The 144,179-nt window shown below is 44.1% G+C and overlaps 1 protein-coding gene across 23 annotated transcripts; it reads right to left on the reverse strand.

Moving 5' to 3' along the window:
- Positions 1–2,627: 2,627 nt before the first annotated feature.
- Positions 2,628–101,966, reverse strand: KIAA0232 (KIAA0232 ortholog). Of its 23 annotated transcripts, none has more exons than XM_054553683.2 (13): positions 101,740–101,887; positions 97,845–97,963; positions 87,911–88,017; positions 79,553–79,611; positions 59,699–60,198; positions 43,633–43,770; positions 28,422–28,488; positions 27,149–27,230; positions 21,453–24,735; positions 19,375–19,446; positions 13,948–14,056; positions 8,855–8,952; positions 2,628–5,205 (listed from the first exon to the last, which is right to left on the reverse strand). In XM_054553683.2, exons 5-13 carry the CDS (start codon positions 59,927–59,929, stop codon positions 5,026–5,028), a joined length of 4,260 nt encoding a protein of 1,419 aa, XP_054409658.1. In that variant the 5' UTR covers positions 59,930–60,198; positions 79,553–79,611; positions 87,911–88,017; positions 97,845–97,963; positions 101,740–101,887; the 3' UTR covers positions 2,628–5,025. The 23 variants fall into 23 exon arrangements, with proteins under 23 accessions (XP_054409658.1, XP_063579856.1, XP_063579848.1 ...); XM_063723786.1 differs by lacking the exon at positions 87,911–88,017 and adding an exon at positions 95,651–95,742; XM_063723778.1 differs by lacking the exon at positions 87,911–88,017.
- Between the last annotated feature and the right edge of the window lie 42,213 nt (positions 101,967–144,179).

Raw genomic sequence — 144,179 nt, forward strand, 5'->3', positions numbered from 1 at the left:
TTCAAATCAGTGGGGTAAGGACTTTAAAAATGGTGTTGGGGGGTGGGCCAACTACATCCTTTAGGGCCTGTGCTATTGCCAGATGCAATGGCTCAGACCTGTAATCCCAGCACTTTGGGAGGCTGAGGTGAGGAAGATGGATTGAGGCCAAGTAATTGAGACCAGCCTGGGCAACCCTGTTCCTACAAAAAATTAAAAAATGAGCTGGGCATGGTGAGGTGTGCTTATAGTCCCAGCTATGAGGGAGGCTGAGGCAGGATCACTTGGCCCAGGAGTCTGAGATTACAGTGATCATGCCACTGCACTCCAGCCTAGGTGACACAGTGAGACTGTCTCCAAAAAAGAGCTATGCACAGATTTCAAAAATTTTTTGCACCAAAATAAACTTGTACTAACTTGTTATAACATGTCTTAAGATGTAGTTTGAGGCACTAAGAAGGGTATGACTGTTTGAAAAGAGCACCTATCAGAGCAACATGAATTCTGCTAAAAATGGAAGCAAGGACATCAAATTTATGGTGACGCTTGGGTGGAAGAATGGTGAAATCAATGATTTTTTTTTTCCCTGAGACAGAGTCTCGCTCTGTTGCCCAGGCTGGAGTGCAGTGGCGTGATCTCGGCTCACTGCAGCCTCCGCCTCCCAGGTACAAGCAATTCTCTTGCCTCAGCCTCCTGAGTAGCTGAGATTGAAGGCACGTGCTACCACGCCTGGCTAATTTTTTTGTATTTTTAATAGAGACAGGGTTTCACCATGTTGGCCAAGATGGTCTCCATCTCCTGACGTCGTGATCCACCCACCTCAGCCTCCCAAAGTGCTAGGAATACAGGCATGAGCCACCGCACCTGGCCCCAAATCAATGATTTTTTACAAAAAAAGCTTATGGGGACAATGCCCCGCCCCCAGCCAAAATCAGAGGTTTGCCAATGGGTAACTTGTTTTAAGAAGGGATGAGACAATGGTGAAGATGAGACCTCCTCATCAATTTGTGAGGAAAAAATTAATCTTATTCATGCCTGAATCAAAGAGGACCAATGATTAACAGCAGAAACAACAGCCAACACCATAGACACCTCAGATGGTTCAGCTTACACGATCTGACTGAAAAATTAACGTTGAGCAAACTTGCCACTCAATGGCTACCAAACCATAGCACTCAGATCAGCTGGAGACAGCAGCAGAGCTTTCAGGGGAAACTTTCAACAAGAGGAATCAAGATCCTAAAGCATTTCCTCTGAGAACTGTAACAGGAGATGGAACATGGCTTTACCAGCACAATCCTGAAGACAATGTGATTGTGATCACAGCACTGGCTACCAAGAGGTGGGAGGGGTCTCCTCATAGCAAATGCAGACTGGTCAAAAGCAGAGGCCAGGCAACCATTTTCTGGGATGCTCAAAGCACTGTGTATGTGCTGACTTTCCAGATGTCCAAAGAATGTTAACATCTGCTTATTACGAGTGTTCTGAGAAAGTCAGCCAAAGCTGTGGCAGAACAATGCCTAGGAAAGTGTCACCAGAGCCCTTTTCCACCATGACAGTGCTCCTCCTGCTCATTCCTCTCAGCAAATGAGAGCCATTTCCCAAGAGTTTTGATGGGAAGTCATTAGGCATCCACTTTACAGTCCTGATTTGGCTTCTTCCGACTTTTTGTTTCCTAATCTTAAAAATCTGTAAAGGGCACCCATTTCTCTTCAGCTCACAATGCAGAGACTACACTGACAAGGCGAAATTTCCAGGAGCCTCAGTTAGGGATAGACTGAATGGTTGGTATTGTGGTATTATGTCTTATAGTAGTATCTTGAACTTGATGGAACTTATGTTGAGAAATAAAGTTTATATTTTTTTATTTTTCTTTTAATTCCATTTTCCATGAACTTTTAAAAGTCCCCTCATACATGTTTATGGATGTCCATAGAAACGTTATTCAGATACTGAATAAACAACCAAAAAAACATTGTTTTATCAATGAGGAACCTGTTAAATCTACATAATACAGCTATAAAAATAATTATGTAGTTCTATAATTACCGACATGAAGACATCTAAGTAAAAACCTATTTCTGATGTTATAGAAGAACAAGTATAGTACACTCTTTAATGTAAATTTCTCTATGTATGCATTCATATATACTGTACATTCAGAATCCTGGAAAGGGGCTTGCACAGATGTTACCAGTGAATGTCTCAAAGTGACAGAAGGACATATGAGTTCTCCTTTTCCCTTATACTTCTTTAAAAGCACACTGATTTTTTTTTCCACAATGAATATCAATCATATTAACATATAAAGATTTAATTTTTTCCCCAGAAGAAAACAAAAAGATAGATTGGGCTTTGTGTACCATCTACGGACAAAAATGCTATGTGTTTTGCAGACTCAGGTAGTAGTCCCTGCGTGTGCTGGGGGTGAGATGGGGAGGAGCCACTCATTTCTCAGCAGGCCATACCACTTTCTTCCCTAGCAAAGCTGCACAATGTTTTCAGCAGTGTCTGCAAGGAGAGCTAAATGACCTCCATCTAGAACAAATGTAACCTGGACACTTGCTCTTTCACGGATGCTCATGAGTAAAAGGAAGCTGGAGTTCTTTACAAAAGAAGCTTTGCTATGAGAAATAAAAACAACAAACTGTTTTTTACAATTTTTATTTGGTGTTAACTCCACAAGAAAACAAAAAAAAATCAGTTACTCTGGTGTACGTGAAATCAGAACAATACAACCACGGGAAAAACAATCTCAGCCCAGGAATGGAAACTGGTACTTCAGTGCTATGGAAATGCAATGCGCTTCATACCACAGTGCGTTTCAGCGTTTGCCAACTTTTTAAAAATGCTTTTTCTTTGTGATCATCCATTCACAAAACTAAAAAGCCACACTTTCATCTCTGTTGCTGAAAGCCTCTGAGCTTCAGCTACTTAACTATGAAAACAAATAAATACATAATTTGAGAATCCCTTTGCTCACTTCGAATCCGTCCCATTCACCTGTGGAAGGTGCTGCATCTTCTCACCTGTGTCTGAGGAAATGTGCACCTTTGCCACCTGGAGCCCTTTCCTAATAAACAGCAGCTGTCCAAAATCAACTGTGATTAAGGTTGTGTCTGAAATCTATTTATTTGGTCTTTGCTACACAAGCAACGATTTCTAGAATAATCGTCACTGTAGTGATATGAGGAATTTACAACTTTCAATCCTTTTTTACTTTTGCTGTTAAATTATATTTCAGTGCAGATGCTTATCAATTTTTAGGAAGCTCCAGAAGAATGAAAAATACATAAAAACGTATCTGAAGTTCGTAAATAAATAACAGCAACATAAAACCTTACACATGCGCGCACGCGCGCACACACACACACACGCACACACACACACAAACCCACCTTAAAGTGTCAAAAGATGTGTTGTATAAAAATAAACCCTAACATGTGGGAAGATCAACCCGGCGGGCACACCAGGTCCCTCTCGGTGAGGACACACAGACCTTCAATGACTCCACAGTCTTTGATGGTACTTTCTTTTCTGTGTTATCAATTACAAAAAAGGCAACAAAACCCAAATGTTCAAAGCAAATCATAGATTTCACAGCCAGTTCAGCTCCCAGCTAATAAATTATATGTGTGTTTATTGCCTGCCAAATTAGTGGTGAAGCTGTCTAGACCGTATCAGACTTTTCTGCCATTCCTGATGTTCCAGACATGCTACGCTGATTTCACAGATTAGGTTTTTTTGTTTGTTTTTGTTTTTTGTTTTTTAAACAATGAGTTCGTTAAAAAAGAAAAACAATGTAAAATGTTTAGGTTGTGCACATACTGCTCCTCCTGGCTTCAGCCTGTGGCCCAATGCCATGAGAGCCAGAGGAACGGATCGCCATGCACAGACACGACTCACAAGATGCGCCGGCTCCCCGGGCTCACCAAGGAGAACTGGGAGCCAGTCCCACAGAGCGACAGTCGCAAAACCACCACACAGGGATGTGGAAAACTCATGACTCTACCCGCCCCAACCCACCACACACAGAACTTGCCCAGAACATTCTCTCAAACACAAAATGAGATCGAAGCTATACTACATCACAGCCAAGGAGCGGCTAGCTGCAGCAGCCAAAGATTTCTCTGGGTGATGAGGTGGCCTTTACTGCATGTCAAATGTTCACAATTTCAAGTTTTGGGGGTTTCAATTCAACATAGGTCACCAGAAAATAACAATCTGTAACTAAGGTCCTTATCACATATGTAACACTAACCACAAAGAACCCTGCACGGGGTTTTGGTGTAAATGTAACTGCAGTAGGAGAACAGGTAAGGGGTGGGGTATGCACCCTTACCCCACTGTGTCTCGCATACGACCCCACACCCCAAATCCTTGGCTTCTTCAGTTAGCAAGAAAGTCACAAACCATAGTATCTTCCATGATACTTTAGGGGAAAAGAAATCCTAAGATAGAAAACACAGTATTTTGTGAGTCTTGGAAAGCACACCTTTGTGGTTCCTACTTCAAATGTACATGAGATTTTGCTGAATGGAGACCACCGCTGAGTCACCCAGGCTTCCCTCTCGCCTTCAGAAAGGCATCAAGCCACTGCAGGGTAAGAATGGATATCCCAGTTCTTGGAGAACAAAGCCTAAATGCTCCAAAGCTGAAGTCTCTGAAGAGCAGAAGTGGTTGTTGACACTGCAATGCTAATAAGGTCATAGTGATATAACCGCAGTCAGAAGGAAAATTAACTGCAGTTAAGATGCAAAAAGCAGTGATACTTCTAAGACAAGCACATGCACACCCATTCTTGATTTGACAACACAATCTAGTCTATTTCAAATAGCCAAGAATTTAACAGCTGGGAAAAAAAAATCTTTAACAGGATAGCTGTCCTCAACTCTAAAATAAGCAAGAAGAGAAAGATAATTATTACCAATCTGAATCAGTTAATTGAAGAGGAAACCTAAGTTGTTTTAGATTAACAGGTCTCACTGAAGAGTAATTTTCCATCACATATCATTTTTAAACAATAATTTGTACTATTTTGCAGGTTTAGAGATGAGTTCGAGAAAAGAGCTCCTCTTCACTAGGGCCCACCCACTCGCCTCCGCCTTCTGAGCCTGTCTCTTCCGAGGTGGAGCTGGCGCTGGAGCACATCTTTCTGCGGAAGCCATCTGACTTTGCTCCAGAATCTCTCTCTCCTGTACATCTTGCTTCATAAACAGAAGACACCTAAGATTAAAACAATTTTCAACAGATCAAAAAGACCTTTTTTTTCCAAAAGGGTGAGATACTCTATTTATATACAGAGAAGAAATAACAAATCATCAGTGTTTTCCTGTGGAGTTACAAAAATGCAGTTTTACTGTTTCAGAGCAAAACCACCTCTCTTCTCTGATCCATAAAGGATCCAAAATCCGAATTCCACATGTTCAGTCACTTGGACAAAATGTTAGCCATGTTAAGGTAGGATAAAGAATTATTTCATTTTCAAAATCTTTGAGTACCTGCTACACACCAGGAACTTTACTGGGCACAGGGACTCCAGCAGTGGAAGGCACATGCCAGACCCGCTGCGGAGATGAACGAACAAACCAACACGCGCCAGTTGCAGTGACACAGTACAGATGGTGAGGGACACTGCAGACCTGTGTCTTGGGAAGGGAGTTTGCAGTGACACAGTACACTGTACAGATGGTGAGGGGACACTGCAGACGGGTGTGTTGGGAAGGGAGTTTGCAGTGACACAGTACAGATGGTGAGGGGACACTGCAGACGGGTGTGTTGGGAAGGGAGTTTGCAGTGACACAGTACAGATGGTGAGGGGACACTGCAGACGGGTGTGTTGGGAAGGGAGTTATTTGGAGAAGAGGCCCGATCAGCTGAGAAGCCAGCCATGCAGAGGTGCCAACACTCTGTTGTGTGGGACTGTCTCCCCTACACCAGATGGTCAGCATCTCTGGACCCCAGGACATGAGATACAGTGGTGGCCCCTCCTCAGTCACAGTCATTACAAAGCTCCCCTCACCCTGTCATAGTAACTAGCAGCACTCCCACCTCATTTCCAAATGGCAGCATTGTCCCTGGTTGAGAACCCCTGAGGCAGAAGCACAGAAAAGCCACACAAAGTAAGGGGAGAGCAGAGACAGATGAGATCAAAGGCAGATGGGGGCAAAACATATAGGGCTGTAGAGGCGTGGCAGGGAGTTTGGATCTGTCTCAAATGCAACAGCAAAGCGACATCATGGTTAGCACTATGGGTCCTAGAGGCAGACTGCTGAGGTTCAGAGTTCAGGTCCACACTGAATCTGTGGCTCTCTGACCTCGGATACACAGCGCTTGATGTTTTTGTGCTTGTTTCCTATTTTGCAGAACAGGCATGACAACAGTACCTACCTCACAGGGTCGTTATGAGGACTAAACAAGATACTGCTCGTGAGCTCATTCTGTCTGCTGTGTGGAGAGAAGGCTGGAAAGGATGACGGAAGCAGGAAGAACAATGAAAACACCATGGCAGCTGTTCAGGAGCAGGGACAGTGGCTTGAACAAAGTGGTAATGATGGAGAGGAGGAGAAGTGGGAGATGCGAAGTGGCTGACAGGGTCAACGGTCAGGACTGGCAGGCAGACTGTGTGTGGAAGATGAGAGAGAGGACTGGGGAATATGTCTCGGTTTGGGGTTTGAGGCCAGGGGGATGATGTGAACTAGTCACTGAGGAGAGAGCCGGTGGGGGCCTCAAACATCTGCCTTCATGTGTGGAGCCGGACAGGTCAGTGGGCAGCAGGACGTGGACGATGATGCTACAGGTGCTTGGGCAGACGATTCTCACAGGACTTGAACGGACACTAACTGATGGCTAATACTGAGTGTCAACTTGATCACATGCCCTGTGACTAAAGTTAATGGGAAACTACAACAGCCCAGTCCAGACAGGATACAAATGGCTCAGACTCTTTAGAAATGAAGGTTTAGGTCACTCCACCGGGAAAAAACCACAACCTGCTGAGGTGCTTGCTGAAGGCAAAGGGAATACAGAATGGGGAGTAGAAGAAGGTAGTCATCAATACCAGCTACGACCATGTGACCAGGTGCAGAAACCAGGACTGTAAATGTCTTGAGTATTTCCTCCTTCTTTTGTTAAAAACATGTTTGTGCATGTATACACTTGTACTAAGAAAATCTCATTTTATTTTTTGTCCTTTATCATGTGACACAAGATTTATGTATGTATGTATTTATGTATGTATGTATGTATGTATGAATGATGGAGTTTTGCTCTGTCACCCAGGCTGGAGTGCAGTGGCACGATCTCAGCTCACTGCAATCTCTACCTCCCGGGTTCAAGCAATTCTCCAGCTTCAGCCTCCCAAGTAGCTGGGATTACAGGTGTGCGCCATCACGCCCGGCTAATTTTTGTATTTTTAGTAGAGATGGGGTTTCGCCATGTTGGCCAGGCTGGTCTTGAACTCCTGACCTCAGGTGATCTGCCCACCTTGGCCTCCCAAAATGTTGGGATTACAAGCATGAGCCACAGCGCCTGGCTGACATAAGATTTACTGACGTCATATCAGCATTTAAGTATTGTTAACTCTATGTAATAGTATTTGGGTTTGGGATTGGTGCTTTTCTGGTTGTATGAAGCATAGCTGTATTATGTTAGGTATAATTATGACCTCATTGTCTTTATTTGAAGAGTACATATAATTTCAGGAGATGTGTATGGGTTCAAATTGACAAGGGGTGGACTTGTTATGGTTAATACTGAGAGTCAACTTGATTGGATTAAAGGATGCAAAGTACTGATCCTGGGTGTGTCTTTGGGGGTGTTGCCAAAGGAGATTAACATTTGAGCCAGTGGGCTGGGAAAGGCAGACCCACCCTTAATCTGGGTGGGCACCATGTAGTCAGCTGCCAGCGTGGCTAGAATATAAAGCAGGCAGAAAAATGTGAAAAGACTAGACTGGCCTAGCCTCCCAGCCTACATCTTCTCCCACGCTGGATGCTTCCTGCCCTCGAACATCAGACTCCAAGTTCTTCAGTTTTGGGACTGGGCCTGGCTCTCCTTCCTCCTCAGCTTGCAGATGGCCTGTTGTGGGACCTTGTGATCGTTTGACTTAATACTTAATAAACTCCCCTCTGTGTATATATATATCTATTCCATTAGTTTTGTCCCTCTGGAGAACCCTAATACACTGACAATTCATACCAAATAAAAAGATTTTTCCTTAGGTTCATTTGCCTGCCTGCCTCTTAACCAGGGAAGGTCTAAGACTAGACTAAACCAGGCATAGGCCCTGCACCCGCCTTCATGGTGCCCACAGGCTTATGGAAGAGGCAGACATGCAGAAATTGAATGCAGGTAAATGCTCTGGCTGCAACAAGAAGAGTTGTGCACAGAGTGCAGCGAGGACACGGAAAGGGCGGGATCGTTCTGCAGAAGCTGGGACAGCGGCAAGAAGCACACTGGCAAGGCTGCCTCAGGGTGCACCTTCAAAGAGGACAAGGCTAGGTCTCCCACTTATTAGGTAAACAAAAAGAAAAAGAAAAAAGAAAGATGAAAAGTGTGCCCACCCAAGGAGCAACAGGGTCAGCTCTGCATTTGTAATGCAATGCCCTCAGGCAGTAGTGTAGAGCCAAGACTGGGGAGACAGCTGGGGATTCTTCAGGAGCACTGGTAGTCAACAGTCAAGGGGGTTTGGAAGCGGGGGAGAATGCAGACTCAGAACAAAGGCCAGAGAAGAGGAAGTCTGCACCCACAGGCCTGGCTGGTTCCTGGGAGAGGTGGGGTCCACTCACATCACTCTCAGGTTTTTGACTACAGTGACAAGTGGAGGTGGTGGCTGTTTGTAAGTTAATGACGAGGAGGAGGACAGTCCACTTACCCTATTAAAATCTAACAGGCGCTCTTCATTACTGGGTGTCTCTTTAGCATCTGGATATTCTTCTAAACCACTCTCTCCCTTGGCATTTGTGTAACATTCTTAATCATTTGGAATGGAGAAGGGAAAAGAGGGAAAGGGGGAAATTCCATTAAGACACAGTTATGAAACATACATTCTTGTTTCATTTTTCACTAAAAAGTTAGATCAGTTAGGTCTCCCAACCCTTCGGAGATTTTACGTCGTCACTAAAAGCACAGCCAGGCAGGTGTGTAAGAGGAAAAAAAAAAGCTATGCTGACAAAAAATTCTTGGTTTAGTGAGTTAAAAAAAGAAATAGGCCAGCATAACCATACACTCCTGTTATTCTACCAGGAGACATTCATTGGACAAGCTTCTACTCACACCTGTAATGTGATCGGCCCGGGGAACACAGGACAGAGAGACCCACAGGGCCCATGCTCTCCACAACAAATGGACGGAGGAGACAGATGGTGCATCATAGCACGTTCATAGGACAGAGGAACAAAGGAAGCTCAGACAGGAGGGAACGCAATGGAGAAACGACACAGGGTCATGTCCTTGTGTGTTCTTCCTCAACTCAACAACATACTGAACCATGTATCACATCTATGAATAGGAAAAAGAAATGGTGCTAGCGATTCCATCAGGCAAATGGCCCACAAAATGGGAAAGAAACTGGGATGAGAAGAAATCAAACAAATCCAATGAGCCCAGTAGTTCTCAACCCTGGCTGCATATTCTCATCATCCGGGGGCTTTAGAGAGGCTTAGACTCCTGCCAGAGATTCCAAATGAACTGTCCTGGGCAGGGGCTGGGCACTTTCTGAAAAGCAGAATTGCTCCCAAGCAATTCTAATGCACTGAGAACTGCTGGTCTTCATCCAGAACAGCCTCTTACTCCCCTTACCTCCATGAGAAACATAGCTGGGGCAGAGGCATAGTGCAGAGTAAAAGGAGGAACTTGGCCAGGGTTTTGGACTCTGGCTTTGACATTCATGGTGCATTAAGTCCTTTAACACCCTTGAGCATCTACTTCCTCAAAACCAGATCACACCCCCTAACCCCTGCCACAGAGTTACCACAAGGTAGTTCGACAAGGTGGCATGCCTACCCCTTGCACAACACCCCAAAGGACAAGGCTGGAGCAAGTGACTGCTGCGCCCTTCTACCTTGGCACAGGGTAGCGAGGCTGTGCCAAGGGTAAGACCATCTGGGCCCTGCTGGGCTGCTTCCTGCAGCTGCACTGGCCACATGGAAGGCTCTCCACAGCTTCTGTTCTCTCTGACGGCTCCAAGAACTCCAAGTTACTAGTTGAGGTTCATGAGAATACCCCAGGCTCTGGGATTAGACAGACTTCAGTCAATTCCAGGTCATGCTATTTACTTGCGATGTAACTTTGCGCAAATTATTTAACCTCTTTGAGCCCTAGTATCCTCATCTCTAAGATGAGAACATCACCATTTTCCCTCCTACATTTCTGTGCAAATTCAAAGAGGTGAAGCCTCCAGCACAGTGCCTGGCACACACATTGCACCCACGACCGCTGCTGATCAAAGCCATAGGCTTGGAGGCATGGTTGCCCTAGGGCGGCTGGGGAGGATGCCATGTGTCCTCTGCTGAGGCCGGGAGGAACCCTGGCTTCATCTCTCCTAAAGAGGCATCTTTTCCTTGGCTGACCTCTCACTCCACGGCCCACTCCACATGGCCACCACTTTTATACTGGCTGAGGGGCATGGAGTGGGTAGGGCATGGTTTCCTTGACAAGGATATGCTCAGAGGCAGGCAGGCACATCTTCACACCCCACTCTTTCATTTTCTCTTCCTGCTTTAGGAATTCTGTACATACAAGAGGGTTTTACTGTGCCACAGGGTATTTGGAAAAGGTGATGCTGAACAGCTGCTGATAGTTTTCATGATGCTCTAGTTGACCGCCACCCTGTTTCAGGCTATGATGACATGCCAGCCACTGTTCTAGGCACTTTACCTTACAATGAGGGCATTCTTCTAGCCTCCTTTTATACATACAGACTACAGAGGCACAGAAAGGTTCAGTCAGCACCCAAAGCCTAATAGCTGGGGAAAGAGGCTCTGGATTCCAATACAGTTCTCAATCCTGGGCCCTTCACCGCCTGTCTGTACTGCTTCCCTGCAGGACTCTCTGTCTTTAATGCTAAAATCATCCAGACGCTTACATTACTCAAGTCTTGAAAGCACTGAAAATCCAGGGGCGTGAGCTGTGGAGACTGCTGTATGGGACGGCACTCCCGGTGCACACAGTCTACAAGGCCCTCTGTGGTCTGGCTCCCAGCTGCCTGGCTGGCCTCATCCCCACCACACTCCCATGCCATCGCCTCTTTGCCAGTCACGCTGGGGCATACCCAATGCATTCCTGCCCCTGCACAACCCACTGCTGCCTGGCACCTCTCCCTGCAGGCAGCCCCAGCTGTCACATGGTCTGTGCCCTATTTCCTCAAGTCCCTGTTGAGAAGGTACCTGAGCAGAGGGAGGACAGGGACACAATCTGTTTGCCTAGCATTCCCAAGTCTAGAACAGTGCCTAACCCGAGTGCTGAACGGATGCACATATGAATACGCACCAAGGCCAGCAGGGGGCAGACTGCACAAAGCTGGGGCTTTCTTATATGGTTACCTGAACAAGCTGCCTCTTTGCTGAGCCTGTTTCCTCGCCTTACGGTAAAGGGGACAATGCTACTCTTCCTTTCCAGAGATGCTGTGAGCTCCCAGGTCAGCCCCTGGCTCAGAGCAGCAACTGCTTGTGATGAATCATATGCAACATTAGAAGCATTAGGAGTCCCCAGCCACTTCTGCTGAGTAGGTAAGTAAGTGACTACCTGTTTTCTTGGCTATCCTTCTGAGACTACATGCCCCAAACCCACATAAGCTAAAGAAGGATGCTTCATGATGCTACAGGGCAAATATGCAGGGACCTAACTCACAGTGTGAGCTAAAGGTCATTCAAGTCATTCAAAAGAAATAATTACCAGTATTTATGCACTGAGAGTTTCTCTATATACCACTTCACTGTAAAAACAAAAATATTATGTACAAACACCAGTATCTACTAAGAGACTGTACAGATAACCAGGAACCTAGAGCTAAGAGGTGGAACTGGATTCTTTACTAACTAATGACAGAAAACTGGACTAAGGGTGCCAAGGTTGCCCTTTACTAAAGAAACATGAACTCTAGTGTCTGAAAATCATCCTACGCCACCGCAAGGAATTGGTTCTTTTCCACAAGGTGGCATCCTCCTCTCCCTCCTAGCTCTTCCTGAGAGGTCCTCTGTGGCACAGCTGTGGCCACATCCCACCTTCATTCCATTGACTGTGTCTGTGTCTTACACTTGCCCAGTTTACCAGATTGGACACACATGAAGGGAAGCTCTGTGCTCCTACTGCCCTGGCATCTACCTTGGTACCAAGTGCAGGCAGCTGCTGTAGAGGGCAAAACTTCTGGACCACAAGAATCACAACCTAGATTCTAGCCCATGCTTAATAGTTAACTGTGTGATTTCGGGCAAATTACAGTACTAAACTTGAGACTCAGCTTCCTCATCTGAAAACTAGCGGGGGCATCTCCTAAGGTTCTTGTGAGAATTATGTAAAAGAAAAGCTTGAGAGCACCTTGCACGTAACCAAGGCTGTCCAGATATGAGCTAATGGTAGGGCAGCAGCAGCAACGGGCCTTTAATAAATGCTGTTCAATCAACGAAGACGCTAACAGTGAAGACCCAGCTCTACACTCTCCTTATGACCCAGCTGAACCTCTGGGAAGGAGGAAGGCAGGGTCTTGGGAAGCTGTCTGTGGCTACAGACCAGAGAACAGCAAACGCTCCACTCCTAAAGAGTCAACCTGGCCAATCCGGCCTTCCATCCCATCAGCTATAGCCCATGCTGCCGAGGGACGCCAGGGAGGCTTTCTGAGGACAGCGCAGGTGTGTGCAGGGCATCGTGGCTAGTGAGAGAAGTCATTTGGCTCCACACTAACTACATATTCGCTGAGGGGATGTGACAAACACGTGAACCCGTAAATTTAAATGCAAGAGATTTGCATAACCCCTTCAGGGCTCTGACAGGAGACGGTTGTTAAATAAATGTGGTAGCCAATAGAAGCCCACGAAACCACAATCTGGACAAGTTGAACTTCTTGAGCTAATCAATTCTGGTTGCATCCTTAGTTCCTACTTCTCCCAAAATTTCAATTCAGGGTTTCTTAACAACTTCTGGGTGTCTACCTGGAAGGCCTCACAGACTGCTCATTCAAAAAATACCCTAAACTAAAATCTTCCTCACCGTATCAGCGCCCACTCCTGTCTCCCTCTCTATCTAGACTCCCATAACTACTCCTCATAGAAAGTAATCCAACAAACTCCTCCTCTACAAAACCTCTCGGTCCTGTTTCCTTTTCTCTGTCCCCGCTTTGATTGCCTCAGTCCAGGCCTTTAGCTTATGCCTCCCAAACTACTGCAAGAGCCTAAAACCCTGGCCAATACCCTTCGGTTTTTCAATTCCATTTCCACTCTGTTACTAGAATTGTTCTAAACAACATCTGTCCTTGACAACCTCCAATTTCAATCCTATGAACGGCGTTCCCTTCCTGCATGTCAGACGCTACCTAACCTAGCCAAGCCCTGAAACCTTCTGACAGGCTCCTGCCCTGTCTGTCTCTCTCGCGTCAGCTATAACTCAGCTGAGCCATGGGGCCCTGTGCTTTCCCCTGGCTGCGACCCTCCTGCCTCCGTGCAGGTAGCTCTCTTCACAGGGACTGCCCGCTATTTCCTCCTCAGTGACTCAGTGGTGGCTTATACGCACCTCATCCATGGTCAGTAATGCTTGGATGTATTTCCATGCCTTTCCCCTCTATCAGATTGTGGCTGTTTCAGAGCAGGGCCCAGTTCTCATTCCTCTCTGTGTCCCCAGTGCATGACAAAGTGCTACCCACACAGAAACCTCTTGGTAAATGTTTCTTGGACTGATATTCACAGAAAAAGAAATTACTGCTCTTAATAAATTACAAATTGGAATGAATAAATGAACCAACAGAGGTCTCCTTACCTTCACACTCTGATGCAGGAAAAAGAGGAGAGTACAAGGCTTTTTCCCACCAGGTCTGTTTTTCTTGACTTCTATTCATTCCTTGTATATCAGTGTTCAATACAGGGAACTGTTTAGATTAAACCAAATATAGAAAAAGTTTATAAACTTTCAGGTTAGAGGAAGAATATTCAAGCATTATTAACTATAGATTATAAACCCAGAACTTTTAAACTGGTGAGGTTTTTTGGTTTTTCTTTCTTTCTTTTTGAGATAGGGTCTGGCTCTGTCACCCAGGCTGGAGTACAGTGGCACGATCTTGGCTCACTGCAACCTCCACCTCCAGGGCTCAAGTGATCCTCCCACCTCAGCCTTGCAAGTAGCTGGGACTACAGGCGGGAACCACCATGTCTGGCTCATTTTTTGTGCTTTTTGTAGAAATGGGGTTTCCCCATGTTGGCCAGGCTGGTCTCGAACTCCTGAGCTCAAGCAATCTGCCCAGCTTGGCCTCCCAAAGTACTGGGATTACAGGCATGAGCCACCATGCCCAGCCAACTGGTGAGTTTTTATACTGTTCTGAAAAAAGTGCATTTTAAAAGCCAGTGTGTTCAGTGTATAAAGAAAGTATTGCTTAAGAAGTACTTAGATGGGAAGCAACATGAAAATCTTAACTAAAAAAACTCTTACAAGCCAAAAATATAATGTAACAAAAACGCTCCCAAGCAAGGCAAACTTCTAGATTCCACAACTGCATAGAGATAACGGGGAAGCCCTGAGCCTTTACTGGCATGAGGTGCTCTGAAGAGAACAGGGGGAACCCTCTTCTCCCTCATATATTCAGGCAGAAGTAAGTAAAAGAAGAAAATGGAATCAAAGAAAATTCTTTTTTTTTTTTTTTCCAAGACAGAGTCTCACCCTGTCACCCAGGCTGGAGGGCAGTGGTGCGATCTCAGCTCACTGCAACTTCTGCCTCCAGTGTTCAAGTGATTCTTGTGCCTTAGCTTCCCGAGTAGCTGGGACTACAGGCATGTACCACCACCCTGGCTAATTTTTGTATTTTTAGTAGAGACGGGGTTTTGCCATGTTGGCCAGGCTGGTCTCGAACTTGTGACCCTCAGGTGATCTGCCCGCCTTGGCCTCCCAAAGTGCTGGGATTACAGGCGTGAGCCACCACGCCTGGCCCAAAGGAAATTCTTATAGGCACAGTTATTGACCTAAGTGTCTTAAAATTATCTTGCTTAGGTGCGAACCAGAAGGAAACTAAGGCTAAAACCAAATTACAAATTCAAATTCCATGATTCAAATTTAAAATAGGAGATAGCCATCCAAATGAGATGAGAGAATGATTCCTGAGAGCGGGAGTGACTCACATCCTTCACATCTGGAAGTCGCCCAGGCCCAGAAGAGGGACCTAGCCTGAACCCAGGCTCTGTCCTTTCCCAGTGGGATTCTCAAGTCCTGGCTGGGCCCCGCCCACCTGCTTGGCCAGTGAGAACTGGATAGTGTGGCCAATGGCAGACAGACAACAGTTGTCATCAGTGACCAAGAAGAGTCCTTGTAGTGTGGCCAATAGAAGACTTGTGGCAGCCTCAGTCACCATGTATACCTGGCATGCTGGCAGTCAGGGCAACCCCCTTCAGCGTGCCTTCCTCACTGTGCCTCAGAGAGTGAGCCTGCCACCAGCTCGCCCAGAGTGAGGCTTGGCCACTGCATCTTTCTACCACCCACATCCTCTAATACTGTGTTCTCAGTAGACATCTGCTCAGTGGAGAGGCCTGTGAACACTGCACCCATCTTCATTGTTTTAAAAGACATTTCACCACGTGTTCAAGTTTAAAATCTAAAGTGTTTTAGAAACAAATTGTTCATCAATTTCCTGATAGGATTTTCTTATGCTTTTAACTTAATTATTTATGGGTCTAAAACTGTTCAATTCCGTAATGAGTGTCTGTTATGTAACTAAAAGGGAAACACTTCAAACTTTTGTTTTCACTTAACTTTTCGGAAACACTCCTAAGTCAGAAACTGAAGAATTGTACTGTCTACCCACAGTAGTCAGTTAACCTTTGCTATTTTCTCCTACAGCTTATCCTAACAATAAAAATTGGTACTGCTATTAGATAAACAGATGCTAGGGCCAGGGGAACGGACAGGGCTGGGCTTCCTGCAAACAAGGTGGCACCACGCAAGGCCTGCAGTTCTTCCAAGGTGGCTAACAGCACCTGTCATGCAATTCCCTGCACTCTAACGCCTCTTTAGAAAGGCCTTGCCTGTCCTGTGAGATTACTTAGTGCTACTCAGGGGGAGCAAGGAAGGTGCCCCAGCCAGAACTCTCTCCATCACCTCCCTAAGGCGCTATTGAAGATAAATGGATTTAGAGGTTAACAGGTTCTTATTTGAGAAAGAAAAGGCTCTTTGCAGGAATGATCAGTTTAAATACACCGCTTATCTTTTCATCCTTTCTTGAGGATTAAGATCAAGAAAGGGAGTGAGTTCATGGTGGGGGATGGGACAGGTCAGGGAAAGCAGGCTGGAGGGGCCAGGCACCTGGGAGCAGGGGCAGCATGAACCAAGACGAGTTTAGATCCCAGCAGAACCCGACTGTAAGCTTCCTGAGGGGCGGGACCACGTCTTCTTCATCTTTGCATCCCCAAGTACGGGGCCCCGCACAAAGCAGATACTCAGTGTCTGCTGACATGAAGAAAAGTTTCCGCCAGGCCAACAGTCTCTGACTATCTCATACATCATTTCTTCTCTCTCTTGCTGAAACCACTGTGAAGGGCACACCAGTTTCTACCATAAATTTGGGAGTCTTTTTTCTGCATCCTCCATTTGAATGTCAATTCCTATAGCAGGGACTTATTTGTCCCGTTTTATACTAAACATATTCAAGGAATATGCATCTTGTTATGACATCTCTCCACTCAGTCATTTATAACTTTTAGGCTGGATCATGCTACGTTCATCTAATACATCATCTAATGTATTAATTCAACTTCTGGTGTAGCTGGGAATGAAAAGAATGAAGAGACAATGGAGGAAGCTGAAAGCAGATCAGAAGGTCGCTGTCATGGACAGGCAGGCACAGCAGCGGCTTCAGTGCTGCCCTCCCTTTCCTGCCAGGCATCCTCTCAGCTCACTCTCTTACCTCTAAGTATTTCCTTAAATTGCACCTTGGTGAGGAAGCCTGCTCTCACACCGCCCATAACACAGCAAACTCTTGCGATCACTCCCAACCCCAATGCCCCTCGTCCAGCGATCCTCCTTTCCAACAGCATTTACATTGTAATACACTATATAACTTAACATGTTTATTGTCAGCTCCCCAAGGTGGGATGTGACTCCACCAGCACCAAGAGCTTTGTTACTTATTCCCAGCACCAAGAATAGTACCTGACGGAGCAGGTACATAAGAAATACTTGATGAATGAATGAAACAGTGAAAAGAAGACATAAACTTAATCCAAAAAGCCTAACCAGAAATGTTTTTAGCAATAGATGTAAAATTGAGAAATTCTTTAGAAGGTGGAAGCTGGGTGAAGGAAACAAAGGCTTCACAGCTGTAAATTCTCACAGAATACTCCTAGTTTGGGTAAAGAGAAAGGTGCTTGGTTTTAGTATTACTCTGGGAATCTTGCCCCTTTGCCACAATCAGCTCTCATTTGAGCCACACCAGGAAAAGCAAGACTTCCATGTACCTTGTTCTCTGGGAAGGAAGAAATGAAACATCAGTGAAGAGATACTGAGTGCAACAGAGACAAACAAGAGACACAGAACTGCTGGTGTAAGTCTTCCTCAGTTCACAGAGGTGCAGAGTGGTAGAAAATGCTTTGCCTGTCCCCCACACTGGGATCTGGGGCAGCTGTCTCACCTCTTAGAGCCTGTGTCTTTAGAAGGGGGGAAAATAACCTACCGCATGAGGTCTACATGGGCATCCAGTAGGATAGTGGTGACAGAAGCCTCTACATAGATGGGCCGGGTGGCACATCACCAGGATGACCCCTGACTCCCACTCCTTCTTTACTCATCAGAGCCTTCCTGTCCCTCCAGACCTGCTGACCTCCACAGCACAGTGAGCTCCTCTCCTGAGTGGACTGAAATTCCCTGAAGACACCAAGTAAGCCTTTTGCTTATTTTCTGTGCCTCAAGGTGCTTGGTACTAAGTTGGCAACCAAGGAAACGACAAGAACATTTTCACCACAAATGTATGTCCAGATACCAAGGCACACTGTGTCCTTCATCTGTGCTACTCTTAACCGTATGGTTTATACTCCAGAGACCGTGAGATCCCTGTTCACAGCTGCCCTGCACACATCAGCAGATTCAAATCTTTTTACCCTTGCTTCTGCTGTTCCTTCTGCCTGGATTGCCCTGCCTCCGTCCTTCTACTCTGGACACTCAGATATGCTCAAGAAGCCTTCCTCAACCTTCACAGGCTGGGAGGGTTCTCCTGGCTTCCCACAGTATTCTGTGCCTCCTCCACCATTCATTCCACCTACAGCACCTAAAACTGCACTGGTCAAATGCCCTGAAAGATAAGGAACTGACTAGGTAGATTACGGTATATCCACGCAATGGAATAGTATGCAGAAAATAAAAAAAGGAAGGGTGATTACAGTAAAGTACCATTTCAGCAAAAAGAAAAAATAGAAGAAATACATGTGAACATTTACTTGTTTATACGTGCAAAAAATATCCTTGGAGAATACATCAGAACTCACTAGTGCTTGCTGCTAGGGAGGAAACCTTTCACTGTGTATGTACATATACACTTGTAACTTCTGAATTTGAACCATATGAATAAATTACCTATTTCAGTTAAAATAAGTAACATGGTACAAGTTGGTCATCTTCACTATGCTGAATTCTGTATGGGCAAGGACAAAGTCTTATTCATCCAGGACACCTACTTTAGCAACAGGCATGTAAACAGGTATTCACTAAATGTTTGCTGAATTGAACTACACTAAACTTTTGAAAATAATCATATTATTTTCATGCTCTTAGACACCAGTTCTATCAGAAATCCTACATTTTCATCATCTAGGTCTGAAATAGATGGGGTTCTACTGATCTTTAAACACGCCTCCCAGATTGCTTTCTGAAAAGACTGTACTGACTCAGGAAAAGGGTCGAAGGCACATCCTCTTAAAAGCACCTTTCAGACTGACCAAGCAATGTGACAGAACAGAAAGATACAGGTTCTAGTCCCAGGCTGGCCCCAAACTGTCCCTTCAGGTCACTCTCTCAGCCTCCTCCATATCTCAGATGAATCTATGAAGTAAGCTTGAACCTGGCTTCTAAAGTCTAACAATGCTGCCAAGAGAGCAGTACTGACAACATCTAAACTATCAGACAATCCCAAAATGTTCTCTGGGAATTTTTTTGGCAGCTAAGACCTTTCAAGGAAACCCAGAATTCTGATAACACATAAATACATCAACATACTAGAAAGCGAAGGAATATGGTAGTGGTATGATGTAGAATCTTGCTTCTTTCCTCTTTTTCTTTCTTCCCAATCTGGAACCAGGTGAAATACAAAGTACATAAAGGAATATTTAAGGATGAAAAATGGGGCAATAAACAAACAGATAAAGGCTAACAATATTATTGGGTTTTTTTCTTAGCAGTGTTTCAATGGGATTAAATTCATCCTCTACGGGTCTCCAGGTAGCTGATTAGAGCAGTGACTCTCAAGTCGCCTGGGGGCTTCCTAGAATCACAGGCAAGCAGTCCCACACCTGGGCACTCTGATGCGACAAATGAGTAAGGCATGGTCCACAGCCACAAGGAGCTTATAGTCCAGGATATAAATAACTCACGAGAAATGGAAAATGCAATCAAAAAGAGGCATAAAGTGCATGAAAATTACGAGAGGGGCAAAATTAATTCTGATGCAGAGTGGGGTTGGAGCAGGGGAGAGAGGGAATTAGGGAAAGTGTCAGTGAAGGAGGTGGTATATGAAATAAGTCTCATGGTATGGGTAGGATTTGGATGCGCAATGGTGGGTAGGGTGTGCAGGACAGTTGGGAGGAAGTGCAACACTCATCTGCTCTCTGGCCACAGGTGGCATGGCTTCTAAACACCTCCATCTCTTTTTTTCAATAAGCTGGGCCGGACGCGGTGGCTCACGCCTGTAATCCCAACACTTTGGGAGGCCAAGGCAGGTGGATCACTTGAAGTTAGGAGTTCAAGACCAGCCTGGCCAACCTGGTGAAACCCTGTCTCTACTAAAAATACAAATAATTAGCCGGGCGTGGTGGCACATGCCTTTAATCCCAGATACTTGGGAGGCTGAGGCAGGAGAATCACTTGAACCTGGGAGGTGGAGGTTGCACTGAGCTGAGATCGCACCACTGTAACTCAAGCCTGAGCGACAGAGCGAGACTCTGTCCCCAAAACAAAACAAAAACAAAATTAAATAAGCTGTTTCTGGAGAAAGGCTAGGCACTCACATATCGAAAACAGTGGAAAAGTGGGCAGACTGCTATGCTTTTTTGTGAAACAGGTTATTGTCTTAAGTGTTATTTCTTGTACAATCAGTTTAACCTCAAGCCATTTCTTGGGCATACAGTAGAGAGGTACAATGACTCTCATTAACACAACTTAATATGATCCTCATTCCATAGCCTTAACATATAATCCACACAGCTTCTGGAATATGTACTTTGTATAAAGCAAGATACATCTATATAGGTTCTGTAGAAGAAATTTTGTTGCATTTGGGCTGTGGGTGAATTTCTACATGTACCACAATGTATTTTTGAGAACTCCATAGAGATACAATTTGTTTTATATGTAAAACACAAGTTTTGATAAAGTGATCAACTTCTAAGAGTCAGTTAGACAGACTTGCTACACTTTAATAGCAGCCACTTCCTGATTCATCAACTTTGAATGTTAGAACACTTTCATGTTAGGTTTTTGCTTTAAGCACAATACATGTATGTATTTATTTATTTATTTATTTTTGAGATGGAGTCTCACCCTGTCACCCAGGCTGGAGTGCAGAACACGATCTCGGCTCACTGCAACCTTCGCCTCTCGGGTTCAAGTGATTCTCCTGCCTCAGCCTCCCAAGCAGCTGGGATTACAGGTGCCTGCCACCACGCCTGGGTAATTTTTGTATTTTTAGTAGAGACGGGGTCTCACCATGTTGGCCAAGCTGGTCTTGAACTCCTGACCTCAAATGATCCACCCACTTCGGCCTCCCAAAGTGCTGGGATTACAGGCATGAGCCACTGCACCCGGCCAATAACATGCATCTTAAGACAACACATAGGAATCTTACATCCTGTGATTTTTAAAAGCTTTTTCTCTCCAGAAAAACTCTACTGTCTAGTTCAAATTTATAAATATCAAATCCATTTTAAGTCTTTACATGTAAAATTAGAACAACTTAAGTTTTAAGACATTTAAGCTAATTTCCCAAAAATTTAACCCTATCTTTCATTGACTGGCATGTCTGTTCTTGGGTTAAACTCTGATCAAATCCTTTTGTCAAATACCAACATGCAGACACATACCTCTTCCAGCTGTCCCGAAGAAACTGGATTATCTTCATAAGCAGGAAACTGACAACCTGCTTTGCAACCACAAAAATTATTAATTTCTTCCTCGCATTGTGCCATTATTTTACAATTTGCTTCTGAGCTTTCTAAATCTATTTCCAGGGATTCATTCATGCTACATTCCAAACACTGATTTTGCTTTCCTACTGACAGAATCCCAGTTGATTCCTCCTGGGAATCCAGTGATGTCTGAGCACTCTTTTCCATCCCAGATTTTTTTAACCTGGGAAGGAATTTTCCAGACTCAAGCTCTGATTTTCCATAGTAATGGCCTTCTTTCTCTGCATCTTCTTCCAGAGGTTTGAGATCTGCCTGCGGATCTTCGAATATATCAACTTGAGAAGGAATGGGAATATTTGCTTCATCTTTCTCAGACTCAAATTCTGACTCGCTTCCTCCTCCTGGGGACAGTTCGGATGCAGAAATTGGGCGAAAGTGAGTCCTAGGAGAGATCCGAATAGCCCTGTATTGTGTTCTGTCAACACCACATATCCTGGGGTGAAACACTTCACTGTCTGAATCAGAACAGAGGATTGATTTCGGTTTAAAACTGGGGCTGAAAGATGCAATCCCTTCAGGTTCAAATGAGCATTCTACATGAAGAACTTGTGAAAATGGATTGCTTAAGTCAAAGGAAGAAAATGAGTATTCAAGTCCAGGATCTTCGACTTGAAAGTTGCCACAAGCTCCTAGTAAGTCTTCATGGAAGATAAAAGAAAATCCCTTATTTAACCCATTTTCCCCACTCTTCGGCTGATCATTCTGTTCAAATGACACGAAGGGTTTCCATAACTGCCTGTGCCCAGGAGCAAAACTGTTTCCTGGGGTCATAAAGACATCTGTACCAGCTATTGTCACAACATCAGAAGCTGCACACTGTAACAGACTTCCTTTTGTGTGACTAGGTGGTACGACCGCCCATTCCCCATCACTATTGAAGGTTTTGAGTTCTCCATAAACTCCTCCAAGAATGAATGTGTTTTCTTTATCTTGGGCTACATCCCAGGGTTTAGAGGGTGTTGTATAATCACCACCATCCACGTTTGATAGCTCACTAGAAGCAAATGCTCTTTTCTCCAGGCTCTCTTTCTGTCCCTCCCACAGATGGTACTCTGACCGCCGCACAGCCTTATCAGGCTCCTGAAGGGTCTCCAGTTCAGCTTCAGCATCTAGACAGCAGCAGTAGTTATTTACATCTGCCGAAAACAACTCAGCATCAGTTCTTTCTATTTCTACTGTAGCCACAGAATTTGTGTCTGCCATCTTTGTCCAAATGTCTTTAATAACCCCTGAGCTGTAGCCATCTCCATGTGGACTTTCATTACATACTTGTGTAGTTTCAAAATTTTTGTTTTCTGTTTTTTGTTCTAGCTGAATACCACAGACGGATTCTAGTTTAGATGTTTTTTTGAAAACTAATGTAGGAATCTCACCTAAAGTTCTACTGTTTTGCTGGCAAGTTTCATCTTGCAAAAAATCTAGAAGTTCTTCATCTACATAACTTGACGAGACTCTAGGAACTACATAATTAATATCTTCGGCATTAAACTGTGTGGATTCTTCAAACTGAATATTTAATGTTTCATTGTCTGAACGTGTTTCTTCTGAATGGGACCATGGACTACAAGTTCTTGTTGAAAGATTAGAACAGTGTTCATTTTCTTCAAAGGCACTATTTTTGGTCCATATTAGCAATCTAGACTGTGTTTTCCCAAGCATATTAGCACTAGAATCTGTATTTTCATTTCCCAAGTTGAGTGTTTCAAAAGAAAATGGTAAAACAGAATTACTGCATTGCACTTCAAACACTGAAAAACAAGAGTTTATACCAGATCCTTCATTAATATCTGAAAAGAGCTCTTGATTGCCAGCAAGCAGGTGTGAATTGAGCACTGTGCTGTCTAAGATGGGAGAGAGTCTAACTGGAGAGTCTCCTCCAAAACTCTCCCCATCAGCATCACCGGAGCTGGATGAACAGCACTCCCAAAACTGAGCCAGATTGCCAAGGTCCTGCAGGAATAAGCCCTCAGCACCTACGGAGCTGGTAGAATCTGTCCATATTGCACGTTCCCCTTGCAACTCCATACCATCTAACACTATGCAACATTCTGCCTCAAAATCTGTGTTCTCTTTGCTTTTTTGTCGAATCATATTCAAAATCCGACTTTCTCCTTGCATTGTTTCTGAGGCACCAGGATCCAACATGGATTGATCAATATCCACTTCATAGAAGTGCGTTAATTCTGACAGATGAATATCATCTAGGTATTTATTGTCCTCTGGTAGAGAACATAATGAGGTCCCAGTGAGGTCAATATCCTCATTTATAACTGCAGGCATTTCTACAAAATGACCATCAATGAAAGTACCTGCTGCGAGGTATGTTTTATGAAGATTATTGTTGCTGATACAAAGACCATGCACTGATTCAGACAATTCTTCCACTGCCTCTGATGTCAGATCACTTGTATCTTGTCTGTTTCGGTATGTGGTCTCTAGTTTACTTTTTCTGCTCAGAGGAACAAAATATTCAGCAATTGGCTCGGTGTACCACAAGGGCTCCTCTTTATACTCTGTGTCATTTCTGTTCTCCATGTACAGGTCTTTTCCTTCAGTGCTCCCAGGATCTTTTCTCCCTATTTCTTTTAAAGGTCTCTTACCCCGCTTGCACAGCTGTTTGACAGAACCATTGCTGCTACTGCTACTACTTCCAGTATGAATGTTTCTTTCAGCCTTTTCACCATGCTTCAAAGAAAGCCTGCTTTGCCCATTCCGCCCTTTTTTGTTTCGAATCTCTCGTGCCTTGTGTCTTACTTTAACATACTTCATGGATGCTTTTAATTCTCCCTGATTCCCACTGGAACTTGAGCCTGCTTCACTGGAGCCAGAAGACCATGAACGAGGGCGAATCTTTCCTTCAGGTTTATGTCGGATTTGCTTTTTGTACAAGGCAGGCTTTTCTTCAGTTGTGCCATTACTAAATTTGTTTTCCTTCTCGTTTTTGCTTTTGCTCTGGATTTTCTCATGCACAGTGGTGGGTACTTCACTGCTTCTTTCCTTGGTGACTTCACTTTCACTGTTGCAGTCCTTAGGAGAGGAAGTATCTGTGCTAGCTGGTGGGGCTGTGGATGATGAAGAAGAGCTAGAGTAAGAACAGACTTTAGACTTGTTCCACACAGTCATGATTTCTTGCAGGCAAACTGGTTTCTCAGAAAGTGGTGGAAATGCTTCATAGTACCTGAAAAACAGAGTAAAGAGTTCAAAAAACGAGTATGCAGATTTTTTAGATACAGTAAAACAACATTACCAACCAGAAGAATGGAATATTTCATTTTAGTAGTGTCAACATTCACGTCATCCAAGAATCATTAACTTTACAATAATTTATAATACAGTAAAACATGCTTAAGATTAGTCCCATGCATCATGCACCATTTTGCTCAGCACTGTGATACACACTGTAAGAATACTAAGAAAATACGTAACATGACAGTTTTTATCTTCAAAGTTTGCATTTTAATTAAGAAGTCAAAAAGGACAAATAGTAGAAGAATGCAGTCTCTTCAGTAAGCATTATCTGAATTTGAATCTCAGCTAAGTCACTATTGCTTGCGACTTTAAGCACATTATTTACTGCTTCAGACTATTTCCTCAACTGCAAAATGGTGATCCTATGACTTACCTCACAAAGTTATTGTGAGCGTTGAAAATATATGCAGTTAAAAAGCTCGGTAGCAATCAGTCAAGAGTATGAGCTCTAAAGCCACATTCTCTGAGGTCAAATCCTGGCTCTCCCTGCTTTACTAGCTGTGTGACCTTAGGCATGTTACTTAACCTCTCCATAGCTCAGTTTCCTCACCTACAAAATAGAGCTAGTAATATTTACCTCTCAGAGTTGTGAGGAGTAAACGAATTAATATGCAAAATGAGTCGGAACAGCAGCTTCTTAAGTAACCGCTAGCATACTGCCTGGCATTGAAGCAGGCCCTCAGAAAGGGGAGGAATGATCACATTCAAGTATTCAGAAAGAGGATGTCAGTGAGGCCTAGAACAATGAAAGTGGGCCACAACTGAGCCTTGAAATTCCAGATTTATTCCACAAGTTTAGTGAGTACTACCTGTGAGGCCTGAGAGCCTGTGTGAGGACACGAAGACACACATGTTATGCTCACAGAATGGAAAACTAATTAGAGCTGTGATCACTAGAAATGCAGTGTAGAAAAAGCCAGGGAGGCTGGTTTCAGGGGGCTTGAAAATGAGCAAGTATTTTTGATTTGCTAGGAAACTGGGAGCCACTGAAGATTTCAGAGCAGAACAGATTGCAAAAGGAAGAATTTAAAGTCACATTGGCTACTGAGGGGACTGTTGTTTCAGAGGCAATGCTCAAGGTCACACATGAAGTGGTAAAAGGCCATGTTTTCAAAGGGCCTGAACTTGATTCTCTTTCTCAGTCTATGTCAGAGTTGACCAACAGAAATATATTTTGAGCTTCATATGTAATTTTAAGTGTTCTAGCAAGCACATTAAAAACATAAGAAATAGGTGAAATGCACTCCAGTAATATATTTAACTAAACTCCTGATATTATCATTTCAACATGTCATCAATATTTTAAAATGTTTAATACTTTACTTTTTTTTCATATGTAGTCTTTGAAATCCAATGAGAACTGTCCACTGACAGCATATCACGGTTTGAACCAGCCCCATTTCAAGTGCTCAGTAGTCACACATGGCTTGCAGCTACTGTGCTGGACAATAGAGGTCTATACAAACCAAGGAAATGCTATTTTTTTCTTAGGTTTCAGAGGTTCGAAAGATTAAAATAAAATGTATAATAGGGAAGTCTGTTCATAATGCAGATTATTTTAAGACTAATTATTTACAAAGAAAATAATAAAAGTATCTTTAGGAAGGTTTGGCAGGTCAAGGATTTGCCTATGTTCCCTTTGCAGTAAACAGTGGGAACTCAGTGTTCTTGCTTGTGAACATGGATAATCATTTCTTTTCTTTCTTTCTTGTTTTTTTTTGTTTGTTTGTTTCGTTTTTTGTTTTTTTATAAGACAGAGTCTCGCTCTGTCGCCTAGGCTGGAGTGCAATGGCGCAATCTCAGCTCACTGCAACCTCTGCCTCCCAGGTTCCAGCAATTCTCCTGCCTCAGTCTCCTGAGTAGCTGGGATTACAGGCATGTACCACCATGCTCAACTAATTTTTGAGACAGGGTTTCACCATATTGACCAGGCTGGTCTCGAACTCCTGACCTCAGGTGATCCACCTGCCTTGGCTTCCCAAAGTGTTGGGATTACTGGCATGAGCCACTGTGCCCGGCTGATAATCCTAATTTCTCACAGCTGTCTCAAAGGGCTGTTGTGAATATTAAAGGTAATAGTACATACATAGACTTAGCAAATAATAACCTGTGTTTCACTCATTTGTTCCACAAATATTTATTGAATATGCACACCAAGGACAGAACCATCTTATTTCACCTTTGAATTCTCAGTGTCAAGCATATAAGCACTCGATAAATGTTTCTTAAATTATATATAATGAAACTAAACGAGATGACAAACAGAAAACGGAAACCATGTAGCAGTTATTCATTTCATTTTAACAAATGCACACTTTATTACTGAATACAATCTTACATACATTTCCACTTGATCCTTTGCTGGAGGGGATAATTCTGCCTCTGGAGAGGGAGACCCCTCTAACTTTTTGTGAATCTTCTCTTCTGTTATGAAACAAAAATTAAGAAAGATTTGTCTTATATCTAGTTAATAAATGCCCATGTATTTCAAAGTTTCTCAACTAATTTTAAAAAGAAATAGAGACTTTGGTGCTTAAAAGGCAAACTCGATACCGATCTTTTTAATAAAAATCTATTTTTTCAGTGTGCCAGAGGGAGTTCTCCGATTAAACCACATTAGCATCAGGCCAAGAGGTGAGAGTTGTTCATCTCGTCACTGATACAGTGCTCTAGAGGCACTTAATTAAGAGACTGAAGTCCCCTGTGTACTTACTAATTAGACCAGAAGGACAGAACATCTGTTTAGATTCCAAAAATATTTTCTCACAAAACTCTATACTCATAGACTTTACATTGACTCATCTTGACTAAAACTAATCTGTAAAGAATATTCTTTATTACAATTTGCTCTATTACTTAACATGTAGGTGAGCAAGGGCTATTTGAATTAAAACAGGAAAAAGGGCTATACCTTTAGTTTAGCCTAGGATATGCCTTAGGTTACAGATAAACTGGGCCCTGAAGAGGCAGGCTCAAGGCTTGGTGGGCAGCAAAATGACCATGAAGAGGGCAAGGAAACAAGGATCCTTACCCTCAATATGAAGGTCTCATTCTTAGGGATTGCAGAAAAGTTAGAAAAAGTATGAGGAGGATTCATATATCGAAAAAACTAAATAAGCTTGCCAAGTCTGTGTTTCCAAAAAAGCTGAGTCAAAACAGAAGTCCCTTCCAAACCTGAAGTAACTCATGTCTTAACATCTTAATTTAATGTCTCAATAGCAGTCTTAACATCAACAGGAGGATATTAACAGAGGGGCAAGGATGGGGAAAGGAAAGAGACAATATTGTTCCTGATCTCTGAGCTTCAACTTGAAGCCAACAACAATAACAAAAAACCCAAAAAACAGAAAACCATGAAGTGTTTCCTATCTCTGAGGGCACCTGTGGACTAAGTCCCTCCCTTGGTTGCAGGAATCTCTATGAGTGACTGCTGGGACTGACACAGAAGCCACTAACAGAGCTGCAGATGGAGCATGAGGCTGGCCTAGTGACACACACTGGACACAAAGACTTTGTTCTGGTTGTTTTCTTTTCTGATCAATTCTAAGATTTTCCCTAATCCAGATTCCTCAGGGATGTAATCCTGGCATGTGCGTGCAGTGCTTTTGACCTCACCTTGCTTACTCTGAAGGTCTTTCAGTCTGGAGCAGAGCTCCTCCACTAAAGTCTCGATACCAGAGCTCTGCATGACAACAAAAAGACACATTAGGTTACAGCCAGGTATGTACAAATCAGGTATTTGTATACTTTTGTCTTAATACGTAGGTTTTACAAATCATCCACGTTCCAAAATAAATATATTACCAATATTTATGTGAATACTACAGTTTAAAAATTATAGGTTTGTAGATACAAATTGGTATACCTGCTTATTACTAATAAAGCATATTAAATGAAACTTAGTGATAAAATGTGAACATATTCATGTACCTCCCAGAATAGCTTCTGTTTTTCCAAAGGTGTGTCATCTTGCTTGTGGGGCAGATTTAAGGGCCTAAATGTCCATCATATGACCAAAAGTCAGTCACCATCAAAAAGAGTATTAAATATTTATGTGAGCGAGATCTTATACCAGACTTAAAACAAAGGAAAATCACAAAACCTCATCTTAGTTCTCTAGGAGCTCACACCCTGAAAAAAAAACAAGGTGATTTTTTTTTTCTGTTTTAAAGAAACATGAACACTCATGATTAAAACAACAACAAAAGTCCAGAAAACGAAGCCAATATTGCACATGTGAAAGCTTTGTCTTCTTTTCAGCATCTGGACCAGATTATCGACTTCTATACAAAGCTTGGGAGTTTAAAATTTAAGGAGAGTACATAGAAGAGTCTGGATTTGGGAGGGTAAAAGTAAGAGTCAACCTTTAAAGAAAAACGAATGTTGAAAACAGGCACAAGCAAATAATCTTTCATTACGTAGACTTTAACTTTTAAGAGTCTCAATTTCTCACAGGAAGAAAAAATTTTTTTTACAGTGGACAAAAAAAGTCAACGTATTTCTCAGAAACTTTAGATTTATTCAGTGACCAAAGTCCTATTTAAACTGGAATCAAGTCTTTATTGGTGGGCATAACTCAAACAGATGCGCGTGACGGAGAGTTCTGCTAAGCCAGTGCCCTCACTAGGCCTTGACGGGCTAAAAATAGAACTTCACCCCATTCACTTAACTCAAAATGACTCAGCACAAATATTATAGATATCCTAAATAAGAAATCCCACAGTTACACAGTTTGAGTAGCAAGAAACAGATTACAATGAAAACAGTTAATTGTAAACATCTAGAGTTACATTCTGTCCACGTCATACCACAGCTTTTAATAGGAAGATAGAAAAATAGGCCAGACAAGAGTTGCCCTTTCCTTTAAAAACACTCTTAAAAACCATGGCAGATATTAGTCATAAACACTGTTCAACCACAAACAGTTGCACCAGAAAGCACCTGCTTACCATAATGCTCAAGGTGTGACAAGGACGGCAATTATATTCCATTTCCTTCGGATCGTGAAACCAACACCAGTGTCAGCTGACACACTGCATACTGTTCTGTACAGCAAGCCTATGTCACTAGGTTTTTAAACCTAGGGCTAGTCTCCCAATGCAGAACACTGAACCTCTAGGGATCACTTATTAAACGTCTTCCAATACTCTAAAATGGGGTCCCATTTAATCAGAATGGTCATTACAACCTAGTGACTACATATTTTTTCACGCTTTGTCTTAGAAATTAATTACATATACACACATATTTTTATTAATATATGAGTAAATATGTATACTATATATGAGTGATATATATATATTTGCTGTCATATATAAACATATATTTTTTTTGCTCTCATGTTTAAACAGCAAAATAAGAGCTTACTCCTTACTCTCTGTGTAAAAGCAAGCTCTACCAACCAGGTTTTTCTGTTCTTGACTACCTGTAGCATCTTATATATTTTTTTTAAAAATCGGCTGGGCACAGCGGCTCACACCTGTAATCCCAGCACTTTGGGAGGCCAAGGTGGGTGGATCACTTGAGGTCAGGAGTTCAAGACTAGCCTGGCGAACATGGTGAAACCCCGTTTCTACTAAAGATACAAAAAAATTAGCTGGGCGTGGTGGCAGGCACCTGTAATCCTAGCTACTTGGGAGGCTGAGGCAGGAGAACTGCTTGAACCCAGGAGGTGGAGGTTGCAGTGAGCTGAGATCGTGTCATTGCACTCCAGCCTGGGCAACAGAGCGAGACTCGGTCTCAAAAACATAAAAAAAATAAAAAATAAAAAATAAAAAATCATGAGAACCCTGGGTCACCATCACAGCAAGCTGGGAAGCATAGAGGCACAGGAGAAGCTGTCATCACCCTTTGTTGTCTCCTGGCAGGTGTTCCAAAGTGTTAATTTACAGCTTTAATGAGAAATTTTTATTCACTTTCCCAATTATATAAACCATTAGAAAATATTAATAATAAAATTTCAGTAGCATAGCATATCCATAAGGCCATTCAATAATATTTTGAGAGCCTACAGTATCTTAAAAAACAAAGAAAGATTAAGTGATATCTTAATAACAGCTCTAAGGGAGCACAAGCTGTAGGTGAAAAAATGCCACCATTCTACCACTTAAGTCATGAAGTGCTTTTCCTAACTGTAAAATGGATAATATCCCCCATCTTCCAGTACCCAACACATGGAGAACACTCTGCAAACCATTAAGAGCACTCGAAAATTCAAATTATAGTACTCTAAACCTGCAAAGTGGCGAGCCACATACAGACACTGGCAAGTTCCAGGACACGCTCAGTGAGCAACCCTCAGAATGCACGGCCAGCCAGCCACTAGTTTACCACTCACTGGCTCATTCATGCACCCAGTGAACAAATGGTTATGAGGACCCCTGTCCTCCTGAGATTCACATGATAATCACTCTAATTTCTCTGAGAAGAGGACTCAGTGGAATGTATTTGGGTTTGGGGCTTGGAGTCATGCTGGCCTGGGTCTGAATTCTTGCCCTGCTACATTCACTGGGCAGCAAAGGACATGTGTGCCACTTCCTCTTTCTGGACCCAAGAATGCCACCACTTCCCTCCCAAGATTCAGCAAAAAAAGCTAACATGACACATGTGAGGCATCCAGAGTCCCTGTCACCTTAGTCACTTAAATGTTGGTGTCATTTCTAGATTTTGTACGTCTTTAATTTTCTACAATCTTGTTTTTTGATTCATCACTTCAAAAATGCCTTTAATTTCTGCGATGATTTGATTTTGAGGTTGGAGGAATAAAAAGATAATTAACCTAATGCATACCACCAAAACCCCTCTGGATTCTCCCTGGACTTCATGGCCTGCTCCTTCTCTCTCTGACCAACGCTAGGTTCTTGCTACTGCTACACTCTCTGCTCCTGGCTGTGGGGTGGGGTTGAAGAGTTAAATGATGATGGAGACTGAGCCTCGGTCAAACACAGCAACTGGTGTCCTATTACTTCATGAGGGTCTTATTTGTTCCCTGACAAATTCCTATCATTTCCCATCCCTACAACATTTCCAGTATTTCTCCATCTTCTGCATACTTCACATCCTTCTCAACTTGGACCTTCGTTATTAAGTGTAAAGTAAAAGAAAGGCAATTTGACTTATTCTGCCTCATCTCTGCTCTCCATACTCAAAGGTTTCTGTGCCATATTAATCATCTTACAGGTTTCTCTTTTATGGAGGGTTCATTTAGACTGGATATTCCCTAAATGCCGGACAGGTGCTGCCATAGTGTGATCACTAACCTACATGATACTCAGTGTTAAATGCCTGTTCCATTTGCACATGGCTCAATGGAGTCAAAGAGATCTGGTTCTAAATTTCACCCCAGGGTTAACCACATGACCCTACATAAATCATTTACCTATCAAAGCCTCAGTTTCTACATCTGAAAAAGGGTGCTAGTATTATGGACACATTTCCTAATAGCTGGTTACTGAATTTCCTGTACTGGTCCCCTAATTTCTTTTGTCTCCTGTTTACCATTTCTTCATCTTTTTGTTCTACTTTCTGGAAGATTTCCAGAGCTGCCTTCCAAACCATCTATTGAGTTTTTCATTTCTATTATCATGGTTGTAATTTTTAAAGGCTCATCTTGTCCCTCAAATGTTTCTTCTTTACAACAACCTCTTCCTCGTTGAGAAATCTTCCACACTTCTATCTTTGGAAGATAAACCTATTTGTCAGTCAGGCACCAGAAACGGAAGGGGGAATCACTCAGTCCCCAATTTTCATTATGGTGTCTCATGCTTTTCCTCAGGGACGCCTAGTATCCCAAAGTCCAGAACCTGTCTACTCAATCTCTCCAGAAAGTAACTGTCAGAGGAAAGGCTGTTATTCTGGTGCCCCCAATGAATTGTGCCTCCCAGCACTTGCCCCTAGGTTGGGCCCCTCCCACAGTGACTGGGTTTCACAATAAGATGTTGCCGAGTGTGACAGATGCCCTCCTGGAATGCTACCTTCTGAGTCTTCTCCATCTGCCATGTGGGGAAAGGTCACAGCTCCCAGCCACGCTTGCTGAAGCACCAGTCACATGAGGAAAGCAATCCTGGGTGTTTCAGCTCCACCTGCCATCATAGACCCCAAGCAAGAACAGCAGAAGAACCTCCCAGCTGAGCCCTAGCTAACTCACAGAATTGTGCGCAAATAGTTGTTTCAAACCACTAAGTTTTGGGGTACTTAGTCATGCAGCAATAACTGAAGCACAGGCTTTCAAACACTCCTATTTTCAGCCCAGCCCTGCACATGGAGCTCTTTTACAGTTTTTCAGATCTTAGTCTTTAGTTTTAAAGCAGAGTTGGAAGATTAGTGGTAGGAAACCCCACTAGATACTGATAGAATGACTACTGGTGATCATAGTAATCATTTTACTGGAAAGCAAAGGATCAATTCCATAGTTTAATGACTGGGAGTTTTAAAAACCCCTTTAAAATTTAGAACTAAATTAATGTTAAGCAAATAAGCAAAAGAGCACCAAGTGAGAAGACTGAGAATATGTGCCAGGGTTCACAAACTCATGCCTTCAATAGCCAGAGAAGCAATACAAAGTGAAAAAAAACTCCTCTAAATAAAAAGCCATTTCTGCCAAGGCCCCTGTATGAGAGCTGTGATTCCTATCCTTGAACACGGAATGGTCTACAAAAATTGGCCTGTCTGCAGCTCTCATGCACATTTGCTCTCTAGAAAATGATACAGAGTAGGAGAGAAGTATCCAATGGATAAATATCTTCAAACATGATCTAGGGCACAGATTATGTACTCTTTAGAATGCTGGAAAAAAAAGAAGGTTAAAGTTTTCAACAAAAAATAGAGGATATCAAACTGTTATAATAATTAAATAACGTGATCAATCGAGGCTTAGAAAAAGGTAACCCTGCTCTTTAGCAGGGTGATGTAACATAAAGGGAACATGACCTGGACTTATGAGACCTGCTGTGCTGTGTGAAGCTGGACAAGTTATTTAACTTCTGAGCCTCCATTTCATCATTTTACAAAAAGAGGAAAATACTTCAACTTGAATTAAGTCCTTCAATTTTCTTAGTTCATTATAGCACCTTACTGATTTAGGCAAACTCCTCCTCGATTTTTTTTTTTTTTTTTTTTTTTAATTTTTGAGATAGGATCTTGCTCTGTCACCCAGGCTGGAATGCAGTGGTACGATCACAGCTCACCATATCCTTGACCTCCAGGACTCACATGTTGCTCCCACCTTCTCAGCCTCCCAAGTAGCTGGGGACTCAGGCGTGTGCCACCACACCTGGCTTTCTTTTTTTTTTTTTTTTTTTGCAGAGACGTGGTTTCTGCAAAACCCCATCTCAAACTGGTTTCAAACTGCCAGGCTCAAGCGACCCACCCGCCTCAGCCTCCCAAAGTGCTGGGATTACAGGCATGAGCCATCACACTCAGGCAAACCCTATTTTTTATTATATGCAAAAAAGTCCTGTTTCTTACTTTCACATGGAGATGGCAGTTTCTTTTCCCTTTAGATATCTAACCAGTAAACTTCCTGAAGGATATTTGGCTACAGAAGCTCAGAAAGCTATGAGCTGAATGTCTGGATACTATTTGTTTCACTTCGTGGTTCAATTAAGAAGAACAGTCAGAACTTAGACCAGTTATTTTTAATCTAGGAAGGATGAACTCTTAAGGAGGCCACTAATGGGCATGTAACAAAGTAATTCATATAAGAAAAGTTTAAGTATAACATTCTGGTTAGGTCCATAGCTTTCATCAAATACTCCAGTCTATAAGGCTGTGACAGTTACAAAAAAACACTGATTTCAGTCAAGGAATCTGATGCCTAAGTATACATGCAAGAAAACGTACTGTACATACGCACAAGGATAAGCATGTAAGAATGTTCCTTTCGGCCAAGCACGGTGGCTCACGCCTGTAATCTCAGCACTTTGGGAGGCCGAGGTGGGCGGATCATGAGGTCAAGAGATCGAGACCATCCTGGCCAACATGGTGAAACCCCGTCTCTACTAAGAATACAAAAATTAGCTGGGCGTGGTGGCGTGCACCTGTAGTCCCAGCTACTCAGGAGGCTGAGGCAGAGAATCGCTTGAACCCGGGAGTCAGAGGCTGCAGTGAGCTGACTGAGATCACGCCACTGCACTCCAGCCTGGCACAGAGTGAGACTCCATCTTAAAAAAAAAAAAAAAAAGAATGTTCCTTTCTACATTCTTTATAATAGCCCAAAATGAGAAGCAATTGAAAGGCCCATTACCAGGAGAATAAACAGTGTTACATAGTTCACAATGGACAACTATTTAGGAATGAAGAATGAAGACATTATAAGATCATGTTATCAATATAGATAAAATTTTAAAATTTTTAACTAAAATAAGTTACAAAAATATATAGAGTATGGTATAATTTATAGAAAGTTTAAGAACATGCAAAATCATGCTGTGTGTATTTGTGTACACCTTCAAACAGTATTTAGTAAACACACGAAAATAAGCATGGGAAAGACAAACACCAAGCGGGGTATGGTGGTGACCTGAGAGGGATGACAAGCAAAGTTATGAGGAAAGCATACATGGGTCTCCAGCTGTGCCCAACACCTGGCCTCTTCAACTTCAGTGGACACACAGGGATTCACTGGGCCGTGATTTGGCCCTTTCTGGTCCTCAAACTCTCAATCTGTTTTCATACCCCAGCCCCTAACCCCATGCATGTCTATTTTATAGTGCCTCATTCTCAAATTTTTACAGCAGCCCCTTCCACTTCTGTGTCTGCTCTCATATTCTCACTTTTCAACATTTGAAAGATCAGAAAACTTCCTGTTGAAAAATCCCAATTTTCTACCTTTTCTAAAAAGAGATCAGAAGATTTGGACTAGATAAACAAAAAGAAAATGGTCTATTTCTTGCCTGGTCCTCATAAACCACTCTACCCCACCAACCCTAGACATGCATATTCAGTTTATTCAGCTGCCTGTTCAAAAATCTCCACTTAGCTGTCTCCTAGGAGGCATCTCATATGTTAATCCTTATTCATACCACAAAGATGTTCCTTCCTTATGTTCCTTTTCCTTAGTAAACAGAAATTACTTTTTTTTTTTTTTGGAGACCGAGTCTCGCTCTGTCACCTGGGCTGGAGTGCAGTGGCATGATCTTGGCTCCACCATCTGGTTCAAGCAATTCTCCCACCTCAGCCTTCTGAGTAGCTGGGACTGCAGGCATGCACCACCACACCCGGCTAATTTTTTCTTTGTTTGTTTGAGATGGAGTCTTGCTCTGTTGCCCAGGCTGCAGTGCAGTGGCACGATCTCAGCTCACGGCAACCTCCGACTCCTGGGTTCAAGTGATTCTCCTGTCTCAGCCTCCTAGGTAGCTGGGATTATGGGTGGGCGCCACCATGTCCGGTTAATTTTTCTATTTTTAGTAGAGACAGGTTTCTGCCATGTTGGCCAGGCTGATCTCGAACTCCTGACCTCAAGTGACCTGCCTGCCTCCCAAAGTGCTGGGATTACAGGCATGAGCCACTGTGCCGGGCCAGGAATTACATTCTTGCAGTTGCTCAGATCAAAACCCTTGGCTGTCTTCCTTGTCTCCTCCCCTTATCTCTACCCCACATCTAATCCTGACAGTTCCATCTTCGAAAACAAATGCAGAATCCCCCAGCCATCTGCCTTCTGGACCCCTGCAACTGCATCTTCACTGGGTGTTCACAATCTGCCCTCTGTCCCTCCAGCACAGCTCACTCACCCTGTTTAGTTAGTCTCAGTGCAGCAACCAGTACGGTCTGATCAGCATCTGATTGGCAAGTAAGTCAGGTTGCACTACTCCTCTCCAAACCCTAACACTTCACAGCTGCTCAGGGGGAAAAGCCCAAGTCCCTAGCATGGCCCGTGTTTCCTCAAATGCTCCAGCTCCACTGCCATCTATATACCCAAAGACACAGGACTTAGGCTTCCTCAGGCAGGACTGGCTGTGATCACACAACAACTGTGAGCACTCTCAGCTTTAGTAATCACTGGTTTCTTCTCAGGGGGTTCTGGTCTGTAGAGAGAGCACAGCATCACTTCTTGCAATGTACATCATGTATTCAGACAGGCACCTCACGTATTTTCAGTGCTCAATAAATGTTATCATTGTATTGACGCTCTTAGTATTACCCAGAAAAGGTTGGGTTCAACAGTCCATGTGTCAAGACACAGTATATAGTCATCCCTATATTGGGTCGGTTCCAGGACCCCCTGAGGATACCAAAATTTGTGGATGTTCAAGTTCCTTATATAAAATGGCATAATATTTGCATATAACCTACACACATCCTCCTGTATGTTTTAAATTATTTCTAAATGACATGTAATACCTAATACAATGTAAATGCTATGGGTGTAGTTGTTATACTGTATTTTTTAGGGAATGCCAGGAAAAAAGTCTATACGTGTTCAGCATAGACACAATCATCCATTTTTTTCCAAATATTTTTGATCCACTGTTGGTTACCTCCACAGATGTAGAACTCATGGGTATGAAGGGCCAATTGTATATGGTCAAAATTAACCTTGAAGGTAAACACTGCTGTGACATACTTTACATGGTTTTTTGTACATGTAACCCTGTACAGCATATAAATAATGCATATACAAAATACTAAGATGTACTCTGTACTTTAACTGGCAAAAAGAATTTTACTGGTAGACTTAGCTCAATGTGAGAATATAAGCAAGTGAATGTTAAGACTCTACTCTACTTAGGGTGTAAGTCCTCTAAGGCTCTTTAAATAACAATAGGACTGGGCAGCTCCCCAAGGTAAGCTGCAGTGCTGTTACCTTCAAAATTAACACCCCAAAAGAATGGTATTATGTAAGAGTTACTGCATTTTAACTTTATTTACTCCTCAAACAGGGCCTCATTAAGTTTCTAATCTTCTAACCACCCTCAAAGTGGGAGATAAAGTACTAGCTTTGATTCAGTTTTAAGTGGCTCAATAAAAATAAAACAAATGTAAGTAGTTTTTTTTTTTAAAGGGGGAAATGAAGAGTGGTTTGCATATATTTAACAAATACCAGGTATATGCCAGGTCCACTGATAACTGGAATGAAACAGACAGTTCAGGAAAATAATCACCTAAAAAATATGCATCTGGAGGAGGGCTGAATTGCCTATGACTGATTCACAATACCATTCCTCTTTACAGACCCCATTACTAACTGCAATCAAAGCATATGCAAAACATTTTATCGAAAACAAACACCCAGAGACTTGCATGTCATTTGCATATGTAAATGAAAGGGAATTAGCCAAGGCAGTTTTCAGCTGGGACCTAACAACCAATAAAGCCCATCAAAGGTCATGATTCCCTGGAGAAATATTCACCAACTGCTCTGCCAACTTTTACACGGGGACAGCCAAATTTTAATCAATGTATAAAATTAAATTCTGACACAACTGAATTGCCCTTCTGTTTTGGCAATGTCTCTCATAAAATAATGAGCTGAGCAGGCCAAGAGAAGTGCCATAATGTGGGGTACAACTTGTTACAAGGATAAAGTGGAGGCACGGTGTAGTATCACAAGTATGTAAGTGGAGCCAGAGAAGTAAGCCATTCTCCTTAAACCATGACACCAGTGAACAGTCTGATAACTATGGATGCTTTTATAGAAACAGTTCACATTGTAACTATAATAGTCACATACACTCATGGTCACATGTGTCACATACACACATAATAGTCACACACATAATGAGAAAATAATTCATCTCACATGTAATGCATAACATCACCACTACTTCCTACCTACTCTCATATCTAATATAATAATATAACCTATATTATTGTCTTTTAATTGCCATTCACATTTTAATCTACTAGATTATAAACTTGAACTGTGGTTTTTGATTGTGACCAATTAGTAGTGACTGTCTAAAGAGCTGTACTGAGAAGTGCTTTTAAGAGGGCATTTGGACTGGATGGGAAAGCATAGCACGCAGTACCACAAACACGATCATCCTCAAGAAATGAGCATACTTATATGCAAACATTCATGACAAAAACACAAAATAAAATTTTGCATTATAATTTTCGATGTAGGTCCTCTTTGCTCCTTTCTTTCCATTGAAGCCAATAGACAGATTATAAAAAGAAACCCAGGGGACACACAGATGGCCTACCATTCATAAACTATCACACATTGATTCTTTTTATTGCAGCAGGCAATAGTTAAAGAGGGTTCTTTTCACTGGCTCCCCAAGAGGCCAGTGAGCTGGTTTAAGGCAGTGGTCCCCAGTGTTTTTGGCACCAGGGACTGGTTTCATGGAAGACAATTGTTCCACAGACCCAGCAGGTAGGCATGGGGTTTGGGATGAAACTTCCACCTCAGGCATTAGATTCTCACAAGGAGCGTTCACCCTAGATCCCTCGCATGCTCAGTCCACAACAGGGTTCGTGCTCCTACGAGAATCTAATGCCACAACGGATCTGACAAGAGGTGGAGCTCAGGTGGTAAAGCTTGCTCGCTGTTCACCTCCTGCTGTGCAGCCCCGCTCCTAACAGGCCATGTACCGGTACCCGTCCATGGCCCGGGGGTCGGGGACACCTGGTTTAAGGGATCTATAGATTGATGCACAAAAACAGCTCTGGAGCAGGGACTGGGACTTGAAGACTCTCCTCATTCATTCCGTAAGTAATTACTGAGCATCTGGTTATGCGTGGCACATTCACTTCCTCAGCTAATTTTAATTTGGTAAGATTTTTAAAAATCATTGTTAGGAAAAAGCAATCCAACAATCTTTTTTTTTTTTTTTAAATAAAATGAGAAGGAAAGAGCAAGAAAGTACAAATAGGCTTTATTGGCGTTGAAAATAAAAATCCTGCCTATGACAGCCAGGCAAAGGAAAGCATTTTCCCAAAGCAATAACCTAAAGAATCAAAGATCTTTATAAGCCACAACCATTCCCTTGCACCGTTTCTACCTCATACTAAGTTCGTCACATCACACAACATACTCAGCTAGTATGAATTACACGCAAATTCAACAAGCTACAGGAGAAGGGTCTTGCATTACTCATAGGTTTTTATACTCTTCATCTTTTCACAGTTGATTTCAGCTGCCCCTGTCATTTCCCCAGCTTAACTGTAAGTCAAAGGCTAGGCTCATTTCTCAGCAACTTTGGTCCAAAGAAGAAATAAGATCCTTTCCCAGTTTGAACCTGCACTACCCATATTTTCTTTCCGACTATAACTCAGCAGCTTCTTTGGATTTTGCTCAAATAATTTACCTGAATTAACTTATCACTTGTTAAAAGAAAATCTGCATTCTGAATTCCTTTAAAAGCTCTAAATTACTTATCAATCTACAAATTATCAATTTACTCCCCTTCAGTGTCACAAAGAAAACACCATTTTGGCTGGGCATGGTGGCTCAGGCCTGTACCCTGCAGTTTGGGAGGCCGAGGCGGGAGGATGTCTTGAGCCCAGGAGTTCAAGACCAGCCTGGGCAACATAGGGAGACCCTGTCCCTGTATTTTTTAAAATTAAAACAAAAAACCAAAAAACCCACCATTTTAACCACAAAGTTTTCTCTGGGCACGTCACTCACAGCCCCTGCTAAAGTGATGAACCTCCAGGCAGCCCTGCCCCCTCACCAGGGCTTATCAAATCAGGCTGGCTCAAGCCTGATTAAGCCCAGGCTCAATCACCTGGCTCAAGCCCAGCCAATCAGATTCTCTCTCTAGATGAATGGTTTTGGACAGTAGAGTTCCATGGTCATGCTGGGCTGGAAGCTGGAATGGCCATTCTTCACTATGTGCTAAAGCAGAGAAAGCCAGAGTTTAGACAGAGAGGGAATGATCCTGACTCACGTACAGAAGGAAATGAGATTGTAGGTTGGTTGTTACCAAAAGTGACTTTGTCCATCACATAAGTCCCAGTTCAGGTCTCTCGTGAGGCTGCTATACTTCTGGCACTTGGCTTCAGTGAGATATCCCTGTATCCTTTACACATATTTCTATTCTTCCTTAAACCAGGTTAATTATGTTCCTAATTGTTGTAATGAAATGGTGCCTAAGATAGCTGTATGTATAAGTGGTAACTTCCAAACTCCTATCCCATGCTGTATGAAGCAGCAACTTCAAGAAATTAAGAAGTTGGCCAGGTGCGGTGGCTCACGCCTGTAATCCCAGCACTTCAGGAGGCAGAAGCAGGTGGATCACCTGAGGTCAGGAATGAGACCAGCCTGGCCTCTACTAAAAATACCAAAATTAGCTGGGTGTGGTGGCGGATGCCTGTAATACCAGCTACTCGGGAGGCTGAGGCAGGAGAATCGCTTGAACCCAGGAGGTTGCAGTGAGACAGGTTTGCGTCACTGCATTCCAGCCTGGGCAATAGAGTAAGACTCCGTCATCTCAAAAAAAAAAAAAAAAAAAAGGAAGAAAAAAGAAAAAGAAAAAGAAATTAAGAAGTTAAAACATCAGAGGTGGGGGAGAAGAAAACAGCTGGGAAGAGAAAAAATAATTGGATGAAAGGGTAGGCTTTTTAAAAAATGAATGTTAGATTCATTTAAAAAAAAATCAGTAACTTTCATGTGATAAGCACTCACTGTGCTAGGTAGTAGGAGATAAAAACGATGGGTAACTTGGTTGGGTGCGGTGGCTCACGCCTGTAATCCCAGCACTTTGGGAGGCCGAGGCAGGCAGATCACGAGGTCAGGAGATCAAGACCATCCTGGCTAACACGGTGATACCCCATCACTACTAAAAAATACAAAAAATTAGCCAGGCATGCTGGCGGGCGCCTGTAGTCCCAGCTACTCGGGAGGCTGAGGCAGAAGAATGGCATGAACCCGGGAGGCGGAGCTTGCAGTGAGCCAAGATGGCACCACTGCACTTCAGCCTGGGCTACAGAGCAAGACTCAGCCACAAAAAAAAAAAAAAAAAAAAAAAAAGATGGGTAACTCACGGTCCTTGTGCCCAGTGAGCACAGTCAAATGAATAACTGCAATTTCAGATGTGAGGGCCATGTTATTTGAGGTATACACAATGTATCATGAATATATGGCCAGAGGAGTCAGGCTTTCAGAGACAATTCTTTTTTTTTATTTTTTTGAGAAGGAGTCTCCCTCTGTCGAAAAGATAGGTAACTCATGGTCCTTGTGCCCAGTGAGCACAGTCAAATGAATAATTACAACTTAGGATGTGAGGGCCATGTTATTTGAGGTATACACAATGTATCATGAGTATATGGCCAGGGGAGTCAGGCTTTCAGAGACAATTCTTTTTTTATTTTCTTGAGATGGAGTCTCCCTCTGTCGCCCAGATTGGAGTGCGGTGGCACGATCCTGGCTCACTGCAACCTCTGCCTCACAGGTTCAAGTGATTCTCCTGCCTCAGCCACCCAAGTAGCTGGGATTACAGGCATGCACCACCATGCCCAGCTAATTTTTGTATTTTTAGTAGAGATAGGGTTTCACTATGTTGGACCAGGCTGGTCTCGAACTCCTGACCTCAGGTGATCCGCCCGCCTTGGCCTCCCAAAGTGCTGGGATTACAGGTGTTGAGCCACTGTTCCTGGCCTCAGAGATAATTAGGAGTTGGATGAGAACAGAAAGGTGGGAAACACTAAGCAAGCCTTAAAAACCATTTGCATCAGTGGCAGCCAGACAGAATAAACTTCTGCAGATTGTCAAAGATAACAAAGCCAACGATCGCAACACTAGACCATACAACAATTAGTTCAGGAAGGAAGTTTCTGGAGGTCAGAATCCGCTCAATTTGGCCTTGCATCATAAATGTTCTTAAACCATACCTTCTCAAATAGCATGGTCAAAGCAAAATAATTCTTTCAGTAGTTATGATCTCACAGATAACATCTTAGAGTGAATAATAAAATAAGAATTCATAATATTAACTGCAGAAGATATTTTTTAATTATTTTGTTATTTCCGGAAACTGAAAGACATGAGAAATATTTTATATGAAATGCTAAAAGAATTAAATAATATTGTAATATTTTCTAAAAACAAAAAAATATATAAATCATATGCCAATATAGTACTTTTGAAGTGTTTGAACTGCTATTCCCTTCTAGGAACGTATCCAAATGTAATAATACAGACCACTGAAAAACCCCACATAACATATTCTAGACAGCATAACAGAAAAATCAAGAGCAGGCCGGGCGCAATGGCTCATGCCTATAATCTCAGCACTTTGGGAGGCCACGGCGGGCAGATCACCTGAGATCAGGAGTTCAAGACCAGCCTGGCCAACATGGTGAAACCCCATCTCTACTAAAAAATGCAAAAAAATTAGCCAGGCATGGTGGCACGTGCCTGTAATTCTGGCTACTCAGGAGGCTGACGCACAAGAATCGCTTAAACCTGGGAGGCGGAGGTTGCAGTGAGTTGAGATCACATCACTGCACTCCAGCCTGGGCGACAGAGTGAGACACTGTCTTAAAAAAAAAAAAAAAATCAAGAGCAAGGTAAACATCCAGTAATAAAGATTATATTATAATATTATACTGCTGTTGAAATATTATTTGATGAAATGCAACTTAGCCACTAAAAAGAATAAAGACAATGTAATAACAGGATGAAATAGTCAAGTTGGAAAAAGGATATAAAATTTTGTGTATACTCTTTAAAATTAGAGTAGCACATATAAAAGAAAAGCATATAAAACTTCAGAAAATATGGAAAAATACCATAAAGGAAAAGTGGTAACGTTCATGTTACTTAGTAAAATAAATAAGTACTTTGTTTTCCCAGTTTTTGGAGGTCAAGTTGTCATATTTGTAAACTTAAAACACCCCTTCTTTTATTCTCTTAAGTGTTAGAAATAAAATGCAAACTTACTTCATCAGAAGCAGATCGAAGACACTGGACAGCAGCCTGTTTTTTCATTTCTTCTAGAGTTAGATCTGAACATTTTTTCTTACTCTTTCCCCATTTCTTATAAGCTCCTTTCTCCCAGCCCAGGAAGATGTCATTCTCCTGCAATGAAATTGCACCAGGTTAAATGACCAGGGCTAACTTGGACACTGCTATGTTCCACCTACCACACACTCAGTCACAAAAAGGCCCCTTGCATTTCCACACGAGTTTTAGGATCGGCTTGTCTATTTCTGCGATGAAGGGAGCTGGCATTCCAAGAGAGACTGTCTTGATTCTATAAAACAACTTGGGGTGTATTGCCGTCTTAACAGTATTGTTTTCTGATCACAAACATGGGATGTTTTCTATTTATTTAGGTCTTCTTTGATTTCTTTCAAAGATGCTTTACAGTTTTTGGTTCAGAAGTCTTGCACTTTTGTCAAATTTTTTTTAAGCATTATATTCTTTTTTATGCTATTGCAAATGGAGTTTTTTCTTAATTTCATTCCTTAGGATTTTCCCTATATTCTATACAAGATCATGTCATATGTGACTAGAGTCTTACTTCTTCCTTTTCAATCTGGATGTCTTTTCCTTACCTAACTGCCCTGTTAATGCTGATTTATAAAAAAAGTTTATGTATTTCATCTTTGAAAATGTCTTCACACAAATAGAAATCGCCAAATGCTGGTATTAATCCACAAGCATGAGTTTAACTGAACATATTTGGTTAGAAGGCATTTATAGAATTCTGTTAAATTCGTATCTTGATATTTGCCTTCTAGCATGTCAGTATATTGTAGATTAATACTAAGGAATGAAAGTTAATGAAAGCTCCTTGCTAACTTAAGTAGGCAAATAGATTTTGAGATAAAGAAATTTCCTTTGCACTGTGTATCAAGTATGAAAAATGCTGCTGGAAGAGCAGTTTGAGCCTGGACAACTTACCCATGATAAATTTGTGTGGAGATGGAGCTTTCACTTCTTGTTTTAACTTGTGACAGAATAAAAAATGTATGAAGCAGCCTGACATTATTTATGATTCAAACAATGTTAGAGTGACTTTATCACATTATTTAGGTTGAATTAAGAAACATCAAATCTGTAGCAAAAGCTACATAAACAATAGTATATTACACACACTTGTTTGCATTCTGCTCTTTATATTTGAGAGGTCCCTCATGCTATTTTTTTCTGGCTTAACGTACTATGTTAATGTATCATAACTTAACCAAAATTTAACAGCATTCAACTGTTAATCACAGTTTAAAGAAATGAGTATAAAAAGAACCAAGATATTTCTATTTCACTTATTGTTATCCTATTAGCCTCCTATCCTGTACTATTAAAAGTCTACTTATGACTGGGGGCGATGGCTCATGCCTATAATCCCAGCACTTTGGGAGGCAGAGGTGGGTGGATCACTAGGTTAGGAGTGTCTCAAAAAAAAAAAAAAAGTCTGCTTATACATAAACATAAAATATTAGACATCTGTCAAATAGTTACTCAGAAAGCCCTAATCTTAAAGAAAGAACATAATTATCAAGTACCAAAAGCGGATACAACTAAGGAACTCCCTAGCACGAGAGTCTATTATCAGGTACTTTTCTAGACACTACAGGGAGGTCACGTAAGGCTAGAGTTCTGATTGACTTTCCCATGCTGTCTTTATCAAAAGGGAGACTGGGAACTGGGGGAGAAAAAGCACACGCCACTTGGAAATACATCAGCAGTCACTGGAGGCTCACTGCTGAGCATACGCCCCTGCCTAACAGTGCCTAAATGACCAAAACCACAATGTGTCTGCATGGGATTAACACTACCCCCATCATCCCTTTGGCCACAAAGATTGGCTCAGAGAGAGACACGTGGCCAATCAGAAATGCACATTTCATGGTTCTTGCTGGGAATGCAGGGAACATGACCTCTGGACAGTGTGTGAGAATATGATCCCAGAAGCATGCTCATTGTCACCGCCCTTTACCCTACAAGGAGCTGGCTGCAAAACCAAGCTGACAAAAAGAGGTAGGCAGAGAGGCAGAGCAGAAGCCTGAATGACACTGGGAAGCTCTGAATCAAACCTAGCAGGGGCCAGCCCAACTTCTGGACTTTTAGTTATTTGAGCCTTTTTTTCTTCCGTAAGCCAATTTAGGCCAGACTTTGGGTTGCTTGTGAATGAGATACAGTCAGATTCTGAGGACAGCATTCAGTAATAAATCAACTGATATATTGCTCAAAAGAACCCCTATTTGCCCCTAAAAAATGAGCCGCTCCAATCAAACAAGCATAATTTCAGGTTAACTACATTCCTGTTTTTCCTACTAGGTCTTCAGCCCACAGTGATGACCTCCCCTCACTGACCTCCCTGCCTTCAGTGGTCCAAGCCCATCTGTCCACTGCTATGCCATTAAGTCCTGCTGGCTAAACTCGATCTACAGGTCTTTTGTCTCTAGGACATAACTAGAAATACCCTCGCACAGCACATCAGTCTCTTCAGGGTCTGTTTCCTGCGGGCCTGCCCCACTCTGACCTTCGACTACCCCCTCCTCAGCATACCCTTTTCTGACCTTACAGCATCAGGCCCCTCCTATTTCTGTGTTTTTGTACACACTATTCCTTTATACACACTATTCCTTTATTCTTCCTTCAAGGTGATTCCTAAACTGGCAGTTGCCACTCAGGGACCATCCCTAGTTTTCTCTGTATTGATGCATTCACATTTGCACATAAAAGCAGAAATGTCAGTTTTAAAACATTGGATATTTATATTTAAAACTTCTCTATTCCATGAGAACATTTTACACACACACAAAGTGTTAATGGTGTCTTGGGAAGTATAGGAATTTGTGTACCCATCGTTAACACCAACTCTCACTCTGAAATTATTTTCATATTCCTTATGTGTAAAATTTTATGTATTTTCTTCTGCCTAACGTAAGCGCTAATGCAAAATCTAAACCTGATGGTGATGGGAAAAAATTGAATCAATTTTCATATAAGAGCTAAAACTAATCTTATTAATCAACGTCATTCCTAGGAGCTTGAGAAGAAGAATACTTAGCTTTATTTATTTTATTTCTGAGACAGAGTCTTGCTCTGTAACCCAGGCTGGAGTGCAGTGGTGTGATCTTGGCTCATTGCAACCTCTGCCTGCTGGGTTCAAGAGATTCTCGTGCCTCAGCCTGAGTAGCTGGGATTGCAGGCATGCGCCACCACACCTGGCTAATTTCTGTATTTTTAGTGGAGAGAGGGTTTTGCCATGTTGGCCGGGCTGGTCTTGAACTCCTGGCCTCAAGTGATCCGCCCACCTTGGCCTCCCAGAGTGCTAGGATTACAGGCGTGAGCCACCTTACCTGGCCAGCTTTATTTATTTTAAACGTATCAATTCATAAACTACCAAAAACATGTATTAGCTTCAAGCAACCTTTATAACAATTTTGAAATGGACTTTGTCTCAAAAAAAAAAAAAAAGCTGCTTTGAAAGTACAAGTCAGTTCCACCCCAACATCAATCCTCAGAGGTAACTACTGTCAACAGTTGGCATATATCTTAACAGATTTATTTTAAATGTGGAATTTATCCCACATAGCAGAGAATATACAATGTAAATGTACAGTTTTAAGAATAATAATATATGTATCAGGTAACAGACCTAGAATACTCCCAGTAACCTTAGAAGCCTCATCTGTCAAAAGCTATCTTTAGGCTGGGCATATGGTGGCTTACACCTATAATCCTAGCAATTTGGGAGGCAGAGGTGGGCAGATCACTTGAGCCCAGGAGTTTGAGAACAGCCTGGCCAACATGGCGAAACTCTGTCACCACAAAAAAAAATACAAAAATTAGCCGGGCATGGTGGTGCCCACCTGTAGCCCCAGCTACTTGGAAGGCTGAGGTGGGAGAATTGCTTGAGCCTGGGAGGCGGAGGCTGCAGTGAGCAGAGATCACGCCACTGTGCTCCAGTCTGGGTGACAGAGTAAGACCCTGTCTCAAAAAAAAAAAAAAAAAGCTATCTTCGTTATCCTCATACTTACTAGTTCGGGTAAGATCTTTTAGAATGGAGATAATTTTTTTCAGAATCTGAAAGGTATTGCTCCATATACTCTCAAATGCAACACTATAAGTTACAAATCCTAATTCTACAGAACGGGAGAAAATTTTTGCAATCTATCCATCTGACAAAGGGCTAATATCCAGAATCTACAAAGAACTTAAAAAAATGTACAAGACAAAAACAACCCCATCAAAAAGTTGGCAAAGGATATGCACACACACTTCTCAAAAGAAGACATTTATGCAGCCAACAGACATATGAAAAAATGCTCATCATCACTGGTCATCAGAGAAATGCAAATCAAAACCACAATGAGATACCATCTCACACCAGTTAGAATGGCGATCATCAAAAAGTCAGGAAACAACAGGTGCTGGAGAAGATATGGAGAAATAGGAATGCTTTTACACTATTGGTGGGAGTGTAAATTAGTTCAACCATTGTGGAAGACAGTGTGGCGATCCCTCAAGGATCTAGAACTAGAAATACCATTTGACCCAGCATTCCCATTACTGGGTATATACCCAAAGGATTATAAATCATGCTACTATAAAGACACATGCACACGTATGTTTATTGCGGCACTATTCACAATAGCAAAGACGTGGAACCAACCCAAATGTCCATCAATAATAGACTGGATAAAGAAAATGTGGCACATATACACCATGCAATACTATGTAGCCATAAAAAAGGATGAGTTCATGTCCTTTGCAGGGACACGGATGAAGCTGGAAACCATCATTCTCAGCAAAATATCACAAGGGCAGAAAACCAAACACTTCATGTTCTCACTCATAAGTGGGAGTTGAACAATGAGAACACATGGACACAGGGAGAGGAACATCACACACCGGGGCCTGTTGGGAGGTGGGGAGCTGGGGCAGGGATAGCATTAGGAGAAATACCTAATGTAAATGATGAGTTGATGGGTGCAGCAAACCAACATGGCACATGTATACCTATGTAACGAACCTGCACATTGTGCACATGTACTCTAGAACTTAAAGTATACTACTAATAAAAAGAAATCCTAATTCTTTGGGTAAGGCTTGTTTTTTCTTTGGAAAAACCGTAGCTGCTTCTTTGTCCTTGGTGGTCTAAAATTTCAAAACCAAACACCTTGACAGAGTGGTGGTTCTACCATCAAGAGAGTGATGCTTCTTCCCCTTGAACTTGTGTGGGCTCCAGTCGGCTCAACAGAGTGCAATGGAAGTGATTCTATGTGACTTTCAAGGCTGGGTGGTAAAAGGCCTTAAGTTTCTACCTGATTCTCTTGGGCTACTCGCTTTGAGGGACCCAGCCAACCACATAAGCCTAGCTACCTCCTGACCCACATGAAGAGGCTCTGGTCAACAATCCCAGCTGAGTCCAGCCCTCCAGCACACCTGCCAAGATGACAGACATGTCAGTAAAGCTATCTTGGGCCTTCCAGCTCAGCCTGTCAGTTCAGTACCAATGAGTGACTTTGGGTGAATCACCCAATTGAGCCCTGCCCAAATTCCTTGCTTACAGATTCTGTCATATGATAAGTGTTGTTGTTGTTGTTTTAATGCTACTAAGTTTTGGGGTAGTTTCTTAGGCAACAACACTCTTATCACAAATAAAAGTATTTCTTTTGTGCTAAACAACTCTCTTTTAAACTCAAGAGAACCACCCCTACCCCTCCCATTATAACATTTACAGTGAACAAATCCAGGTTCATTCTATCTATATGTACCATCAAAAGATTTTTACTTTAGTTTCCTAAAATTTATTATTTTTTTAACCTGGTCATCATGTCACAAAAAATAACAGTAATTGCCACTGGAATTTGTCAGTCTTAAAGAACACCTTTTAAAGGGACCCAGTTGTGTCAAAGGTAATAATTACATCCAGAAATATTATAGTGACCATGTTTGCTGAATGCATAATTAGGATATATGACAGGGCTAAATATTTCAAATTGAGATTGTTAGGGTAAATGTTGGAAATACTGTATCAGCAGCTTATCTTTGCCTCTAACAAACGCATTAGCCTACCTGCTAGAAGAGGAGTAGTTAATAGGAAAATAACTATTTGAAGGAAATGTTTGTATGAATAGTATGAATAGCAACAACAATAGCAATAGTTGTCAATATTTACTGAGCATTTACTTTGTGTCTAGTATTCCTCTAACTATATTATCAGTATATAAAACGATGCCTGGCACCTATATGGTCAATAAATGAATCTCCTTTAATCCTCAGTAACGATATTAGATATGTACATAATTTGTACAATTTATAAATGAAAAGACAGCTGTAGTGCCAGCTACTTGGAAGGCTGAGACAGGAGGACCCTTGAGCCCAAGAGTTCGAGGCTCAGTGAGCTCTGAGAGACACTGCACTCCAGCCTGGGTGAAAGCAAGACCCTATCTCTAAAAATAAAATAATAATAATAATAATAATAATAATAATAAAGAAATGGAGAGTCAGGCACAGAGATGTTAACTTGTCCAAGTCAGTGGTCTAAGTTGGAAAGTAAAGAAGGTGGGGTTAGAACCCAGATCTTCAGACTCCAAGGCCTATGTTCTTAACAATGTGATACTGACTTACAGTAAGTGGGGGAAATCTCAAAAGGGAAAGAGAGAACAGGAGACTGGAGGTCTGAAAGTCACTTGGGATAAAAGTCAAGGTGCTATTAAAGGAAATTTTGGTCTGGGTCAGTGGTACTAGTTTTTTCACCTTATAACCCTTCTGATATCGCCTGCTTAATTCTTCATGAATTATCCAGTGATGTATATGCTATTTCATACCTACTACCCAGAATGGTTTTTGTCACTATGGGAGTCAAAGTGAATACTGGCATGTATATATTCTTCCATCAGTAGCATGAACACCTTCTTCTTCTTCTTTTTTTTTTTTTTTTGAGACGGAGTCTCACTCTGTTGCTTAGGCTGGAGTGCAGTGACACAATCATGGCTCACTGCAGCCTCGACCTCCCTGGGCTCAGGTGATCCTCCAACCTCAGCCTCCCGAGCAGCTGAGACTACAGGCACACACCACCATGCCTGGCTAATTTTTGTATTATTTGTAGACACAGGGTTTCTCCATGTTGCCCAGGCTAGTTTCAAACTCCTGGGCTCAAGTAATAGCATGGAATAATTCTTAGGAAGTTTTCAGGGATAGGGAAGGTCCTAGAAAGATATTCCTGACTTTCTTCCTGGAGCTCTGAAATGCTGATTTGAAATAAGAGAATAAAAATAGGAAGTCTTGTTTAAATGCAAATAACAATGCTTGTGATGTAGAAGGTTATTTAATTAAAGTCTGTTGAATAAATGTTTGTTGAAATACAGTATATGCAGTGACACACACAAGGAGCGCTTTAGGGTCAGACTTTTATAGTTCCTATTGTTAAAGATTCTAATAAACTGTAACAGGAAACACCGCAGATGCTAGCTTTTCAAGAAGTGTAATGCTGAACAGGACACGCTACAGGAGTATGTTACAAATAGGCTGAAGGAGCAAACGAGGTTTGTTGAATGAAGAAGGGATGAGTCTCGCCTAGCACTCAGGACTGGGATTATTATTACACAACCTGTGGGCAAATACAGATAAATGTAATAATCCAGTTACATTTCTAGAAGGATGGACTCTGAGCTAGAAGATACAATTTGATTAGGGGATTTAAAACAAGCAACAGTAACCTCTCCGCACGGCAGGCCCCAGTGTGTGATTAGGGGTCTATATCCACTCCTAGCATGCTTCCCTCCTACACACAAGCCACAGGTCTGAGAAAGAAGCATGTGGCTATCCATTTGTCTAATACGTATCTGAGCCTCTTGTATATTCCAGAACTGTTTTAAGGGCTGGGAATCCAACAGAAAACATAGCAGAAAAGGTCCCCAACTTTGGCTGGGCGTGGTGGCTCACTTCTGTAATCCCAGCACTTTGGGAGGCCAAGGCAGGTGGATCACTTGAGGTCAGGAGCTCGAGACCAGCCTGGCCAACATGGTGAAACTCCATCTCTACTAAAAATACAAAAATTAGCCAGGTGTGGTGGTGGGCGCCTGTAATGCCAGCTACTCGGGTGGCTGAGGCAGGAGAATGGCTTGAACCTGGGAGGTGGAGGTTGCAGTGAGCCGAGATCATGCCACTACACTCCAGCCTGGGCAACACAGCAAGAGTCCCTCTCCAGAAAAAAAAAAAGGTGCCCAACTTCATGAATTACATATGCCAGTAGGGGAGACATAATTAAATCACAAATAATCATATAATTTCAGGCAATAAAAAATGTCATGAAGAAAAATAAAGCAGGTAAGAGGGCTGAGAATGGGAGGCTTCTATTTTAAATACAGTGGGTCAGGGAAAGACTGAGGATAAGACAAAATACGTATCAAAACCAAACTATGCCATTAAACAAATAAATACTCTCTTTTAAAAAGTAATTGGTGGCAGCACAACTCTCTTGCCTAGATTAACTAGAAAAGCCGGTAACGACACAAAGCCAAACCAAACCTACATCACCTGCTGCAGGGCATAAGAGCCCTGCTGAGGTGCTAGGCCTTGAGAAGACAGTGAGTGCCAAGGGAAAGGTAGGTGTGGGCACAGGGCACTGACATCTGCAGCTGCTTCCTTCCTGGGGAAATATGCTGACCTAGGTCCGGGACAAGAGGCTGAGAAAAAGGTGGCCCTTTAAAGAGGCAAAGAAAGCAGCAGAGCTTGGAGTGAACTCTTAGGGCCAGAGGAAGAACACCTGAGATACAGATGCCAGGATCCAAGCAAGAGGAAGGGGTCGGAAGCAGAGGCCACTCTGCTGGCCTCCCCTCTGAGCATGTGAGGAACTCTGAAGCTGTGTGGGACACGAGGGCGGCTTCTGGGTTGCCAGTAATCTTCCATTTCTGTGTGTGGCTATAGTTACAGGGATATGATCTTTGTGAAAATTCATCAAGTTGTACATTTTTCTGTATGCATTTTATGCCTCAATAAAAAGTTTAGGGAAAAAAACCTCTTATTCTTGTAGAGAGTTCATGGTTGTTCTCTACATGGAGCAGTTAGTAAAGTTCTGGGAGTCCTAAGATCTAAAGAAGAAACCTAGCCGCCCAACAGCACCGCAAGGCGTCACTCAGATCTAAAGAAGAAACCTAGCCGCCCAACGGCACCGCAAGGCGTCACTCAGATCTAAAGAAGAAACCTAGCCGCCCAACGGCACCGCAAGGCGCCACTCAGATCTAAAGAAGAAACCTAGCCGCCCAACGGCACCGCAAGGCGTCACTCAGACGCAGGGCCACCATGAAAGAACTTTTGGAGGCGGTCTGCAAAGAAAAAACTCCTAGAGAAAGACAACAAAATCGGCCGGGCGCGGCGGCTCACACCTGTCATCCCAGCACTTTGGGAGGCCGAGGCGGGCGGATCACGAGGTCAAGAGTTCGAGACCAGTCTGATCAACATAGTGAAACCCCGTCTCCACTAAAAATACAAAAATCAGCCGGGCGTGGTGGCGTGCACCTGTAATCCCAGCTACTTGGGAGGCTGGGGCAGGAGAATCGCTTGAACCTGGGAGGCGGAGGTTGCAGTGAGCCGAGGTCACACCACAGCATTCCAGCCTGGGTGACAGGGCGAGACTCCGTCTCAAAAAAAATAATAAATAAATAAATAAATAATTTTAAAAAATAAAAAATAAAAAAAGAGAGAAAGAAAGCACTACTTTGTACACAGGTAGTTAGACAGGACTTTTTTGGGGTGGTTCAGCACCCTACTCATTCCATATTTCCCTTGGAGAATCATCCTCTCCAATTCTTAGACCTTGTGGTTCTAGGTGCCTGTACCCTAGCCACCCAAGTCTTGTCACTGCAGTGGTCAGGTCAGGAACAGTTCCATAGCAAAGCTGACCTATTAGGATGAGAAGCCTGCTCCTTCTGCTGGACACACATACACAAAAAAGGGTGTGAGTCTGAGCTGACAGCGGGCAGGGTAGGGGTGAAGCTTGAGAATAAAGAAAACAGGCCGGGCATGGCAGCTCACACCTATAATCCCAGCACTTTGGGAGGCCAAGGTGGGTGGATCACTTGAGGCCAGGAGTTCGAGATCAGCCTGGCCAACATGGTGAAACTCTGTGTCTACTAAAAACACAAAAATTAGCCAGGCGTGGTAATGCACACCTGCAATCCAGCTACTCAGGAGCCTAAGGCAGGAGAATCACTTGAACCCAGGAGGCAGAGGCTGCAGTGAGCTGAGATCACCCCCTGCACTCTAGCCTGGGCAACACAGTGAGTGCCTCATCTCAAAAAAAAAAAAAAAAAGACAACAGAGAAGGCAAGCTAAAAGATGGGGCACTGATTTTACTGCAGACCCTGGATCAAGTTGCCACTGGGGTCAGCCCTAATTCCCACATATTTCAAGTTTTTTAATCCAGTAAATGTTCCAAAATTTACTAGCGGTGTGGCCTTGGGCAAGCTATTTAACCACTGCCAGTATCTCCACCTATGAAATACAAATAATAACAGGATGGTGTAAGGAGGATTAAATGAGTTACTGTGAATGGAAAATGAGTGCCTGCAACAGTGGCTGGCACACAGCACATGATACACATGTGTTTGCTTTTACTATTACTTCTGTTTAAGCCAGATTGAGCTGGGTTTTCTGTTATCATCGCAGACTCCTAATAAGAATAATAAACAAAGAATGCATTATGCTGCGAACATCCATGTATAACAAGAAAAGTTTTAATGAACTCTCAATGGTAGTTTAATTAGCTATAAAGGAAACAAAAGCATATTTGGGGTTATAAGAACAATACTGAAACACACCCTCATCTGCTAGTGCATCCCTTCCCACCTGTGACAGATCATGGGGAGATCTGCTATCAACTATCAATCTAGCACAACCTCTAGGCAGGAAAAGTTAACTCCCATTTTAAGTTATAATGTTACTGAAGTTCTCCTTTTAGTCATTTTTGAGTAAGACTGTAAAATGTTTTAAACTAACGTGATAAATGTGTTGTAAGATGTACAGGATCTAAGCTTAATGCTCCAGGTCACCAGTCAATGCACACTGCCATGCCATTCACTTTCAGGCTGTGGGAGCTTAATACTTACTTTCGAGGTTTGGCTTGCAGGCTGAATAAGGCAATCCTTACATATTAAGTGGCTGGTGCTGCATCTTACATGCTGTGATGTTCCTTATGGGACTAGGCTACTGATTTTTAAAACATGGAAGGCACTGTAGTAAAATGTCAACTACTAAATGTAGACGGGATAACTGAGTTAGGAAAATCACCACTTTTCAACCACCCAACTAATAACTGATTCAGGCAAGGAACATCAATGGATGGTAAAAGTATCAAAGTCTCCCTGCACAGATCGCTTATTCATTACAAGGAGAAAACTGGCAGACACCATCTGAACCATGATAAACCAAGTCAGCATCTCCAAGAATGATACAGACTGTCGTCACTGGCCCTCTGATGTGACACGCAGAAAAAAAGGAAACATCATTATGCAATGCTACTACCATAAACGCACAAGCCAACTCTAAACATGAGGAAATATCCGAAAAACCCAAATTAAGGGATGTTTTGCAAAACTGGCCTGGACTCTCCAAAAGTGTCAATGTCATGAGACGCAAAGGAAAAACAAGGAATTATTACAGATGAAAGGAGATTAAGGAGATGTGGCCATTAAAGTCGATGCATAATCTCAAACTAAATACTAGACGAGGGAGAAAACTGCAATGAGAAACAATATCGGGACAGGTGACAAAAACTGAATATTGACTGTATATCTGACAATAAAGTTTAATCAATGCTACTTTTCCTGAATTTTGTCATTGTAATATGACTAAGGGAAAGTCTTTGGTCTTAGAAAGTACACGCTAGTTTACTCAGAGAGGTCAGCATGAAGAGAAGACAGGAATAAAGCAAAAGTAGAAGATGAAGAGAAGTGGGCTAAGGGGTACAAACATACACATAAACAGAAAGTCACTTCTAGTATTCAACAGTATGGTAGGGAGACTACAGCTAACAATATTTATTGTATATTTCAAAATAGCTAGAAAAGAATTGGACTATTTCCAACACAAAGAAAAGATAAATGTTTAAGGAGATAGGTAACTCAAATACCCTCATTTGACCATAACATCTTATATTCATGTATCAAAATATCAAAATACCCACAAATATGTACAACTATTATACATCAATAAAAAAAGAAAGCAGATGTGTGAAAATACTAACAATTGATGACTGAAGAAAACATGAGAGCTCTCTGTATTATCCTAGCTGTTCTTCTGAGGTCTGAAATTATTTCATTTTAAAAAGTTAAATTTATTTATTTTTTAAGAGACAGGGTCTCGCTGTGTTTCCCCGGCTGGAGTGCAGCGTCATGATCGCTGCTCACTGCAGCCTCCACCCCCCAGGCTCAAGCGATCCTCCCACCTCAGCTTCCCAAGTTGCTGGGACTACAGGTAAACCCCACTGCGTCCAGATAATTTTTTTCAAGAGATGGGGTCTCACTATGTTGCCCAGGCTGGTTAAACATTTTTTAAAAAGATTAATATATGATTTCTGCCCATATGGATGTTATAACCTACTGAGAAACAGAATACATTCCAGTAATGATAATGAAAAGCTTTACAGTAAAATATTATCAAGTTTGGTAGAAGACATTGCTTTCATCAGAAATTATCAGAAAAAGTTTCAGAGACAGAGGTGACCTAGGCTTTGAAAGATGGGTGAGAAAAGCAGTTTATATAAAATAAAAGTGATATGTAGTGATTTCCTGATTATCTTAGAATGTACTTCCCAGACAGAGTAATCACGACAACAAAAAAAAAAAGAAAAAAAAAGAAAGAAGAAACATTTGTGGAAATAAAACTACCGGCACAGTGACGGTATCTGCATATTACAAGGCAGTGGTTCTCTGGAACTACATTTTAACCAGCCCACCACCACAAATGTGTTTATAACCCTGCCCAAATTAGAGGTTTATAGATGATTCAGCCTTAAACAAGACTAGGATCTGATCAGCTTTACTTCCTTATCATCCTGCACAACTGAGACCAAACTGATGCATAAAATCTGTTTCAGAACTCAAGAGCACTGTGTGTTTGCTTTAGCCTAAAACAGAAAAGTGATGGGTCTTAAAACTGGCCGCTCATGGCTAGACTAACTCAAGGACTAAGGGGTGAGCGAAGATGTGAGGAAATGAACACCCAGGAGTACAGTGGTTTGGCCTCCACTCGAGGGGCTGCGTTATCACAGGCATGAGCCAGAGATCAGGAAAGGTGGCACACATCTTCACCCAGGTCTGTCGGCCTTGCTGTTAGCTGGAGTTCTGAATGACAGAAGCTAAGGCCCCTTCCACTCTCCTTACTCTTGCTAGAAGAGAACCATCCTTGTCTTCTGCATCCTCTCTGCCTGGGGAAACAGTAAGCACATCCTCCCTTTGAGTCAGGCATCTGGCTTTTGCCACCTTTAACAAGGGACTGTAACTTCACGGAAAAGCAATGCAGGGGATAAAGGATTCTCAAGTCATGTCTTACTAAAACAGGTATCATTTAAAATTTGACCTTCTTCACTGGCATGGGACTTGGCACACACAGCTGTTACTTTGGACCAAGTAGAAAAGTATTTTAGGGTCTTTTATTTCCCTACGGATTCTCCTTGTAACTCCAGACATGTTATGTTTTCCCTAACCTTTATCTGTCCTGTGTCCTGAGGAACGAACCAGAACTATGGAGGGAGGATAAAACACAGCTGCAGATACTGATAGTTCATCTTATCTCTGACCACAACCCCCTAGAGCTAGTAAAGAAACCAGAGGATTCACAAGTCTGATCAGAGATGTTATTACTATAATCTTATTAACATCTGGCCTGTTTTATCCTATATGTCCTGTAGCACCCAGCACATACTTTGTGCTAGTAAATTTATTGGTGTTGATTAAATATTCTAGACTGATAATAGCTGACATACAACTCTTAAGAAATGAGAAGTTCAAATCCTACTAAAAAAGTATTCTTTCCAGCCTAGGCAACAGAAAGAGACATAGTTTTTAAAAATTAGCTGGGTGGGGTGCCACACACATGTGGTTCCAGTTACTCAGGAGACAGAGGCAGGAAGATCGCTTGAGCCCAGGAGGTTAAGACTGCAGGGAGCTATGATCACGCCACTGCACTCCAGCCTGGGCAAAAGAGCAAGACCCTGTCTCAAAAAAAAAAAAAAAAAAAATCATTCCCTGTGAGTACATGCTTACAATAAAGTACACAATTTTTGAATGATGAGAAATACTTTCCTCATTTCTGGAAATGAAAGTCCTTCCATGTTTGTAGATTTAACATCTTACTTGCCTGTAAAGGAGCATATTTGACATTTACCAGAAAGATGATAACAGAGCTCTGGTAAGGAAATTATACAAAATACTGACCACCAAAATAACACATTTGCTGATTATCAGGTTATAAGTTAATCCCTTCAAAATCTTACTTGACCTAATGCCAGCCAAGGCAGCAAGCAACCTGGAAGCAAAAAAAAATGCCGCTGTGTCCAGCTAGACATGATGAGAAACCCCTCTCATCAAACACGGTCTGCACAACTGAGGTATAAAACATGTTAAGCTGGCTGGAAAGAGTAGCTCCCATCTGTAATGCCAGCACTTTGGGAGGCTGAGGTGGGAGGACTGCTTGAGCCCAGGAGTTCAAGGCTTCAGTGAGCTATGATCACACCAATGCACTCCAGCCTGGGTGACAGAGCAAGACCCTGTCTCAAAAAAAAAAAAAAGTTAAGCATCTTGGTGAAATCCTCTGTATGTGTTATTTATAGGACTTTGAAGCTTTTTTGTGTGGTTTGGAGGGGCAAAGCCAATTTCTTCTGACAATGAAACTCTTCCTGCTTTCAGTGGGTAACGATGGTTTAAAACAGCAAAAAAACTGCCCACAAAATACCTCCTTCTTTTTACTGTCTATAAAAACCAAAAGATTTTATGTGAAATTTGTAGACAGAAGTCACCCAGAGCCCATTTATTCACTACTGACGACTCTGGTTCCCTCTGGCAGGCCTCACTTTCAGTAGCTCCTCTTAAGAATGAGACTGAGGTTAAGATTTTTTTCAAGAACTTGTATTTGGTTTCTCTTGCTTTCTCTTTCTCTCTCTCGTGTATGCGTGCAAGAGAGAGACAGAGTCTTGCTCTGTTGCCAAGGCTGGAGTGCAATGGCACAATCATGGCTGACTGCAGCCTCGACTTTCTGGGCTCAAGTGATCCTCCCACCTCAGCCTCCTGAGTAGCTACGGACTACAAGCACATGCCACCATGCCTGGCTAATTTTTTAATACTTTTTGTAGAGACTGGGTTCTATGTTGCCAAGGCTGGTCTCAAACTCCCGGTTTAAAGGGATCCTCCTGCCTTGGCCTCCCAAAGTGTTGGGACTGTAAGTGTGAACCACCACACCCAGCCCAATTTCTCACTATAAACTCAGCAGCAAAGTCAAATAAAATGTGTAATGACCAACTTGCAAGGTGACACACCCTGACTTGTAGCAAAATTGTGTGTTTTACTGAACTTTAAGTCTACTGATCTGTCATACATACTGACTAATAAGCAGTTAAACATCATTCTTGCAGATAAAATACGATATTAAATTTGGATGGTAAGAAGTATAATAGACGCAATGTTTAAATATCTATTCATAATGTGTGAGTTTTCTAAATAGTAGAAATCAACATTCCAGAGCACTGCTACTCAAAGGTAGCAGGTCACCAAACTATGACCAGTCCATGACAAGATCTGGAGTCTATGCCAAAACGTAACCAACAGTGAGAAAGTCTAACTACGGAGAAAATAACTGCACTTAACAGGGTGCTCGATGACACAGGCTGATTGACACTCCAAGGCAATCTTACCATCTGGTCACTGACAGGTTAAATGTTTGCAGACACACATGAATAGCTCAGTTTTAAAGTATAAAAGCGCTTGTTTAAGAGGAATGTATACATACAGATACAATCAGTTTTCACAAAACACTTAAAATATGTAAATACCTGTTCCTGCAGGTCGTAGTCATAGCTGTCATGCAGCAGAAGACTGAGGACATACCGAGTGTAAATCATGGCATCAATGCCACATTTCTCGAGCTCTTGTCCCAGCCAGGTCTGCACTGGACCCAAAGCATGAAGCAGAGACATTTCAGAAACAGACACAGGGCCTGGATAAGAACTTGAGGAGCTTTCAGATGGCAAACCATCCACAACAACTGTACAGATAGGGTACATGAATTTAGGTTGCCGACATCCTTAAAATGTGAAGCATTTTCTGCAGTTGATATTCTGTTGGTATCTGGAGGGGATTTTCACTCCAGTAAAAAGTAGAGATGCTTGACATGTAGGATAAGCATTTATTTTTGCTGGTAGTCAGCCACCTAAAACAGACTTTCCCTCTTCAGGCATGACTAATGAATCAACATCCTGATAGCAACATACACGTAGATGTGATTTTCTACTTTAATTTCACATTGAGGCCAAATGGAAGTCTCCGGCAGAACCTACAAAATGAGAGAGGAAAACAAAGTATGCATTATATATAAATAATAAATTATTGACCTTTTGAGGAAAAAAATCAAATAAACTGTCCCTTTTTATTAAAATATTTTTGGTATCTTAGAACACTGATTTCCCCCCCCTATAATCTTTGATATTTTAAACTTCTAAAATGAATCCAGGCACTGTGGTACCTTCCTGTGTACCAGCAAGTTGGAAGGCTGAAGCAGGAAGACTGCTTGAACCCAGGAGTTTGAGGCTGTCCTGCACCATGACTGTGCCTATGAATAACCCCTGCGCTCCAGTGTGGGCAACATATTGAGACCTTGTCTTCATAAATAAATTTTTTAAAAAAACTTAAAAGAACATTGTGAACTTTTAAAAAGCTTAGTATCATTTAAAATAAATGAAAATTCAGGAGTTGATGCTCTGCTTCTGCTCAATTATGCCAATTTTTTTTTGCTATCTCAAGAGATTGGACTAGTAAAATTTTGTTTCTGTAATGCTGAAAAACTTAACTAATAAATCACTAGTTCATATCTAAGTATAACGGAAATAAATGAAGAGTAATTTCATTGAAACATGGGTAAAAAAATTAGTTCTTTATGTTTTATACAAGTAATCAGTTACTTTGTAAGGCTCGAAACTTTAGGACTGGTCATCTCTGATGACCAATCAGAGATGATGGTCATCTCTGATGACAAATAAAGGTGGAGCACCAATCTGTTTTACAGCCAGGCTATACAGTTATACCTACTGAAACTTGTCTTCCTATATACCTAGGTTGAATTTCTTAGTTTTTATGACAGATGACACACTTTTAGTTTAATAGCTTCCCCCCCAAATTAACATACTTTAAATATGTGAAAGTAATCTAACAATGGCTTTATTAAATCATAATATTCTTTATATTAGAGTTCTGGTTAATTTACAAACCACTAGAAAATGAAAACTAATGTAATGAAAGGTAAACCTCCTAAACTCAACTTTTGCATGAATTTTAACAGATAATAAGGAGGCTACCAAAAATTACTTTCAAAGTATTGTTAATAAATGTTAGTAAAAGCATCAAGTCAGAAAGACAAACACCATTACCCAAAGATTTAAGACTGAGTTTCTTGCATTTATCTATCACTATGCAGTAAATTTTACACACATTAAATATAAAGACAACAGTTTTAAGTTCACCACAGGACTAAGTTACTAAATTAATGTGTCACTAATACATGTTTTGCTACTTTTAAAATCCTCTCTATTATATTATCTTTTCTGAACTATGACAACTAGATAAATTAAAGCAAAGATTTTCTGTAACTTCCACCAGCTAAACTTTTCCAGCTGACTTTCAAAACATTTTCCATAATTCATTTAACACTTGGATCTCAGGATGCCAGAGAGATTGTCAATTAAATAACACACTCAATTCTGGAGATGTGCAAGAAATATGAAGAAAACGACCCCTAGAACACTATAATAAAATTACTCAAACTTGTCATAAACAGAAAAATTTTAAAGCACTCAGAGAAAAAAGAAACATTAAATATAGCAAACAAAAGATAAGTATGACCTCAGTTTTCTTGTTGGAAACAATACAAGTGAGCAGATAATGGAGCAAAAACTTAAAAGTACTGAAAGAAAAAAAACTGTCAACCTAGAATTCTATACTCATTGAAAGTGTCTTTCAAAAAGATACTTGCACACTCATATTTATAGCAGCACAATTTGCTATTGCAAAAATATGGAACCAGCCCAAACGCCCATCAATCAATGAGGGGAAAAAGAAATTGTGGTGTATGTATATACATATAAATATACACACACACACACATATACATACATGTGTATATATATATATATATATATACGTGTGTGTGTATATATATACGTGTGTTATATATATACGTGTATATATGTGTGTATATATATATACGTGTATATATGTGTGTGTATATATATACGCGTATATATGTGTGTATATATATATACACCATGGACTACTACTCAGCCACAAAAAGGAACGAAATAATGGCATTCGCAGTGACTCTGATGGAACTAGAGACCATTATTCTAAGTGAAGTAATACAGGAATAGAAAACCAAACACTATATGTTTTCACTCACAAGCGGGAGCTAAGCTATGAGGATGCAAAGGCATAAGAATGATACCAGTGGTCTTTGGGAACTCGGGGGGAAAGGGTGGGAGACGGGTAAGGGATAAAAGACTACAAACTGGGTAGAGTGTATGCTGCTCAGGTGATGGGTACACCAAAATCTCAGAAATCACCACTAAAGGACTTAATCATGTAACCAATCACCACCTGTTCCCCAAAAACCTACGGAAATAAAAAATAAAAATAAAAAGCAAAAAATTAAAAACTTTCAAAATGAAAGTAAAATACTTTTTCTGATATGCGAAAACTGAAGGAATTTATTGCCAGCAAATGCTATGATTTAAATATCACCTCCAAGCCTCATGTTGAAATTTAACTGCCATTGTGATGGTATTAAGAGGTAAGACCTTTAAGAGGTGATTACGTCATGAGGGCTCCAACTTCATATCACAGGAGTGGGTTCCTGATAAAAGGATAAGTTCAGCCCCATTTCTGTCTCAAGCACTCTCGCCTCCTCTTACCCTCCCCATCATGTGATGCTTTCTGCCATGCCATGACCCTCACTACATGCCAATGCCATGCTTTTGGACTTCCCAGCCTCCAGGAACTGTGAGCCAAATAAACTATTCTTGATAAATACCTGATCTGTGTCATTCTGTTATAGCAACAGAAAACAGACTAAGACAGAACAAAATGTGGATCCATTCAAGGGAACAAAGAGCACCAGAAATAACAACATTTGTGTTATTATTTAAATATCTTTAAAAGACAATTGCTTAAACAAAAATAATACAAAACTTTTATTTAATAACATACATATAAGTAAAACATAAGCCAACAGTAGCATAAAGGCCAGGAGTGGAGAAATGTAAGAATACTATTATAAGTTCTTGTATGAAATGGTTTATCTACTATCACTTGAAGACAAATTCTGATAACACAGCTGTTAATAATAATGAATGTAAAGGACCTAAACACATCAATTAAAAGGCAGAGATACACTGAATTTTAAAACATCAAGACCTAATTATATGCTGCCTATTAAAAAAAAAACCCCTCCACTTAATTTTTTCCACAGAATTTAAATTTATTTTCCTAAATGTCAATCTGGTAGATGTAGCCTAAACACGCCAGCTTTTCCCCAAACTTCTCTACCTGCTCTACCCAAGCAAGATACGGCGTCTTCTTTTTTCTTTTTAACTTTTATTTTAGATTCAGGGGATACATGTGCAAGTTTGTTACCTGGGTATGTTGCATGATGCTGAGGTTTGGGGTATGAATTATTCCACTGCCCAGGTACTGAGTACAGTACCCAACAGTTTTTTCAACACCTACCGCCTCTCTCCCTCATCACTATAGCAGTCTTCAGTGTTTACTGCTGTCACCTTTCCATCCACGAGTAACTGATGTTTAACTCCCACTTCTAAGTGAGAACATACAGTATTTTATTTTCTGTTCCTACGTTAATTCACTTAGGATATTATCCTCCAGCTGCATCCACGTTGCTGCAAATGACATGATTTCATTCTTTTTTTTTAATGGCTACATAGTATTCCATGGTATATGTGTACCACATTTTATTTATGCAATCCACTGTTGATGGGCACTTAGGTTGATTCCATATCTTTGTTAGTGTGAATAGTGCCGTGATGAACATATGAGTACATGTGTCTTTTTGGTAGAATAATTTATTTTCTGAGATGTACCCAGTAATGGGATTGCTGGGTCAAATGGTAGTTCTGTTTTAAGTTCTTTGAGAAATCTCTAAACTGCTCTCCACAGTGGCTGAACTAATTTACATTCCCACCAACAGTGCATAAGTGTTCCCTTTTCTCTGCAGCCTCATTAGCATCTGTTTTTTAACTTCTAATAACAGCCATTCTGACTGATGTGAGATGGTAACTCATTGTGGTTTTGATTTGCATTTCTCTGATAATCAGCGATGTGGAACTTTTTTTCATACGTTTGTTGGCTGCTTGTATGTCTTCTTTTGAAAATTGTCTGTTCATGTCTTTTGCCCACTTTTTAGTGGGGTTGTTTTTTTCTTGTTGAATTGTTTAAGTTTCCAATAGATTCTGGATATTGGACCTGTGTCAGATGCATAGTTTGCAAATATTTTCTCCTATTCTGTAGGTGGTCTGTATACGAAATGGTGTATCTATTAATACTATACACTGTTTACTCTATTGATGATTTCTTTTGCTGTACATAAGCTCTTTAGGTTAATTAGATCTCATTTGTCAATGTTTGTTTTTGCTGCAATTGCTTTTGAGGACTTAGTCACAAATTCTTTCCTAAGGCCAGAATGGTGTTTCCAAGTTTTTTTCCTAGGGTTTTTATAGTTCAAGGTCTTACATTTAAATATCTATAATCCATGTTGGGTCAATTTTTATATATGCTGAAAGGTAGGGGTCCATTTTCATTCCTCTGCATATGGCTAGTAAGCTATTCCAGGACCATTTCTTGAATAGGGAGTCCTTTTCCTGTAGCTTATTTTTGTCAACTTTGTTGAAGATTCGATGGCTACAGGTGTACACCTTTATTTCTGGGTTCTCTATTCCGTTCCATTGGTCTACATATCTATTTTTGTACCAGTACCATGCTGTTTTGGTTACTGTAGCCTTACAGTACAGTTTGAAGTCAGGTAACATAAAACCACTGGTTTTGTTGCTTTTGCTTAGGATTGCTTCGGCTATTCTGGCTGTTTTTTGGTTCCACATGAATTTTAGAATAGTTTTTTTTTTCCCAATTCTGTGAAAAATGACATTAGTAGTTTGATGGGAACAGTGTTGAATATGTAGACTGCTTTGGGCTGTATGGCCATTGTAACGATACCAATTCTTCCAGTCCATGGGCATGAAATATTTTTCCATTAGTTTGTGTTATCCGTGATTTTATCATCTTTCTTGCAGAGATCTTTCACTTCCTTCATTAGATGTATTCCTAGGTAGCATGTGTGTGTGTGTGTCTATTGTAAATGGGAGTGTTCTCTCTTGAAGGAATCACTGAGCTAATGCCAGTCCAGGGAGTGTATTCTTTTTTTTTTTTTTTTTTTGAGACGGAGTCTTGTTCTGTCGCCCAGGCTCGAGTGCAGTGGTGCGATTTTGGCTCACTGCAACCTCCGTCTCCTGGGTTCTAAAAATTCTCTGCCTCAGCCTCCCGAGTAGCTGGGATTATAGACGCCCACCACCATGCCCAGCTAATTTTTGTATTTTTAGTAGAGACGGGGTCTCACCATCTTGGCCAGGCTGGTCTTGAACTCCTGACCTCGTGATCCACCCGCCTTGGCCTCCCAAAGTGCTACGATTACAGGCATGAGCCACTTCGCCCAGCCTGGGAATGTATTCCTGATTTGGTTCTTGGTTTGAATGTTATAGGTGTATAAAATCCACTTTAAATATAAAGACACAAATAGGTTAAAAGTAAAAGGAGAGAAAAAATATTACACTAACATTAATAAAAAGAAAACTAGGGTGTCTACATCAGTTTCTGACAAAAGTAGATTTCAGTGCAAAAAATACTAACAGAGATAAAGAAGGTCAATTCATAATGATAAAGGGATGGATGTATCAAAAGGACATACCAGTCCTTTATATTATACATCTAATAGCATACTTGCAAAACATATAAAACAAAAATTGGTAGAACTGCAAAGATAAATAAACAAGTCCACAATTACACTACATTTCAAAACCTCTTTGTCAGTCACTGCAAGAAGAAATACACAAAAAAATCAGTAAGGATATAGAGAGAACAACATTATTAACCAACTTGAGCTAAGATAAACTATATCTTTGGCCACAGAAAAGGTGCAATAAGCTTAAAAGAATTCAATCATACATGCATGTTCTCTGACCACATGGAATTATAACTGGTAAATAAAAATGTCTGGAAAAGCTTCCAAATATTTGAGAACTAAAAACATATTTCTAAACAATAGGGGAGGCCAGGCACGGTGGCTCACGCCTGTAATCCCAGCACTTCGGGAGGCCGAGGCAGGCGGATCACGAGCTCAGGAGATCGAGACCATCCTGGTTAACACGATGAAACCCCGTCTACTAAAAATACAAAAAAATTAGCTGGGCATGGTGGCGGGCACCTGTAGTCCCAGCTACTTGGAAGGCTGAGGTGAAAGAATCACTTGAACCTGGGAGCAGGAGGGGACTGCAGTGAGCTGAGATAGTGCCACTGCACTCCAGCCTGGGCGACAGAGTGAGACTCCATCTCAAAAAAAAAAAAAAAAGTGGGGGAAGAAGAAATTGGAGAAATTAGGAAGTACTATATTTCGAACTGAATGTAAATGAAAACACAACCTATCAATATTTTTAGGATGCCACAAAAGCAGTCCTGAGAAAGAAATGTAGAGCACTGTCTACATTAGAAAAGGTCTTAAATCAATGATCTCAGTTTTCACCTTAAGAAACTAGACAAAGAAGAGCAAACGAAGCCTAAACTAAGCAGAAAAAAGATCAGAGCAGAAACCAATGAAATAGAAAGCAGAAAAACAATAAAACCAAAAACAGGTTCTTTAACCTCTAGCCAGACTGATCAGGAAAGAGAGAAGACATAGATTATGAGTATCAGGAATGAGAGAGGTGAGATCACTACAGATTCTATAGGTATAAAAATGAGAATAAGAGATATTAGAAACACTTTATACCAATAAATTCAGTAACTTAAATGAAACGGAAAAATTCCTTGAAAGATACAAACTACCAAAGCTTACTCAAGAAGAAATAGAATGAATAGTCCTATATCTATAAAGGGAATTGAATTTATAGTTTAAAACTCACAAAGAAATTGCTAGGCCCATATAGCTTCAAAGGTAAATTCTACCAAATATTTAAGAAAAGCATAATTCCAATTCTATACAAACTCTCCCAATACTTCTCAAATCATGTTATGAAGACAGCATTAAACTGATACCAAAAGCCAATAAAGATATTACAAGAAACAGGCTGAGCGCGGTGGCTCACGCCTGTAATCCCAGCACTTTGGGAGGCCGAGGCAGGCGGATCACGAGGTCAGGAGATAGAGACCATCCTGGCTAACACGGTGAAACCCTGTCTATACTAAAAATACAAAAAATGAGCCAGTCGTAGTGGCGGGCGCCTGTAGTCCCAGCTACTCGGGAGGCTGAGGCAGGAGAATGGCATGAACCCAGGAGACCGAGCTTGCAGTGAGCCGAGATCGCGCCACTGCACTCCAGCCTGGGCGACAGAGCGAGACTCCATCTCAAAAGAAAAAAAAAAAGATACTATAAGAAACAAAGAAGACCAATATGCCTCATGAGTACAGATGCAAAAATTTTACACAAATTTTCAGGAAATTTAATCCAATAATATACATCAAACCCAGAGGATACAAGGATATCAGAAGAATGTTGTTCTACACAATTGTCTACCACAGAACCTCCAAAATATTTGTTTCACTGTACCACTCAAAGGCCTTAAAAATTGACACCATGAAAGATTTGATTCACTGTAAAGACTGATATATTGTTTTAGTTTTATTATGTTTACTTTAAAACATGATCTCAAGCCAACCATAAGATTCTTTCTGTTGTCAATAGAGAGTTCACATTTCTTTAGCCAAATGAAAGGATTCAAGGCGGTGAGACAAAATCAGCATATGAATGCAAAATAAAGCAAAGCACATTACACTCCCACATGATCTCAAAGCTGGTTAAAACCTTCGCTTGCATTATTATCCTTAAGAGGACTGTTCTTACAACTTGTCCAAAATCTGATTGCATGTAATTTTAAAATAACTAGTTATATCTATAGTCATGAGTGATTAAAATCTATACAGTACAGACTACAGAGGACCAAGGAAAAGAAAGAAAGAAAAAGTAAAGGCTGACAAGTAGCTTCAGACTACTCTACATTCATCTATCCAGCACTTTTCAGTGGATACTAATAACTTGGGTTTTCAGACAGAAGCACCAACCACAAGATGGCTTCTTCCTGTACCATAATGACAGATCTAAATGTTCTTGGAGCTAAAGAGTATGCATTCTCCCTGCTTTAACTCAAACTGTTAGCAGATGACCCATGTACAGAATACTGGGCACTAAGCTTTCTCTACCTAACCAGCAAGCCTTTGGTAGAGGGGTAAACATTTGACCTAATTAGAGACTATTTCTAGTTCTGAACTGAAAGGAGACTCCTAGGTATGTTGGTTCATGAATTGTCTCTGTTTAATTAAAACTTACTTCACGTATGATCCACCACGGTGAAACTTACCTCTAATGGTCACAGCATTGAGGGTCAGTGCTGGTTTTGACAAGCACAGGCAAAAACTCATGTTTATTCACCTGGCGTTATGAGGAACACAACTGGCAAACACCCAAATTTCAAACTGTCTATCTGCCTTTACACTCATTCCAAGCATGGAATTTAGTCAATACGAAGTTAAGTTTTAGTTTAAATTCTATAAAAAAGTTTTAAAGAAAAAGCACCACTATATATCAAGTGTTTTTTTTTCATGTTCCCTTCCCTCTTCAGAGGCTTCTGCCAAGAGAAAAGGACCTTCAAATCATCTTATCTTTCCCTTATGCAAAATTAGCCCAAATCATCCTAATTCATGTGTATTCCCACATGAATACACTTATTTTAAAATTTGTCTTTTTTGCTTTAAAGTTTAAATGGTTTCTATTAAAAATGTAAAAAAAATAGATAATTCCCATAAAACTTTATATATCATGAGTCATCTTTAATTCACGGAGGTAGGATGGCGAGTGGAAAGTACACTAGTTTAGCAATCATAGTATCTAGGTTTTTGCACACAGTCCCACCTCTGCCACTTAATAGCTGGCTTTTGTGCCCACAACTTCCCAGGGTCATTGTTTTCTCATCTGTAAAACAGAATAACGTATACTGACTCTTCCTTTCAACTTCTCACAAGACTGTTGCATGGGAAAATGAAAAGTCTATCTGTGTATTTTGGGGTCTCTGCATTTCTCCAAATAGCATACAAATTGAAGGTACTGTTAAAGACTACCACACTCAAATTGTTTTTATATGCTTAGTATTACAGGTTCTGTTACTAATAGGATTATATGAAGAACAGTAATTATTTAAAACGTTAGTTTTTTAGAACAAAATACTCAATTTCCTTACTATCCTTAAAAAAAAAAAAAACCAACTATGAGATCATCTTCATTTATAATAACCTAGTTCTAGTCCTATCAGGGCCTTTTCTATTTCAGGTAACATTGCAGTTCTCTACTACAAAGTCCTAATATGACAGTGCAAAGAACCCAAGGTGGTTAAGTGCAAAGGAGGAGGAATATGGAAATACAACAACCTCTCTTTGCTGTCCAGTTTTCTACTTGTTTTAGAACACAGACATCTGCAGAGCAATCTCCACACATTTAAACTATGTTATCCCCAAGCAGTCCAGAGAGAGAGCTCAGCACATACATATACTTGCAGTTGTATGCCTAGTATACAACTGCAAGCCCTTTTAAAGACCTTAAGATTAAAAATAGCCCTGGTCCAACGAAAATTATCCCCCAAAGGCTGGAACAACTCTATGCAGGCTCTGGGGTCAATATTAACATCGCTCTGTGCCGCCCAGCAGTGACAGTGTGATGGAGAAAGGCGAGAACAGCTGTCAAGCCAGGCTCACCCCTATGGCAGCCCCCAGGAAACCCTGTACTAAGTTTAAATACATGCCACTTTGGGTCTCCAGGAGTCAGAGCCCTGGGCATGAGAATTTATAACCAGCCCAGGGACTAAACTAAATTTTTAAATGAAAGTATTTAATTCTTTACCTAGTCTACATGTTTTCAGGGTGATATAATAAACCCCAAATGGTTTGGCCATTAAGGGGGAGAAAAAACAATAGATCTGGCCAGGCGCGGTGGCTCACGCCTGTAATCCCAGCACTTTGGTAGGCAGAGGCGGGCGGATCACAAGGTCAGGAGACTGAGACCATCCTGGCTAACATGGTAAAACCCCGTCTCTACTAAAAATACAAAAAGTTAGCTGGGCATGGTGGCAGGCGCCTGTAGTCCCAGCTACTCAGGAGGTTGAGGCAGGAGAATGGCGTGAATCTGGGAGGCGGAGCTTGCAGTGAGCCGAGACTACGCCACTGCACTCCAGCCTGGGCAACAGAGCGAGACTCCGTCTCAAAAAAAAAAAAAAACCAAACAGATCTAAGTACTTAAATTATTACATAAGTACATAAGTAAATACTTTTCCAAGAAGTAGACCAAACATAATGCCACACTTCACACAAGTAATTTAATAATGAAGGGTTTTTTGGAGCAGTGAGGAATTGAAGAAGTTCACAAATCTTCCTAAAATCTCATCCTTTATGTAATAATGTTCCAAGAAACATGGTAATATCTTTTTATACTCTATAAGACATACATTACTAAAAATAATTCAAATTACAACTCCTATTGGTGTTCCTAATTATTTAGAGTGCACTAATAGCATTTCTTGTAAGCTATAAGAGACATACTATCTATAGTTCAGTTTCTTTAGTGTTCAAGTACAGCAGACATGTGGCCAAGTTAATTTAAATATTAAGATATTTCCCTTTTTTGTAATAAACTGTAAATAATTTTAGGTGTGATTACAACATATGAAAATTATTTCAAAAAGCATACTCTCTTTCTGACATGGCTGCATAAATACTATCTGTGGACTGTTCTCTCAATTTACTTTTGGTACAGTACAACTGATCAAAAAGAGCACCAGACAGTAAACAGTCACAAACTGGGCTTCTCTGGGCAAAATGTAAAATGTGGACCTTGTGGAGAAAAATCTGGGCAGCTCTATTCAACCGATATATTCACTTGCTGAAGTGGTCTTTATTAGCACCACAGCACTTCTTTCTTTCTTCTCATGTTTATCATATATACCTTTATTAGCAAAGTTTTAAAGTATTTTTAAAATATAAAAATAGAAGTACGTACTCATACATAACTTCAGCACCTAATATTCACTGTTAGTATTTTGGTGTGCTTATTACTAGTGCTTTTTCCTTTGCATAGAACTTTAAATTTATTATTTCTATATATTAAATAATAACATACATATACTTTCGTATTCTGCCTTTTTCACCTGGCATTATGTCATCCCCATGGTGTTCTAAGACCCTTACTGCACTGCCCAATATGGTAGCCACTAGTCACATGTGGCTATTTTAAACTAAAAGTCAGTTCCTCAGTCACATCAGCTACAGTTCAAGTGCTCAACAGCCACATGTAGCTAGTGTGCAAATACAGTACATTTCCATAATCACAAAAGTTCTACTAGACCACACTGGTTTTGACTCTCTCCTCTCTAGCAAATGACTATGTTGAGCTTAACAAACTCATTAGCTCTTTCAATAGAGTGCATATGCCCCTCCCCACGTTCCAGTAGATTGTCCAAGACACTAGCTGGAAGAAAGGCTACTAATCACAGCTACTCTGAAGTAACACAGTGTGCCCAGAAAGAACTGTTTGAGAGAACTGGAAAACATCTACTTTATGTTTGATAGGTCTCAAATTTCAAAAGGTCAAATTTCATTACATTTCAATATAATCATGGAAGGTTCAATGACAAAGTCAGACTGTATGGAATAACAAGAACAACTAAAGCTTATTGACAAAACAAAAAGAGAACTGAGAATAACTAGGATAAGGGGTCAAGAACAAACTGAGGGAAAAGGTTAAAATAGGGTAGATTATGCAACAGAAACAACTCCCAAATTACAATAGCCTAACACAAAGGTTTATATCTTTTTAAAAAAAAAAAAAAAAAACTAGGCCAGGCACAGTGGCTCACACCTATAATCCCAGCACTTTGGGTGGCCGAGGTGGGCAGATTGCTTGAGCTCAGGAGTTCAAGACCAGCCTGGGCAACATGGTGAGACCCCATCTCTACCAAAAAAATACAAAAATCAGCTAGGCGTGGTGGCTCACGCCTGGAGTCCCAGCTACTTGGGAGGCTGAGGTGGGAGGATCACTGGAGCTGGGAAGGCAGAGGCTACAGTGAGCTGAGATCATGCCAAAGCACTCCAGCCTAGGTGACAGAGTGAGACCCTGTCTCAGAAAGAAAAAGAAAAATTTATAGGATACATGTGCAATTTTGTTACATGCATAAATTGCATAGTAAGTCAGGGTTTACGCAATATCTGGCTTTCTATGTCTAGCTTGTGCCTTATCACTTAAGATAATGACTTCCAGTTCCATCAATGTTGCTGCAAAAGACATGATTTCACTCTTTTTTGTCTGAATAGCATTCTATTGTGTGTATAGACCACATTTTCTTTACCCATTTATTCACTGATAGACACTTAGGTTGATTCTACATCTTTACTATTGTGAATAGTGCTGCAATAAACATATGAGTACAGGTGTCTTTCTGACATGTTCTTTTCCTTTGAGTGTCTACTTTGGGTAGATACTCAACAGTGGGAATGCTGAATCGAATGCTCATTCTATTTTCAGTTCTTTGAGAAATCGCCATACTCTTTTCCATAGAAGCTATACTAATTTATATTCCCACCAAAAATGTTTAAACGAGTTTCCTCTTCTCTGCATCCGTGCTAATATCTGTTTTTTTTTTTTTTTTGGTTTGTTTGTTTTTGTCTTTTTAATAATAGCCATTCTGACTGGGTAAGATGACATCTCATTCTGGTTTTGGTTTGCATTTCTCTGATGACTGGTGATGCTGAGCTTTTCTTCATATACGTGTAGGCCATGTGTATGTCTTCTTTAAAAAAAAGTCTATTCATGTCTTTGCCCACTTTTTAATGGGATCTTCTTGTTTTTGCTGTTGTTGAAGTGTCTGAATTCCTTGTATATTCTGGATATTAGTTCCCTATCAGATAAATAGTTTGCAAATATTTTCTCTCATTCTACAGGCTGTCTCTTCAATCTGCTGCTGCTTTCTTTTGCTCTGCTGAAGCTTTTTAGTTTCATTAAGGCCCATTTGTCTATTTCTGTTTTAGTTGCCTGTGTTTTTGAGGTCGTAGTCACAGATTTCTTTGCCTATATCAATGTCCAGAAGAGTTTTCCCTGGGTTTTCTTCTAGTATTTTTATAGTTTCGGGTCTTACGTTTAGGTCTTTAATCCATTTTGAGTTGATTTTTTGTATATGGTGAGACTGAGGTCCAATTTCATTCTTATGCATAGGGCAATCCAATTTTTCCAGCACCATTTCTTTAAGAGGGTGTCCTTTCTCTGATGCATGTTGTTGTTAGCGTTGTCAAAGATCAGCTGGCTATAAATATGTGGCTTAATTTCTGGACTCTCTATTCTGTTCCATTGTCTGTACATCTATTTTCATCTATTTTTACACCAGTACCATGCTGTTTCGGTTACTATACCCTTGTAATATAATTTGAAGTCAGGTCATGTGATACCCCCAGCTTTGTTCTTTTTGGTCAGGATTGTTTTAGCTATTAGGGCTCTTTTTTGATTTCATATGAATTTTAGGATTTTTTTTCTAATTCTGTAAAACATGACATTAGTATTTTGATAGGGGTTACATTTAATCTGTTGATTGCTTTGGATAGTATGGTCACTTTAATGATATTAATTCTTCCAATCCATGAGCATGGGATGTTTTTCCATTTATTTGTCATCTACAATTTCTTTTATCAGTGTTTTATAGTCTTCCTTGTAGAGATCTTTCACCTCCTTGGTTAAATGTATTCCTAGGTACCTTGTTTTTTTATAGCTATTGTAAATGGGACTGCCTTCTTGATTTCTTCCTCAGCTAGATCGTTATTGGTATATAGAAACATCACTGATTTTTGTATGCTGATTTTGTGACCTGCAACTTTACTGAATTTATTTATTAAATCTAGGTGGTTTTTTGGTGGAGTCTTTAGGTTTTTCTAGATATAAGAGCATATTATTGGCAAACAGGGATATAATTTGACCTCCTCTTTTCCAATTTGGATGCCTTTTATTTCTTTCTCTTGCTTAATTTCTCTCGCTAGGACTTCCACAAAGGTTTCTATCCTTCTCATACTGTGTGTTCATCCTGGATTGGCAGGGATGATAAGGGTAATTACTCATCATAATCATTCTGGGACACAGGGTGACAAAATGGCCATCATCTTGAACCCTGCTAGTCTAGGGGGCCAGAGAAAATAAGATCTGCACCAAAGCTGGCACTGGTACTTTGAATGCTTCCTCCTGGAAGTGAGTTACTCACATTTCATGAGTCAAAGCAAGTCTCTTAGCCTCACTTCACTTTAATAGGGCAGGTATCACTAGCCCTAATGACCACTTCAAGGGGTGGAATATGGGGCTGTTAATAGGAAACAACTCTGAAGTCTAACATTATTGAAACTAGCATTCTGGTAAACATAGACAAACTATCAGAAACAAAAGTTAATAGGCTCCTAAAAGTTTCAGAAAGCACAGACATGGCTGAAACACTAACACCCAACTGGCAATGGAATCATTCCTGCCCTGCCTTCCTGAAGAAGCCCTTTCTAATTATTTAAGGGCACACCGCTGTCTTCCTCCCAACACTTACAGAGTGCTGGCTCTCCTCATGGCCTGCTGCCTTGTGATGATGTCCTTTTATACTACTCTCTAACTGCCTCCTGGGAATGGGTCCCTTATCAAATAGGCTTAAAGTTCTTCACGTCAAACTGTGACATACTCCATATGTACCATTCAGTAGAATGCTTAGGCCTTGGCAGGTGATCAAAACTGTGCTACTTCCCAAATCTAAATGGAGAGAATAAATTCCGAAAAAGAGAAGTTTGGTAAATAAAATGATATTCATAATACTAGCAGGTGGGAGAAAAAACCAACTCAGATCACATTCGGAGTCCACAGGCAGGGACTAACTAACATAGGAATTTTAACTCATTCTCTCACGATCCCATGTACTAGAGGTCTCTTGTGTACAAGGCACTGTGCCTGGTGTCAGTGATATCGAGACAATCATGACCCTCTCAGGATTTTCCTTTAGGTATTTACCATCCTATATTAGCAGGCTTTCGCCTTAGGTAAAGCAACTTGTACTCTTCCCACAGAAGCCCTCTACCATTCCCTTTGATCCAGTACAGTACTTCTGCAAGTCATGCTTGAACTCTCTATATTTTTAACTGGTCCTTTCTCACTACAAAGTTCATACTCACATTGTTGATGTGCTTGGTACCCAAGAGACTCTGCATTACCTGCAACTGTCTTTTCCTAATTATTCAATTTGGGTGTTTATAGGACTTTCACACAAGGAAAAGACTTGAGGGGGAAGGCATAAAGGATATATAACATAAAGTAAAAGAGAGAATATAGAAAAGAGCACAAAGAAAACAGACATTTGAAATATTAAGACTCTGGCGTTTGGAGTCTATTACTTTTCACCAAAATTCTAAATAATATTTGCCTGGCAAGCCAGAGAGTGCAAACACACAATTAAGTAGTTATACATTTATAAATAATTCTTGTCTGTTATTTTCTTTTTTCTTTTTTGAGACATAGTCTCACTCTGTTGCTCAGGCTAGAGTGCAGTGGCATGATCTCAGCTCACTGAAACCTCTGCCTCCCAGGTTCAAGTGATTCTCCTGCCTCAGCCACCCGAGTAGCTGGGACTACAGGTGCACATCACCACACCTAGCTAATTTTTGTATTTTTAGTAGAGATGGGGTTTCACCATGATGGCCAGGCTGGTCTCCTGACCTCAAGTGATCCACTTGACTTGGCCTCCCAAAGTGCTGGGATTACAGGCATGAGTCACTGTGCCTGGCCTTGTCTGTTATTTTCTGATCTCAGCACATGAATTTGGAATAGAAGATAATGCTTATTCTCTTTAGTAGGTAGCCTGGCTCCAAAGCCAATCTACAGCCAGAAGAGAAAATCCATAAAGAATCTACAACCCAAACAGGAATTCAAGCACTGAAAACAGGAACCAAGGGCTATAAACTATGTAAACCGGTTTACCCTAGGTATCTGAAAAGCTATGTAGAAATGGACAATCAGACCTACAGTTTTCTTCCCCATTCTAGAAGTGTGTCAAGTCCCAGGAAATGAATAAGGCTTTTTAAAAAGTAATGTAATCAACAAAACTAGTGTGAGACTTGAGTTCTTTCTACAAAAAGAGGAAAAACTGCATAAAGATTGAGAAATTCCATTCTTACTAGTCAAGTTATCAGAAATAAACATGTTAAGTATATATTCTCCAGTGACAATTAAAATGAATTATTAATATTTTCATAAACAGGATTGTTCTTATAGATAAGATTACTACTCGATAGCAAGAGAAGTAGGAAATGTTTTCATAAATTGCAAGCCTGTAACAGATTTGGTTAATCTGGTTAGTCTTTATGTTTAAAAGATAAGGAAGAAAAGCTGGACGCTGTGGTGTGTGCCTATAATCCTAGCTATTGGAGAAGCTGAGGCAGGAACATCACTTGAGCCCAGGCGTACAGGGCCAACCTGGGCAACATAGCAGGACCCTGTCTTAAATAGATTAGATAGATAGATAGATAGATAGATAGATAAGATAGATTAGATAGATAGATAGATAGACAGACAGACAGACAGATAAAAAGGAAAAACCAATTTTGTAATGATACAGTGTAGGTAAAAGCAATCAGTTCTACATAGATTCAGAAGTACTAAACAGACTTCTATTAAAACAAAACAAATGAGAGCTAGATCTAGTGTGTAATGACGCTAAATAAAAGGGAAAAGCTTTCTATGCAACCTGGATAAATTTTCCTCTACTGAGGAAATGCCACTGTCAAATGCTCACAGACCTGAAAGTTTCAATCAGCCTATATGTTCTTATTGTTTTAATTCTTTTTTTTTTTTTTTTTTTGAGACGGAGTCTCGCTCTGTCACCCAGGCTGGAGTGCAGTGGCATGATCTCGGCTCACTGCAGCTCCGCCTCCTGGGTTCACGCCATTCTCCTGCCTCAGCCTCCTAAGTAGCTGGGATTACAGATGCCCGCCACCACACCCAGCTAATTTTTCGTTTTTTTAATAGAGACGGGGTTTCACCGTGTTAGCAAGGATGGTCTCGATTTCCTGACCTTGTGATCCGCCTGCCTTGGCCTCCCAAAGTGCTGGGATTACAGGCATGAGCCACAGCCAGGCCTCTTATTGTTTTAATTGTTACTGTTTGAATTTATTGTTTAATTGTACTATGGAGATGAACTGCTTGTGCAAAGTTACATTGTTTTATGTCTAACTTTTACTTGATTCCAGTTATTTGATGATTCTTATTCATCTGTTCATATTTCTGGTTTGAAAAGCTGGACTGCCATATTAAAAATTTTTTTTACAGGTTATCAAATTATAATAACCAATGTAGACATTTAGTTCATTTAGACCAATTAAATGTCAAAATTCTTTAGCAGGGCTACAAAATGGCAGTTTTTATGCCTTCAAAAAGTTATGGAGATTTACAAAAATGCCTTTTTTACTTAGCAGGGGTAAACCTCACATCAGACACTTTACAGGACAAAAGGATAAAACATTTGGGCCCAAGGGGAAGGGGAAAATGTATACACTTACAACTGAAGCAAATCCTCCTCCTTCCTTGCAAAAGATAACAAAATAGCAACCAAACAAAATGCAAAAACAAGATAAAACAAAATTATGAAATTCTAAAAGCTTTTGGAAAAATTGTTGGAAAAGGGACAAAACAACTAAGTTTTAGAATTTAAAAATTTCAGTTAGGAGAAACTGAAACATCTACACATTAAGAAATGCAAAATTTCAAAAACCCTAAGCTTACTTGGAAAAAAACTAAAATAAGTAATTTTTACACTTTTTGAAAATGCAAAAAGCTCCAATATGATGAAACCCACTTTGTCAATGTTGAAACATTTTATCATATAAAATATTAGATCATAGTGTACCAAAATAATTTTACAATGTGATACTGTTGGTCCTCAAAATGTCTGAGCACATAAATTCTACAGCTTTCAACTACTAAACTCAAAACCACAAGTATCTTCTGAGTTTCAATGAGTGGGGTAAAGGTAGCATGAAATTCTGTAACTCACTGGTAAGACAGTGAGTTAACATTTTTTAAATTACTATAAAAGCCACAGCCAAGTAATACAAATTACAGTTCTCCAAAACGGACTCAGGTAAGAAGCAATACTTCAATAATGTGTTTATATCTGTCAATAATCTTATTCTATACGAAAAGTTTATATGGATTATCTGATTCATATCCTAATAGTTAAAAATTTTAAAGAGTCCAAATAAAATTTTCTGTTTAGGCAAAAAGATACACACTAGAGAACTCAGAATAGGATCAAAGTAGTACATATGTTCATTTCTCATCCATTAATTATATGCTTCCAACATTAAACCAAGCCTTTAGATATGGTTCTGAAGATAACTATAGTAATTCTTCTGGACCCTAGGAAGATATTTAAATAAACAGTGTCATCATTTAAAGGATAACTCGCTACGCAGTTTCCCCAAAGTATATTCTGGGTGATATAAAAATATATTCCTTTGCCATAAACTTCTTCATTTTGCATAAATTAGGGAAATACCAAAGCTGAAACAAGAGCAGGTTTGTTGATTTCAGGATATCTTGAAACCTTTAATAGGCTAATATGCACCCGGAACCTCCAAGAAAGAAACAAAGTAGTGGAGAGCATTCATTTATTCATTCATTGACCCCTTTTGCTTCCTTGGAACACAGCTTGGGAAACAGGAGATGTTCTAATCAGAAAGAATTTTCTCCAAGGCCCAAGTTATTAATATAAGCAAGGCATAGATCACCTGACCTGAGGTCTTTATATCCTGAATTCCCAGGATTAAAAAGTTAAACTGAAGATGTAATTTAGGAATAAGATCATTAATTATATTCATCTCCTTTTCTTTCCTTTAAATAACTTGCATAAATTGTACTATTCTATACAGTAAATCAATTAGTATTCCCTTTTATATGGTATCAGAAACTTCCACATTTTCCCATTTCCCACATACACTTAGGGACTTACTGGTTGTCTTCATTCTCAACGCATTCTCTGGAACGGTTACAAGGGCAAAGTCCACTGCGCCCTACCTTTATCACTGCACACTACCTACACAACAGCGAAGCAGGCATTTTAGTATCAAAGACGTACTTACCATCATTAAAACGATCTTAGGTTTCTTTACACTTTACAAAGCAATCACAGTTTTTAATGGACCAAAAGACAGCTGTCTGACAATGGGATGTTAATGGCAGAGCTTCCACTAGGTAATCAACGCAACTGGTCAGTGGCTCTAAACTAAGGATGGCAGAGTATGGCACACTAGTGTTCACTTACCAGAACAAGAGGGAGCCCTCCAGGGGCTGGTGGAGGGAGGCCCACTAGAGCAGGAATACCTGTATTTAACAAACATTTGCTAAGTATTAAGCACAGCTGCTAAAAGTGTTAGAAATGCTACCAAATTTAATTGTACTTTAAGGCATCCTCGAATCTGGGAAACACATTAAGAATTCCTACTAGCTGTGATGTTTATCTTATGGAACTCTCCCCAAATAAATAAAATAGATTTATTTCTCAAAACCTCAAATACAAATACTTTAAAGACAAGTTAACATGTAACATTCTCAAAAACACATTTTAAATAATCAGCAAAGTGCCATACTTAACAAAGGTGATACATTTTGGATGGAATTTTATGTTAATTAAAACCTTTCCCCTCAAAAATGACTATCTGTAGAGCCCTATAAGGATATCTCCTTAAAATTTCAGATATGTTCAAGTCACAAATACTATGTTACAAGGTAAATGTAAAGGAAGAAAATAGGTAGGAAAACTACCCACTGTATGGCTCAGAAAAGCAAAAACAAACATGGAAGGAAAATAGCTAAGACTCCAAACATTAAACATAAAAATCCACTTCCAAATGAGTCATGTCAAATATAAAATTGGTTATTCCTTTTTTATAAATTCTGGCCAAGTTCTCTAACATGAAATACTTGATTCTGAGGTTAGTAAAAAGTATTCTCTTTAAGTGAATATGAAATTAGACAACTCTAGAAAGAAAGAAATTATTATACTTGAAATTTTAATCAGGGTAATCTTATCCAAATGAAACCTTCGAGTATTTTCTAACTACCAGTAACTACATAACTACTGGAATCTTCCAACTATTACCTAACTACCAGTAACTATATAACTTGAGAGCTGTGTGACAGACCCTTGAATATTCATGTTTCAATGTTTAGCATTCATGTTTGATAATATCAAAGATTTGTGTAATTTATCAAAAGTCACCCCCTACAAATCTTTCTCTTACCTTGTCTTCTCAGTCTATATTTCCAACTACCCATGGAATATTTCCATTTGAACTTAAGGGAGCTGGGCTTCAATTTATATGAGAAAGTCATATTGTGTGTGTATATATGTATGTGTGTGTATATATATGTGTGTGTGTGTGTATATATATATATATATATATATATGCACTCATTTTAATTTTTTTCAAGAGATAAGGTATTCTTCTGTCATCCAGGCTGGAGATGCAGTGGCACAATCATAGCTTACTACAGCCTAGAACTCCTGGGCTCAAGTGATCCTCCCACCTCACCTTCCACAGTAGCTGGGACTACAGGCATGCACCCACCAAACCTGGCTTTTTTATTTTTTATTTTTTTTGGTCAAGAAGCAGTATGTTGCTCAAGTATGCCCAGTATGTTGCCTAGGCTGGTCTTGAACTCTTGACCTCAAGTGATCCTTCCATCTCAGCCACCTAAAGTGCTGGGATTACAAGCATGAGCCACTGCTCCCAGGTATATGCACTCATATTCGACTATTATTCTTCTTTCAACCTTCTGTCATTCTTTCCTTCCTTGAGAGAACCTCACACCAATTAATTTCATTCTTCTGTGCTCCTTACATCACCAACATACCACACCTTGCTCTATACCTGAATCACCACTCTGTATTCTATGTTATAGCAAAATCTCCTTTCTGTCTTTACGTCCTTGGGGAAGACGTGAAGATAAGCATTCTGGTTGGAGCTTCCATCAGAAGAAAAGGTTAAATGTGCACTGTAACTCTGTTCGTACATAAGACACACACACACATAGTTATTTAGTAAGGGGGCTAGTGGGTTGGCGGGGGTTGAGAAGAGTCACAGAGAAAGAGGAAGAGACTTACCCCATATTTTTCCAGAATGCCAACCAATGAGTCAAATGAAATCAATCAAAAAAATTTCTAAGAAAAATATTGTCCAACCATGGCACGCTGTGATGTACAACCCAGACCCTCAACTGAAGGTCATGCAGCCCCAGCTGCTGGGAGTGCTCCGTCAGCCCCTTCAAGTACTGCCATGGTTACAGAGAACTGCCTCACCCAACATCTTGCCCTCTTCCAGGCAAGTCATCCTGACCGACTGAGAGAGCGTACAGGCCTGGCTACCCAGCCCAAGCCAGGACAGCTTCCACGGGCTATTCTAATGGGGCTGGCCAAGGCTATGCTATAATTGGGCATGCAAGGTAGCTCAACTTCTCCATTCCCTGAGTCTGGCCCCTACGAGCAAGCCCTAATCAACATTCTGCATGCTAAATTGTCTGCATCTGCTTCCCAAAGTACCTGCCTTCCCAGAGAACCCAACTTGTGACACTCATGAAGGAACTAACAGCCCTATCAGGATCAAGGGCCCCTTTATTGCATATAAACAGCAGAAACCACCACCATTTAGTGGGCATTTATTATGTGCAATACACAGTGAGGGATACAAACTTAATCTGGAAGGTAATGGTGGCATGCATACAAATAACTTCTAAAGCTAAAAGAGTGTGATTTCAGCACATGCACAAAATGATCATCCTCACAGGCCCTGTATTTTTCTTTGTACTGCAAATAAACCAGAATCCACATTTCTACTTTATGAAAACCCTATGTTCTACATTTAAAAACATGGATATGCTAATTAAAGTCCTAAGCACTGTAAGCCACTTAATAGCACCTTTCTCTTTTTTTTTTTTCCTTTTTGTCCTGTCACCCAGTCTGGAGTGCAATGGAGCGATCACAGCTCACTGCAGCTTGGAATTCCTGGGCTCAAGCAATCCTCCCACCTCAGCCTCCAGAGTAGCTAAGACGACAAGTGTGTGGCCATCAAGTCCAGCTTTTTTCTTTGGTAGAGACAGGGTCGCACTACATTGCTCAGGCTGGTCACAAACTCCTAGGCTCAAGCAATCCTCCCACCTCAGCCTCCCAAAGGGCCAGGATTACAGGCATGAGCCACCATGCCTGGCCTAGTAGCATCTTTTCAGTCTCTTACAACCACTATCCACTTATTCTTTGAACAAAGGTGAACTGAACAAAGGTGAACTGAATCTCTAGAACTGCACTGTCCAATGAATATGGTAGCCACTAGTGACTATTTACATTTAAATTAATTAAAATTAAATAAAATTGAAAATTCAGTTCTTTAATGGCACAAGCCACATTTCCAGTGTTAATAGCCCCATGTAGCCAGTGGATACTGAATAGAAAAGACAGGGAACATTTTCATTATCAAACAAAGTTCTACTGGACACAACAGGTCTAACACATCAAGATTTGGGGAAATGGTGACAATTCCACATCCTGGTTCAATACCCAGCTGCTGAACTTAATTTCCTACAAACTAAGAAAATTACAAATTATCCTATGACCAAATTATCAAGAACTCTGTCTATATTTATATTTGTATTCCCACTACATTCCATGTTAATAAGCTGTTGGAAAAGCATTGCTGAACTGAACAAACCCTTAAGAACCTGCCCGCCCTTCCTAACTGGGCTCTTGGTATCACCCCCCTCACATAACCTTTCAGAGTGATAAGCCCAGGAGCCAACCTGGCTCTGCATCTTCTATGCGACCCAAAACTACATAAAATGTTACCAAACGACATTTCTGCCATTCTGCTTACTTCATTTACAGAATTCAAACAAGTATAATGAGCAAGGTCTTTTCCTCCAAATTTTCTTTTTTTTTTTTTGAGACGGAGTCTCCCTCTGTCGCCCAGGCTGGAGTGCAGTGGCATGATGTCGGCTCACCACAACCTCCACCTCCTGGGTTAAAGTGATTCTCCTGCATCAGCCTCCTGAGTAGCTGGGATTACAGGTGCATACCACCACACCCCGCTAATTTTGTATTTTTAGTAGAGATAGGGTTTCTCCATGTTGGTCAGGCTGGTCTCAAACTCCTGACCTCAGGTGATCCGCCTGCCTTGGCCTCCCAAAGTGCTGGGATTACAGGCATGAACCAGCACAACTGGCCCCAAATTTTCAAATATAATAAAATCAGAACACATGAAGAAAACAGAGCATACGTAAGTCCAGGCACGATGACTCAGCACTTTGAGAGGCCAAGACAGGCAGATCACCTGAGGTCAGGAGTTTGAGACCAGCCTGGCAAAAATGGTGAAACCCTATCTCTACTAAAAATACAAAAATTAGCCGAGCATGGTGGCGGGCGCCTGTAATACTAGCTACTCGGGAGGCTGAGGCAGGAGAATCACTTGAACCTGGGAGATGGAGGTTGCAGTCAGCCGAGATCATGCCACTGCACTCTAGCCGGGGCGATAGAGTGAGACTCCATCTCAAAAAAAAAAAAAAGAAAGAAAGAAAAAGAAAACAGAGCATATGCAAAACAAACGCCAGCCAGGCGGAGTGGCTCATGCCTGTCATCCAAGCACTTTGGGAGGCTGAGGCAGTGGGATCATGATATCAGGAGATGGAGACTATCCTGGCCAACATGGTGAGACCCCGTGTCCACTAAAAATACTAAAATTAGCCAGGCGTGGTGGCGGGCACCTGTAGTCCCAGCTACTCGGGAGGCTGAGGCAGGAGAATCGCTTCAACCCGGGAAGCGGAAGTTGCAGTGAGTCGAGATCGTGCCACTGCACTCCAGTCTGGCAACAGAGCGAGGCTCCGACTCAAAAAACAAACAAACAAAAGAACAAACAAACAAAAAACCCAACTAATCTCAAAGCAAAAACCCGATGTGTAAAAAACAGAATTCTTAGTCTCTATAAGAGTCTTTCTAATAGTTATATAGTCTTAGGCTATGCCATCCACGATTTTGACTTGAGGCCAAATCGATACTTTCTAGTAGACATGAATTTTTTGTTTGTTTTATCCTAATTCCTCTGACAGACCTAGCTCTCATGAAAAGAGATCAATTTCAGGAAATGAGTCACAATTTTTAAGAAATTGTTTACCCCCAACTTTAACACCTGCTGTGGAATGAACTGTTTCCCCCAAAAAAGGTATGTTCAAGTCCTTACTCCATTACCTGTGAACATTACCTTATTTGAAAACAGGGTCTGCGAAAATGTAATCAAGTTAAAATGAGGTCATACTAGATTATGAGCCACCTAAATTGGATGAGAGACTCTAATTCAATGATCTGATGTCCTTATAAGAAGAGGGAAATTCGCACAGAGACACGCAGGGGAGAATCCCACGCGAAGACAGATGCGGAGACTGCAGTAATGTACCAATGCAAGCCAAGAAATGCCAAGTATTGCCAATAACCACCAGATGCTAAGAGTGGGGCATGGACCAAGCTCTCTCTCAGAACCTCCAGAAGGAACCAGCCCTGCCAACACTTGGATTTTGGACTTCTGGCCTCCAGAACTGTGAGAAGATACACTTTTGTTGTTACAAGCCATCCATCAAAGTTTGTGGTACTTTGTTGTAGCATCCCTAGGAAACAAACACAGCACCTCTGACTTCCTCCCCTACACCTGACGAAACTGCATTTCTTCTTGTGCAACTTTTATCTTAGTAAATAGTACACAGCAGCTGGGCACGGTGGCTCACGCCTATAATTCCAGCACTTTGGGAGGCTGAGGAAGGAGGATGGCTTCAGCCCAGGAGTTTGAGACCAGCCTGGACAACACAGGGAGACTCCATCACTACAAAAAAATAAAAAATTAATTGGGCATAATGTCACATGCCTGTAGTCCAAGAGACTCAGAAGGTTGAGGTGGGAGGCTCGTTTGAGCCCTGGAGGTCAAGGGTGCAGTGAGCGATGATCACGCCCCTGCACTCCAGCCTGTGCAACAGCGAGACCCTGTCTCACAAATAAAGCATGTAACTGAGAAGAAAGAAGAGGGTTGGTGTCAGCATCAGAAGCATGACATATTTAAGCTTAGAAAGGGATTATCTAACCTAGTGTTGTTCAAATATGTCTCAAAGCAGTAGTAGCCAATGCTACACTACACAGGTTAAGGTGGGACAGGTGAGGAGCAGGGGATGGCCAATACCCATCTCTCCATCACCTTGACCCTTGGCTCATGCCTTAAGTACCTAGGCTCTCTATAATTATGTTATTCCTTGTTCATTGAATCAACATCTGATCACCTACTCAGCATCAAACACTGCTTTCGCAACATGAAAAAGCATGAGCTAAGCCAGACCTCCCATTTCATGGATTAAGAAATTTAGACGGTATTTAGGGTCTCGTGGAGAGTCAAAACCAGGGCCACCATGTATGTGCCCTATCTCCAAAGCTGGTGCCCTTTCTATCATACTATCCACTCCTCGTTTAACTTGTAGCCTTTCCTTCAAACATTTTTATTTCTCTTTTTTTTTTTTTTTGAGACGGAGTCTCGCTCTTGTCACCCAGGCTGGAATGCAGTGGCGCGATCTCAGCTCACTGCAAGCTCCACCTCTCGGGTTCACGCCATTCTCCTGCCTCAGCCTCCTGAGCAGCTGGGACTACAGGCGCCCGCCACTGTGCCCGGGTAATTTTTTGTATTTTTAGTAGAAATGGGGTTTCACCGTGGTCTCGATCTCTTGACCTTGTGATCCGCCCGCCTCGACCTCCCAAAGTGCTGGGATTACAGCCGTGAGCCACCGCACCCAGCCTCTTTTTTTTTTTTTGAGAGGCACGGTCTGGCTCTGTCACCCAGGCTAGCTGGAGCACAGTAGTGCAATCATGGCTCTGTAGCCTGGAATTCCTGGGCTCAAGCAATCCTCCCACCTCAGCCTCCCAGGTAACTGGGTCTATGGGCATACACCAACTACACCCAGCTAAGTTTTTTTTTTAAGAGATGGGATCTTGCTATGTTGCCCAGGCTGGTCTTAAATTCCTGGGCTCAAGTGATCCTCCTGCCTTGGCCTCCCAAAGTGCTGGGATTACAGATGTGAGCCACCACACCCAGCCCTCTTTATACATTTGTTGAGGGTTAAAGCAAAGCCTTTTTCCCTGCATTTAGCATATCATATCCTTCTTAAAGTTTTTAGTTTGGCCATTACTGTTCACTGTCCCAACAGGCCTGGAGGCATTTTGAGAAGATGACAGGCCTGAACCTCCAGACAGACAGAAAATGGCAACCAGCTCTGACCCCACTTTAGCCAATGGCAAAATGCAGGGTGATACCTGATCCTTTTCAATGTCATTTTTGCCCACCCTGGCAAGGCCTAAGTAAGTTCCACTCAGAGGAGCTTCAGTTTCCATGACAGTTTCTATCTCATGGCTTCGGAAAAAAACTGTTAAAACACTGCTCTTAAATGTGCAAGTGTGTTTTTTGGGAAATGAAATAATAAAATACTGAGGAAAAAAGTATAATGTCTAAAGAAAAAAAAAATCTGCCTGACACTACACTGTTATAGCTTCCAACATATTAAAAAGAAGCCGACGTGCTGCATGAGGAAGGCTCTCCAACTGACTGTTGTCAGTAAATGTCCCAAAGTCTGTTCCTCAACTCTATGCGATGATCAGGACAGAAGGCGGTGCCAAAGGATGCTGACTACCATAACCAAGTGACCAACATATAAACCAGAAAACCAAGAATGGAAACAAAGCCCTCTCATCACGGTAGCTAAGGCCACTCAAGAAGCCTACTTGAACATTCTCAAAGACACCCTACGAGCTCAGAAAGAGCAAAAGGAAGGTAAGATATTCTTATGGTAGTTTTACTAAGTGAAGATTACAAGCTGAAAGAAAACCATGTGACCAAAGTTTTAAGGGCCATAAGAGTCACCTTCTTGCACTAACTGTGTCAAATCTTATAAATGTGTGCTTCCTTTTCTACTATCATGATTGATTCCTCAGATAGGCTATGTTAGAGCTTTCTTTAAACAGGTGGCATGAAACTCACTTAAAAAAGAACAATATGGTCAGGGGCGGTGGCTCACGCCTGCAATCCCAGCACTTTGGGAGGCCAAGGCAGGCAGATCACCTGAGGTCAGGAGTTTGAGGCCAGCCTGGCCAACATGGCAAAATGCTGTCTCTATTAAAAACACAAAAATTAGCCAGGGGTGGTGGCACACGCCTGTAGTCCCAGTGACTTGGGAGGCTGAGACATAAGGATCGCTTATGTCTCAGGAGGCAGAGGCTGCGGTGAGCTGAGATCGTGCCACTGCACTCCAACCTGGGTAACAGAGCAAGACTGTCTCCAAAAAAGAAAAATATAGGGAAGGATCCCGATCCTATCCTGATCCTACAGACCATCTCCAGGACTCGTTCACTTCTACAAATAACCAATTCCACATATTACATATTAATTAGACCTGGTTTCTGATACTTTCCTTTTACTCAAGTTCTAATGAAATTTTACTCAATTTCATTAGAAATTTTACCTTTTACTCAATTTTACCTTTTACTCAAGTTCTAATGAAATTTTAGTGCAGCTCACTTACACACAAACCACACCTCTCATCATCCTCTCCTCACCCAGTCCACACCCTCGCTGGCTCCTCTGCTGGCTGCTCCTCCTCTTCCCAGCTTTCCAGGCTCTGTCCTCGGACTTCTCTATTTCCATTCACTTCCTCCACCAGTGCCTTCAAGAGCAAAATAATGCCAGTCATACATGTAATTAAAATTTTCTAGGCCAAGTGCAGTGGTTCATTCCTGTAACCCCAGCACTTGGGGAGGCCAAGGCAGGCAGATTGCATGAGACCAGGAGTTTGAGCTCAGCCTGGGCAACATAGTGAGACCCAGTCTCTACAAAAAAAGTAAATTAGCTGGATGCAGCAGCGCATGCCTAAAGTCCCAGCTACTCAGGAGGCTGATGTGGGAAGACTACTTGAGCCTGGGAGACCAAGGCTGCAAGAAGCTGTGAATGTACCACCGCACTCCAGCCAATGACAGTGATGTCCTAGCTCAAAAAATAAATAAATACATTTTCTAGTAGCCGTATTAAAAAAGAAATAGGTTAAATTAACTTTAATATGTTTGATTTAACCCAATATATCCAAAATAATATCACTCCAAATATAATGAAGGTAAAAATTAATGATATATTTTACATTGTAATTTTTCACACTGTCTTTGGCATCTGGTGCATATTTGACACAGCACATCTCAATTCAGATTAGCCACATGCAAAGTTCAAAAGCTACATGTGGGCCGGGCGCGGTGGCTCACACCTGTAATCCCAGCACTCTGGGAGGCTGAAGTGGGCAGATCACAAGGTCAGGAGATTGAGACCATCCTGGCTAGCACGATGAAACCCTGTCTCTACTAAAAAATACAAAAAAATTAGCTAGGCGTGGTGGCGGGAGCCTGTAGTCCCAGCTGCTCAGGAGGCTGAGGCAAGAGAATGGCGTGAACCCGGGAGGCGGAGCTTGCAGTAAGCCGAGATCATGCAACTGCACTCCAGCCTGGGCGACAGAGTGAGACTCCATCTCAAAAACAAAACAAAACAAAACAAAAGCCACATGTGGCTTGTGGCTGCCTTATTTAACTGCACAATCTGGCTTACCTCTTCTAGTCCCATGGTTATAAATACCACCTATGCAGAGACTGCTCCACCCTTTCCCTCTACCCTGCTTCTTTCTCCTTAATTCCAGAATTCTAATGCTACCAAGCTACTAGACAAGGAGGTATCTAACTGGCATCTCAAACTTATAACATGTCTAAAGCCAAACAACACAACCCTGAATTCTCACCACCATTACCCTTGCCATGACCTTCCCCATGTCAGTCAAGGGCAACCCCACGCTACGATGGCTCCTCCTCTCACATCCCACATCTCGTCCATCAGCAAACGCTCTTCAGTGTACCTTCATCATGGACGCAGAACCAAGGCCTTTCACTTGCTCTTCCCCTACCCCTTGAAACGCTCTGCTCCTCAGCTATCTCCACATCTTTCTCTCTTCCCCTTCAGGTCTCTGCTCCTCAGCTATCTCCACATCTTTCTCTCTTCCCCTTCAGGTCTCTGCTCCTCAGGTATCTCCACATCTTTCTCTCTTCCCCTTCAGGTCTCTGCTCCTCAGCTATCTCCACATCTTTCTCTCTTCCCCTTCAGGTCTCTGCTCCTCAGCTATCTCCATATCCTTCTCTCTTCCCCTTCAGGTCTCTGCTCCTCAGGTATCTCCACATCTTTCTCTCTTCACGTTCAGGTCTCTGCTCCTCAGGTATCTCCACATCCTTCTCTCTTCCCCTTCAGGTCTCTGCTCCTCAGGTATCTCCACATGTTTCTCTCTTCCCGTTCAGGTCTCTGCTCCTCAGGTATCTCCACATCTTTCTCTCTTCCCCTTCAGGTCTCTGCTCCTCAGCTATCTCCACATCTTTCTTCCCCTTCAGGTCTCTGCTCCTCAGGTATCTCCACATCTTTCTCTCTTCCCCTTCAGGTCTCTGCTCAAGTGTCAACAGAGGCTTTCCCTGTCCACCACATATGATGCAACACCCCATCTTCTGCTCTGTTTTTCCCCTTGGCACTAATTTTCACTTCACATGTGCATCTACTTGCTTATTTGTATTATCAGTCTTTCTACCCACACCCACCAGGACAGGACCGTGTGCAGCCACTACAAAGGTGCCCTGCTCAGATCACCCTTCAAGAGAAGCTGCTACAGGAAACCAAGCTGACAGCCTCAAGTTGCTACATGTTCAGAGCCACAACAGCACTGACACCAAGCCATGCTTCCATCAGGCTGCCCCCAACTAACGGTTTAATCCGAAAGGGACAACAGACTCAGGTCTTTCTGTCCAGTGCAGGATGCACAGCTTCAGCATGAGAATTCCCCATCAGCTTGGTCAAGACTTTCTCAGAACTGTACAGTGACCTAAGACTATTCCTAGCCACTCTTCCTCTCCTCTCTTCACGGGAATCAGACCAACTGGAAGTCAAAAGGCTCTTCCTACATACTACTCCTGCTTCCTCTCGCCTTACCCTTAATTCCCCCAATAAACCTCCTGGATGTCTAATCCATCCTGGCATCTGTACCTAGCCCACTGCAGACAGTCAACAAATACTTTGTAAATGAATAGATCTATAGGTAGAGTAGGGAAGTGGAAAGAACATGAACTTTAAGTTGGAAGGACGGAAGTCTGGGCTCCTGCTCTGCCATATATTACCTGTGACCACAGGGAAGTTTTTTGGAATCTGGGTTGTAGCTTCCTCATTTGTAAAATGACAATCATCCCATCTCTCTCAGAGTTCTCAGGAGGCTTACATTAAATGGTTTATCTAAGGTCCCCAACACAATGCCCTAACAGATTAGAACTGTTAACCAGTGTTAGCTCACTCTCCCCTTATCCATTTTCTGTAGCTACTTCTAAGAATCCTTAGCCCTTTTACTTCACCAAGAATTCTGACCACTTTTTAAGAAAGCACCAAATAATCCTAGTGAATCCCTTATTCAATTGAACCTGATTGATGAATAAACTTTATTTTTATTCCTGACTCACCTATGATGAGCTTAAGGTTTTACTTCATTTTACAAGGTGAAATCTCAGAGATAGCTGCTATCTTAACACTGAAACTTAGGCTGTTTCGCTAAAGCTTCAAGTTAAGCATACTTTTTCAAACACAAACCAATACAAAATCTAAAACTACAGTTCAGTACCAACTTCTTAAGGCTAAGTTTTTTGGAGCCTCTATCTTCTCAAAGTCTGTAGCATTCATGATCCATTATGGAGTTTTTCAGGAAAATACACACTGACTCTGTGTGGATTTCAAATAAATAGTTTTTTTTTAATGGCTCAAGCACAATATGCAATGTTGTTTATATACACATTTTAAAAAGTCCTCAAGTGGATAAACTAATGGTAATTACTTAATTAACTAATCGTAATTAGTTAATTAGTTAACATTAGGTAATGTTAATGGCAGTCACAGGGAACAGTATTAGGAGGTGAGAGGATGAGGGGTTCTTACTATGAGTTTTTATAAAGTCTTCATAGGACTGGCTACATAATTTGTGGGACCCAGTGCAGAATGATAATGTGGGTTCTGAATTCAAAAATAACTAAGAACGGCGGGGCGAAGTGGCTCATGCCTGTAATCCCAGCACTTTGGGAGGCCGAGGCAGGTGGATCACGAGATCAGGAGATCGAGACCATTCTGGCCAACATGGTGAAACCCCGTCTCCACTAAAAATACAAAAACATTAGCCAGTTGTGGTCGTGGTCACCTGTAGTCCCAGCTACTCGGCAGGCTGAGGCAGGAGAATGGCGTGATCCCGGGAGGTGGAGCTTGTAGTGAGATGGCGCCACTGCACTACAGCCTGGGCGACAGACCTAGACTCTGTCTCAAAAAAAAAAAAAAATAACCTAAGACTATCACGACTACAACAGCAGATCACTGAAGCAACCAAGGGCCCTGTATGATGCAATTACAGGCTCCTAAAGCCAACTCTGTACACCTTTATCAACTTTATGAGCCTAATATTCTATGTGCAATATAAAAAATCTGTGCTTAATTGTATGAAATCATATCACAGGTCTACTTCAGAAAACAAAACATCCAGCCTTAATGGAAGTAGTAAAACTAATATAGCCACCAAGAAAATTTTTAACATGACAAATGATTATTCAGAGTAGTTAGAAACTTGTTGGTCAATTTTTTTAAGGCTGCTGAGAGTAAAGCGGTTACTCATGAAAGTTCACTAAGACACATGTACAAAAATGTTTACTGTTGCACTGTGTTACAAATAACAAAAACCTGGAAACTCTTCATATCAACTAGTTAAATAAATTCAGGCACCTTTGCCACAAGGTAATACTAGGCACATTTTAAAAAGAACATGGTAAAGCAAATCTGTACCTCAAGTAGATCTGTGTATTAGTCTGTTTTCGCACTGCTGATAAAGACATACCCAAGACTGGGTAATTTAGAAAGGAAAGAGGTTTAATTGACTTACAGTTCCACATGGCTGCGGAGGCCTCAAAATCATGGCAGAAGGCAAGGAGGAGCAAAGTCACATCTTACATGGATGGTGACAGTCAAAAGAAGAGAGCTTATACAGGGAAACTCCCCTTTTTAAAACCATCAAATCTCATGAGACATATTCACTATCATGAGAACAGCATGGGAAAGACCTGCCCCCATGATTCAATCACCTCCCACCAGGTCCCTCCTACAACATGTGGGAATTCAAGATGAGATTTGGGTGGGGACACAGCCAACCCATATCAATCTGTATGTCTGATATGGAAAGCATTCCAAGATACAAAGTTTAGTGTTTGTTTAAATAATGACACGAGAACACTCTTTACCATGATTCCATTTTTTAAAATTTATCTGTGGTCTTCAAGGGAAGATGAATACAGGATGGGAAGGGAGATGAAGAAAGAGACTTATTGATCATGTTAAAAAGTCAGCTTGAGTCCAGCCATAGTGGTTTATGCCTGTAATCCCAGCATTTTGGGAGGCAGAGGCAGGAGCATCGCTTGAGTTCAGGAGTTCCCAGCATTTTGGGAGGCAGAGGCAGGAGCATCGCTTGAGTTCAGGAGTTCCAGAACAGCCTGGGTAACGTGGTAAAACCCCATCTCTACAAAAAAATTAAAAATTAGCTGGGTGTGGTGGCACACAACTGTAGTCCCAGGTACTCAGGAAGCTGAGGTGGGAGGACCAATTGAGCCTGGGAGGTGGCCAAGGCTACAGTGAGCCACAGTTGTGCCACTGCACTCCAGCCTGGGTGACAGAATGACACCCTGTCTCAAAAAAAAAAAAAAAAGGCTTTGTAACAGCTACTTATATTCCAATGTTTTGGCAAATCATACAAAATATATACTTTAACAAGTTTAATTTAAACTTTAAAGTATATAAAAACAGGCCAGGCATGGTGGCTCATGCCTGTAATCCAACACTTTGGGAGGCCAAGGCGGGCAGACTGCCTGAGCTCAGGAGTTCGAGACCAGCCTGGGCAACATGGCAAAACCCCATCTCTACTAAAAATACAAAAGATTATCCGGGCATGGTGGCACACGCCTGTAGTCCCAGGTACTCAGGAGGCCGAGGCAGGAGAATCACTTGAACCCAGGAGGTGGAGGTTGCAGTGAGCCAAGATTGTACCACCGGACTCCAGCCTGGGTGACAGAGCAAGACTGCCTCCAAAAAAAACAAACAAAAAAAAGGATATAAAAACAAGAAACTCCTTCAGATGGTACTGGCAAAAGATTAACAAAAATAGAATCAGGACTCAATTATCTATGATGGTAACCAAAGAAAGCAGTGGCAAGGAAAACAACCAAAGAAAGAATTAAAAACATGCCTACTTTATTTCAACTTTCTCTCCATTAAAATATTCAGGGAAAATGCGAGCAAGGAGCAACATACTAATCAGACATCTAACAAAGGGCTTGCCTGGGCATGGTGGCTCATACCCACAGTCCCAGCACTTTGAGAGGCCAAGGCGGGAGGATCGCTTGAGTCCAGGAGTTTGAGATCAGCCTGGGAAACATGGCAAAACCCTGTCTCTACATAAAAAGAATAAAAATTAGCCAGGAGTGGTAGCATGAGCATGTAGTCCCAGCTGAGGCAGGAGGATCACTTGAGCCCAGGAGGTCCTGGTTGTAGTGAGCTGTGATCGTGCCACTGCACTCCAGCCTCGGTGACAGAGTGAGACTCTGTCTCAAAAAAAAAAAAAAAAAAAAAAAGACCTTTTTTAATTAAAAAAAAAAAAATTAAATAAAAAAAGGAAGGGCTTGAAAAAATCTCCAAACTGGATGAACAACTCTGAAATAATTACAGCTGGTTTTCCTTATCTTCTTCCTATCCAACCAGGGGCAACACTGAGGAAGAGACAGATATGGAGAAAGCCTGGCAACAGGTAAGCACTTAGGGAAGATGTCAGAAACAGAATCTCAATAGTCATTCCAAATACCAAACAGGAGGTTTCTACTGCTTAATGTATATTAACAAGATGTAAGATTAAAGTGAAAACATTCGCTTTCCTGAAAATAACATACTGTATAGCATAACCTTTGACAATTTCTATTTTCCACTCTTTTTTTTTTTTCCTTGAGACAGGGTCTCGCTCAGTCACCCAGGCTGGAGTCCAGTGGTGCAATCATGGCTCACTGCAGCCTTGATCTCCTGGGCTCAAGCGATCCTCCTGCCTCAGCCTCCTAAGTAGCTGGGACTACAGACATGTGCCACCACACCTGGCTAATTTTTAAAATTTTTTTGTAGAAACAGGGTTTCACCATGTTGCCCAGGCACATCTCAAACTCCTGGGCTCAAGTGATCCTCCCACCTTGCTTTCCCAAAGTGCTGGAATTATAGGCGAGCCAGCATGCCTGGCCAATTTTCCAGACTTTCTTAAGCCATATGCAAAAAACCTGCTCATCTACAGACAGGTTTGCCTGTCTTCAGAATAATTTAGGACCACTGTCATGAATCTGTTTATGCAAAAGCCCTCTCCAACTTACTCACAAAATTAATGAAAGAACGTAGATGCAAGTTGAAAATGAGATGACTGGCCAGGCACAGTGGCTCACACCTGTAATCCCAGCACTTTGGGAGGCCGAGGCAGGAAGATCATGAGGTCAGGAGTTCAAGACCAACCTGGCCAACATGGTGAAACCCCGTCTCTACCAAAAAATAAAAAATTAGCCGGGCATGGTGGCACGCGCCTGTAATCCCAGCTACGGGGGAGTCTGAGGCAGGAGAGTCACTTGAACCCACGAGGCAGAGGTTGCAGTAAGCCAAGATCATGCCACTATACTCCAGCCTGGGTGACACAGCAAGACTCAGTCTTGGGGGGGAAAAAAAAAAAAAAGGCCAGGCGTGGTGGCTCAGGCCTGTAATCCCAGCACTTTGGGAGGCCAAAGCAGGCAGATCACGAGGTCAGGAGATCAAAACCACCTGGCTAACATGGTGAAATCCCGTCTCTACTAAAAATACAAAAAATTAGCCGGGCGTCGTGGCAGGTGCCTGTAGTCCCAGCTACTCGGGAGGCTGAGGCAGGAGAATGGCGTGAACCAAGGAGGTGGAGCTTGCAGTGAGCCGAGATCGCGCCACTGCACTCGAGCCTGGGCGACAGAGCGAGATTCGGTCCCAAAATAAAAATTAAAAAAAGGAAAGAAAATGAGATTTTTTTTCTTTACACACACACCAGAAATAAATATGTGAACACTGTCATAATAAACTAGCATATACAATTAACCAATGTATCCAACCACTAGTGTTCTCTCCACTTATTCAAATTAATAGCTAAAAGCTGTGACTTACTGAGCACTTACTATATGCTGGGCCCTGTTGTGTGTCACACGGATTCACAAAGTTCTCATACAAAGTTATTCCAACTCTATCCTCCTTCTCCTGAAATCAGAGACTGTAAATTTTGAGTTAATTCAGTCAAACATTTAACAAATGAGTACTATGTAAAAGACTATATTGCACACTAGAGGAAATCAGCAATGATTAAGATTTTCCTCTACATCTCTCAAGGAGTTTATAATCCAGGAAAGACCTTCATGTATATAAACTAAAAAGTCATAAGGAAAAAACAGATAAGTAGAGGTATCAGGCTAGCACTGTGTGGGAGAAAAATAATGAGTTAATTCTGAAAATCAGGTTACAGAAATAGAAGTAGCAGCATTTAAGCCAAGACTCCAAGACTCAGAAAGAGAGAGAAAGGTGGAAAGGATATTTCAGAGTATTCTGTCAATAATGGAAGTGGCCAGAGGTCTTGTGTTGAAATATAAGGTGACAAGAAGAGATGCAGGCTGGGTGTGGTGGCTCATGCTTATAATCTCGGTACTTTCGGAGGACAAGGCGGGCAGATTGCTTGAGCCCAGGAGTTTGAAGCCAGTCTAGGAAACAGAGCAAAACCCCATCTCTACAAAAAATCAGCCAGGCGTTACGTGCCTGTAGTCCCAGCTACTCAGGAGGCCAAGGCAGGAGGAGGAAGGGAGGTGGAAGTTGCAGTGAGCCAAGAGGGCACCACTGCACTCCAGCATGAGTGACAGAGCAAGACCCTGTCTCAAAAACACAAAAACGAAAAAGAAGAGATCCAATAAAAGATTAAGCTAAAAGTAAGAATGAGGCTAGAAAGCAAAGATCTTACAGTGATTTCCTCACTCTTTAACATTAATTCTCAACCAGGGGAGGACGGTGGTAGCACTTCCAAGGTAAAAATCTTCGGAGGAGAAAGCCCATAACCTTACCAACGAAACTGTCATATCCCTCAGGTGTGATGGAATAGGGCAAATGTTGAGAACCTCTGGTGTATACTTGGGAAACGGGGCATGATATGATTTGATTTGCATATTAAATAATTCTGGCAACAGAACAGGGGAGGAGAGACCAGAAAAAAGAGAGGCCAGTTGGAGGACTACAGTAACTATTTTCATAAGGAGTAAGAGCTTCAGGGAGGGTAGGGGCAGAGGAAACATGAAAGAGTAAAGAAAACGACTGATGGAAAAGACTCGTGGAGGCAAACCTGGTAAAAATCTGGTCAAGAAAGGAAGTCTCTAAAGGTTTCCAGTCTCTAAAGGTTTCCAGGACAAAAATGCTATAAAGCAAAACATCTTATTACCTTATATCTGTGTAAGGATGTGCAGTACACAAAGTATAGCCTCTTTAAATGTACTACAAAGCAACAGGAATAACTGTTCTCAGTTTCCAAATAAAGACTGACTGACTTCCAAGAGAGATTTAACAAACTTGTCCACGGCCAAGAAGCAAACCTGAGTCTTTCAAATCCAATTCTAATATTCTTTTAAGAAGCCCCCTCAAACGCAATTGCTTTTGATGCATATAATAAATCTCCAAAAAAGAAAACTTTTAAAAAGCATGTAATCTCTTGGGAATTAAATTATACTTCAAATATAAGGAAGTTTTTTTTTGTTTTTTTTTTTTCTTGAGAGAGCCTTGCTCTGTCGCCAGGCTGGAGTCCAGTGGCGTGATCTTGGCTCACTGCAACCTCCACCTCCCGGGTTCAAGAGATTCTCCTGCCTCAGCCTCCCAAGTAGCTGGGACTATAGGCGTGCTCCCCCACGCCCAGATAATTTTTGTATTTTTAGTAGAGACGGGGTTTCACCATGTTGGCCAGGATGGTCTCAATCTCTTGACCTCGTGATCCGCCCGCCTCGGCCTCCCAAAGTACTGGAATTACAGGCGTGAGCCACCGCGCCCGGCCAATACAAGGAATATTTTTAACCTTGTGCTCTGGTTCCCTCTACCCAAAAAACGGGTCGGTGATTTACAGTCAGCAATGCAGGCGCTGCATCTATTCCATTAGACCCTACAAGTTTAGATATAGATGGGAAAGATGACAGTTTTTACTTTGTATAAAATACCACTTACTATGTGATTATGTGAAAGGCCAAAAATAACTGTAAAGAAATATTCTAAATAGTAACTATATTCAACATAGTAAAACTACATTTCTAATGTTGTTGTTGGCACCGATGTTTATTAAAAATACTTCACCTGGGTCTCGTGTGGTGGCTCATGCTTGTAATCCCAGCACTTTGGGAGGCTGAGGTGGGAGGATTGCTTGAGCCCAGGAGTTCGAGATCAGCCTGGGCAACACAGGGAGACCCCTGTTTCTACAAAAAAAAAAATTGTTTTAATTAGCTGAGCATGGTGGTGCACGCCCGTGGTCCCAGATACTCAGGAGGCTGAAGTGAGAGGATCACTTGAGCGTGGGAGGTTGAGGCTACAGTGAGCCATGATCACACCACCGCACTCCAAGCCTGGGTGACAGAGCAAGATCCTGTCTCAAAAACAAACAAACTTTATTTGGAGACTTTAGCCAGGGTCAGAAAAAATAAAAATAAATATACTTTATAATATTAACATACTCTTTAATGTTGATCACAGACTTTGACTTTATTTAGCAAACATTTAAACACTTATGTTTAACATTAAGCACTTATGCTTAAATGCCTGAGCAAGGTGTTGGGGGCAAAATGATGAGATAGACACCACAGCCAGAGTTTACCATGACCAATTTATAATACAACATGATATAGACAATAATGAAGGAAAAATAGAGAACTATGATTGAGGAAAGGAATAATTCATTGTAATAGGACTTCCAAAGGACTCCAGAGAGAATATTTGATATGAACTTTTAAGAACTGGAGGGAGTGGGAGTGAGACAAGACATTCCAATAAGAGAAAAGAATATAAGCAAAGAAGGTCTGAAATAGCTTGGCATGTTTAGAGAATCAAGAGCAGTCTTGTTTAGCTGGACAGTGTGGAAAGGGGACAAAGAACACAAGATAAAGTACAGAGATGACTGGGGGCCAGACTGCAAGGGGCCTGCATTGCGATGCTGATATCTCTGAATTCTAAGCTCCAAAGCACAGGCAGTCTTAGAAGACTACTGAGCCAGAGGCTGACAAGGTCTGAGCTCAGGAAAGATGACTCTGGCAGCCAGGCAAAGTATGGATAGGAAGGGGTGGGGAGGAGCCTGAAGACAAAGTTAAAAGCTTTAAGCCATTTAGCACTAGTTAATGGGTGCAGCACACCAGCATGGCACATGTATACATATGTAACTAACCTGCACATTGTGCACATGTACCCTAAAATTTAAAGTATAATAATAAAAAAAAGCTTTAAGCAAAGCAAGCAATCTGAGGTTTTAACACTTACACTAGGCGAGTATTTTTAAAGGGTTTGAGTCTTGACGAAATTTCACGTCTTCCCTCAAGTGATCATCCCAACTATTCTGTGAAACAGGTGTCATCAATCTTCCCATTTTACAGATAAGGAAACTAGCTCACAAGCCATTAACTGCCAAATCAAACGCTACAAAAACAAGGACAAAGCCCAGGCTCAGTACTTTTCCACACAATGAAAAATAAAGAACAAGAACATTCTAATTGCTTTTGAAGAGTGCTACCGTACAACAAAGCACAGAGTAGGCTAGCTACATTACCCTATATTACCACTGGAAGTGTTAAAAATTCATCTAATCGGCCAGGCGCGGTGGCTCACGCTTGTAATCCCAGCACTTTGGAAGGCTGAGGCAGGCGGATCACGAGGTCAGGAGACAAAGACCATCCTGGCTAACACGGTGAAGCCCCGTCTCTACTAAAAATGCAAAAAATTAGCCGGGCGTGGTGGCATGCACCTGTAGTCCCAGCTACTCGGGAGGCTGAGGCAGGAGACTCGCTTGTACCCAGGAGGCGGAGGTTGCAGTGAGCCGAGATCACAGATTCCAGCCTGGGCGACAGAGCGAGACTCCGTCTCAAAAAAAAAAAAAAAAAATTCATCTAATCTTCTTAAATGTTTGCAACTTGTATAACAAGCTAATTATCCTTAGATTTGACTTCTGTTAACATCATATTAAAGACCTATACTTTTTCTCCAAAGCAAACAAAAAAGCACCTGCACTTTGAATTCTACTTCCTATGGAAATAAATAAGAATATTCTCCCTTCCCTTCAATGTTTAAAAACTAGCATTTCACTGATGTAACGGGCTTACATAAAAACCATTATACCCAAAGAAGCTGTAAACCACTTTTTGAATGATTAAAAATGCATTATTTAGCAAGTACAGCAATTGAATCTGAGTTATAAGATGTATTAAGTGAAAGGAGCTTCTATAGGTATGCAAACGCAAAATCTCGGAAATAGGTTGTGTCATAAGGAAGCGACATAGAGATTCTGAGACCTATTTAGGAATGGTTCAATCCAAAATAACTGATGGAAGAATATTTGACCTTGAGGATGCCGAGTGATAGATTCCGCTCCTCCTCCCCCCCGCCCTCACCCGCCTTTAAATTCTAAGTCCATGAAATGGTCAAAGTGTTCTGAACGGGTCTTATTTTGCACTGGAAGAATCTAGCTTGGGCATTTTACCGTACAGTTTTATCCACAGCATCGCCTATTATCAAAACTGCTTGTCCCTACCCCCTCACGAGCTTTCTAACAGTTTTTAAAACAAGAGCCAGAAATGTAAAATCCCTTCTTAGGAACTTGAGCAATAAGTCAAAGTATCCAGCCCAGGTAATTATTAGCAAGAACTACATTTATATAATTTTTTCCAAAGAATCTCGCATGCCTCCTCTCCGCTGAATCTCCCTCCTGTTTTTAACTGGGTTAAGTCTTTATAGCTTGCCTATAGAGGACAAAAACAGAAAGGTGGCAAAAAAGAAAACAAGACAGTTCTGCCATGATTTAGGGGTCTGTACCAAGAGTTCGGCAGGTCCTGTCATCTGCACACCACAAGACGCAAGCTGAATTCTAGGGCAACACGAAGCATTCCAACACGACACACACTGGTTTCTCCAGCGGGAAGAAGCAGAGAGCTCTAGAAATGCCAGCTGGAGACACGTATTGTTGGAAAGGAACCGGATCAGGCCCCGCAGCAACTCGGGGCGTCCTCGCGCCAGGGTCTGCCGGGCGGCTCACGGATGACTGTGGGCCTGTCACTCCTAGCTCCAGCTGTAACCTTCGCCAAACCTTGCGCTGCACCGGCCCCGCCCTCTAGGCCCGCCCCCCCGCGCCGCGCCCCGCGCCATAGGCCGGCGCGCCAGTCCCTCAGCCGGCCTCCCGGCCCCGCCCGCCTGCGGCCCTCCTCCCCCACCCCGCGGTTTTCCCTTCCCGGGGCCCCAAAAGGACAATGCTGGAGGGGAGGAGAACGGAGGGGACGCGAGCGAGCGGCCCAGCCTGCCGGCCTGACCCCGCTGCCGGGGACGCCGGGCGCCTCCCACCGGCCGAAGCCTTCCTCCCGCGCCCACTTTCGGGGCTCCACGTCCTATCAAGTCTAAGCACCCCCGCCTCGTCTCCCCCAGAAGAGCCGCCCCGGCGCGGCGACACCTGCCCCAGGCAGGAGGCAGCCAACGGCAACCCATTGTGCGGACTCATCGTCCGCTGCCCACCCGGGCGCACGAGCCGCAAGGCGCACGAGCCGCAAGCCGGTGTCCCGGCGTCCTGGGGTCGGGGCGGGGGTCCCAGGACCCACAGTTCACCCGCACACCCGGCACCACCAGGGTCGGGACCGATCAGGCCTCCCTCGGCTGGTCCCGGAGACATCAGCAGCGGCCCGGTCTCCCTTAGGCTGGCCCCGGAGCCATCAGCGGCGGCCCGGCCTCCCTTAGGCTGGTCCCAGAGCCCCCAGCGGCGGCCCGGTCTCCCTCAGGCTGGCCCCGAAGCCCTCGGCGGCGGCCCGGCCTCCCTTAGGCTGGCCCCAGAGCCCCCGGCGGCAGCCCGGTCTCCCTTGGGCTGGCCCCGAAGCCTTCGGCTGCGGCCCGGCCTCCCTCGGGCTGGCCCCGGAGCCCCACGGCGGCGAGCGTCCGGCCTCCCCGGGCTGCGCCCACCCGGCCGAGGGGCTGCTCCGCGCCCTCCCTCCCCACCGCCTGCCCGCGGTACCTGCCGAGGCTGCCGGGCGGCGCGGCGGCCGGCGGGGGCGCCTCTCCTCTGGCTCCGAGGGGCTGCGGGCGGCTGCCGAGCGCCGGGCGGCCCTGGCCTGCGCCTTACGTAAAGCGGCGACGGCGGCCCCAGCGCCACTCCGCGGAGGGCGGGAGGCGGCGCGCCGGGAGCCGCTCTGCTCCGTTACCCGGCAACTGGCCTCAGCGCCCCGCCAACCAGGGGCGCGCTCCATATCCTTCCGCCCGGGTGCCGGGATTACGTCAGCGCCGGCCGGGCCCCGCCCCTACCCCTCCCTCCGGCTGGCCTGCGGGCGCGCGCGGGCGGTGGGCCGCGGGCTGAGGGCGCGGGGGGGACAGGCCGGGGCTGGTGCCTGGCGGGTGGGGATCTAGGGCCGGGATGCGCCGCGCAGCCTGGCCGGGGCGACGGAAGCCGCTGGGAGGTGAGAGGGCAAGCAGTAGAGAGAGCAGGCAGGAAGCGGGAGCCCACCAGTGTGCTGGGCGTCGGAGAGGAGACGCCTCTCGCGGAGGGGCACGTGGGACTGCCCTCGGCAAAAGCCCCCGAACTGCGCCGCCGCGCCCCGCCCCTGGCCCGCGCTGGGGAACTGGGGCTCGGCGTGCACGGCCCCGCCCGCGGCCCGGTGCAGCCCCCGCCTTCCCGGGCTCGCGCGCCACCTGTCCGCGCCCCCTCCTCGCCGCGTCCTGGGATGGCTGGAGTAGGCGGCTTAAAATAAAGACTTTAATTTTTTGTTGTTGTTGTTAAGGAACCCAGAAGACAAGCTAAAGAAATGTGACATGGCTCTTTTTTTATTAACTAGGCAAAAATAAATTCTGGAAGATTCCAAAGTGGAAACCAAAAATGTGCATTTAACCTTTTAATCAAAGTGTCTTCACACCCACCTACCTTCCCTAAATGTGACTCCTAGGCCTGTTCTAAAAAATCAAATAAGTATCATGGACCTGGAAAAGGAAGGGAGATTACTTAGAGGAAAGAGGTCCAATGGGAGGAGTGACTTACCTGGGGTCATTTGTTCATTTATGGAGCACCCCCTAGGTGCCAGGCACTATGCTTTTCTGTTCAGAACCTGTAGGAGAATTTCCTGCACCAGCTCACGGGCTTGTGGGAGAAGCAGATGCTGAAACACTGGAAAGGGGTCATCTGCTCAGTTGGCTAGATGCTGCATGCATCCACGGAAGGACAAACCGAGGAACTGTCGCTTACATGCTATCTACAGAGTGTTTTTCTGCAAACATATCTTTTTGTTCTTTACAAAAATCATGGGACTAAGCTTTGTCATCCCCATTTAACTGGTGAGGAAGCTGAGGCTCAAAGAAAGTGATTTCACCCAAGCCTGGCTGCTACCGAGTGGACAGGGCCTTCTGACCCTGCTAAACCACCTCTTGCAGGAGACGGAATATGAACCCAGGCTCCTGGCTCTGACATAGGGTTTCGTTTCCTTTACGCTACTGTCTCCCTTAACCAGTTTGCTCCTAATTGTATTCTCTCAGCATTCTCCCAGGTGAATGTATATCATCATAAATCATGCGTTCATTCAGTCAGTATCTTCTGAGTGCTTGTTGTGGACCTGGCTCAGTGCCAGGAACGCACAGTTCCTGTGCTCCTGGAACTCAAGCTCTAAAAACAGTGAAGAGAATGGAAAGGGCATGGGAAATCCAGGGCCACTTGGGAGTAAAGGAGGGGAGAGTAGCAGAGCTTCTAGTTCACAGGTGCCCCCAGACTCCAGGATTTCACAGACCAAAGTATGGGGGATTTGCAAAGGATGATCAGCTTTTGATTTTTGCTACATTGGTGACATATCTGTCGTCTACATCATATTTTACAAAAGAGTATTAACAGCAAAATTCTTTGAAAAGTAATAACAGTATATCTCAGTCTCTGAAGAAAGGAAACACAGTTGGCATCTGTATAGTGACACACACACACACGCGCGTGCAGTTTATTGACCTTTTTTAAATTACTTTGCCACAGACCAGTTTTTATACTCGTTCTACCATGAACTAGTAGAACCTGAATACTTCTTGGAAGAAGAGGTTTTTAAGTAGGAATTATCTTGTATTAATAGGATTTGGAGCTGGTGGGGAAAGATGACAGATTAGGGAAAGAAAGTGTCTTGTTTACTTTGTTTTCGTAACAAAATAGCCCCCTGTCCTCCAAATTGTTGTGATAAAAATCCTAGGAGTCTCAGCTGACTCCAACCTTAGGGCCTTTGCATCTGCTGATTTCTGTGAGGAACTCTCTCCCCAGACCTCCGCGTGGCTGGTTCCTTCTTGTTAAAGGCCCAGCTACGATGTCACCTGCCCAGAGACATCTAGATGCCCAGTTTGGAGTAGCCAACCTTCCCAGTCATGATGCCACTGCTATATTTGTATATTTGGTTTCTTTATTCACAGCTCTTACCAGTATCTGAGATTATCTTGTTTGTATGTTTGTTTCCTCATTCATCTCAGCCTCCTCACTCAAGACCCGTATCTCACAAGAGCAGGCATCTTGCCTGTGGTGCTTATTTTCGTATGCCCAGAGCCCAGCACGGGGCCTGCCAGTTTGTAGGTGCAGGACTGAACTATCATCTGTGATGTAGTCAGAGTGGACATCAGGAAGAAAACAATCCCACCTTCCCTTGAGCAATCAGGAACAGGGCTCTTCTGCATGAGCCCCTTATCCCCTGTAGTGTGCCACGCTGCCTACGACCTTCCTTAAGGCTCCCGGGTAGAGATCAGCCAACTTAAACTCAGGAGAACAGTAGCTTTCTCCCTCTTGTGGGCTAAGATCCCTAGGGAATGCAAATGAGGCCAGAGGACTCCTGCGTTAAGGCAGGGTTGGTGTGGAGGCGGTAGACTCCCCCTTCAGCATTTTCTAAGAAGAAACCATTGTCTCCTGTGTATGTCTGAGATCATTCATTTCATTTCTCTAGTCTCAGGAGCACCTGCTACAGCTTTTTAACCCCTACAGCCGGGTGAGGCAATGCTGGAGGAAGCTGACGACTCTGAGTGCCCTCTGACTTGGATGTTCAATGCTAGCGAGGATTCTAACAGCTGCCATCTGGGGCAGTGATTGTGTAATGTGTATGCTCAGTGAACAGCAGGGATGAGGCTGGGTCCGGGACGCTTTGTGATGTCGTGCAGCAAACGGACTGACAGCAGGCAGGGGCCAGGCCTCTTCGACTCTGTGATCTTGGGTACATAATATCCCTCTCTGGGCCTCAGTTACCCCATCTGCACAAGAAGGGACTTGGGCAGGAAGATTTCAAAAATCTCCTTTTTTCTGTGCCTGTGTGTGTGTGTGTGAGAGAGAGAGATTTCGAAACAAAATTTCAATGAAGCTACACTTTGATAAAAGATGTACAAACCCTCACCTGTCACCTGACACGAACAATGCCAGCTCCTGTTTACTGACCCCCAGATACATGCCAGGTGCTTTGCTCACATTGTTCTTAACTCCCACAATACCAGGCAGGGAAGAGATGATCCCCATTTTGCAGCCACAGAAGCCAAGGCTTCTCTGGAGACTTTAGATGGCTTGCACAGGCCACACTGCTACTAAAAGGCAGCACCAGGATTTCATTTTAGCCCTGTGCTTACTACTGGGCCACACAGTATCATTAAAATCCATCATGAGATGACTTTTAAATGAATGAGGCCAAGATAAAACCATGACCAGATAATCTCCCCATTGCCTCCCCATGGGATCAAGACCCTCACTTGGGATGCTAACTGGGCATCTCAGTTCAGATGCTGTCAGCCAACGTGGCCCACGTCACAGCCTGCTCTCTTAACCACCCCAGGCCTGCATCCGCATCCTGACAGCCTCTCCTCTCAGTGGCTCTCCATTCCTCTTACTAGTAGTAACATAATTCCAGGCCTAAAGAGAGAGTTCAAGCCTCTGGCATAGCCTCATGGTCTGACCTTGAGCAAGCCCCTGACCTTCTGAGGGTTTCATCTTCCTAGTGCAGGAAATGACAGAGGGATAACACCCTGTTCCACTTGCCTGTCCCTGCAGGGCCAAACCAGATCAGAGGTGTGGTTGTCTCCTGCTTCCAAAGTTGTTCCTCACTTCTATCCCTCCACCCAATCCATGGAAAATCAACAATGTCATCAGCAATGTCACCAGAAGTAGGGGAGCACGGTGATTAAGCACACTGGCTGATTAGCTCACTGACGTGGGTAAATTACTTAGCCTCTCAGTCACCTCATCTGGTAAGTGAATCCACACAGAGGATACCCGGCACACAGCAAACATTCAATAAATACCAGCACCCGTGACCATCCCTCCTTAAAGCCCCCACTAGTTAGCTCTGACTGCCCATCTCCGGGTCCCCCTCTTCCTCTGTCCCTCCCATTCCCTCCTTTCTTATCCCCCCTTTGTTATCACTCTTTGTACCACTAGGGCAGTCTCCTCCACTCCAGTAGCTGTTAGGTAACATGAAAATGGAAAGACACCTAATATCTCTCCCCTACCCCCGCCTTTCTCCAAGGCCCAGAATCGCCTCCTGGGCTTGTCTGCGTTGCTGGTGGGACCCTCCCCAGCCCCCAGCGTGTTCTTGCCTGACTCACTGCCTTTCCACACAGGGGCCCCTTCCCTCATTGCTCTATTTACAGCATCACCCTCTCCCTGGCTGCCTGAGCTAGAGTCCTAGTGCACCGACCTGGTGAATTTGTTTCAGAGGTGACCTCGCAGCCAGACTGAGCTCAAACAGACCTGGGTTTGAGTCCAGCGCAGCCATGTGGCACAGTGAAACCTTGAACAAGTTACTTCCTCTCTCCAAGCTGGCTCGCATCTCTCTAAAATGCTCACAGTGGGAGCACCCTTCAGCAGTGAACACTCATCTTTTGATCCATCTGCCAGTATATGAAGCCCCTTCTTATGTTTGGTGAATCCCTGTCCCTTTTGGGATTCACCCAAGCAAAGAAGGCTTCCCTCCACGGAGCCTGAAGGCCAGACCCTGACCCGACCTCCCTCCTGGCTTCCGACTTACTGTCATCATTATAACCACACAAACCATTCCCGAGGCTTCCTCTGCATTGCCCAGAAGTACCCTGCGTCTGGACAATTAGCATGTGAAGGAATTGGAAATGATTATTTATTTATAGGTGTGAGCCACTGCACCCAGCCGGGGACGATTTTGTCAAATTTAATCAATATATGGACGTATGTTTTGGCGGCCAACATTCAACCCACTATACTTAAACATCTCCTGTGGTAATAAAATAGCACAACACCCACCCCTTTGTGTCAACTGACTCACTCCTTCCTTCCTTCCTCCCTCCCTCCCTCCTTCCTTCCTTCCTTCTTGCTTTTTTTCTTATGCTGTCTCTCTCTTTTCCTTTGACAGGGTCTATGTCGCCCACGTTGGAGTGCAGTGTTACAATCATAGCTCACTGAAGCCTTGTAGTTCTGGGTTCGAGTAATCTTCCTGCCTCAGCCTCCAGAGTAGCTGGGACTATAAGTGTGCCACCGCACCCAGCTAATTTTTAAAAATTCTTTTAGAGAAGACGGTGGGAGGTCAGAGGCACCGGGGCTGTGGTCTCCCTCTGTTGCCCAGGCTGGTGTTGAACTCCTGGCCTCAAGCAGTCCTTTCACTTTGGCCTCGCAAGGTGCTGGAATTGCCGGCATGCACCACCGTGCCCACCTGATTTTTTTCTTCTTAGCACTAATCAACACGTGCTGTGTCATATATGTATTTACCTATGGCCTTGCTCCCCCTCTAACTGTAAGTTCCAGGAAGACAGGCAGGGCTCTGTCTACTTTGTTCACTGCTGCCTCCTCAGCTCCTAGAACAGGGCCTCACACACAGCAGGCGCTCAAAATTCATATATATTGAATGCATAAATAAAGATCAGACAGTGCTGAAGATTTACAGCCCCATTTGGGTCACTCCTAAAACACAGGATTGCTAGTAACAGCCAATGATGCTACAGTGTTTATAGGGGAAACGGATATAAATGATAGCTATTAAAATGGATATTATATTTATGTTGACATGCCATAATTATTTCATAGTCTGAGGGCAATGGCAGGAAGCTGGCATCTTCCAGGAAGAAGTGACTGGGAGAAGACCCCTCAGGGAAAGCTCCTGGCATGGAGCCTGCCTAGAGCAAGCACCAGGTCAAAGGCAGGCGATTTGCTTCTCAGAGCCTCCATTTCCCACATGGAAAAGTTGGACTGGGTGGCAGATCCCTGAGGCCCCTTCAGCTCAGACTGGGAGACCTTGGCGGCAGGAATGTCTACCTGCCCCGCCTCTCCTGATGAGAGGCAGCTTCGCCACCACCAGGGTCTGGAATCTCTGTAACACAGCAGCCCCCGCCAAGGTCCCTAGCCTTGGGTAGGAATTTCACTCATCCTTGGCCACCAAATTCAGAAACGGAAGGTCCCCAAAATATGGCATTCAGGATGGGGTGCTTTAGATGGATTGGGCTGAGATGGTTAGAGTTTTGGAACTGGTGGGCTCCCTGTGGAGTACTGAGGTCCCAGAGGGGGATTCTCTGTAAGAGCGGTGGGTGGTCAATGTACAGCGAAGGGGCATACCCAGAATACAATGGAGCTAGTTCACTTCACTCCCCATCTCTGTTCCCTTGGTGCCATGTGATCCAGCAGTGCAGAACTGGGGAAGAACAAGAGTCCCTACACCACTTCATACTCAAAAGTACTCGCAAAAAATAACACCCCTCACCAGGTGGCATTATTACTCTCCTTCACTGAGAAAATTAGGAAACTGGACTTCAGAGAAGCTAGTTGCTTTATCCAGAGCCACCTCCATACAAACCTGCAGAGCCACCTGCATACAAACCTGTCAGCCAACCCCAAAGCCCTCAGTTGCACCAAGCCTCTGCCGCACACCCTCATGCCTTCACACCGGCCATTCCCCAAGCCTGGGGCACACTTCCCAGCTCTGAGAAATGTATTCATCCTTCAAAGCCCTGCTCATGTGTCCTTTTCAACAGGAAAATCTCCCATGAGATGCTCCGCTGTCCCCATCTCTCCTGCCCCATAGTTTAGTCAGATTCCTGTGCTGGTGAGTCCTGGGCTGTGCTGTGATGTGTTTGCTGCCATGTCTGTCTTCCCCACAATGATGGGCCCATGAATTCTCTATCTCTAGCACCTGTGCTCAGTAAAGGCTTGGGGAACCAGGCTCAAAGCCTGGCCCAGATGCCACCTCTTCCAGGGTGCCTTCCAGGGGCCACTAACCAGAGTGCAGCCTTCTCCTCCACCAGGAACTCTTGCAGCCCCACCCCTGAGAACCTGCACCCCATTACCCATCTTTGTTTCTCCATGTGATCTATTTCTGTTTGCTTACTTCTCTATTGCCTTTACTCCCCAACAGGATGTCAGCCTCAGAGCAGGAGCCTAGCCTAGGACAGAGCTTGGTACATGGTAGGTGCTCAGCCAACATTTGCCAATTGCTGTTTGTCTGTAACTTATCCCTACCCTCCAACCGTGGGCTCTCCAAGGATTCTGGGATGGGGTGAGTTCTTACGCGTAGTGGAGCTCTCACAATGTGCCTGGGCATCCCATCTCACCCCACCGTAGACCTTAGAGCTGAAAGGCCCTGGATGCCCTCCCAACTTAACCTTTATATAAGAGTAGAGATCCAAAGCCCGGAGAGGGTGAGTGGTGTGCCAAAGTCACACAGCGGAAGCAGCCTGACACCCATTCTCCTGGCTTCATGCCTACTGATCTCTCATCTCTTTCTGTCTCCTCTTGTCTTCCCTTGGTAAAGTATTTTCTTTCCTGAAGCCACCCACTTCTGCTAAATTTTACCCATCCAATAGATAGAAGGCAACGGGCTTTCATGTCGGATAGTCACTCAAACTTGGGTCTAAATTCTGCTTTTCATACCTCCCAGAAGAGGGACCTGGGCCAGTTCATTTCTTTCTTTCTTTCTTTCTTTTTTGAGATAGAGTCAGATCCCGGCTCACTGCAACCTCCACTTCCCAGGTTCTCCTGCCTCAGCCTCCCAAGTAGCTCAGATTACAGGCACGTGCCACCACGCCTGGCTAATTTTTGTATTTTTAGTAGAGATGGGGTTTCACCATGTTGGACAGGCTGGTCTCGAACTCCTGACCTCAAGTAATCCACCCATCTCAGCCTCCCAAAGTGCTGGTATTACAGGCATGTGCCACTGCGCCCAGCCAAGTTGGTTCGTTTCTTTTAAATTGTTAACTGTGGTGAAATACACATAACATAAAATTTACCATCTCAACCATTTCTAAGTGTACAGTTCAGTGTCAAGGACATTAACATCGTTGTGCAACCATCACCACCGTCCATCTCCAGGACTTTCATCTTGCAAAACTGAAACTCTATTCCTGTTAAACATTCATCCCCCATTCCCCTCCCCCCGCCGTCCCTGGCAACCACCATTCTACTTTCTGTTTCTAGGAATTTGACTCTTCTAAGGACTTCATATAAGCGGAATCACGCAGTCTTTCTCCTTTTGTGACTGGCTTGTTTCACTTGATATAAGGTCCTCAGAGATCACCCATGTTGGAACATGTGTCAGACTTTGCTACCTTTTCAAAGCTGAATCACATTCCATTGTAGGATAGACCACATTTTGTTTATACATTCATCCGTCAATGGATACTTCGGTTGCTTCCACCTTTCGGCTTCTAGGCATAATGTTGCTATAGTTCGTTTTTTCTTTTCTTTTCTTTTTTGGGGGGATGGGGGCAGAGTCTTGTTCGTCACCCAGGCTGGCATGCAGTAGTACAACCCCAGCTCACTGCAGCCTGGACCTCCTGAGCTTAGGAGATCCTCCTGCCTCAGCCTTGGGAGTAGCTGGGACTACAGGCACGCACCACCATGCCCAGCTAATTTTTATATTTTTTATCGACATGGAGTCTCACTGTGTTGCCCAGGCTGGTCTCCAACTCCTGGGCTCAAGCGATCCTCCCACTTCAGCCTCCCAAACTGTTGGGATTGCAGGTGTGAGCCACCACGCCCAGCCTGGTTCTTTTTTTCTGAAGCCTTATTCCTCACTTGCAAAATGGTGTTCCTGTCCTCAGGTGTATACATGATTCACTTTGCCTGTCATCTGCTTAACGAGGGGCTTTATCAGCAGAGTTAAATTACTAGCGTCTGCTGGGTGCCCACTGTGTGCCAGGTGAGCTTCTGCAGATTACCTGTATTTATGCATCAAACCCTCACTGCCCTATGAAGTGGGTGCCATTGTTATCCCATCTTATGGAAGCAGAGAGAAATACCAACCTTGCCTCAGGTCACAAAGCCAGGGAGTGGCAGAGCTGGGACGACAAGTCAGGCCACTGGCTCCAAAGCCTGGCCTCCCAACCACATACTCTCCATATGACTGGGCTTCTCGTATCCACAGCACCTAACATGTGCTTGTGAGTTCACGGGGGAGCATTCTCCCAGCCTACACCCCGAGCCTGTGCAGCTGGCTGTCTCTGCTGCTCCCAGTGGGGGAGAGTGGGCCACCCCAGGGGCGAGTTCCGGCTGCCCTGGGGAGAAGATGAAGGAAAGCACCAGAAGGCTCTGCAGTTCCTGTCCCAGCTTTTGGAAAACAAACACCACTGCCACCAAAACCTGTTCAGGAATTATGTGAAAATTCCTCTTTCACACATCTTTTTTTTGAAAAACAAATGCTAGAAAAACACACTCTGTCTAGTTGACATGATCAAGAAGAATATCAAACAGCATTCACAGGGAATCCATTTGATTCAATGCAAAGAAACACCAGCATCCGTAGCTTCATTTATTTCTGCAGTCGAGTGGAGGGAAGGCTGGCTGTGATGCCGCGGAGGCCTTGCCTTAGGGAGAAATTGCTGTCAAGTCACCACACCTCCTGTCTGTGGCTCGATTTATAGCATTTCAGGGACTATTGGAATTTCTGCCTTGAAACCATCTGGCCTAGTTACTCCTGTGGCTGGCATGGGGCCTGGTATTGTTCTTGATTTTGAGGCGAAGGTGCTGGTGGCTCCTTAAAAGAACCCTTTCTGGTGCCACCCCAAAGCTGCAGCCACCTTCTAGGCAGCGTCAGTGTTGGCTGGGACAATTTCAGCCAGCGCTAGGCTTGGAGAAATCAACAGATTCTTTGCATCCAGGAAACAAATAAACAAAACAAACTTCTTTGCCCCTAGCAGGGTTGGCAGGTCAGGATGACAGCAGAGCATGTAATTATGATGATTATTTTCTGCACAGGGGAAGGAAACAAAAGGCTAGAACTACCTGGTAACTGACAATAGCTCTTGTTTCTGGAGCACCTACTATGCGCCAGGCACTTATTGACCCTCTAACCTGCTTAGTAATCTCTTGGGCCCCTTACCCACTTTGTCAGATGAGGAAACTGAGGCTCTGAAAGAGACCGGTGAGTTGCCCAAGGTCACAGATCAAGTAAGCAGCAGAGGCAGGATTTGAACCCAGCTCTGCCTGTTTAGAGAATGACCTGCCAAGATTTTTGAAGGGGCTGAGCCAAGGATCTGGAGCTGGGGTCCGTGATAGGGAGCCCAGGGACCAGAATTAAAGTTGGGGGTGTCTTAGTTGGAGTCCCTAGAAACCTTTGGACTGGGATTCAGTGCAGTTTATTACAGAGACAGGGTCTGCAGAATATGACCCCCCAAAGAAGTGTACCTCCTAATCCCTGGAACCAGCGACTATGCTACCTTACATGGCAAAAGGGACTTTGCTGATGGGATTAAGGCTATGGATCTTGAGGAGAGATCGTGACTCCCTGCTTTATAACCTCCCTTGGCTCCCCATTGTCCCCACAGTCCCAGGCTCCCTGCTTTCCTAGCCTGACCCTCCATCCTGTCCCTGTAGACACCCCAGCCTCCGGATGTACCCAGGTACTTACACTTCTCTCAATGGGCCATGCTTGTCACACCTCTCTGCCTTTGCAAATGCTGGTCCCACTGCCTGGAACGCCCCCCGCCACTCTGCTTAACAACTGTTTTCTCCAGTGTGTCCTCTTTCTGGAAGCTTTCTTTGTGGTCCCCCAGGAGGGTGAGGGGTCTCTCTTGCAATGCTCCGCTGCTAGCCCTCTCGGGCCCCCACCCCAAGGTGCTGCACTGGACAAATATGTCCTACCCACCAAGCTATGGGCTCCTCTGGGGAGCAGCTTTGCCTGCCATGACTCTGCTTCCCGGGCGCCCAGCCCAGGGCCTGGCACACAGGACGGCTCAGGGAAGGACTCTCCTCTGCAGAGCAGGAGTCATGGGAAAGGCACGCGTTGCTGCCCACGGCCTAGCCACTGCCCTCTCAGACCTGGCTATTTTTATTTCTTTTCCCTGCAGAGCTCAGGCCTGTGGGGCAGGTTCTCAGACCAAGCAAGTGAGACCTGCCAGATGGACTGAAGACATTTGCTGGTGCTGCCCCAGCCAGAGGCCAGCAGGAGTGGCCGTAGGGGCTCCTCCTCTAGGGCACAGCCCCAGACCTCAGCCAGGGAGCTAGCTACAGGCTGAGAGCCACCAGGCACTGCAGGCGCTGAAGCATCCCAATGCTCAGGTCCAGCTTTGCCATGTTCTTGCTGTATGCCCAGAAGTAAATCGCATCACCTTCTTGTCTCCTTGTCTTGGCACATAGTAGGTGCTTGTAGGTGGCTCTTTCTATGCTGGACCCTCTATCCTCATCAGCTTCATAATTCTCAGCTTCAGTGACTGTGCCTGCAGTAAATGAGCAGCTGCTAGGCACTGTGCTAGGTTCCCCACTTTATGAATGAGGCAATTGAGGTTCAGAGAGGCTAAGTAACTTGGCTAAGGTCACACAGCTGGCTGGTGGCAGAGCCAGGAGTTAACCCTGGGTCTTTGGACCCCACAGCCCGTGCTCAGAGCCAGTTGGCTTTGTGACTATGGCCCCTGTGATGATCTGACCCCAAGGAAGCTGCAGCCTTGCTCCAAGTCCCTCCCAGGCTACAGCATGACAGGTGCACAGAGCTGTCTCCTTGAGGTCCCCTTATTTTGTGGACAAGCCATAGGGAGGAATGTGGCTACTCACCTGAGAGGGCCCCTGCCTTCCTCCTGGAGCCACCTGGAGTCACCACACCAGGCAGCTCATCCCTGCCTGATGACCCAATGTACAGAGAGAGCAGAGCCTTGTCCTAAGTCACACAGCATGGGAGTGACACAGCCAGAACTGGAACGCAGGCCAGCCCTGTCCTGCCCTGCCATACAAGAAAGGTGGCCTGCCTGCACCTTGTCAGAAGACCCAAAAGCATTGCTGAAATTCCAGTTCCTAAATCTATGGTTTGTTCATCTCTATAGTTCCATCCCCACCACTGCAACCCCAAGGATCCTAGGACAAGGTCTGGAACAAGGTTGGACAAATACATGAAAGAATTCTTCAACTCCTCTGATATTGGGTTATTACTGATTTGAATCTGGACTCATGAAGTCAGGACGTTCAGTATGTCTAAATTCTGTGACATCTTGAGGTCCCTCTTGAATGGGAGGCTCCGCAGTGAGAGTCAGGGGACTTCTTTGAATTCGAGTTGTCACACGTACCAGCTGTGGGACACCTGACAAGTTGCTCAACCCCTCTGAGCCTGTTACCTCATCTGTAAGCTGATTCTACCCTGGAGGAGGGTGAAAGTGTGATAAAACTGAGGTAATAAAACCTACCATACAGGTCATAGGGCAAATGAAATCAGAGGTAAAGGCACCTGCAGATAAGGACAAAATCACGGCAACCCTAAAATGCACCAGGCCCTGTTTCTGTATAGATATTGTGCGGGCTTGTCCTGGAGCCAGACTGTCTGGGTTCAAAGTCTGGCTCAATTGCTCACTAGCTGTGTGACCTAAGGCACATCAGTTTGAGCTCTCTGGTCCTCAGTTTCTTTATCTGTAAAATGGAGGTGATAATATGAGCTACCTCACGGGGTTGTGATGAGAATTACAACCTAGAAGCTTTACATGGAGCTTCTCCATGTAAAATGATTAGCACAGTGCGGGACCGGTCAGCTGTCAACAACATCAATAACACTAAGGAACAGATCCAGAGAGAAACAGCTTGGCCGCAGTCACCCTGCTAAACTCTAGGCTCCGTCCACCATCACACACAAGCCCACCAGCTGCGCTTAGAAACCACCAACCCTCGGGGAGTGAGCCAGGCTGAGCAGTGGGCCCCCAAGACAGCTGGGGTGTTGGGGTGCTCCATCCTTGGGCCAGGCCAGGCCTAGGGACTCTGTTATCAGCACCACATTTAGCGCCTCGAAATGGGTGTGCCCCTATTGGTCCATACTGGGTGCAGCTGCTTTTGCCCATGCTGGGTAGTAAGCAGAGGGAGACCTGGGAAGAGAGTGGGGGTGGGGAGAGGAAGGAGAGCACACAAAGGCAGCAGCTGCTCAGGAGGGGCATCCCCACAACCGCAGCTGCACCCAGGTATGGGCCCCATCCTGTTAGAGGTTCAAGCTCTGAGAGGGCCCCGATACCCTGCTCTGGATGGGCGAATCCCTTGACTAGAATCACGGGGACCCAATGGCGGTTCTAGATGCCAGGGTGTTGGTTAACAACAAGCTACAGGTCTGTTCAGCAGCGAATAATTATGTCCACAGTCAGCCTTCCCCAGGACAGAATCCAATTCTGGTTAAGAGCTTGGGAACAGGTTTCCTTGCCCCTCTGGAATTATGATCACGTTTGAAGGGCCTGGGGCAAACTGCAAAGAGTTTCTGTCATATGGTTCAAAGAATGAGGGTTTTGATGCCAGATGCACCTGCCTCTACCACTTACTATTTGTGTGACCTTGGACCAGTAACCACCTCAGTCTCTCATCTGTAAAATGGGCATAATACCAGTTCCTTCTCATAGGTGTGTTAAGTGAGTTAGAGCGTGCAAAGCCCTTCCTCCCAGAAAATTCTCTTCCCAGCAAGAATGGGCAGCAAATTAGTGATTCTTCAGGCATTTGTATGTGGGCTGGGAACACCTCTTCCTAGTGTCGGGCTTGTAGTGGGGGCCTGCTGGCCATCACTTGCTACTGGTGCTCATTACGACAAGAGCGATCTCCTGGGAAGCTAAAGCATCACTGGAGCTTTGCATGATGAGTAGGGCTATCCCATTTATTTGGCATGGCTTCGGCATCTGGCAGGCTTGGGGTTCTGGGTGACCCTCCCTGATGCTTCGGGATTCAGGGGTTCATGCACAGCTCACTTCTAAAGCTGTGACAGCTGAGGTGATCCTTGCACTGAGGAGCAGGCTGGCCATGGGGGACGGAGGGGGCAGGTCAGGCACTCAGCAGGTGCCATGGGAGTCAGAGCTAAATTCAAGTGCTGACTCCACTGTGTGACTTTGGGCAAGACACTTATTCTCCCTGAGCCTCCTTCCTCTTTTGGAAAACGGCATGACTCATGGCCCTGGAAAGGTTCGTCAGAGTCTGTGACCAGCTTAACAGAGGACTGAGCATTTTCCTCCCATCCCAGAGGCAAGGGGCCCTTTCCCACACAGCTCTGGGAACCAGGGCCACTGGATCACTGAGGACGGAAGCCCAGGAGCTTGGGAGGGCCTCCTGGATGGCAGTCTGAGCACCAGGACAATGTCTCGAGCATGTGAGCTGAGAGTGAACTTGGGGCATGTTGCCTGAGCCTACAGTCCTGCCCCAGCCAGCTCCTTCTCCCTCAGCAGCGGATCTTGTAGAAGGAAGGCTGGGTCTCTCCAAGGGCAGGGGGTATGAGGATAGGGAGACCGACAAGCTGAGGGTCATAAAAGGAGAAGCTGGAAGCCTCTGATGGGCACAGAATCATCTCAGAGACGAGGCCAGGGGTGGGAACAGTGTCCTTAAAACCCTGAACTTTGGACTCTGCCCACAATTGTTCCTTGTGAGCTGTGCCTGTGTCCCTTTATAACGAACAGGGTGGGTGTCCTCAGGGTGGGGGGAGGGGAGCTGGTGCAGTAATGGGGGCAGGGACTCCCAGTGGAGGACAGAGTGGCGGCTGGCTAAGGACGAAAGGAAGGGGCCCTGCCCAGGCCCGTGGGAGGCAAGGGAGTTTGGAATGCCAGCTGAACCCTGAGAAGTTCTCCACAGCTTAACAGTTGCCAGTGACCTGCTGGTCCCCTGGGGCTGCTCATGAGCCTCCTGCTCTGGTGCCATGAGGCTGAGCCCATCCAGACCTCTCAGGGCAGAGGTTCCCAGCGGTGGGACAACTCATCATGACTGACCGGATGAGTTGTCCCACCGGACTCATGAGTGAGGAGGGAATAGGGGTGTGCCCACCGTGCATTGGCAAGCTCCCTGGCCTGGGCGGGCGGCAGGGGGACTGGCCACCCCCAAACACTCATTCCAAAGATGGTGGACTTAGCTCTGGGGAGAATTACTCCAGCAGGGACCTCAAAGAGAGAGGGAAAGAATCGTCACCTAAGAGGAATGTGCCGGTTGATTTTATGTATCAACTTGGCCAGGCTCCAGTCACATTTATTCAATCAAATGCTAACCCAGGTATTGCTGTGACGGTGTTTTGTAGTTGTGGTTGACATCTACCATCAGTTGACTTTAAGAGAAGGGATTCCCCTTAGTGTGGGTGAGCCTCGGCCGGGCAGTTGAAGGCCTTCAGAGCAAAACTGAGGTTTCTCTGAAAAAGAAGAATTCTGCCAATCATGCAGCATCAGCCCCTGCCCTGGAGTTTCCAGCTTGTAGGCCCCCCACCTGCAGATTTCAGACTTGCCCAGTCAGACCCCACAATTGTGTGAGCCAATTCTTTGAAATTAGTCTGTTTTCAGGCCAGGCACAGTGGCTCATGCCTGTAATCCCAGCACTTTGGAAGGCCGAGGTGGGCGGATCACAAGGTCAGGAGATCGAGACCATCCTGGCTAACATGGTGAAACCCCCTCTCCACTAAAAATACAAAAAATTAGCCGAGTGTGGTGGCGGGCACCTGTAGTCCCAGCTACTTGGGAGGCTGAGGCAGGAGAACGGTGTGAACCCGGGAGGCGGAGCTTGCAGGGAGCCGAGATCGTGCCACTGCACTCGAGCCTGTGTGACAGAGCAAGACTCCATCTCAAAAAAAAAAAAAAAAAAAAAAAAATTAGGTGGGCGTGGTGAGTTGTGTTTGTCGTCCTAGCTGCTCGGGAGGCTGAGGTGGGAGGATCGCTTGAGCCCAGGAGGGGCAGGCTGCAGTGAGTCATGAATGTGCCACTGCCCTCCAGCCTAGGTGACAGAGTGAGACCCTCCTCAAGAAAAAGAAAAGACTAACCAGGCCTTAGCTAGATGAAGGGGAAGGCAGCAGGCACAGAGAACATCATGTGGGGAGGCCCTAAGGTGAGAAGGAGCCCCGTTGTTTTGCCACCAGCTCACTTGTCTGAGTTTCTCATTCAATCAGGGGCTCATGGAGGGGAACCTGTGTCTTGTTCATCCTTGTCTGCTGTGCCCAGCACCCAACTGGGGGCTCATATATCTCGGGGGGACAAATATCTTGCTCATCTCTCTGTCTATGTCCAGCACCTGGCTGGGGGCTCGTGGAGGGGACACATGTCTTGCTCATCTCTGTGTCTGCTGTGCCCAGCACAGTCACCCTATGACCTCGGGCTCATCACAGGTGAGTTTTCTTATCTGAAAAGCAGAGAGAGTGGGAGCAGGTAAGGAAGGGAAGGTGTCCTGGGAGGTCAAGGTAGGGAGTGCAGATTCTTGTCTAAGTTCAGGAGGAAGCTACAAGGCAAAGACAGGACTGGATTACCATCCTACAACATCAGGCTGCTTGGAAGGGGGGTGGAAGCCAGGAGAGCAGATAAGATGCAGGTGCAGCGTTCCAGGTGGGAGGGGAGGGTGGCCTGGGCCAGACTGCCAGTGACAGGAATGAACAGAAGTGGGTGAATTAGAGGCACAATTGTTGGGGTTTGCAGATGAGAAAGAGGGCAATGGATGATGACACCCATGTTTCTCGTTTAAAAAACTAAAGCATAGTGGCGCATTGACAGACGAGGAGGATGTTGGAGGATAGGTGTCAGAGGATAACTCTGAATGGGATGTGAAAGGCTAAATGCGTTTCTGCTTGGGTCTACCAGACATCCTCGGGCTACTGATCACTGGACTAGGATCAGGAACAACTAACCTATCTTTTTGCTCTGCCTTACCTAAGTTCTGGCCTCTAACCTGGAGATCACCTCATAGCCCAAAATAACTGCTGGAGCACCAACCATAATATCTTCATTCCAGGTGGAGTGCAGGAGGAAGAAGAAATGGGTAAAAAGAGCTTTCATCAGCTGTGTGCTCTTCTGATTGAGCTTTCCACAAGGCACCCTCATCAATTTCTGCCATGTCTCATTGGTTAGAACACAGTCACATGCCACATCTGGCTGCAAGGGAGACTGGGAAATATAGTCTTTGGCCAGACACATTTCTGGCCAGAATAAAATCAAGGTTTCATTGGAAGGGAAGGAGGGAGAAACAGACAGTGGGGAGGCAACAATCTCTGGTACACAATCTCTTATTGTTCTCTTAGTTCTCCACTTAACCATCTCCCACACCCCTCTGGGTTGTACACAACAAAATTCAGACTCCTTGATATGACCTTCAAGCCCTTCGCTCTCTGACCACTACTGCCCCAGCCGACATCCGCCAGGCTTCTCTCTCCTTTGTCCTGGTATTTAGCCCCAGACATGATTCCCCTCGGGTGAAAGCCACATAGGGTCACTCCGTGTCTCCTGTGCCAAGGTGTTCAGAAGGAATAGTTACTGTGGTGCTTTCTAGAGCTGTGCATGATCCTGGGAATTACTAGTGACATTTAAAAAGCGGTTTTGTTCATTGCTGTGCAGTTGCCACCACCATCTCTGCAAGGGCCTCCTCCTGCAGAATGAGGCAGCTCTGAGACATTGGGGTGGATGGTGTTAAGCCATGATCCCTTGCAGGAGGAGCTGCTGGCTGCATGGTCCCAGGTGAGAGATGGAAGTTAGTACAAGTTGGTGGCAGATAGTTCTAAGAAGCAAATGAAAATGAATGTTTTGGGGTGTTTTGTTTTTATTTATTTTGAGACAGCGTCTCACTGTGTCACCCAGGCTGGGTATGGTGTTGCAATCATGGCTCACTGCAGCCTCCACCTCCTGGGCTCAAGCAATTCCCCCACCTCAGCCTCCTGAGTAACTGGGACCACAGGTGCCTGCCACCATGCCCAACTAATTTTTTGATTTTTTTTTTTCCGTAGAAATGGGGTCTCACTTTGTTGCTCAGGCTGGTCTTGAACTCCTGGGCTCAAGTGATCCTCCAGCCTCAGCCTCCCAAAATGCTGGGATTATAGGTGTTAGCCACCACACCTGGCCAAAAAGGCATGTTTTGAAGATTGATATAGCCAAGGCAGGCAACAGGAATGGGGAGGTCAGTCACAGGCAGAGATCCCTGGGAAGCCACCTGGGGCTTTTCTTAGCTGTCATCAGGTCCTCATCCCTATTTCGTGGGTGAGGATGATGCAGTCCAGAAAGGAACAGAGGGAGGGGACTGACGACCAAGTACCCCTGTCTACCAGACACTGTGGGCAGAAACTTCTAGGCCTATGGAGCTCTAGGAGGTCAGGCGATTATTCCATTTTATGAATGGAGAAACTGAGGCTCAGAAAAATTAAACCTGTGTGAGGCCACGAGGCTGACTCTTTTATTTTTTTTCCAACACTTCATTTCGTATTATCTTATTGCCTCTTGCTTTCATCCATGTGTCCTTCCTTTCTCTTTCCCCACTCCCCACCATCTCTCTCTCTCTCTCTCTGTTTTTAGGTATAATTACATGGTGTAAAATGCAGTTGCATCAAATGCATTCACTCTCGCTACCACCACTCCAATCAAGACATAGAAATTCCCACGCCCAGAATGCTCCCTCACACCCCTTCCCAGCCGACCCCTCCAAAAGGCAACTCCTGTTCAGATTCTTAACACCATAGATTTGTTTTCGGCTGTTTCTGGGTTTTTGTTGTTGTTGTTGTTGTTGTTTGTTTGTTTTGAGACAGAGTCTCACTCTGTTGCCCCCAAAGTGCTGGGATTACAGGTGTGAGCCACCACGCCCAGCCTGGTGTCTGTTTTATGAGGGCACCAATCCCATTCACAAGGGTCCCTTCTCACGAGCAAATCACCTCCCAAAGACCCCAACCCCTAACACCAACATCTTGGGAGTTAGGATTCCAACATAAGAATTTTGGGGGACACAGACATTCAGACCACAGCAAGAGGTGAGATAGCTTCCCTCCGCCCACACGAGGCGAGCTTGCTCGGTATTTTTCAGTTGAAGCAGTCACAAGCTCACCTGGTCAAGAGGCAGGGACCCAGAACTCGTATCTCATGGCGATAAGTACCAAGGATTTCAGGGCCGTGCTTTAAAACCACTGTAGCACATCAGAGCAATGAAAAAATAGCTAACATTCATTAAGTGCTTACTCAGAGCCAGGTGCTGTGGATAACTTGATGCAAAAGATACATTTATAGTTAACCTGTACATAAATGAACGTAAAAGCGAGACCATGCACATCAATGTTTCAGGAGCTGTGCCTGTTCCACTAGACAGACTGGTCACAGGCCATCACAGTTTAGGAGCCCACTTCACCCCTGCACCCACCCTCCCCGTGCCTGGCCCAGCCCCCAAAGCTGGCCACTTCCACCCGCATCAGGCCTCCGGGCTGCTCCATTCCAGATGGGCCCTGAGGGCTGCGCAGCTCCTCCTGCCCACCTCCTCGCTGGCTGCCAGGCAGAGGTCCCCAGCTCAGCTGTAGGAAGCCTGTGAAGGCAATCAGTGTGTTTCTGCAGCAAGAAATGGGGCCAGTGCGGAAATGTGAGCGTCAGCCCACCCTCAGCGCCCTAAGGTGGGAGACAAGGGGCATATGATGATAGTCCAGGCTGCACGGTGACAGTGGATAACCACTGCCCTGGGGGACAGAGCCGCCTTTGTCCTCCGCCTGCCGGCACTGGTGACACGGTGTTCCTTCAGTGGCGGGAGGCCAGGGCTGCAGGCTAGAGGGAAACAGTTTCCCTGTTCTGTTGGGGGTGGGTGGGTGAAAGAATGGGAGAGCGGGATGTTAAGGGCCACATGGAGGTTACTTTACAAGATCCCTGTCCACAGGCAGTTGAGAAACGAGATAGAGCTGTTACCATCTGGGACAAGAAGGGATGTGGATGAAGAAGACACCTAGGGACATTGGGCATCCTTCAGTCCAGCCCTCTCCTTTTTCAGATGGGGAAGCTGAAGTCAGGAGACAAAAAGGACTTTTCTGAGGTCACACACATGAGCCCAGGCTGCCACGGGTTGGTCTGGCCTGCACCCAGGACCCTGCATTGTTTTGAACTGTCTTCCATGTTACAAGCCCACCAGTTTGAAGCCCAAAACAGAAAGTTATAGGGTCAGGGGAGTGTGGCTGTGAACACTGACCATGGAGTACCCTTTCTGGATTAGCACTGTGGGTACTTATTTAATTCTAACAACCACTGTACAATGGAAAGATGTGCTCTTGCTCCGTTCTACAGAGGCAGAGAGAGGGTAGCTGGGCTCACTCATATGCAGTGTGAGTGTGGCCGGTGTGCAATGTGAGGTGAGGGTCGGGGCCGGCAGAAGAGGGACTGGAGGGCCACGGTGCATGAGACAACACCATGCTTCGAATGTCCAGCCTGGGTGGAGCCATGGAAGACCTTGAGCAGAGGAGACTCAAGCTCAGGCTTGGGAACGGCCCCTTGGCCTCTGGGAGGGGTAGGAAGTAGGAGGAACAAGGCAGGATCCATGAACCTGCTAGGAGGCAGGTGCCATGGCCCAGGAGGACTGTCTCAGCCAGGCCTGTGTCTATGGCAGTAGAGAGAAGGTACTGACCGCTGGATGACCAGAAGGGGGACATGGCAGCATTTGGTGACTGCTTGACCATGGCGCTTTGATTAAGGAATAGCTTCTAGATTTCTAGTGGAAGGTGGTGCCCTCACTGAGAGAGGAGCCCAGGAGGTGGAGCAGGATGGGACCAGCCGGGCTGTGTGTGAGGTGCCTGGAGACATCCCAGGAGAAACCACCCGAGGCTCTGGGCATAGCAGTAAGGTCTGGGCTGGCGGGAGAGGACTAGGAGGCCTCGGCTATCCCCGCTGCTTTCCAGCTGAGGACGTTTTCAGGTGAGGTCTGCTTTCCTTGGGCAAGTGGCACAGTGGTCCCTCCAGTTCTAAGAGTGCCCCCAAGGCAGCAGCCTTCATGGGGCAATGTGTCTTCTGGGGGTCTGCACAGACTTTCCAAGTGGCACATGAGCATGGAGAGTTTAAGGAACTTGATTTCCAGCCCTCCCTGTTGAGTGACAAGTCAGCATTTTCTCCCCAGCTCCACTTCCATACCCTGCTTCTCCTACCATACAGGAGGAAGGCCCCCGGATCAGAACCCAGGCCATGAGGATTGGCAGAGCTCATTTAATCCAGGCACAGAGATGGGACTTCCTGTCTTTTTTATTCCCATTGGGAGCAGACCTGGTGTTGGAAACAGGAATTTGGCCTCCTGTTGGAATGTTCTGAATTCAGATCTATTGTAGAGTAGGGCAGGAGTAAGGACTTTTTGTTTTGCTTTTTTTGTTTTGCTTTGAATGAACACAATTCTTTTGCCTTATGTTTTCAGAGCAAGAGTCTTGTGGGATTGAGTGAAGAGCTCATTGGCAGAAAGACCAAAGGCTTCTCCACCTGCCCACGCATCCATCATTCATCTAGAGCTCAGAAGTGGGGGTGACGGTCACGGAGACGGATATTGCCCCCTTAATTTGAACTGAAAGATGAAGACACGCTTTCCTCTTGGGGAAAGCATGTCTGATTGGCTTATTGAACCAACAATGAGGACTGGCTTTGCCAACTGCTTGTACAGTGGATATTTCCCATAAATCAGATGAATTAAGTCTATAGCTCCAACATTTTGTCAAAAATATGGCCAGGTGCGGTGGCTCACGCCTGTAATCCCAACACTTTGGGATGGCGAGGCAGATGGATCACCTGAAGTCAGGAGTTCAAGACCAGCCTGGCCAACATGGCAAAACCCCGTCTCTACTAAAAAAAAAAAAAAAAAAAAAAAATACAAAAATTAGCCTAGCATGGTGGCACGTGTCTGTAAATCCCAGCTACTCAGGAGGCTGAGGCAGGAGAATTGAGGCAGAAGGTGGAGGTTGCAGTGAGCCAAGATCGTGCCACTGCACTCCAGCCTGGGTGACAGAGCAAGACTCCATCTCAAAAACACACACACATATATATATATATGGATCATATTACAAGAGCCTTTAACAATAGTTTGGGGGGAAAGTATATTGAAATTAACAACATTAAATTTTTCCAATTCTTTCTGCAAATGTCTGGTTAAACAAGGTGCCTTTATTTAAGTGAAAGAGTGACAGGTATAATCACCAGCTCCTGGGTGACTCTCGGAAAACTCTTTTTGGTGCACTGTTATGCTGGACTCCTGTTGACTTCAATAGGGATGGCACCATGTTCCAGAGGCTGGAGAATGAGACATGGGGTTTATTGAGGGGACTTACATACAGGGTGGTCCAGCGGTAATTGGCTGGGCAGAAGAACCACAGTTGCTTCTAAAAAGGTTGCAGTTTATGTAGCCTTTTCTCTTGGCACCCTACCTCCCCCCATTAACCTCCACCTGGCAACCTTCATCTAACCCAAAACAAGGAGATCAGGCTGTGATCTCCTGCACAGCCTGAGTTCCATGGTATGAGCTGGGGGCTCACATGTTCCTCAGATAAGGAATGAATCTCCGGGCTGGTCACTCCCAGATTCCTTAGCTTGGAACTCGGAACACACATTCTTCTCAGATCCTGGGGTCATTCTCAGGGTGTGCTTATGTCACGCTCTTGCTGTCAGGTGTGTCTGCCATATATGCACTTCCCCAGAAACTGAGAAAGTGAAGGACTCTAGAGACTGAGTGACAAATCCCTGCATAAACCAGGTGTTTCCAACACATTGAAGAAAATCCTGACCAAGTTGTCCACTGACTGATCAAAAAAACAATCCAGATCAAACCTGTCCAGCCCACGACTTGCGGGCCATATGCAGCCCAGGATGGCTTTGAATGCAGCCCAACACAAATTTGTAAACTTTCTTAACTTTCTTAAAATATTATGAGTTTTTTGTGATTTTTTTTTAAGCTCACCAGCCATCGTTAATATTAGTGTATTTTATGAGGGGCCCAAGACAATTCTTCTTCCAGTGTGGCCCAGGGAAGTCAAAAGATTGGACTCCCTGATTTAGATGATGGAGCATCATAATGTGACTTTTTTGGCCATATATCTTTTAAGACATTCAGAGAATTAAGTGACATTTCTTTTTTTTTCTTTCTTTTTCTTTTTTTTTTTTGATATGAAGTCTTACTCTGTCACCCAGGCTGGGAGTGCAGTGGCGTGATCTCAGCTCACTGCAACCTTCTCCTCCCGGGTTCAAGTGATTCTTGTGCCTCAGCCACCCAAGTAGCTGGAATTACAGGCATGCACCATGATTCCTGGCGAAGTTTTGTATTTTAGTGGAGACGGGGGTTTCGCCATATTGCCCAGGCTGGTCTTGAACTCCTGACCTCAAGTGATCCACCCACTTTGTGCTGGGATTACAGGCATGCTGGGGTTACAGGCATTAGTGCTGGGATTACAGGCATGCTGGGATTATAGGCGTGAGTGCTGGGATTACAGGCGTGCTGGGATTACAGGTGTGAGCCACTGTGCCTGGCCTTAAGTGACATTTCTATAACAAATGGTCTTCCCTTTCCATCCACTTCTTTATATGAATAAATTTTCTACATGTTTTATATCTATAAATACAAAAAAGAATAAAACCTACCCTAAACCATGTCTCATTGTAGCTATAAGAAATATTAATCTGCAGATGTCATGAACTACTTCAGAAAACAAGGCCTATTTGTGTAATTAACACATTTCTAATAACAATTTACTTTTATGTTCAATAATTACTTATCAAATACATAACATAATATATATATATTTTTTTTGAGATGGAGTTTTACTCTTGTTGCCCAGGCTGAAGTACAATGGTGTGATCTTGGGTCACTGCAACCTCTGCCTCCCAGGTTCAAGCAATTCTCCTGCCTCAGCCTCCTGAGTAGCTGGGATTACAGGCACGCTCCACCACGCCCGGCTAATTTTTTATTTTTAGTGAGACTGAGTTTCTCCATGTTGGTGAGGCTGGTCTCGAACTCCCGACCTCAAGTGATCCTCCCTCAGCCTCCCAAAGTGCTGGGATTACACAGGCTTGAGCCACCACGCCCGGCTAATTTTTTGTATTTTAGTAGAAACAATGGGGTTTCACCATGTTGCCAAGGTGGTCTCAAACTCCCGAGCTCAGGCGATCCACCCGCCTCAGCCTCCCAAAGTGCTGGGATTACAGGCATGAGCCACCACACTTGGCCACAATTTTGTTTTAAAATGTCAACATTTACAATACATTAGAGCTGGGCATGGTTGCTCATGCTTGTAATCTCAGCACTTTGGGAAACTGAGGAGGGAGGATTGCTGGAGGCCAGGAGTTCAAGACCAGCCTGGGCAAAAAAGCGAGCCCCCATCTCTAGAAAAATACATATATTTTTAATTAGCCGTGTGCAGTGGTGTGCACCTGTAGTCCCAGCTACTCAGGAGGCTAAAGTGGGAGAATTTGCTTGAGCCCAGGAGTTTGAGGTGTAATGATGGTAGCATTACACTCCAGCCTGGGTGACACAGCAAGTCCCTGTCTTAAAAAAAAAAAAATTAGAAATTGCATTATTTGCAGCTGTGTAAATATAGGGAAAAAATGTGGAGAGTCAACGTATAAATATACAAGGGAGTACATAATGACACTCCTCCTCACAATTTTTTATTATTTTTTATTTTTAAAATTTTTTTAGACATGTTCTTGCTGGAGTGAGGCTGGAGTGCAGTGGTGCAATTGTAGCTCACTGCAGCCCTGAACTCCTCAACTCCACCAATCCTCACACCTCAGCCTCCTGAGTAGCTGGGACTACAGGCATGTGCCACCATGCCTGGCTAATTTTTAAGTTTTTATAGAGATAAGATCTCGCTATGTTGCCCTGGCCGATCCCAAACTCCTGGCCTCAAGCAATCCACCATGCCTAGCCACCGAAAATGTTTAAGGCTTATATGAGTCCAGAAATTCAAAGATCATGATTCCAAGGATACCTCTTCAAAAGCAAACCAGAGCAGGAGGAGGTAGTTTTCCCAGTCTCTGTAATTTAGGAGTGTAATTTGCACTTGTTTGTTTTAAGGCACGTGGAAATGATGTTTGCTGTTGGTTGAGGGTCTGCCAAGAAGACATCCCCTAAGTCCAGTTTAGAGGTCAAGGTCAGCCCTCTCTGGGCAGGTCAGGCTCTCTGGCAGCACTGACCATGTGCAGGCAGCAGGCCAAAGGGCCAGAGCCAGGTCAGGTGCTGCCCCCAGGGTGGGTGGAGCTCACAGAGGCCCCAGTTCTTCTAAGGTAGGGTTGGAGCCTGTTCCTGCAATGGAAGGTTGGGGGACAGGGTGGTGAGACATTGATGCTTCCAAGGGGTAGATGGACATATGTTGAGAGAGTCACCAATAAAGGCCATACACACCTCAAAAATCTGCCTCTGCAATGGCATCAACAGCCACTAATGGTAGTTATTGTGTGCTTACCTTGTGCCAGGCAGTAGCCTTAAGTGCCTTCTGTATACTGCACCATGTTATTTAATCTTCCAATGATTAGAAACCCAGGCAGCCTGACTCAAAGGAGGTGAGGCTGGGTGCCATTTTCCTCTTCCATTAATTGAAAGGGTCATAATAACAAACATTCTTTATTTCAGAGTTTAATGTTATTTTAAACTATTAATTCAGACTTATGAATTAGGAATGATTAGAAATCCAGGCAGCCTGACTCAAAGCCGTGTCATGTGGGACATTGGTGTCAACACAGACATCCTAGACTCTGAAGGGTCAATGCGAGACCTTGTTCTTCAAAGCATTACATCTCTCTGATCCTCAGTTTTCCCATCTGCAAAATGGGTTCATAAGAGCTGCCTTACCAGACCTTTGGGTTCTAAAGCCTTCCAGGCAGTGGCAGCTGCTCTTCACCTGAGAGGGACTTTGCCATCATTGGAAAAGTTTGTACCTGATTTAGGTGGCTGAAATCTTAATTTTAAAGTGTCAGGTAAGGAAATAGGGAGAACAAACCACTCTTTTTTGGTGGCCTTTCTGGCTGGCTCCGTTTGGACCACCCTCTGGCATTTTCCACAGCTTGGGCACCCCAGCTCCCACTTGGAGCCTGAACAACTTTTTCTCCCAAACTCCAAATGCCATAGCACCTGCAGGAGGCCTGAGGCCGTCTGGACAATCCTCAGGCTGCCCCTATTAGACATTTCTGGTGAGTGGATGAGAGCTGGCCTAGAGAAATCAGGGTATGGTTGAGTTGGAGCCCAGAGACCAGGGTTTCACCCTGCAAAACCACTTACGTTGCGATCCCAGTCAGCTGGCTTAGCCTCTGGGAGCCTCATTCCTTCCCTCATCCGTGGCCACCAGTGCCACTCGTCAGGGCTGGGTGCTAGGGACTCAGGGATGAGTCAGACAGGCCCATCCCTCCCAGCCTGCTAGTTTCATAGGAGAGGCAGATAAGGAAACAGAGTGATGGGCAGAGTGATCCCTTCTGCCTGGGAGAAGCCGGGTGCCTGGGCTATCAGGAGGACTTCTTGGAGGAGGTGAGGCTGGGTGCCATTTTCCTCTTCCATTAATTGAAAGGGTCATAATAATGAACATTTTTTATTTCAGAGTTTAATGTTATTTTAAACTATTATTATAAAAGTTACACATGCTCATGGCGAAAACTTTCAAGAGAACAGAAAGGTATTGAGTGAAAAATCTCATTCCCTGCCCATCCCCAGAAGGAACTAATTGCTGTTCACAGTTTCTCATGAAGTCTTCTAGAAATGTTCTGTGTGTATGGAAACATACGTGGAACAAACATCAAAAGCCCAAATAAATAATAATAGCTCCCACTTGAGTGTTTGCTAGAGGCCCCCTCACCCATTGCGCTTGCTTTTCCATGTAATGATAGACCTTGGACATATTTCTAGGTCCACAATCAACTTTCCAAGGTACCGCAAGAGAAACCCGGAACATCTTAGGGGCAAGTGAACAGACAGTTCCTTTCCTGGTGACTTCGTCTGAATAGGCCTAGCTCTGAGCCGACCCCGCAGGTCCATCCCCCCATCGAAACCTCCCTGTGGTTGGGCCATTGTCGCATCTGTTTTCAGATGGCGAAACTGGGGCTCAGAAAGCACAGCAGGGTTCTGAGCCTGCGCGGTGACCAAAGGCAAGTCTGTGCCGTGGTGGACCCCACAGGGCTCTGGAGCCAGAAGCAGGCCACGCTGTCCTCGGAGTCCTGGTTTCCGGAAGCGAGCAGGATTAAATATAACCCAGGCAGGCAGGAGGCGGGTGTTGAAAGCACAGCCTTAACCAAAAAGTGCAGGCCAAAGGGCAGTCCCGCCCTCCACCCCGCTGGGCTCTGGAGACAACTGCACTGACCAGTCTCGTGGGATTCTGGCCAGGCAGCTGGCATTCCCACCCACCCAGGTCCCCCTCAGGGCAAGGCCCAGTCCCCCAGTGTGTCATCCGTGTACAGGTTGCCACCTCTGACCTGGTGACTCCTCTCTGGAAATCGGGGTCATGGCGATGGGCAGAAATGCTACAAACAAAGGGCTCTGCCATGTGGTCTCCAGTCTGCCCAGCAGGAGGACCATCAATGGCTGTGTGGCCCGAGCTTGGGCAAGTCCCTCACCCTTTCTTCCTTTTTCATTTTTTAAATTTTAATCGAGGTTAAACTCAAGATTAGCCATTTTAAAGTGAACAATTCAGTGGCGTTTGGTACATTCACAATGCTGTGCGACCACCATCTCTATCTAGTTCCAAAGGAGACCGCATTACCTATTAAGCAGTCTGTCCCCACACCCTCCTTCTCCCATTCCCTGGCAACCACTAATCTATTTCTGTTTCTGTGGACTTCCTTATTCTGGACATTTCATAGAAAAGGAAGCATACAACATGTGGTCTTTTCTGATTGGCTTTTTTCACTTAGCATAATGTTTTCAAGGCTCCTCTGTTTTGTAGCACATGTCAGTATTCCATTCCTTTTTAAGTTTTTTGAGACAGGGTCCTGCTCTGTCGCCAGGCTGGAGTGCACTGGTGAAATCTTGGCTCATTGCAACCTCTGCCTCCCAGGCTCAAACCATCCTCCTGCCTCAGCTGAGACTACAGGGACATGCCACCCTGCCTGGCTAATTTTTGTATTTTTTGTAGAGGCGGGGTTTCGCCATATTGCCCAGGCTGGTCTCGAACTCCTGGCCTCTTCCTGCCTCGGCCTCCTCCTGCCTCAGCCTCCCAAAGTGCTGGGATTACAGGCGTGAGCCACCATGCCTGGTCTTTCATTCCTTTTTATGTATATTGGATATATCATGATGGATTTATTCATTTGTTGATGGACATTCGGGCTCCTTTTGCCTTTGGGCTATTATGAATAGTGCTTCTATGACACTCAACCTCTCTCAGTCTCGGTTCTCACATCTGTAAAATGGGGATAATCAAAGTACCTATCTCACAGAGCTTGGGGGAGGATTAAATGAGACAGGTGCAAAGCCCTTACCTGGTGCATGGTGAGTTTTGCGTTCCCCTTTGTGGTTTCTGTCGGGTGTTTACAGTACAACCTAACATGATTCCAGCACTTCCTGTGTCCTGCTTAGAGCACTTTGCCTGTTGTAACTCACTGACGGCAATGCTTTTGGTATATTCCTTAATTCCTCCAGCAACATTATGAGGTAGGCCCTGCTCTCATCGATTTCGCTTACAGAAAACCAAGGCTCAGAGAGGTCAGCTAAGGCTTTGCCTGAGGAGGCAGGATTGGTTCCCAGGCCAACCTGATCCTGGGCCTGTGCTCTAAACACCTCTGCTGGTCTGCACTCCTCGGAGAGTTTACACAGCAGTGTTTACCTGTTTACAGTTTACACAGCGATGTCTCTGGGCTGGGAACTGGGGGGGAGTTTCACTTTCTTTTTCACCCTGGACTCTCACCGTTCCACATTTCTAAAATTGTTTGATTTGTTTTCACAGTGAGTACATATTCATTTTGTAATCAGAAAGAAACCGTAAACGTAATTCTAGGTGATAGCATATTATATGTTAAACAAAAAGAATCCAACACAAAATTCTACGCATAGCTTGGTCCTAACCAGGTTGAAAGTTGCGCAGAAAACCAGCCAGAGGACTGTTCACCAACATATTACTAGCGTTCGTCTCAGGGGGGCTGGATGGGGTGATTTTGTGATTTTTTTTTTCATATAATTTTGGTATCTTCCTAGCTTTTCCAATCTTATTTATTATGAACAAATGTCGCTTTTGAATTCAGAAAGAAAGGGATTCTCTGGAAAAAAAAGATGTTCCCAGCCCACACGCGTGAGTGTTCGTGCTTTGGGCCCAGCTGGGCAGGTGAACCTGAACTGCTCACAGGTCAGGAAACTCATGCGGAAGCTATCAGACAGGATATTCCTGTACCTCAAGACGTGCCCAGGGATTGCTGGCCTGATGCTACCGTTTGTCACCCATCCCCACCCCAGGACACAGAGAGGACATTCCAACCTCGGGACCTCCAGCACAGCCTCTAGAGCAGGGACATCTCGGCCCTAGGGCCCACCCAAACGCTGTCCCAGCACTGCCCCGCCCCGCCCCGCCCCGCCCAGCCCCCTGGCCCTTGCTCCTGCACTGCCTTGCCCTGGAATCTCCTTCACCTCCAGGTGTGCGGTTCCCAAATTTTCGCCATCAGGCCCAATGTGCAGGGCCCAGTGGAGCATTAAGGAGAGCCAGCCACAAGTAGACGAAGGTGTTTGTCCACACCTTGTCTCAGGTGGTCCTCACCACCCCAGCCCCACCGTGAGGCAGGTCTCGCCTGTCCTCACCACAGCTGTGGTCCCGGATTCCAGAATAGGACCTGGCACACAGAAGGTGCTTAACAAATTCTGAATGGATGGTTATTGCTACTATTCCTACTCTAAAATGGAGACATCTGAGGCCCAGAGAGGTGAAGCAACTCCTCTAATGCCACACAGCCAGGAAGAGGTTGGGCCATGGCGATCTGTCAGGTTCACGCCAGCAGTCTCAACCCCAGTCCAGCCCCTGCTCTTCGGGGTCCAGTTTCCACCTAGAGTGGCTCCCTGGGGAAGAGCTGGGCAGCAGCGCTTGGACTGCAGCTCCAAATGGTCAGTGCTCCCATCTCAGTTCTGCTACCGACCAGCAGTGTGACCTTGGGCAAGTTCCCTAGCCCCTCTGTGCCCGTGTCCCCGCTGCTGGCAGCCTGCTTGTGAGGAGTAAGTGAACCACTCCTGGTCCAGAGTGCACATAATATGTGCTGGTTAAATAAAATTGAGTTTCTGAGGGGGTTGGCTGAGCCGCTGGGTAGAGGGGGGTGCCCTGGTTCATCACGGCAGAGGCTGCTGGGTTCTAGGCTGGCTCGCAGCCTCCTGGCTTCCTCTCTGGCTTGGGTGTGGCCATCAAGCCCCGTACCCTGACTCGACCTCTCTGGAGCTCCCTTTCCCTCTGCCTGGCACGTGCTCAAGTCTGGGGCCCCCATCCCCACACCTGCCCTGGCTTCAAGTGACCCCCCTCACCTAAGAAAAGGGGACGTGGACCCCCCACCCTGCCCACCCCCACCCCGCATGGGGCTGGGGACCTCTGCCGTAGTCAGGATGTCCAGAAAGGCAGAGAGACAGCTACATCCACGACGATGCAGTGAGTACAGCAGAGGGTCTGGCTGCGTCTGGGCGAGTCCAGGAGCTGCCTGGAGCAGTGCCTCTTTGGCAGGTTGTGACAGTAGGGTGGGAGTCTGACAAAACGAAAAGGGAAAGGAGAAAGGCTCCCGGCCATGGGAGGAGGGGCACACACAGGCAGGGAGACAGGGAGGGCAGGGGACGCTGCCTCTGACCGCACGGCCACCTCCGCTTTGGCGGGACACCCAGGGCGGGGTGCAGAACTCCTGAACAGCAGCTGCCAGGAAGACAGGGCGCAGTGGGAGGCACCCTGGCAGGATGACACATGCTCAGAGGGCAGCCCGAGCAGTGGGGCCGAGTGGGCTGCCTGGGCTGAACTCTGGCCTTCCTGGAGCTGTTACTCTCGCCCTGACGTCCAGGCCACACAGCAAGTTTGTCAAGCAGTCACCGCCCCACAGGCAGCCTGGCTGAGCAGGCGCCCCAGTGTGGGTGAAAGCCCCATCGGTGCCCAGCTGTCCTGACACAGCCCCACCCAGGAACTAGGCCCAGCTTTGCAGGGGCTGGATCTGCCCTGTAGTGTGAGGAGATGCCTGGCTGAGGTGTGCCTCATTTTCGCCATCTGTCAAAGCAGATGAGAATTCCTACCTCCCAGAGCTCTCAAGAGCAGCCAGTGAGATAATATTAGAGAATTACAGAAAGTGCATTTTAACGCTGAGGCTCATCTGCAAAGGGTTGCTGCTGCTGTTACTATTGTTATTGCTATGTTATTATTAAGACTGACACATGGGGCCAGGCGCGGTGGCTCAAGCCTGTAATCCCAGCACTTTGGGAGGCCGGGGCGGAAGGATCATGAGGTCAGGAAATCGAGACCACCCTGGCTAACACGGTGAAACCCCGTCTCTACTAAAAATACAAAAAATTAGCTGGGCGTGGTGGCGGACGCCTGTAGTCCCAGCTACTCAGGAGGCTGAGGCAGGAGAAAGGTGTGAACCCGGGAAGCGGAGCTTGCAGTGAGCCGAGATCACTCCACTGCACTCCAGCCTGGGTGACAGAGCGAGACTCCATCTCAAAAAAAAAACAGATTGACACATGGGGGGCTGCTGGATTCAGTGGGAGAAACCAGAGACATCAGAACTTGAATTCCGGTCCTCTTTCTGAGTAGCTGTGGATCTGGGAAATGACTTCTTCAACTCAATTTCCCGATCTGTAAATATTTCAGAGGGGTGAGTGCTTGGGCTCTGTGTTGGCCAAGGTCAGCCTGGGAGGGTGGGACCGGCAGTGGGGTCTTCTCCCAAGCCAAGGGCAGCATCCTTTTGGACCAAGGCCAAGTCACCGCTCTGGCCTCCTGACGCCACCCCTGCCCTGGCCTGACCCCTCTCCTGCCCCCCGGACCCAGCCAGCCTAAGTGCACACTCTCATGACCCTTCGCCTGTGCATGAACCCGTGCTGTTTATGAGGCTTTTCACCCAAATGGTGCTGTTGCCCCCTTTGACAAGCAACGCTGTTCAGCTGCAGCTGTGGGTAGCTCCTGCGCTGGGCCCCCAGGAGCCGCAGGCCAGTGGAGACAGATGGACAGCCGTACCACAAGATGGAGCTCAGGGTAGGGAGGGGCCCTCAGCTGGAGCTTGGAGGGGCCCTATGGCCTCAGCACCTGCCCCTTGTGCCGCTTCTCAGGTCCAGATCCATTGCTGGCTCCCCAGCTTCTAACAGGTGCCTTGGGGCCCTAGGTGTCCAGTGAGTGCATGGAATGAGTGAAAGAGTGCAGGAACGAAGTGAAGTGGAGAATATTTAATTATCCTTATAGCAGGCCCCAGAATTCTTTGCAGGGAGAGAACTCGACCTTGGGAAATCACCTAGTCGAGCCTCTTAGGTGGTGATGGAGGCTTCCGGAAGCGTTTGCTGTCTGAGTGGCGGACAGTCCCCTTCGCCTCCTGTGCTTCTTGGCTCAAGTCCCCTTCCTAGGCCTTTTTCTCTGCCAGGAGCTGGGTGGGGCTCTCCCCAGTCTGGATAGCCCAGGGGCAGGGAGGTCTCCATGCAAACACTTGCTGTGCTGTGTGGCCTCAAACCATCCACTGACCCTCCCTTGGCCTCAGTTTTTCCATCTGTGAGAGGACAGTCCGCCCGGATCTGTGCCCAGGAGGCACAGGGTGGGAGGACTTAGCAGATAGCAAGGCTGTTGCACACTCAGGGCTGTTACCCTGGCTCTGGCTCTCTGAAGGCCCCACCCACTGCCTTTTTTAGTCTCACTTCTGAACACCCTGGTGCCAGCCATGCTGGCTACTGGCAACCTCTTTAATCATCACGTCTGTCCCCACACCTTGGTGCAGCTCCGTCTGTCTGAATGGACTCATTAAGACCCCATAAAACGCAGTCACAGTGAGCCATGTCAGAGATGAGGAGAGAGGACTTCCCGGAGGCCCTCCTGACCCACTCCGGTGCCTGGGAGGGAAGGTTGTTGGCTCCCAGGCCAGCTGGGCTGTGCTTGCCAGGAAGGCGTGGCAGGGCCTAGGGCCTCTAAGGAGGATCCTTAGCTGGGGGTGAATGGGAGACAGAGAAACAGAGGGAGATGGAGGGGGAAAGATGGAAACAGAAAGGGCCACAGACCTACGGACAGAGACAAAGCAAGAGACTGAGAGTGTGGGGAGGAGAGAGGCGAGAGGGAAGAAGGGTGTGGAGGGGCAGTGTCTGGACAGAGCAGTTCTACCTGGACGCTGAGGGCCCTTGGGCCTGGGAAGCCCTGCCAAAACACACGGAAGCCTGGGCGGGCAGCCAGCTTGGGAAGGTCCCCCGCGGTCCTCTGTGGTCCCCTCCTCCCTGCTCCCAGCAGTAGCCACCCCAACAACTCCCTCTCACTCCCAGGCAAGCACACAGGTGGCCGCCCACCAACAAAGCTTCATGCACATGCACCATCGCTCGCACAGGAATGCAGCACCCTGGCACACTCCCACATTCTCACGCCTGCCCTCACTCTCCCACAGCTCAGTTGGGAGGGGGACAAGCCTGCCAGCACTCACACAAGTGCAGGAGTGCCCGTGTTCATGCTCAGCTGTGTGTACCCATGGGTAGCATGACCTGGGGCCCCATTGGCTGGGGCTGCAAGTCCAGACCCAAGCCGACAGGTGCACACACTCAGGACTCTTGGCTCTCGAGGCTGTGTGGGTCCTGGGTCCACAGACACCCCTAAAGCGGCTGGTGTGGTTCTGGACCAGCCGGGGCTTCGGCAGGGGCAATTCTCCCCTCAGGGGTGCACAGAGCTGATGCTCCAGCACTGATGCACCCACCCTCCATCCATGCCATCACCCATCAGCTGGCCGCACCCCTTGGAGATCCATTGTCCTTTGCCAGTGGACGGCCGAGAACTCCCCAGATCTCTCCTCACTCAGGGCTCTCTATGTCCATGGGCAGCACTGCCTCTGTGCTGTTCCCTGCTGCCATGGTGTGACAGTCAGCTTCCAATTCATGGTGCATGTCAAAATCCCACTCCTAGCCAGCATCAGGAACAGAGCAGGATCTAAGCAATGGGGGAGGGGAAAAGGCAGGAGGGGGTTTCCCAGGGCAGCAGCATCGGCAACTCCAAAGGGAGAGGCACCCATCACCTGCACCAAAGACATCCTTCGGGGGTGGGCGGCCATCGGAGTAGGCAGCCACTGCCCTCAGGGCCTCTCCTGGGACATCAGCCCCTCTGCTGGAGGCAACATCTGCATCTTTGTGCCTGCGGGCTTCCTGGAAGCTTCTCTGCTGAATTCAGGGCAGGATGGAAAGGCCAGGGGTTGACACCGCCCAGCAGCCTCTACCAGTGACAGCTCAGAACGAATATTGTGCCTTGAATGGAAGTGTGAGCTCTTTGACTTCCATCTCGGCCCACCCTCCGCTGTGAAAATGGATTTGCAACAGTTGCAAAACCCGAGGGAAGGTGGCAACAACCCATGCCAGAAGGATACAAAATAAAACTCAGTGTTGTCATTTGTATACATTCTCAGACCTTTTCTTACATTTAGTTTTTGTTTTGCTTTTTGGGTTTTTTTTATTGTTGTTGTTGTTGTTTTATTTTTTGTTTCTTTTTTAAGACAGAGACTTTGGCCAGGCGCGGTGGCTCAAGCCTGTAATCCCAGCACTTTGGGAGGCTGAGGCCGGCGGATCACAAGGTCAGGAGATCGAGACCATCCTGGCTAACACGGTGAAACTGTGTCTCTACTAAAAATACAAAAAAATTAGCCGGGCGTGGTGGCAGGCGCCTGTAGTCCCAGCTACTCAGGAGGCTGAGGCTGGAGAACGGCATGAACCGGGGAGGTGGAGCTTGCAGTGAGCCAAGATCACGCCACTGCACTCCAGCCTGGGCGACAGAGTGAGACTCCATCTCAAAAAAAAAAAAAAAAAGACAGAGCCTCCTTCTGTCACCCAGGCTGGAGTGCCGTGGTGTGGTCTCAGCTCACTGCAACCACCACCTCCTGGGGTCAAGTGATTCTCATGTTTAGGCTCTAGTCATTGGGAACTGGGGTTGGCGTTGGGGCAGTGGGAAGATGACAAGGGAAATGGCTAAATTCAATGGGTTAAAAATGACAAACACATAGAATTTATTATAACAGCAATACAATAAAGCAAATAAAAATTTAAAAAATAGAAACAGAAAGAAAAAACACCTCTATTCTCACCTTAACACAAGGACTTACATTTTGATGAAATTTCAATTTGCCTAAGCATAAAAATAAGCTACTTTCCTTCCTGATTTTAAGAGTTGGATGGCTTTGTGGTAGTGAAGATGTTTAAAAAAAGAGGTGAAAAGAAAAAAAAAGTGACTTATTGTACCACAAGTTAAAGACAATCATTAACATGTTGGCATATTTCCTTCCAATCTTTCTTATTAAGGTCTTTCCTTCCTTCCTTATTTCTTTTTGCTTTTCTAGAGACACCGTCCATCACCTGGGGACTGGAGTGCGGTGGTGCAATCATAGTTCACTGCAGCCTCAAACTCCTGGGCTCAAGCAATCTTCCCACCTCAGTCTCCCAAGTAGTAGAGACTACAAGCACGTGCCACCACACCCAACTAATTGTCTTTTTTTTTTTTTTTTTTTTTTGTAGAGATGGGATCTCACTTTTTTCCCCAGGCTGTTCAAACTCCTGGGGTCCTTAAGGCAATCCTCCCGCCTTGGCCTCCCAAAGTGCTGGGATTACAGGCATGCACCACCTCGCCTGGCCTGAGCCACTATGCCCAGCCTATATTTTTCTTTTCTTTCTTTCTTTCTTTTTCTTTTTATTTTCTTTTCTTTTTTTTTTGAGATGGAGTCTTGCTCTGTCACCTGAGCTGGAGTACAGTGGCATGATTTCAGTTCACTGCAACCTCCACCTCTTGGGTTCAAGCGATTCTCTCGCCTCAGCCTCCAGAGGAGCTAGGATTACAGGCGTGCCCCACCACCCCTGGCTAATTTTTGTATTTTTAGTAGAGACAGGGTTTTGCCATGTTGGCCAGGCTGGTCTCAAACTCCTGATCTCAGGTGATCTACCTGCCTCGGCCTCCCAAAGTGCTGGGATTATAGGCCTGAGCCACCACACCCAGCCAGCCTATATTTTTCATAATTATATCATACATGACATTGTAGCAATTTTCATACACAGTTTCATGGTCTTTTTCACTAAAAATCATGGACTGGACTGTTTCATGCTGTTAAAAGTATTTGAAAAGATTTTATTGCTGTGCCTCTCTAATAGAGTTTAAGCATATACTGCATGAAACTTTCGTATCCTGCTTGTTTCACTTATTCTACGCTTTACTGCTTGCGGTATCCTACGGTTTTAACATAGCCCTCCTTGTAAGTGACATATGCAAATGCATCCATGAGTGGATGGCCATAATCCTCTTGATGGACAGGTCCTTGCTGTTATAAATGATGCTGCAAAACACCCTTTTATAAGTCAAATGTTTCCTCTGGATAGGTTCCTATACATGGGTTTATCAGGAAAGAGTATGACTAATGTTGAGGTTCTGTTTAAGAGTCATTTTGCAGAATTTGCCTTCATAATTTTGTAGGTGTGAAAATGACCAGCAATCAACATTCTTTTGACTTTGGCTGGGCCCGGTGGCTCATGCCTGTAATCCCAGCAATTTGGGAGGCTGAGGCGGGTGGATCACCTGAGGTCAGGAGTTCGAGACCACCCTGGCCAACATGGTAAAACCCCATCTCTAATGAAAATACAAAAAATTAGCTGGGTGTGGTGCTGCACGCCTATAATCCCAGCTCCTCGGGAGGCTGAGGCAGGAGAATCGCTCAAACCCAGGAGGCGGAGACTGCAGTGAGCTGAGAAAGAGCCATTGCACTCCACCCTGAGTGATAAGAGCGAAACTCCTGTCTCAAAACAACAATAACAACAACAATAAAATTCTTTTGACATAAAACTAGAAAGCCCAGTACATTATTAGAAATAAATAAATAAATAAAAAATAAAAACAGCAGCAGAAAAAACCCTAGAGTTTCACTCTCGCAAGATACAATCTTGGAATCTTGGAATCCCAGCCATCCTCACTAAGTTTTCTGGGAGCAGGGAGAAACCCAAGTAGGAACAGCCAAGGGAAATGTGTGTCCAAGCCAACTGAAGGGCAAAGACGTCTCCTCGGAGGCCTGCGCTCACCTGCACGTGGGGGTGCAAGACCGCCAGACAGCAGAGTCAGCGCACGGCTGGGGAACTCGCAGGGAAGCCACTTCATCCATGTCCCAGGGCAACCACAGAAAAATTGGACTGCTGCCCCAAATCTGACAGCTATTTGCATTTTGCATCTTTTCCCTGCATTCCTTCTGCTTGTTCTCTGTATTTCTACATTGTCATCTATGAAAATACATGACACTGGTAATCAGAGAATAAATGTCTGTCTCCTTTCAAAACATTTTCTATTATGGTAAAATATATATGTTTTGTATTAATATTAGTCTGATTTCACATTGCTATAAAGAACTGCCTCAGACTGGGTAAATTATAAAAGAAAAAGGTTTAATTTATTCATATGGCTGAGAAGGCCTCACAATCATGGAAGGAAACTTACAATCATGGCGGAAGGCAAAGCAGGCACATCTTACACGGTGGCAGGCAAGAGAGAGCATGTTAAGAGCAGGGAAAACTGCCTTATAAGACCATCAGATTTCATGAGAACTCACTCACTATCAGGAGAACAGCTTGGGGGAAACCACCCCCATGATCCAATCATCTCCCACCAGGTCCCTCCCTCAATACCTGGGGACTACAGTTCGAGACGAGATATGGGTGGGGACACCAAGCCTAACCATATCACATTTACACCATTTAACATAAAATCTACCATTGTTACCATTTTAACCATTCTAAGTGTCCAGTTCAGTGGCCTTAAGTACATTCACAACACGGTATAACCATCAACACTATCTATTTCCAGAACTTTTTTTCATCATCCCAAACAGAAACTCTGTAACCATTGAAAAATAACTCCCTATTTCTTCCTCCCCACTGGTAACCTCTATTCTATTTCCTGTGTCTATAAATTTGTCTATTCTAGGAACCTTATATAAGTGAAATAATACAATATTTTTCTTTTCATGCCTGGCTTGTTTCACTTAGCGTAATGTCTTCAAGATGCATCCATGTTGTAGCATGTATCAGAAGTTCATTCCTTTTTACAGAAAAATAATATTTCACTGTATGCATATACTGCATTTTGCTTATCCATTCATCTGTTGCTGGACACTCAGGTTGCTTTCATCTTTTGGTTTTTGTGAATAATGCTGAACACTGGTGTACAAGTATCTGTTTGAGTCCCTGCTTTCAGTTGTTTTTGGTATATATCTAGGAATGGAATTTCTGGATCATATGGTAATTCTATCCTTAACTTTCTGAGAAACTGCCAGACTATTTTCCACAGCAGTTTCATGACTAAATGTCATTTTGAAAAATTTATCTTAGCCGGGCATGGTGGCTCATGCCTGTAATCCCAGCACTTCGGGAGGCCAAGGTGGGTGGATCACCTGAGGTCAGGAGTTCAAGACCAGCCTGACCAATATGGTGAAATCCCATCTCTACAAAAAATACAAAATTAGCCGGGGGTGATGGCAGGCGCCTGTAGTCCCAGCTACTCGGGAGGCTGAGACAGGAGAATTGCTTGAACCCAGGAGGCAGAGGTTGCAGTGAGCTGAGATTGTGCCACTGCACTCCAGCCTGGATGACAGAGTGAGACTCTGTCTCAAAAAAAAAAAAAAAAAAGAAAAATTTATCTTTAATATTGGTAAGATGTCAATACAACCCAAAGTGATCTACAGGCTCAATGCAGTTCCAATCAAAATACTAATGACATTTTTTTCGTAGAAATAGGAAAATCCTTCCTAAAATTTATGTGGAATCTCAAAGGATCCCAAATAGTGAAATAATCTGGGAAAAGAACAAAGTTCAAAATCTCACCCTTCCTGATCAAAACTTACTACAAAGCTACAGTTATCAAAGCAGTGTGATGCTGGCATAAAGACAGACATATAAATCAATGGGATAGAATAAAGATCTCAGTATTTTATTTATATATATATAAATATAATGTATATAATATATATTTAAATACATAATATATTAATATATTATATAATTTATATATTGTTATGTACAATAATTATATATTATATATAATAATTATTCTATATATTAAAATTTTTTCAATTACTTTTTTCAATGAATGTTAGCTAAAGTGTCAAGACCATTCAATGGGCAAAAGGATAGTCTTTATAACAAACGGTGTTGAGAAAACTGGGTATTCATATGTAAAAGAGTAAAACTGGACCCTGAGTTTATACCCTATACAAAAATTATTAAAAATGGATCAAAGATCTAAATGTATGAGCTGAAACTATAAAACTCTTAGCAGAAAACATAGAGGAAAAGATTCATGACACTGAATCTGGCGATGATTTATTGGCTATGACACCAAAGCATAGGCAACAAAAGAAAAAATAGATAAACTGGACTTCATCAAAATCAAAAACTTTTGTGCATCAAAGGACACTATCAACACACTGAAAAGGCAACCCATGGAATGAGAGAAAATGATTGCAAATCACATATCAGATAAGAGATTAATATCCAGAATATATAAAGAACAACCACTCAACAACAAAAAACAAACAACCCAATTAAGAAATGGGCCAGGAGCGTTGGCTCATGCCTGTAACCCCTCCCAGCCCTTTGGGAGGCCGAGGTGGGTGGATCACTTGAAGTGAGGACTTCGAGACCAGCCTGACCAACGTGGTGAAACCCCGTCTCTACTAAAAACACAAAAATTAGCTGGGCATAGTGGCAGGCACCTGTAATCCCAGCTACTTGGGAGGCGGAGGCAGGAAAATTGCTTGAACCGGGGAGGCAGAGGTTGCAGTGAGCTGAGGTTGCACCATGGCACTCCAGCCTGGGCGACAGAGCAAGACTCCCTCTCAGAAACAACAACAACAACAAAAGCAATTAAGAAATGGACAAATAACTTTTCTCCAAAGATATACAAATGGCCAATAAGCACATAAAAAGATGCTCAATATCACTGATCATTAGGGAAACGCAAATCAAAACCACAATGAGATAGTGCTTCACAACCATTAGGATGGCTATTATAAAAACAAACAAACACACACAGAAAATTACCAGTGTTGGTGAAGATATGGGGAAAATAAAACTGAAGATAGGGAGAAATACCTGGTGCTAGCATAGCTGGTGGCAATGTTCTGTGGTGCTGCCACTGTAGAAACGAGCATGGCAGTTCCTCAAAAAAACAAGCTGGGTGTGGCAGCTCATGCCTGTAATCCCAGCACTTCAGCAGGCTGAGGCAGGAGAATTGTTTGAGTTCAAGACCAGCCTGGGCAACATAACGAGACGCTGTCTGTACAAAAAATTTAAAAATTTTTAAAATTAAACACAGAATTACCATATGATCCAGCAATTCTGCTTTTGGGCATATACCCAAAAGAACTGAAAGCAGGGACTCAAATAGATATTTGTATACCCCTGCTCACAGCAGCATCGTTCACAGTAACCAAAATGTGGAAACACCCGAATGTCCATTGACAGATGAATAGATAAACAGAATGTAGTATATTCTACACTAGAATGTTATTCAGCCTTAAAAGGAGGAAAACCACTCCCAGCATCGTGGCTCACACCCGTAATCCCAGCAACTTGGGAGGCCAAGGAGGGAGGATGGCTTGAGCTCAGGAGTGTGAGACCAGCCAGGGCAACATGGGGAAACCCAGTCTCTACAAAAAAATAAAAATTAGCCAGTTGTGGTAGTGAGCACCTGTAGTCCCAGCTACTCCAGAGGCTGAGTTGGGAGGATTGCTTGAGCCCAGAAGGTTGAGGCTGCAGTGAGCTGAGCTCGTGCCAGCCTGGGTGACAGAGTGAGACCCTGTCTCAAAGAAAAAAAAAGGGGGAAATTCTCACCCATGCTACAACATGAATGAACCTTGAAGACATTATGCTAAATCAGACAAGCCAGTCACAAAAGGACAAATACTGCAGGATTCCACTTATATGAGGTTCTTGGAGTTGTCAAATTCATAAAGATAAAAAGTAGAATGGTGGGTGCCAGGGCCTGGGGGAGAGAGGAATGAGTGTTAGTGGTTAATGGGGACAGAGTTTCAGTTGGGGAGATTGAACAAGTTCGGGAGATGGGTGAGGAGGTGATGGCTGCGCAACACTGTAAATGTACTTTTTAATTTATTTTATTTATTTGTTTGTTTGTTTATTTATATATTTATTTATTTATTTTTGAGACGGAGTCTCGCTCTGTTGCCCAGGCTGGAGTGCAGTGGTGCAATCTCGGCTCACTGCCAGCTCCGCCTCCCGGGTTCACGCCATTCTCCTGCCTCAGCCTCCCAGGTAGCTGGGACTACAGGTGCCTGCCACTACACCTGGCTAACTTTTTGTATTTTTAGTAGACATGGGGTTTCACTGTGTTAGCCAGGATGGTCTCAATCTCCTGACCTCGTGATCCACCCACCTCGGCCTCCCAAAGTGCTGGGATTACAGGTGTGAGCCACCATGCCCAGCCTATTTTTTATTTTTTTGAGACAGAGTCTTGCTCTGTCGCCCAGGCTGGAGTGCAGTGGCACAATCTTGGCTCACTGCCACCTCTACCTCCTGGGCTCAAGCAGTTCTCGTGCCTCAGCCTCCTGAGTAGCTGGGATTACAGGCGTGCGCCACCATGCCTGGCTAATTTTTGCATTTTTAGTAGAGACGGGGTTTTGCCATGTTGGCCGGGCTGGTCTCAAACTCCTGACCTTAGGTGATCTGCCCGCCTTGGCCTCCCAAAGTGCTGGGATTACAGGCATGAGCCACTGCACCTGGCCTATGAATGTACTTACATTTTTTTTTTCAGAGACGGGGTCTTGCTCTATTGCCCCAGCTGGAGTGCAGTGGTGTGATAGCAGCTCATTGCAGCCTTGTGCTCTTAGATTCAAGTGATCCTCCCACCTCAGCTTCCTGAGTTGCTGGAGCCAAAGGCGTGTGCCACCAGGCCCAGCTAATTTTTATTTTTTTGTACAAGGTCTCACTATGTTGTCCAAGCTGGCCTTGAACTCCTGGCCTTAAGTGGTCCTCCCACCTCAGCTGGGATTACAGGCATGAGCCACTGTGCCCGGCTGTGATTGTACTTAAGGTCCCTAGAACGGTACACTTAAAAATGGTTAAAATTGTAAATTTTTAAGGCTTGTGTATCTGACCACAATAACAAAATATTTACTTATCTATCATTTATCTATCTAGTTTCTTTCTTACACCATTCTGACCGTGTCTTCATTATGGCCTCCTCCTAGGATATGCTA

The sequence above is a fragment of the Pongo abelii genome, chromosome 3 (assembly GCF_028885655.2).
Source record: "Pongo abelii isolate AG06213 chromosome 3, NHGRI_mPonAbe1-v2.0_pri, whole genome shotgun sequence".
Taxonomy (NCBI): Eukaryota; Metazoa; Chordata; class Mammalia; order Primates; family Hominidae; genus Pongo; species Pongo abelii.

Excerpts from the sequence above, each read along its gene's own strand:
- KIAA0232 (XM_024246065.3), bottom strand. The coding sequence starts at position 59,929 with ATGTACCCTATCTGTACAGTTGTTGTGGATGGTTTGCCATCTGAAAGC. Across the intron at positions 24,736-27,148 it reads GCAAAGGATCAAGTGGAAAT|GTACTATGAAGCATTTCCAC; the intron begins GTATGTAAGATT and ends TCTGTTTTTCAG. Across the intron at positions 8,953-13,947 it reads TCCTGCATCAGAGTGTGAAG|AATGTTACACAAATGCCAAG; the intron begins GTAAGGAGACCT and ends CAAATGATTAAG.